Genomic DNA, 144,179 nt, shown 5'->3' with positions numbered 1-144,179 from the left:
TCAGAGATGAGCAGTTGGAGGTTTATTTCTCAAAAACAGATGCTTTTCAAAAAATGCCATGTATTTCTCAAAGCTTCTGAAAATTGCTTGTTTATGTATGAGAGACAGATGCTCTAGTGTTGGAGGGTAAGACCTTCATGTTTTTTAGTTTCATTTTGCAATTTTCCACTATACTTTTAAGAAACATCTTAATATGAAGATGAAAATATGACAACATGAAAACTAGATTCTGATGACTTCAGAAAAACATCTTCTGTGTTGATTATAATTCAACTGTGAAGATTATGCTTGTCATTTCTGACATGCCTTTTTTTTCCTTCTTAGATGACAATATCTGGGTAGATCTTGTACGTGTATGCAAAAACAAAGGAGAGAAAACCCATTTTTAATAATAGCTGCCACCTGTATGAAGTTTTTATTTGCTTGTTTTTGCTTCTGCAATCTAGTAGTATTAGTAATATATTTTGTTCAAAACATGATGAAATATGTGTGTTAAGAAATATTTGAATCAGGGAAGGCGTTGGTGGTGCACCTCATTAATCTCAGCACTTGAGAGGCAGAGGCAGCTGAATCTCTATGAGTTCAAGGCCAGCCTGGTCTATATGAGCTAGTTACAGGACAGCTAGGACTGTTACACAGAGAAACCCTGTCTCAAAAAAAAAAAAAGAAAAGAAAAGAAAGGAAAAAAAGAAAGAAATATTGGAATCAGGGATTATACCATCAGTTTTTTCATTGTAGAAATGAAGCTTGACTCATTTTCTACTTTTTATTATGCCTGACAGAATCTATGGTGTATATACATTGTCTTTCTGTGGTCCCTGGGTGATTCAAAATGTGTTTTTGATGGACAGTCCTTCAAGGCACATTATCGAGCATTTCTACTGCATTGGGGTTTTCTCGTGTGTGTGTGTGTGTGTGTGTGTGTGTGTGTGTGTATGTGGTGTGTGAATGTGTGTGGTGTATGTGTGTATGTGCGTATGTGGTGTGTGTGAATGTGTGTAGGGTGTATGTGCATATGTGGTGTGTGGGTGAGATGTATATCTGTATGCAGTGTGCATGAGTATGTGTGTGGTGTATGTATGTGATGTGTGTGTATGGTAGCACATATGGAAATGCTTGCATTCACACAGAGACCAGAGGTGTTATGCATCACGTGTTGGTCATCCAGCGCCTTCCAGCTTGTTTTATGAAACAGGTTCTCACACTGGCCTGGGACTCTCTGATAAGGCTGATGAGCCTGGGGAATGTCTCTCTCCATTTCATCAGAGCTGAGGTTCCAAGTGTGTGCTGTGGCACAAAGTCCTTTGATGTGGGTTTTGGGATCCAGCTCAGGTCCTCGTGATTGTACAGCAAGCGCTTTACCAGCCTGAACCTTCTCACCAGCCCTTTGTTTGTTGTTGAGACTTAGGCTGAAGAAGCCAAGCAACAGTAACAATAACAAAGAGTTCAAAACGTGATTTAAAAATCTTCATTGCAGTATGTGTCATCTGAAGTATACACATTCTTACAACCACAAAGCAAAACACTGTGCTCACATTTATTTTCTTCATCATATTCTCCACTGAGCTGAAAGAATGTAATAGAAATGGAGTTTTATGCTAGCCTCCGGGAATATTGAAATTACAGTGATATTTACACCCTGAATAAGAACATATCTATCACTGGCAAAATGAATTAATATTCCTAAAACTCAAGGAAATCTCATTTGCACTATTTCCCTGCCACCAGAATTCTTATTTCATGTCTATTGCATTGAGAATTTTCTGCGTATGATATCGTAGGCTAAGTAAAGACATAGCCTATATTGTAGTAATAAGGAGCATCGGGGCTGCGTCCCCATCACCCCGGCAGCCTCACTAGCTTATGCCCTAAATAACAACACACAAACTGTATTCATTTAAACACTGCTTGGCCCATTTCTATCTAGCCTCTTCTAGGCTAATTCTCACATATTAACTTAGCCCATTTCTAATCATCTGTGTTGCACCCCAAGGTGCGCTTACCGGGAAGATTCTAGCCTACATCCATCCTGGGTCGGAGCAGAATCGTGTCTGTCTGCCCAGGAGCCGGGAGCATGGCATCTTTCTGAGGCGTCTGCCCCCGAGAGGAGAGCTGTGGAGTCTCTGAGCTCACTTCCTCTTCTTCCCAGCATTCTGTTCTGTTTACTCCACCCACCTATGTTCTAAGCTATGAGACCAAGCAGTTTGTTTATCACTTAACCAATGAAATCAACAGATTGATATATGACACTCCCACATCACTATATGAACTTTGTTTTCCATCACTTCCACAGTATTACATACAAGGTAAGTTGTTAAGTAGTTATTGGATGAAAGTGTAAATTAAAACATAATGAATCATACTTTGATCTTTGCTAAAACAATATACTATTAAAAGACAAAAATATCTTAGGGAGATAAAGCCCACAGTAAGACTAACCAAGTGACCTGTCCTTAACCAGGCAATCAGTGGCAAGGCAATCAGGGTTCAAGGCCTATTTTTAAAGCCTATTTCCTTCAGCAATGACTAGTCATCCTTGAAAAGCACTTGACGAATTCTTGTTATGTGCTTGTTTCTGGAATAATATCTAAGTTAGAGAAGCCCAGGAGAACCAGTCAGCTTTGCATCTGATTTCTCATCTTTTCAAGAATGTGTCAGATTTCTGGTGTCCTTTTCAGATGAAGGAGTGTGCTACATAGAGAATTAAATGACCTTTAGGAGAAAAGAATAAACAGTGGTAATTGATGCAACGATGGCCTTTTTTAATTCCAAGCTGTTGCTTAACTGCTCCACTCCCATGATATAAGTAACTACTTCAGTGCTGAATTACAGCACAATCTATTTAGGTGGCATTTTACTTCCAATGAATCTCAGAACAAGCACTGTTTATAAAGTAAACAGCAACTGCAGTGCTGACAATATGAACAGCAGATTTGTTGCTGTTGTTCATTTTGATTTCCACTTGGCTGGAAAGCACCGTGAGAGGCCATTGACTGTCAGGGGATTCCTTAGCTTCAAGAGGTTCACTTGGGAAAACAGGGCTGGAGTCAGCGGGCCAAAGGGCTAGGTCTGCAGTTGTCTGAACCTGTAATGTAACTGTTTTACTCATAGACTTCGACTTTTCCAAATGCAAATGACATGTAAATCACAATGTGATTGCCCTTTACTTGGTCCACAATGTGACAAGAGCTCTTCAGTCTTCTGCAAAGCCAAGTCATACACAGAAAATCAACCTGTGGCACTGGAAACTATCGCTGCACACCAGGAGCTGTGATATTAAGTGACTCAAATAGTTGCCAGCATGCAACTGACTCAAGTTCCTTCTTCATCAATGATTTAGGCATATTTATTAAAATAACTTTTTAACTGGAGATCATTATGTCAAGCAAACTAATCTCAGAAACAAAAGATTCACATATTTTCTCATATGTGGAATCTGTAAAAATATTGGTCATTTTTAAACAAAATTTATTATTTTAGTATTTATAGGTATGAGTTTTGCTGGCATGTATGTCTATGTATGTAGTGTCCTCAGAGGTCAGAAGAGGACACTGGATCTCCTGGAACTGGAGTTACAGATGATTGTGAGCTGCCATGTGGATGCTGAGAATGGAACCTGGAAGGCACCCTATTCTCAGACATCTGTCTAGCCCTTTGTTTGCAGTTTAAAAAATTAAAATATAGTTTTATATATTTCCTCTCCCCCTTCTCCTTCCATGTTCCTCCCCACTTTTAAATCCATGGCTTAATTTTCTTTAATTATGATGAGACTGTCAATAATTAGGAGTGGAAACAGCAGTAACAGTGAGAGGGATAAGCAAGAGTAAATGAGAAAAAGAATGAACACACACACACACACACACACACACACACACACACACAGATGCCGTAATGAAACCTACTACTTTGTACAATTAGTGAACATCAATAAAAAAATTCCTTTTGTTCTCTTACAATACTGAGCATATTTCTTTGATTCATTTGGGAACACATTGCTGTTCTATGATGTTTATGGTAATATAGGAAATTAACACAGCAATATTTTGTGACCATAGCAATATTATGTATTAATTGTTGTACTTATATGCACATATAGTGTTCAATCCTTAAGATCTAGTTATTTCTTCACGAAGATATAGGCTGCAAACCGAAAAGCCTGATCACACAGGGATTGTGTTTTATGTACATTACTAAATCCTAAGTGCCTTAAGTTGTCAGATTTAACAGATAAAAAGAGAAGTTACTTGGTTAATTTGGCTTTTCTGATAAAAACAATATATGATAGTTTAAATTGTATTTTTTAAATACAGGTTGGATATCTCTAATTTGAAAACTCCAAATCCACAATGCTTTGAGGGCTGTTGTGGGCTCTTGTGATATTCCAAGTGGAGAGTTCCACGGCAGAAAATTCTGTTGCATGTATGAATGATACGGTTTGAATGAGGTGACCCCCATAAGTTGGGTGCATTTAAATAATGATCCCCAGTAGGTAGCTTTTGGGGTGGGGTGAATAGGAGGTTGGCCTTCCTGTAGGAAATTTGTCACTGAGGGTGAGATTTGAGGTTTCGGAAGACATGTACCCTCTCCCTGTTTTCTTGTGTGTGGTCCAGATGTGAGCTCTCAGCTGCTGGTTCAGCCATCAACTGCCTGCTCCCTCTGCTCTGCTGTATGAACGCTGACCCTCTGGACCTATAAGCTCCAAACAAACTTTTTCTTCTGTAATTTGTTATTATATTTTATCATGACAATGGGAAAGTAACTAATATAATGAAATTATTAAATATGTGAAAAAAATAAAGTAAATGATAGGCATGCTTATTTTAAATCCCATATAATCTACTTATATAAACTTACATCGTATTCATAGCCTTAGACTTTTCTACCATCCTTAATCATGTCTAAGGTGCTCTTTTTTTTTCTCTCAAAGTATGCTTTTACTTTTAATGAAAAGAATTATCTTAGGAGCATGGGGCAATGGCTAAGTCAATAAGTTGTCTTTATTCATTTCAGTATTGTATCTTTCAGTATGAACATTTTCATCATGGGCACTGTTAATTCAACCCTTTAGATTCTGAACTTGAGGAAAGGTCTAGTAATTTTTAGTAGGAATGATGTGGGGATATATGAGCAGCTTCTAAATATATGTAGAAATATGGAGATGACTTAGTGGTTAAAGTATTTGCCCCAATAATCAGAAGACCAAAGGTCAGAATCCCAGAACCGACATAAATGCCAAATTTTCAGATATCTAGCCTGTAATTCCAAGCTTTGAAGGCTTAGACTGGGGCTTTTCACAGCAAGCTGGTTAGGGAGACTACCTTTACTGAAAATCTCGGGTTTGATTGAGAGATTATGCCTTAAGAAAAACAAGGAAGAACAATGGAAGAAGATTCCTTGTATCAACTTTGCTCCCACTCTACCCAAGCACGCTCCTACTTACATGGGAACATGTATGTACACACTTATTTACACCATACGTATTGGAAAAAGAAAGACAAGTATATATAAAATCACCTTGCTTCAGGTTTCTAATGAATGAGGTTACAGAATCCTGAAGAAACCCAAGACTCACATCTACTGATTTTCAGAAAATAAGCTACTCACTCATAGAACTGTTGACTGACATGCCATATTGAAGGGCTGTTGATTCTTTTGTTGTTAAAGTTGATTCTATGATTCAGTAATCTAAGCAGTTGGAGCTATTAGAGTTGGTATGGTCCTTTCTCTGAATATCCTAAGCTGTCTTTCTACATGCTTCTCAGATGTCCTGCATGGAAATGCCACATGCTGTGTGTCCTGACAGAGTCCTAGGCAGACACAATGGGTTAGAGTTTTGCTGGCATCTCATGTTTCACTCCTTGGCAGATAGCTGTGTGGCATCCCTGCATTTTTGCAAACACACTTTCACACTCATACACATACACTTCATGATGCATCATCAACACTCGCAAACACCCCCTAGATACGTTCTTGGTTGCTAACAAAGGACATCTCTCTGAGAATGTGTGTTCATGCCAAGATGGAAAAATGTCAGTATAACCTTCCCAGAGTGACAACACAGTGATCCCAATCACCTCTGGACACTTCATTTTGTCTGGGGAATATGGCAGATCTGGCTTTGGGTCTGAGCAGGTCATTGTTCAGGGTTCATGTTCTGTTCTTCCAATGAAGTTTAATAGGCCTGTAGTTATTTTAAAAGTGTGTTTATGTAGGACACAATACTGTGGTATATTTGAGGTCATGACAGTTTTTTCTTTTAATCACCAATGATTCCTGGGATCTGCAATTCTTTGCTGGTTTACTTTAACCCTGCTCATACCACTGTGATTATTCCCTTGGAGAAAATCTTCAATGTAGAACTCTTCTCTGGAAAATTGAATGGCTAAAAATAATTGTTCTCCACACACCGATGTTTAGGCATGCATAATGAAAATATTGCTTCCTCTTAGAAGCCTCAAAGTGAAATATGACAGCAAAATATATTCCATCTACATTTGGGGCTGCCAATTTGAATTTTCATCTTTTTCAATGTGTTAATAGTCAAAAGTAGAGGCAGTGGAGTCATCTCTTTTATAAAAAATTGAGAGGCAAAAAAGCATTAAAAATGTACATAGAAGGAACAAAACAATGCAGAAATCTGAATTAACCTCTTTGATTAAAAATCTCACCCTTTCATTAATTCTTTGATATTAGTTAGAACATGATGTTACCATTAGGGAAACCCTTATGCTGAAAGCAAGCAGGGAAGTAGATGAGTTAAGCATCTGAAAGTGAGGATGTAGTAGTTCACTGATATAGCATGCACAAAGTCTTGCAGATCCACATAGAGCATCATCAACAACAACTAACACACAAAACAAAGAACCTTTGAACCAGGAATGCATACACAGCCCCATCTAGTTGGGAGACTGAGGCAGGAGGATTGCTTCAACTGGGGAATTTGGGACTAGCTTGGGCAGCACTAAAAAAAAAAAAAATAAACACACTATCTTTAGGGAAAAACAGGAGGATGTAATTGAAAAGCAAGCAAGGAAGGAAGAAAACGAGGATGAGAAAGAGGAATGGAGGCAGGGAGAGAGTGAGGAAAGAAATTTCGTACATAAAGTCCAGGTAATTTTGAAAAACTGGGAAAGGGGAAATAATGTTGTTAGGAAGAAAGGGATTGTATAGAATATGTATGGAGCTTTAGAACAACATTAAAGAAGAAGGAAATGAAAGAAAGGAAGTGGTAAGGGACAAACACAATGAAATGTTTTAGGACTGAGATGTCTAGGGTGACCAGATACAAAGACCAGACCAAGGTGCTGCTATCAAACCAAACCAAGCAAAACAACAACAACAAAACAAAAAACAAATAAAAACCCAAAACAACAATGCACACCAAGAAAGTTCGCACCAAAATTTCAGAGGAAACATGTAAGGAAAACTTGAGAACACAGATAAGAATCTCCTGAAGGTTAGAATTGAGAGAGAGAGAGAGAGAGAGAGAGAGAGAGAGAGAGAGAGAGAGGAAGAAAAAGAGTATATATGTACACTCATTTCACAGTCTGCATGGGAAAATGAGAGGACATCTTATAGGATTCAGTTTTTTCCAACCACGTTGTGGCTCTTCATAATCCAACAGATCATCCGGTTTGGCAGTAAGGCACATTTATGAAATAAGCCAACTCACTGGCTGTGACCAAAAAGTTTTGATCCACAATTTAGTGAACAAAAAATTCTATGAGAAAAGAAATAATGTCTTGATAACTTTTTTATACTGCAAATTATATTTCCAGAATCATACTCATGTGGAGTCACCTAAATTTAGCTTTTAAACATATTCAAGAATAGGTAAGGAAAGATGAGAGGTTTAAGAGCTAGATACATAAATCTCAGATATAGAAACCAAGAGATCATGTCTGACAAATCAAGTTAGAGAAGAATAAATGTATGAATAGAATATCACTATAAACAGGATCTGTTCACTGAAAGATTTGGCATGTGACTGCCCAGTAGCAAAAATACAACGCCAAGTTAACTCACATCCGTGGTGATGTTCTGGGCACATATGCATTTCAAGTGATTAAACATGGAGGGTTGTTTGAAAAGATAGCAAGTACTCTTGCTTGCTTCTCCATCTGACACCATCAGTACAGTGTTACATTCTGCAAGTGGTGAAATGTGAAGTCCAGGTCTGCTATCTTTGACAGAAACAAAAACAAACAACAGCCCTCCGGGCATTCTTGTGTTTGAGCCTATCAGAACCTCGCCTAACAGGAAAGGAAGTGACATAAGCGGTGGTGTGAGCCCTGTCTCTGGGAACCTTCACAAAGGCTCTTCATTTCACATTTGGCTGTGGTCATGCTCTGTTTCCCATTCTTCATCTAAAAAGTAGGAATATTTCACATAGGAGAGAAATGAGAGATACTTTACAGAAATATTTTTATTTTTATTATCTATCTATCTATCATCTATGTATCTATCTATCTATCATCTATCTATGTATCTATCATCTATTTATCTAACATCTATCTATCTATCTATCTATCTATCTATCTATCATCTATCTATCTATGTATCTATTTATCTGCCTGTCTATCTATTTTTGGGTTTTTTGAGACAGGGTTTCTTTGCAGCTTTGGCACCTGTCCTGGAACCTGCTCTGTAGACCAGGCTGACCTGGAACTCACAGAGATTCACCTGTCTCTGCCTCCTGAGTACTGGCATTAAAGGTGTTGGCTACTACCGCCCAGCTTGGAAATCTTTAACAGAGTTTTATAAGTGAAACTTTACCAACTCCAGTAGGCACCAGCTGATACAGATAACAAAGAATACTGTGCACATCACTGCAAACAGACTCATCAACTTATATCCACGTTGCTGTCAATATTTATGGGGGATATTTGCTTTTATAAGGTTGCATCCAACCTATTTGCTATTTTCAGCATTTATTACTATAATATACATACCTAGATTGCTCCATGTCAGGGGTCTATGGAAGAAAACATTATTTATGGTTACTACTATGTAGTAACTTAAATTGTAAAGGTTAATTACATGGAGAATCAAGGCTATGAGTTTGATTGTAACCTTGTCCTCTTCAAAGCAGTTTAAAGAAACAGGCTGAAGTTCCTTGGTAGAATTTTTGGGGCTCCTTATGTAAATTATCACATCATTCACAAATAGTGAGAGTTTGACTTCTTCTTTTCTGATTTGTATCCCCTTGATCTCCTTTTGTTGTCTTATTGCTCTAGCTAGAACCTCAAGAACTATTTTGAATAGATAAAGAGAGAGTGGGCAACCTTGTCTTGTACCTGATTTCAGTGGGATCACTGGGAGTTTCTCTCCATTTAGTTTGATGTTGACTGTTGGCTTGCTGTATATTGCCTTGATTATGTTTAGGTATATACACTATCAGTAATGTAGCAGGATACAAGATTATCAGTAGCCCTCCTTTACACAGATGATAAATGGGCTGAAAAAGAAATCAGAGAAACATCACCCTTTACAATAGCCACAAATAACATCAAATATCTTGGAGTAACTCTAACCAAGCAAGTAGAAGACTTGTATCACAAGAACTTTAAATCTTTGAAGAAAAAACTTGGAGAGGACACCAGAAAATGGAAAGATCTCCCATGCATTTGAGTAGGCAGAATTAACATGGTAAAAATGGCAATCTTACCAAAAGCAATCTACAGATTCAATGCAATGCCAAACAAAATTCTTCACAGACCTTGATAGAACAGTACTCAACTTCATATGGAAAAGCAAAATATCCAGGATAGCCAAAACAATCTTGTACAATAAAGGAACTTCGGGAGGCATCACAATTCCTGACTTCAAACTCTACTAAAGAGCTACAGTATGGAAAACAGCCTGGTGTTGGCATAAAAACAGACAGGAGGACCAATGGAACAGAATCAAAGACCCAGCTATTGATCCACACACCTACAAACACCTGATTTTTGAAAAAGAAGCAAAAAATATAAAATGGAAAAAAAGAAAGCATATTCAAAATTGGTGCTTGCATAGCTGGATATCAACATGTAGAAGAACGAAAATAGATACATATCTATCACCACACACAAAACTCAAGTCCAGATGGATCAAAGACCAACCACAATGAACCTCACAAAAGAGAAAGTGGAAAGTACACTTGAACATATTGGCACAGGAGACTACTTCCTAAATATAACCCCAGTAGCACAGACACTGAGAGTAACAATTAATAAATAAGAGCTCCTGAAACTGAAAATCTTCTGTAAAGCAAAGGACATGGTCAACAAGACAAAACGGCAGCCTACAGAATGGAAAAAGATCTTCACCAACCCCCATATCAGGAAAATGTCTGATCTCCAAAATATACAAAGAACTCAAGAAATTGGTCACCAAAAGAACAAATAATCCAATAAGAAAATGAAGTACAGACAGAAACAGAGAACTCTGAACAAAGGAACATAAAATGGCTGAAAGACATTTAAGGAAATGCTTAACAATCTTAGCCATCAGAGAAATGCAAACTAAAACAATCTGAGATTTCATTTTACACCTGTAAGAATGGCCAAGATCAAAATCACTGATGACAACTTATGCTGGAGAGGTTGTGGGGTAAAGGGAACACTTTTGCATTGCTGGTGGGAGTGCAAACTGGTACAGCCTCTTTGGAAATCAGTGTGGTGATTTCTCAGAAAATTAGGAAACAATCTTCCTCAAGATCCAATAATATCACTTTTGTGTTTATACCCAAAAGATGCTCAATCATATCACAAGGACATGTGCTCAACTGTGTTCATAGCAACATTGTTTGTCATAGCCAGAACCTGGAAACAACTTAAATGCCCCTCTACTAAAGAATGGATAAGGAAAATGTGGTGCATTTGCACAATGGAGTACTACACAGCAGAAAGATCTAATAACATCTTGAAATTTGCAGCAAATTGATGGAGCTAGAAAACATCATATTGAGTGAGGTAACCCAGACGCAGAAAGACAAATATCATATGTACTCATTCATCATGGCTTTTAGCCATAAAGCAAAGAAAACCAGCCTACAATTTACAATACCAGAGAATCTAAACAACAATGAGGACCCTAATAGAGACATACATGAATCTAATACACATAGGAAGTAGAAAAAGACGAGATCTCTTGAGTAAATTGGGAACATGGGGACATTGGGGGAGGATTGAAGAGGAGGGGAGAGGAAGGGAGGGGAGTAGAGAAAAATGTAGAGCTCAATAAAATCAATGAAGAACAAGCAGACTATGCACACAGTGGGCTAGTAGTGTTATGGCATCTCAAGCTGTATTACTAACTCTGGCTGTGAAGTCCAGCAAAGTTACAGTCTCTTAGAATGTAAGGAAGCCTTTCGGCGTGCTCAGATATCTCAAGGCTGCAACATGTCAAGCATTCTCCCCTGGGCTTCATGGTTAATGGGGCAATGGCAATCTTGGAATCTCAGGAGGTCAGAATCCAAAAAGTGTAGAAGATGTCAAAAATGAGAAAAGCAACCCAAGCTGCCACTGGGCATGGATGACTTTCTAGAAGCATGCCTGGGAATGGGAAACTAAAATGTGAGAAGGCACATAAATAAGACTTCTGAAAGAAAGCCAGAAAATACGAGAGAAAGGCATAAGAACAAGATCTCTGAGGACCTGGGTTTTTTCCCCCTGGTTTTCCAGTATTCGCAGCTAAGTAGACTTTATGAATCCAAAAGGATGAATTATTATTTTTGACACTGACTTATGTATATGTGTTTGAAAGACCTCCTCTCATGGGAGGGTGTTTAGTTCTTCTGTGCATCCTTTTCCCATATTAGTTCTTACAAGCAATAACAAAATATGCAAAAGAACACAGAAAGTAATCAATCTGAAATGACAGCTCATGTCTGGAGATGTCTCCTCCGTGCCCAGTAGAATTAGCTCTTTATGATAGCTCTCATTATTAGTGCTGCATCTAGGAAGAACAGAACATGCCTCAGAGAGACACTGTTTTCTAATTTCAGTTTTCCAAACAGGTAACTGAGTGATTTCATCTGTCTACAGAGTTGTAGGTGTGTGTGGCATGTGTGTGTTTATGAATACTGAAGACTGAATATATATATATATATAAAATGAGAACTGTTTAACTTTCACTAAAATCAGTTACAAATAGCAGAATAAACCACAGTATTTGATCTCAGGGTATGGCAATGACATTTCTTATAATAACAAGAGATAAATTTGCTCAGCCACTGGAACATGACTCCTTTGTTGTGGTCCTTATTCCCATAAGCATATTTTGTAGCTACTATAAATAGAATAAACATCACAGGAGAACCACTCTGCCTTTCTTACACCCATATATGTTTAGTCACCGCAAATGAACTATCTCTAAGGTTGTGTGTAAGAATGATAGAAGGCAATGGTGAGAAGATTGTAGCAAGTCTAGAGCCAGTCTTATCAAATTCTAGGCAAGTCAAGAGTACACAGTGAAATGATGTCTCAAAGAAACAAAAACAAAAACAACCCCCCAAAAATGATATGATTATTTTTTAAAATTATTTTGAGTATATCTTCAATGTATATGCTATTTGACATTCAAGATAAAGCATTTTTTCCATATGTCACCATAAGGGCATCAGAGGAATTTTTAATAGGAAATGCATCTGTGATTCTCAAGCACACATCCTTTCAGGCATCACATGACTCCATTCTCAGAGTTCTTATTTTTTTAAATGAAGGCTATCTAGAGTGGTTTTGGATTTGCGATGTTGTAAATCAATGTTGAGAGTAATGTAATTGTCACTTGATGCTTGACTATTCTATAAGCAAGCAAATTATATACTTAATAATATTAGAACAGCGAGACCATTGTGAGTAATACTATGCCAATGAACACGGAACTAAACTATGTCCAGTACTATTGGTCACATTATATTGATCAGAAAAATCTAGAGAATAGCTTAAGAAGAGAACCTTATGATTAATAGTTCTAGAATCTTGTAGAAAGTAACCCAACATTTACCTTTAATAGGAATACAAATGCTATGACAATCCATGTAAATGGGAAGTGATTTAAATCCCAAAGAAAATTAGAAGCATTTCCTTCTTCAGATGAATGAATGAGTCTAATGTAGTCCTATGATTGAGTCATAAACACAGAGTCATTAATAAAGATAACAGGAGCTGGATCCATCCAACATACAAGTTGAAACAAAAGAAGGTGAGGAAGACATGCTCAGAGGCACTTACTGCAGATGCATTGTCAAAAAGCGATTCTCTAGTGACATAGAACTCTGGGTATCTCATAGAATAACTTCTCCTTTGGTACATAGGGCTGTAGCTTGACTTAGGACAGACTTGACTTCTGATGATAGGGTCGATATCTTCTTTTGCCCTTAAGATGGAGGTCTGCTGTCTTTCTGGTAACTTCCACCGTCTCCTCAACTTCTACCATAATCATTAATGGCCCAGGGCTGGAGGAGCTGAAGAGGAACACACAGTGTTTCAGTGGGCCCATCTGCAATGACAGATGCATGGCCCTTCCCAGTTTTCTTCTGGAGAAGTAAAAGTAGGACAGGCTAATTGTCTTAGTCAGTGTCTCTATAGTTAGAACAAAAACACCATAACTAAAAAGCAAGTTGAAGAAAATAGGGTTCATTCAACTTACACTTCCACATTGCTGTTCATGACCAAAGGAAGTCAGGGAAGGAACTCAGGCAGGATTCTGGCAGCAGGTGTTAATACAGAGGCCATGGAGGATGCTATAAACTGGCTTGCTTCCCTAGACTTGCTCAGCCTACTTTCTTATAGAACTAGGACCACTATCCCAGGGATGGCACAACCCACAGTAGGCTGGGCACTCCCTTATTGATCACTAAATGAGGAAAGGCCTTACAGCTGGATCTCATGGAGTCATTTCCTCAACTGAGGCTCCTTCTTCTCTAATGACTCTCGTTCGTGTCGAGTTGACACAAAACCAGCCAGTATGTTAATGCCCCAGTTTGCTTACTTTTTTCTGCAATAAAACCAGTAGGTTAGAGTGTACACAAGTATGAGTCTATTCCTGTAAATAATCCTACAATAGGAGAAGAATCTGAAGCTATATTTAAGAGTTTATGAATTAACCATTATAGATGAATCAAAACAGCCAGCTCCACCTGTTGGGCTGAGGAAGAGGAAGTATTAATAGATTGCTGACTATCTGGACCTTGATTTCACTCAAATGCTATTAGATGAGCCATCAGTAAAATAAGTAGTTACCTGTGGGATGGAAGAAGGTTGAACAATTTTTGTAATCACAAACTCAACTCATGTGAGAAAATCCCATAGGTTACCAGATAGATAATAATTTCTTATTCTTTCATAGTAATCTGCAAATGAAATTTGAAAATTCACAGAGTTCTGTAATGCTCTCAAAAACTGATTGTTAAGGGTAATATAATACATCAAGGATAAAATCCATATAATTGTTGACAATGCATCCCCCCTTCCTCAATTTACTAATTGAGCAGAAAGAGAAAGGTAAGCAGTTAGTGTTTTCTGGCCCTCATAGACAATTTAGTGGGGAAAATAAATAAATTTAAATGTAGTGAAGGATCCACACAAGAGACAAATGCCACATCAATGGCCAGCATGTCTCAATAACCCTCAGGAGCAGTAGTAGCACATGTACCATGGTGACAGTCAACAACCCTCTACTTGAATTTAAGACCTATTTGACAAAAGGGATTCCATGCCTTGGTACTGGTATCTGCATAGGGCTAGTGAAATCAAATTAAAGGAGAATCTATATGCAATCATTTACTAAACCTGTAAATTCCTAACACCAATATATATAAACCCTTGTCAGTATACCAACAGATAAGCATAGTCTTCTCCCCATCTAGAAAACTCTTTGCAATAGATGGAGACCACTACAGAAAACTACAATAAATCAGAATGCAGAGTTGAAGCACCAGTTCCAATGGACACATCTATGAAAGACTCCTCTACCTAAGACTCGGGAAACATTCCAGAAGAGGGGGCAGAAAGATAAGGGCCATGGGGGTCAGGAAATTTCCTGTGAGAGTGTGTCTCCTAGTAACATCAAAAGCTATACCCACAAACATGGCTGACTGCCCAAACGTGAGCTGAACAAGGATGATACCATTAGACATGCCAAACTGCACAGAGAAAAGCCCATGAAGGCTCAGCCTGACAAAGAACTGGCAAAGGAGAAAAACTAGGAATGGGAAGAGTTGCCTCCCCAGGGACAGGCACAGCAATTGGCTGTCCAGTGCCAAACAGTCAACCATGAAAGTAAACATGCAGGGAGCAGTATATGGACTGAACAGGTTATATTATATGCATGCAATAACAATTTGTTTAGAAAAAAGAGGCCGTGAATTTGAAGCCGGGGGTGTATACGGAAGGGCTTGAAGGGAGGAGAGGAAAGGGAAAAATGCTGTAATTAATTTACAATCTCAAAAAATAGAAAATTAATTAGACATGCACCTGTAAGCCTACATGTGAGCATGGCTATTTCTCCCCACATTATCCTCAAGCAAGAGTGCCAAGGGAGGCCACCATCACTACTGCATATAGGAAACCACATGTTCAGACTGAAGAACGCAATGAGGAAGATTAGAGGTTGCTTGGATTCGGGCTTAGGTATTATGCACAGAGAGCATATTAGGAACCCCATTAGTCACTAGCCTCTTTATGAGCTTGGAAAGTGGGAGGGGTCTGTATATTTCAAGAAGAAGCTTACTATGAGAGACACCAGAATAAGACTATCTATATATTCATTGGATTGTTCTCAGCCTATGTTGGTGTTCAGTGAAGCCCAAGTGAAACCTGGGGCAGTAGTTTCTCTGGGACACCCTTGCTCTTTTCTTTACTGGCGATATGTCTAGAGGTTAGTGTTGACCTTGCAGTAGAAAGAGGCTTACTAGAATATATAAACTGTCTTTTTAAATGGCAGGACCACACTGATATTAAACTTTACCATAAATGCCAGCAGTGCACCAAACCTTAGTCCCATAGAAATATTTCTAGTGCAAACTGAAGTTTTGTGTGCTTCTAATTTAGAGAGATGGTGTTTGTTGGCTGTGTCCTCATTTAAGCTGCCTGAGATACTGACATTGCAAACATGGCATCTAAAGTTGGTTCACATTTGGCAGAATGGCCGATGGGAAAAATATCTGCATGCTACCATCCTAAACAAAGCATGGATACAGACGGCCTCTGTTTGTCTCCAAATGTGATAGATTCAATACCACTCACATTGATAAAAACATAAAAGAACCCAAGAAACAAGTCAAAGTGTCATCTGTGAAAACTGACTCTCTGTTCTGCAGCTGTATGAGGAGTTTCCAGTTCAACCCTGCGAAGGTGACTGAGGGTCAGAGACAGCACGTGGGTTCTGCAGGAAAGTTTCAGAGGGAAGTTGCGCTGCACAGTCATTTTGCTGGCAGGCCTGAATACTACACTGGCTGTTTCATTCTTTAGAAGAATCAACATTTATATACTACTGTTTAGTTAGGAACAAAGGTTCCTGCGAGGAGTGCACTGTTTTTATTTTATAAATGGTGAGCCAATTATTTCTTCACTTTTGTATCCATTGGTGACTAGTTTCAAGTTAGAAGAAATTTGTTGTTGATGACAATTGTTGATTAAACACTTGCCAGTGCTAAATGTAGCATAAGGCTCGTGGAAGCTGTTTCTTGTAAGAACTCATAATCTTATGACAGGACAGTCATATCTCCATACTCTCTCTTGGAACTGGGAGGGGGAGGGACAGAGATGGAGAGTCAGAAGCAGAGCAGAGGGGTGGGGATAAAGCAACACCTTCATAGCTCTTCTTAATTAAGTCAACCTTTCATTAATTAGATGATATTTGGGGCTGCTAGGAAAGGGAAAGGCAATTTATACCAAGTGGACTTCAGGGACCTTTTTAAGCAATAGAAATGTCTTATATGTTAATTTTGTTTGTAGCTATGTGAGGAAACATTTTTCAGCACTAAAAAAATAATTACCTATTTTGAAAGGATACATGGATTTTAACATATTTAAATTGTTGCTTGCTTTTAATTTATAAAGCAGACAAAGAAATAAAGTCTCAACTAACTGAACATTATACAAAGGAAGTGAGCAAGAAGTTCACAGAATAGGAAGGCAAATAGCTCAAAAAATGTGCTGTTGCTAGCCTCCTTTAAAAATGATGGATGTGAACTATGACACACTTTTCTAACCTATAAATTTGGAAAAACTATTGACAATAATAATTTTTATGTGGGAAACTTAACTTGTTGAAGTATAAATTGTCACCATCCTATTAAGGATGGATTGGCCACAGTTAAAACATTTGTAATGCATATACCTTTTTTTTAGTCATTATAATTTTGGGAGACTTATCCAGTAAAAATACTTGCATGTAAAATACATACATACCCATAACATATAGAACTGGTTATAGGCCAGAAGTTGAAGTTAAGTTCATAATGCTGAAGATACAAAACTCTTTGGACACAGCATATGAAGGATTCAAGCTGGATCTCTCTTGAAAGCTTCCTGCTTTCATAGTACTGGGAGATGCTATGCCAGCTGCCAAGGAAGGAAAGCAATCAATAGTCTTATCCAGCTGGTGTTTGTGAACAACAATCAACTCTGGCTGCTGGGTAACTAAATATCCTAACTGGTTGATCAATGCCCATTTCTCTGCTGTGTTGATTCGACCATTTTCTGTTGCTTTCTCTGTGTGTTCATGCATGCATATGTGTTGTGAATGCACGTGTGTGTGTGTGTGTGTGTGTGTGTGTGTGTGTGTGTGTGTGAATTTTAGGTAGAAGCAGTAAAGAGGGAGGAGAATGTAACATTCTTAATTAGAATTAGTCTTAATTAGAATTATTATTGCTATGATTCTATTGCTATGATGAAACACCATGACCAAAGCAACTTGGGGAGGAACAGGTTTATTCTATTCGGCTTATGCTGCCCTATCACAATTCATCATCAGAGGAAGTCAAGATGGGAACTCAAGCAGGGCAGGTACCTGCAGGTGGGAGCTGATGCAGAGGCCATGGAAGAGTGCTGCTTTCTGTTTCCCTCCCTTTGCTTATCCTGCTTTCTTGTAGAACCCAGGACCACCAGCCCAGAGATACCACTACTCTCCATGGGCTAACTCCTCCCCAAACAATCCCTTCTAAAGAAAATGCCTTACAGCTGGATCTTTTGGAAGCATTTTCTCAGTTGAGCTTCCCTCCTTTCAGATAACTCTAGTTTGTGTCAAGCTAACCTAAAACTGGCCAGAACACACACATCCTATCATTCTGTCTTTGCCTTCTATAATTTCTCACTTCACTTTCTATCTCAGAAAGTTCACATATACTAAACACATGCCAGATTTCACTTACATGTTTTAATGTGCTCAATTAGTCCGTCTAAGAATGCCCTGAGTAAAGGGTTATTAATGTCATGCCCATTTTGTGGATGAGGTAAATAAAGCTGAATGAGGTATTAAGCTTTACAAAATCACCACCACTGGTGAGAGGCAAAACTAAGATTTAAATGTAGGTAGGTCTGTCAGATACATCTATGCTCTTTCTGTTCTTGCTTGATGGACTGAGAGCATGATATCGATGTTTGATGGGGGCAAGGGTAGCCACCACTTCTCCAGAAACGTGATGGGCATAGAGGTGAGCTTAGAGTAATAAACGTCTATACTGTGGTTGCTTAAGAACTCACATCCCCATTTGAGCACCACATGCTTTACAGACAGAAGAGCAGCGCTGCTACTCAGTGGGCACAATAAACTCAAGATATGCAATTACAACTCAGAGACTGTGGGTAGAATAATGAACATTTTTCTGCTCAGAGGAATGCTGTGTTCTCAAAAGCACATACATGAAACATGACACCATTCAAATTAACTTGATTTAGCCTTGTTATAAACTACATGCATTTCACTATAGCATGTTTATTCCATAAAACATAATTTTATGCATCAATTAAAAATAAGAATAAAATAAAATAATACAATTGTGGTGATATATTTTGGGGAACCTTTATGATGAGATGCATCATTGAGTCAAGTGTGTAAACCCCACCACCTCTTTTCACTTCAGGAAATTGAACATGAGAGAAATGGGCAAAATTGTGGAAGTTTTGTTTTGGTAAAAGGGTTATGGTTGCGCCTCTAAGAAAGATTAGTAGTAGGATTACCTGGATAAAGAAGGAGAACAGGAAGATGATAATCTAGGGAGGCCATTCTTACATAACTGAGTTCCCAGTACAGTTTTACCAAGTTCTTATTTAAGGGAAGTCTAGAATGGGGGCAGCATTCACATTCATGACACTTAACAGTAATCAACACAGGCTTCGGTGCCACCTAAAACATTAGCACCGTGTTAGTCTACTGCTGTTTGTGCTTGAGGGCTGGAGGTGGAATCCAGTAGAGTAGCTGCCTAGCTTGAATGAAGTTGTGGGGTTCAACTTTAGCACCAGAAAAAGAAGAAAAAAGAAAGGAAAATTCCATATTAAGTCCAAATACAAGCCGCTTCATCGAGCTGGCCATGAAAGTCAGTCCTCATGAGAGTTCAGAGGATCAAGATAGATGTTGACCATGACCTGAGTTTTTCCGTTTGAGTCTTTTCAGGACCAGGATGGATAGTGCCTATGGTCCCTTCTCGTGGATTCGCAGGTATTCTACAAGGTGAAACTGCGCATCACAACACATTATTGGTAGGCTCATACTTAATATTTATTGCCGTGAAAACCCTCTAATATATTTCCCAGCTTAAAAATAGTGGTTTGATTTAAAATGACATTCGTGGAAGGGCAGCATTGCTAGGTGTAGAATGAAGAGCTATTTGCCTGTCGCTGGGGTTTAGAACCCTGCCTGTGCTGATCCAGTCCGTGACCTCCCTCTGGGCAGAAACAATTTTCTGCCATCTAGTGGATAGTTCAGAGAATGAACCGTGGCTTTACTGAATCCCTCTCCGGCTGGAAGGAAAGGATTTGTGTGAGTAAAACAATTTTCTCATTAACTGAAATACAAATGAGTTTTCACAATAAAAATGCAATTATTTTTATTAATGTTTAATGCGTTTTATTACTTCTCTTAATTACAGATACATAAATCAAGACACCCCATTTCTGAATATTAGTGAGCTGTGTGATATAGGCAAATGTGTTTCTATTTAAATTTTAATTTTTTTCTTTTCCGCCTAGGGAGTAATAATGTCCAGACAGATCAGCCTTCTTCACCTTGACTTTCTGACTTAAAATGCTGACTTTTCTTTAACTCAGCTGTGGGGACATAGAGAATGAATACAGCTCCTTTCTGTTTCAGCTTCTCCTTCTACTAATGACAGTGTAAACCTTTTAGGTTTACTGGAATGACTTTAGCACAAAACACTTAGTGTTCAATATCATTGTTCCTGCCAATGTTATTTAATGTGTGTTAACTTCTGCTACTTGTGAAAAGGATGTTTAGAAGTGGCCTTTCCTGTGATGGGAGCCAGTTTACATACATGTATATAACACCAGTTAGTGGGAAAAAAAAGAGGCCATGAATCTGAAAGAGAGCAAGGGAGAATAGATGGGAGGGTTTGGTGTGAGGAAAGGGAAGGGGAAAATGACATAACTACATTATAATCTCAGATATAAAATTAAGAATTAAAAGCAAAACAAAACAATGAAAATGCAGCCAGCAGCAGAGCATGATAAGCCGAGGATGCAGAGGTGGCAACACCTCGGTGCTCACACACACTCTCCAGTTGACTTAAGGTCTGCTCAAGAAGGAAAACGGTGCCTGGTACTGGACCCACCGCTGGTCAAGTCATGGATACTGGAAAATTTACAACTAAAACAGCACAATCAGTAACTATTCTAGATAGTTCTCTTTATTCTTTATATGATGGTGATAGAACAGGCAAAAATTCCATTCTTAAGAATGTGCATTCCAGTGTGGAAAATGCAAAGGGGATGGAGTTTGGAAGTGAGATAATGGAGATAAAGAACCAGCAAGGCAAGATTTGTCTACAATCAAATATGAATTAAGAAGCACCGTCAGGGAAGAATTACATGTGGAAAGTGCATACAGGATATTTTATATCACTGTGGATGAACACTCAGCTCAGGAGGTTTGAAGCAAATAATGAACCCAAGACAAACTTACCTGTGCCTTTATGCCTGTGTTTGTATCGGGTATACATGGAGGGGAAGTTAAGTGATGATTTCATATATGAAAGATAGTTAGCAGAGAACTCGAAGGATTACTCCCCCTCACAGTCACAACTTCAAAGCTATTATTTGGCTTTTACATTTGAGAATTAGAGTAGTTGTTAGGTTGGATATTCTCCCTACAAAGTGGCAACAGCTTTATCTTGGCAGCTGGAAACATGCCTGTTACAAGGGAGAAAAGACTTTCTGAAAAAACCTAGGACTAAAAGTGGAAAGTACCCATATGTAGCGTGTTTCCTTTCTTGCAGTGTTGAGACTTTGGATTTGGGTTTCTCAGCCTCAAGGTTCCTTGCTGAATTCACTGTAGAAACATTTGGCAGCAGAAGTGCTGAGAAGGTAATGGCTTTCTAAAGTAATGAGCCATTTACTTTCTGGAATTTCCCAGGCAAAGTAATTATGAATAATTTGAATGTCTGACCCACAAGCCTTACTGCACATTCAGAACAGTAAGATGGGAGCCTGGAGGTGTAGGAGCAGGTAAAACTTACAGAGGAACGAGAGGAAGGTCCTGTCAGTGAATCCTGTTCTGTATGACAATCAAATTTAAGATGTTCAAGTCTGCAAACCCACCAGGGGGTTAAAAAGCATTGTGTGTGCTTTGGGGGAGTCAGTAAATACATGTTGCAATCTGTTCTGGTTTGCTTTGCATTTCTGTGAGAAACACCATGATCAATAGAATCTTGGAGAGAAAAGGATTTATTTTAGCTTATACTTCCAGGTAACAGTTAAAAACTGAGGGAAATGAGGACAGAAACTCAAGCAGGAACTTACACAGAAAGTGGAGGAAGGCCAGTTGGCACAGAATTCACAGAGGAACACTGCTTGCTGACTTGCTCTCTGGTTCTCTCTTCGCTAGCTTTCCTATGTAGTCCAGGCCCATACGCTAACCACTGGTGCTGCCCACAGTGGACTGGGCCCTCTCAATTCAATGACTAACCAAGGCTGCATTCGGATCTGCTTGAGGCAATTCTTCAATAAACATTTCCTCTTTTCAGGTGACTTTAGGTTGTGTCAAACTGACAATAAAAGATAACCAGGCTGTGGTTTGAGGTAAGTAGGGACAATTATAGTTCCAGTTATCTATGATCACATGATGTGACAGTTCTTGATTTGGGATGGTCTGGTTTAATCTAAAAACTGTCTATATGTAATAAACCTTGAGGTCCTCTAGACATCTCCAGGTACCCCTGTGAATGCTGTTTGGAAAGAACATCCAAAGACACATGGTCAGAAACACGAAAATGAAAGGTTCTAAGCAATTATTTGAACTTGTAAGAATGAATTTGCCATCTAGCTGCTTTTCACATGAGCATCTCCATATAACATGATTGACATGGAAGGCTGAAAATACCCATTAATCATGGATATAACCCGCAGTATATCTATAGTTCCTCTACAGCTACAAGTAAATTGTGTCCTCACTGGGTGTCAACCAAGTGTCCAACGTTTACACAAGTGCTAATCTTATGAAATACTAATACACAGATGATCCAGCACTCAGCAGGGGCAGGGAAACAGAAACGGGGAATAGTGACTTAGAGAAGAGATTCCAGGGAACAGCTGAGATGTTGTGGGCTTAACTGGGATATTTAAGGAAGGAAAATGGAGACAGGTATTTTTTTAAAGCTTTATTGATATGGTTTATATACCATAGAGTTTACTCACTTTAAGTGTACAAAGAAATTATTTTTCCTAGTTTTGAAAAATAATGCAATCATCACCATGAACCAGTTTTTGTTCTACATTCATCTTTCCTTATATTTATTCTACATGGTACCACATGAGGACAGTTTCATATAAGTACGTATTGTATGTTGAGCATATTTAGCTCTACACTCACATAAATCAGTTTAAGAACATTAATTTTTAAAATTGTATGTATGTGGGTGTTTTGCCTATGGGTATTTCTGTACCATGTGCCCATGGAAGCCAGAGAGGGTGTTGGATTCCCTAGAACTGGAGTTACAGACAGTTGTGAGCTACCCTGTGAGTGCTGGGAATTGAAACTGAGTTCTCTGAAAGTGTAGCCAGTGCTCCTAGCACTGAGCCATTTCTCCAACTCCCACAAATCAGTTTTAAAAGGGTTTCTTCTCTGTCAACAAAGATCATTCATGTCCATTTATAGTGAAGGGACAAGGAGAGAGAAGGAGAAGATGTTGGCATCAAGGATGCCATCAGAAGGAAAGATTTGGAGGACTAGAGGTCAACAATAACACCTCAAAGAAGTATGGAAAGAGATCAGTGTATCTGGTGGTGGTATCTGAGGGATTTCCATGGAAAGGAAAGAGAGATATTAAAATGTAGATGTTGATCCTAAAATTTTATTAACTTTTTGTTTATATAATTTGGTTCCTTTGAATTTCATGCAATTATGGTAGATTTTTACTATCCTAATAAGGAAAACAGTATTCATTGAAGTTCAAGTTTAGCCTACATTTTTTAGAATACCACTTTTTAAACCACCACTCTCCTTTTCCTCCTACTCACCCTTTGTCCACACTCCTTCATTCATTCTCTGTCCAAGACCTTAGGGTGAAGTTACCAGGAAAAGTCTAGTCAACAACATTGCAGACACAACCAAGCATTTAAATAGAAAACTACTACATTCCATATGCATCCTTCCATACACATCAAACTCAAGTTTTTTTTTTTTTTTTCTGAATGAGGTAGGACCAGCATTTAATGTCACTGTGACACTGTGGGGATGTCTGTTTAGCTCATTAATGTTACTCAAACAACTTTTATACACATCTGCTCCATAAATTCATGTCCATTGATAAGAAAATACTTTACCTACATTCTCATTTCCTCTCATGTGAGCTATAATTCCATCAAAGTGTGCTGATCATTTTCCCAGCCACAGATGTATCCAGTCTTGTCACAGTGGATACCCACAGACTTTTAATATGTTCAAAATTTGTGTTTGCTTTTTCCTCTTTATGATTCCAAATTTTAGAAATAACTCATCTACCTTCATTATTCAGGAGTATACCTGACCCTAAAGCTAGTCAGTGAGAAAAAGTTAGAATTTTTTTAATAAGGATTTTCTCTATTTCTGGACGCAGTTTTTGGGCCATCTAAGAAGTCACATGGCTGCCTAGGTGGTGGTGTGTATTTATATATTCTCTTAAAAATATGGATTGAACCAAGTTTTACCAATGTTTGTGTTATCCATATAACTCTGATTTTAATATAATAGATAAGATATCAGCACACAATACTTCTGAGAAGAAATTTGTATGGTTTAAAGGAAGAGTCTTACCATCTTCTCTGATGGCATCTTTCTGTTGTGTTGGTAATATATACTTTATATAAAATTCAGATTTTGTAATTTCTGAGTTGACATCTGCCCTTGTGGTATACTTTCTTAAGTTTTATAGGGATCAGTGAAGAGCTCAAAGTTTTGAGACAATGCTTTCCTCCTTTGAACCATGTCTTACTGTGTTCTCAGCCAAGCTTCAATGCTCTGGTCTCCAATTTTCCTTCTCTATCCTTTCTCTGGATTACAGGAGCTCCCACTGTACCCATCCTTTCTTTCTTTTTACTTTTTAAAATGATTTTTAATTTTGTGTGTGTGTGCTCATTGGAGTGTAAGTGCTTGCAGAGGTTAGAGGCACTGGATTCCCTGGAGCTCAAGTTATAGTTGCTGATTTGGAACTAGACTTCCTTGTGAGATGCCCAACTCTGATCCTCTTCAAAAGTAGCATGGGCTTCTAATGACTGAACCAACTCTTCAGCCCCCACACATTTCTTGATGGTGACACTATATAATGTGTTCCTGGTACGTTAATGAGATCTAAAGGTTCAGTGTTCGTTGGGGGAAAAAGTTCAGGATGAAGGCAGTGTTCCAAGATCCCATAATACCCACTGATAGATTGACTCTAGTTGAAGAAACAATAATTGAAGACTCAAGACTTAAGCTTTAACTTTCATATATACATATAAATAACATGACTTTTCTCCTTTCTTTTCTCCCTTTTTCTTTTTCTCTCTCTTTCCTTCCTTTCTTCTCTTTCTTTTCTTTTTCTTTCTTTATTACTTCCTCCCTTCTTACTTCTTTCCTCCCTTCTCTCTCTATTTCTTTCTTTCTTTCTCTCTCCTTCCTTCCTTCCTTCCTTCCTTCCTTTTATTGGTTCTGTGTGGAATTCACATCATACATTCCAGTGCCACTTATCTCCCTGCCCCTCTGGGCTCACAATCAACATGACCTTTCAAAATCATTATATCAAAGAAAAACTTTAAATATCTATTTAGAGGCATTTTTCCCAAATATTTATTTGTTCAATTACTAAAAAAATTTATTTTCTAGAGTAATTATAGAGTGAAAGTGTGGATTTGAAAAAGTAATGCTTTACAAAAACTTTAATTTTAATAAAATAGATAAGAGCCTAAAACTAGCAACAGTTTTAACATCTCCTTTGACTCAGAAAATATTAGGAAAAGAGTCTGAGCTATGGCAGGAAAATCTAAAGTGAACTCTTCTGGTCTCAGGAAGAGTAATTAGATTTTTTTGATTTACTAGTATTCTAAATCTGACTACTGTAAGAAAGAGTCAGGTAGCACATAGTTTATTTAGCAGTAGAGGCATCACATTCAGATCAATACTTAGCTAGGGTATTTTTCTATCTGTGCCTTGAGATGATACCCAAATATAGTAATTTATATATTGTAAAAATTATAAGGCAAGAAGCATGAAATAGAAGTAGAAATTCTAAAGAAATTATTCTATATCTGTTGTGTTTACAGCTAATATCAAAAATCCCCAAAACCCATTTCAAGAATATCTACCATGTGAAGTATATGTTTATTCAATATAAGAAACTTCTGAAAACCACCATTTGTAAAACAAAAATCTGTGTTATGGCAGCTGCAGATATGAAATATCCATTAAAGCATTGGAGAATAATTTATTTGCTCAGTTAAATATAACCATATCATAGTGTAACATTCATTTTTAAATTTAACACATGAACTATGTCAACATGTCAAGTACTTTACAAAATACTTTTACACTTACATTAAAAAGTGATATTACCAACATCAAAAATGATTTGAGGCTGATTTTCCACGTTGGTATTCTGTAATGGTTTTTGAAGGTCACTTGTGCTCAGAGGCACACATTTTTCACTGTCCCTGACCTCTTCTACTGCAATGTACAATGTGATGTTCCTAAAGTCATAATGACTGAGCTGTGAACCATGATTTGTGATATGATCATATCTCAGTTTTCCACTGGTGCTAATTTATCTCAGTCAAAGATTTTAATGGTTTTGTTAATTAAAACTCGAGCCCTTGGGCATCCTACCCATCTTCCTTAACAGAAGAAAATTCTGTTTTATCAACTTCAACCCCAAATATAGCAATGTTGAGTATCTTGATTTGTTGACATGTACACTCACTTCGTCAGCCAACACAGCCCTAAGTTTGAACTTCCGCTTGTTCTCTCCCTTTCACCAATCACCATGCACACGAGGAACAGTGGGAAACACCTGGTGAACTCCTGTGCACTCTGGTCCTATCCCACACAGTATACATGTAGATATAACTGTCCTTGAACACTGTCATAGCCTTTTCCTGTCTGTGCTAGCTATGAACACTGGCAACTTCCATGACCTATTATATATACATCTGTACTTTTTATCCTGACAGTTCATTTTCCCCTTCCTCTGACTTTTGCTTGTAGCAATCTCATTTCTCCCTGCTCTGTATAGCACAGCCTCTCTGCAACTTCCAAGCCATCTGGTGAAAGGCTTGCTTCTAACTACTTCCCTGCCCATGCAGATGTCACCCTGCATCATGAATGCCCACTGCTTACTGAGGCAGTCCATCCCATTTTTTAATAAGCCAGTAAGGATAATTTTCCATTTATAAATCAAATAAATCATCCATGTTTTTTCCACAGTTATCTTTGTGTGTGTCATTGGCAAGAAGTCTTTCTTAATCGTTTTTCATATGAATGCTGTATCTTCAGTGGTGCTTGCCTTATGCATTGTGGAAGGGTCTTTGTAGTGAGACTGTCATATTTTTAAACCCAGATCTTCCCTCCCACCACCTCAAAGTCCCAGAAGCATGACTTTTAACTCTAGGCAATGCACATTAGATATATATTTGGTTACTAAGCAATACAAAAATTGGTAACTATTTCTATATATTTATGAACTATAACTAAGAAAGGATAATAAAATGCTTATCTGGCAAATGATTTTATGTATTTAATTGCTAAGATTAAGTGCAAAGGGTAGGGATCTATCCCCATGGTAGAGTTCTTGCACAGCATGTGTAAGGTCCTGGGTTTGAACTTCAGTACTATAAAAAGTTTAAATGCAACCCTTACCCTACTCTTTCCCATGTACCATTACAAACACATGATCTATTTAATTGTTTAATCAGGGAATATCATGTGCTACATGATTATCTGTAATTGGTTAACAGAGACAATACCATATCTTGTATATCTATTTAAATTTTGAAGAATTTAGATTTTTACAGTTGTGAGTGAATTATTTTCTAGATCACAAAATAATCAGTATGATTAATTTTACCTATGCAATTTCATTTAATGATGATCGATTGGTGCTTGAAACAAGGGTTGTTTATATCATGGCAGAATTCCCACTAAAACGTCCTTGCTGACAGAATAAATGTTGATTTCTGGATTGACTGCTTAGGGTTTGGAAGTCCTGGTCATACACAGACTGCAGCTCTGGGGTTGGTTGGCTTCAGGACAGGGGGTGATTCAATCACGAAAGAACTAAGGAGGGCTTTTCTGCCTCCCACTTTCTTATATTGTGTTTGTTTGCAGGTTCTGAGTTATCAACAGTGAAGTATTATTTGTAAGTTATTACTTTTACTAGGTTGCTTTTTAGTCCACTTTTATGTTTGACCATTAGTTATCTATATAGTTTTCAAAGGCAAAATGTATAAGGCTTAGAAATAATTATGCATCCTATTATACCTTAGCTATCTGGATGAAACTCGTGTTCTAACATTGAACTGCTTCCCTAACATTCATTTTCATGAGTGAAAATCTAATAATTCATTTACTTTAATGGTTTGCCTTTGGGATCAACAATTATTTTGATTAAATTCATTTAAGAGAATAGATGAAATCTGTAAACATTTAGAAATTCTATGTGGGCTTTGAAAATATAACTAATCTAAAACGTATTTGAATCTGTAATCTAAATCTAATGAAAATGCATGCTTGGCTCTGCTCAGATAGGGATGAAGGCCTTTGTATCTAAATATAAAGGTACCATAGTTGTCCAATTTCATTGTCTAAGGGGCAGCTGAGGGTGGAAGCCTTGTGTACAAGAAAACTCCGCAGCTTTGTTTCTCAGCTCTTATTCAGTACTTGCGAAACAAAGAATGATTCTAAAATGATAAGGTTGTTGAGTGTGATAATTACTAATTGATTTTTCATAAATCTTGTTCTTCCACTATTCATATTCAGTCTAACGTGCCATGTATAACCAGCTAGTTTAAAAGGCAAACATTTGTTTCTTGTCTACTTCTCAACTGGATCTTGTTTTCCTTCTGTAGTTTTGAAAAACGTCCTTTATCAGCAGTATTCACAATTACTAAATATAGGCCATATACTCAATAAATGAAGAGGTATTATCCCATGTTTCTAACAGCAGAGTGCACTATTTTGCAAGGAGATAGAGCTTTGTGGCTTAGTAATTCATTTTCTTATTAGACTGTGTTTTGTGTGTTTCTTATTATAGAGTTCAATTATAAAGTATACTAGCCTTTTCCTGCTATGTACCCTGTACTAAACTGCTTTCTAAAATACAAACAAAGAGTATTACTGCCACTGAGTTCCCCTTTTAGTGAGAGCAAAGGCAAAGTGGGTTTCAGGTCGGGGAGAGACCGTCTCTTCCTACGCGTCAGACGCGTCTGCCGCGGAGGCACACTTGCGGCAGAAGATCTCCGTGTTCTGAGTCAAGAATCCTTGGCCCACCAAGGAGACGGAGCACTTCCCACAGTTGAAGCACTCACTGTGCCACTGGCGGTCTTGAAAGCAGATGAACTTGGCACCTCTGAGACCTGGAAGGGAATTGGAGGCAAAAAGTAATCCATTCTTTTCAATGAACAGATTGAGAAGTCAGCTAGAAACTATTGAATAGAGTGGTTAGCAAGACAATGTGGACACATTTAACTCCATAGGGTGTGGCTCTCTGGCCTCATATCCAGCTAAGAACTTCAGCCATATAAGATTCCTGGCTCAATTCTGCTGTAATCTAAGGAAGTAAAATAAATCTTGATATGTATTGTTTTCTTTTAATTGTTTTGGGGCAGAGGCAGATGAAAACTACAAGAGTCAGGAAACCAGTGTGCAGTGGGAAGATAGAAGCCCACAATATGCAAACATGAACGCATTTTGCCCGACTCTTCCTGTGAGCAAGTTTTCTTAGCTGCAAATTGAAAACATAATAAAAGAAATGTATATTTCTGAGCCTGGGGCTTGATGTTTTAGTGACTTCAATTTTCCTATTCCTTCATTTCTCCATGCTTCATGTTATTTGGAGGAAATCCTATTCGGGGAGATTTGAGACACAATTTTCCAAAGACCAAGTTGAGAATTTCTTCCAGATTTTCATAGAGCTCTTCTCCAGTAACAAGTTTAGTGCCTGGCTCTGCAGCAGCTTCAGTTCAGAGTTCTTGTGTAAACAGAGGAATCTCTTCACTCTAGATACCTGCTCGCCTTACTCAAAGATAAATTCCAAGAAGGCCTTCAGCCCTCATCACTTTAATTTTGTCTTTACTTGAGCTAAGTTACTTCTTAAAGCACTCACTAAAGCACTGATCCCTGTCTGTCTAATACAGTTTCAGTCCGACAAAGAATGCTTGATGGAGGAAGGTCATTGGTTAAAAAAATAAAGAAACTGCTTGGCTGGCCCTCATAGGTTAGAACACAGGTGGGTGGAGAAAACAGAACAGAATGCTGGGAGGAAGAGGAAGTGAGCTCAGACTCGACAGCTCTCCTCTCAGGAGCAGACGCCTCAGAGAGACGCCATGCCCCACTCCCAGGGCATGCGATGAAGCACCGACCCAGGATGGACATAGGCTAGAATCTTCCCGGTAAGACCGGTGCTACACAGATGATAAGAAATGGGCTAGTCCAGATGTGAGAGTTAGCCTAGAAGAGGCAAGATAGAAATGGGCCAAGCAGTGTTTAAATGAATACAGTTTGTGTGTTGTTATTTCGGGGCATAAGCTAGCCGGTGGCAGGAGCTGGGTGGCAGAATGCAGCCCCACAGCTCCCACTACAAATGCTGAATAGTCATAGGAAAAAGAAAAGTTCCAGAAGCTGAGAGGTGATCGATGTTACAGGTTGGCTCCATTCATTGCATTTGATAAGTGGACAAGGAGTGTTCATGTTATGGGTTACTGGTGCCTTGCTTATCACAGCTGGAGTGAAGAAAGTATTTCCTGTGCTGACCCCACACGCACTGCCCAATTCTCTCATGAGATAAAGAATCTCAAGTTGTGACTATGAATCTATTTCAGGTTAGTTCTCTGAAAATGATAATGGACTTTTAGCTAAGGTCTTTTTATTTAAAATGTTTATATATGTGTCTATCAGTGCACATGTATGTACAGGTGCCTGAGTATGTCAGACAAGGTGTCAGAACCACTGGCGCTGAATTTACAAGTGGGTGTGAGTTATGCAGTGTTGGTGCTGGGATCTGAACTCTGGTCCTCATGATTGAGCAGTAAGTTCTCTTAACCACTGGGCCATCTTTCTGTCTTTATACTGAGTTTGGCTCATAAAGAAACCAAGATCTTACCTCAATTTTCTTTATTAAACATATCGTTTATGTATCCATTATAATGTAATTATTATCTTACAATGAGAGTAAACTAGTCCTGTCTGGTTTTATGTCAACTTGACTCAAGCTAGAGTTTTCCGAGAGGAAAGAACCTCAAATGAGAAAATGGCTCCACAAAGACAAGCTGTAGGCAAGACTGTAGGACATTTTCTTACTTAGTGACTTGTGAGTGAGGTCCATACCTATTACAGGTGCAACCATCCCTGGGCTGGTGGTCCTGAGTTCTATAATAAAGCAGACTGAGCAAGCCATGAGGAGCAAGCCAGTAAGCAGCACCCATCCATGGACTTTGCATCAGCTCTTGCCTCCAGGTTCTTTCCGTTCTAAAGTTCCTGTTCTGACTTCCTTCAGTGATGAACCATGATATGGAAGCATAATTTAAATAAACATTTTCCTCCGTAATTTGCTTTTATTCATGGTGTTTTATTACAGAAATAGAAACACTAAGATATATACCACTTAATTATCTTCTTAAGTTTTAGTAGCTTTAAGAATAAGGTTTTATATGTACATAAATAATCTTTCTCAGTAAAACTAACTATTGAATAGGTAGGACTTTGATGCTTATGAGTTATTCTCAATTTAATTAGCAAGCCACAGACAAGTGGCAAACGTAAAAGTAAATATATAGTTTAACACAGAAGAAAAAGAAAGCATATAGCAATAGGACAGTAAGGTCTAGTCCAACCCTTGAGGTTTTTATAATTTTTTTCAGATTTAGTTGTGTTTTCTTATTTAGGTCAACAGAGTCATTTACAGTCTTTTAGGAAACTGATCTGCTGCTGGGTATGGTAGTACACATCCTTTATCCCAGCTACTTGAGAGGCAGAGGCAGTCAGGTCTATTTGAGTCCAAGGCAAGCCTAGTCTACATATTGAGTTCCAGGCTAGCCAGGGCTCAAAAAGAATAAAAGAAGAAGAAAGCAAACTGATCTTTGACACCAACTTCATCTAGCTTCATTTGTACCTGAAAAGTCAGTAAAAGGGTAGTTTATTGAGTTTTGAAGTTTGCCACTCTTCAGTCTAAGCCTGAATGTGTATATATAGCCCTCATCTAACCTTCATAGAGTAGATAGTAGCAGCATCTTCAATTTGTAGACAAATATCTACCAAGGAACAGAGAAGTCCAGCCTCTCATCTAAGGTCACCAACTGGCAAGATCTGACTCAAACTCTGCAGTCTGGCTTCCCAGTCCGTGCTGTTAACCTCACTAAATTAACTTTATCTCTGTGAGGAACATAACTGGGAACCTTAGTGCTCCCATCTGTATAAAGTTTAGAGCTTGAAACTCCATTTTCACTAAATAAAAAGAAATGAAGGGAAGGCAATCCTTTCCCAATCATTTTGTAGATATGGCAAGAGCAGGCCTCCAGGGGGCGGTATTTGCCCATAGTCACACAGCGGTTAGCAGTACAGGCAGAACCAAGGTCTGTTAATACCAGGTTAAGAGCACTTTTGCTAGGTCAAGCTACTTCATCTAGCTCAGATAGTTCAAGAGGTAGTGAACACCTTAAAAAGGGAGAGATAAATGTTGTTATACATTCTAAGTATTACACTCACAAATAAGTGCGGCTTCCATCTCTTATAGCAAATGGAGGCCATTGCAGAAAACCACACCCGGACAAGATGTGGAGATCAGCCCAGCCTCAACAGTTACATGTACAACATAGGTCCTGCACTTTAAATCTCAGGGCAAGTCTTTGAAAAGGGGATGGAAAGATTGTAAAGGGCAGAGGACTGTGAAGTGGCTGAGATTGTGTCTCCTAGAAATAGCTGCATTAACAAGACCTAGAGGGACAAAAGATCTCGCTGGTTCCAATGTCTAGACAAAGCAACACAAGTAACTAATGACTGCCGAGAAAGGGAGAATTAGCCTTTCCCAGGGATTTCTACCCTAATTGGTTATACAGTACAAAGTAGTCATCTCTGAAAACATATTGAAAAAACAATAAAAACAGACTCAGTAGACTATACTTATTATATATTTTTGCATGTGTGTGCATGTTGCAACAATAATCAAAGGAAAAGAGAGTATCCAATTGAGAATGAGGAGGAAAGTGGGAGGAGTCTGAGAAGGAGAAATGGGAAGGGATGAAGGGAGGAAAGTAAAGGGAAGAAGTGACATAATTATATTTTAATTAAAAATAAAACTGAAAAAAGAAAATCATAGTTATATCTGTTAGTTCAAATAAAGTCAATTCATTGTAATAGTATCAGCAAATTACATTAAACCACCTCTAGGTGGAGTTAGTTAACATAGGATACTATACTAAAAGCATCCTAATAGAAACAGCTTCTCTTAAAACATTGATTTTTAATTGTATATATTTACAGTACATAACATGATGTCATGGTATATGCAAACACTGTGGAATACCTAAGTCTATCTAGATAACATGCATTACTTCAGATATATCTTTTAAAATTCAGTATTTTATAGATTTTCAATGATGTAATGCATTATCACCTGCTGTAGTCACCACAATGTACAGCAAGTTTCCTGAACTTGAAGTTCCCTGTAAGAAAGCATAGCTCCTAAGACGGCTAAGTGCTTGCATGAATTCACAACTTCTGAAGATAAACACAGAGCATTCCGAGGATTCCCTATTGTGTTAACCCAGACAGTTCATTTTAGAAGCCTTACTTTAGGGCTTTACATATATTTAAGAAATATAAGAGTGATCTAGCAGTTTTTGCAGGCATTTCAGTCCAAGACAATCCTTAGAAATTCCTTTAGATTGACTCCTCTCACATAAACACCATCAATTTAGATTAACCTGGGGTCTAGTCTTTTATGTTTCTGTGTAAAACTGTTGGTCTCTGTCTATACTGAATGAAGTTTCATGCAGTTGGCTGATGAAACATTTACCAGAAATACCATTTAGGCACATGGGTCTGTGATGGATCAGAATTGAACACCATTAAGGTCAGGGCTTGCGTAGCCTCCATGCGATCCCTGCTAGCTGTTAGAATTCTTTAAGCACTGTAAAAATATTTTACATTATTTAACCTCTTAGTTCCCTCATCAGAGGACCACTCGTTCTAGCCCAGTTCAAATGAAATTAGAGCAGACTGTGATGGGAGAATTTACTAAGCAGGTTCTGGAGTCTGATGCGTTTAAACTTCCAAACGTCCCATGTCCTAACTAAAGGTGATGGAACTGGTAGCTGCCTCCCTTTGCAGGAGCTGCCAGATGAACAGAAGATAGGAGAGCAGAGTGGTTAGGAACCCATGCTGAGAAGCCCAACAATCTGGAACTGTTAACATGGAACCTTGTAAGCCAAAAAGGTAACATAGTTGAATGACAGAGAAAGAGGGTGTGTTAGGAACAGAGAAGACCTGGCTGCTACAATAGGGTGGTCACCGTGCTGCTTGGGAGAATGACTTGGGAATGTGAAGGCAGTCAGACCATCTGTCACCAGCTCTCAATGTGCTTTTAGTTGTAACAATGGTTTTTATATTAGTCTCCTCCCTAACCCTGTAAATTAAATATTGGCCAAGTAAAACCTGTCTGCTAGCCAAACACAACCTATGGACCAGTGTAAATCTGAAAAATATGGTGCCCCCTGGGTAAACAAACAGGATTGTGCTTAAATAATAAATAACAAATAAGGAGGGCCACTTCCTCCCTTTTCAAGTAGGCAGAAAGCCTTCAAGTTTAGCTTAGCAGAGAAAATGTTTTCCTTCATTAGAAAATTCATGTAAATTCAACATACACACTCACACGAGAGACAGAGAGACAGAGAGAGAGACAGAGAGAGAAATAGGTGAGATCAGAAGAGGAAGGGGAAGAAAGGGAATAACCTTTAATTTGGTGTTACACAAACTGAGCTAAAAAATGACATATGAACTAAGAATACTGAGGACAGAAATGGAAATACATCTCTGTCACATTATTAATGACAATAAGTTGCCTGGAAGAACAGGTTCTGGGTTTTCCAAGTCTCATGCTGGCTTCAGCATCTTTACCACAGGATTAATGCTTTAGAGACAGTTCTGAGGTAAACACAATATGCTCCTCCAACCCTGCGAGAAGCTGCTTAGCATGGATGGATTTGTCACCTATGTTATTTTTCAAACCATGTCTCATGCACTTTATTCTTTAGTTGAATACTATATTGTTTTCTTTCATAATCAAGTTGCTGCCAGTGAATACAGAGAAGGCAGTAATATGTTTGCTTAAAGCATCTTAAAAAAGAAATGAAATTAATTCCTGTTCAATGTTACTCTAATTACAGCTTTGGCTATTTTATACAATAGTTTAATTAAAACCTTTTGTGTTTTAAATCCGTTTGACTTTTGTTGGAAATAAGTGGGATTCTGATTCTGTAATAGTCCTCTGCCCTCTCAATTCTTGAGTCTCAAATTGGGCCTCCTTACCGGGGCCTTCTCTGACCTTTTAGCTAACCCATTGTCTTTCCTTGGACTATGACTGTCCTTAGAAACCATACCATTCAGTTAATTACTTTTTTTTTTTTTTGGTTTTACAAGACAGGGTTTCTCTGTAGCTTTGGTATCTGTCCTGGAACTAGCTCTTGTAGACCAGGCTGGCCTCAAACTCCCAGAGATCGATGCCTGCCCCTGCCTCCTGAGCGCTGGGATTAAATTAATTACTTTTTACAATGTACAAACACCCAAATTGTATCCTGTCATTTCCTTGAGGTGCCCATGTAAAATTTAAATTCATAAATGAGTATCTATTTGTGTTTATCCCAAAAGGAAATGTAGTAGATAAAAATATGTTTTTATTTGCATTTCCTAAATTAATTAGGTAGCATTTTACATAGTACTAACCGGATCATGGAAGAACCATGATGAGCCAAAGCACTTACCAGTGATGGGTTTGGTGCAGGCTGCACACTTTTTCGCATAAAGATGGTTGTAGCAATCCAAGCAGAATGGGAAATCATCCCTGGACATAAATGCCTCCTCACAAAGCTCTTTCCTGCAGCCGCTGCACAGAAAGCACTCTTTATGCCATAACTGGTCACGGAAGGTTATTCCACCGGAAGTTATCACCTGTCAAGGCATTAGCAGAAGGCAATGAGTGGGTACCCGTGCAATTCAGACATTCTCATGATGCTTCTCCATGCTGACACTTGTGCTCTGAACTCTCTAGTATTTTGCATTAGGGTGCTTGTTCCCTTGAAAACCTCTTTAAGTTTTGGAAAACAATAAGAGAAACAAAATATTACAAGGATTATACAGAACCTCAAAAATAAGAATAAGTCCAACTTTCTTAAAGAATGTATCAGAATAGAGGTAGAAACCTCTTGGACCTGGGAAGATCATGAAGGAAGCAGGAGCTTGATTGACTTCACCTTTCTGTAATTCTTCTTATTTCCAACTCCCAAGATCTTTTGTTAAGGTTACCATAACTCTACTCTACATATTTATAACAATATCTGACATTGAAGAATTCCGGAAAACATGAGAAAATGAAACAGAAGTCACAGTACTTTTTCTTGAAAGGTCACTGCAAGTCTGAGAGACTCAGTTGTGGATATCCTGGGTGGAACTGATGAACAAGCACCATCATTGGGAGCAAAGACTCACTTTTTACCCCATCCCCAGTACTGGATTAGGAATGATCATTTCTGGATATTCTCAACAGTGCTACATGGTATAGACTCGGTCCTTCTGTAGATGGACAGCCCTTAAGTGATGGATGACAGGGTCACTCACTACCCTCACTGAGGAATTGCACTGAACTTGCACGTACTGTACCATCTGTGTGCTCAGCCATGTGGGAAAGACATTCTAGTACCGTACTTTGAACAAAAAAGGGCTTGAATCTAATGGGTGAGTTTTTCACTTCAGGTCTCAAATGGAGACCTGTATGATTCCTGTATGAACATAAAAGCTGGGCATGAAGTCATGAATCAGTATGGTGTATTGAGGCTCAGATGCTTATTTGTTCTTTATAATGCTGGCATAGTGCTGGGGTTTTGAACCCAGGACCCTATGCGTTCCAGGAAGATATTTTATTACTTAACCGATAATACATTCTTTTAAAAATCAATTTATTCCTCATGTTCTTTGAAAGGTGGAAATGTCTTTTTTGAGAATCAGGTTGATAGATACTGGTTAAGTATTCCAGTGTGGCTGCTTTACAATCATCTGTTTCTTCAAATCCATGCATGTTGACTTCATACAGCTGTGGAGGACACTGGAATATGTTCATGTCTGTCTCTTACAAAGACCAAGGAATGTGATGATAAAGATGGCTGCAACAGATCTGTATCAATTTTACTAGATTTTTAAAAATGTAAGCATACTTTAAGCTAGCTTTCGTTGCTGTCAAACATAGACATACTGTTTGTTTATTATATGGGTCTTTGAAAAAATATTCTAAACACACTTTAACCTTATATCAAGTTTCTCAGAAAGTAAAGATAATTGATAGAAAGTCAAATTTTCTAGAATGAAAAAAAGCCTACTATACTGTTCTGCATAAGTAAATGAGGAGCACAGCAGTATACTGTACTGTATACTGTATTGTCTGCATAAGGAAATGAGGAGCACAGCAGTATGTGGGAAGAAAAGCAATTTAAAATGCCTCCCACTGACTTCAAACGCCTGACAGCAGGCATAGGCGAAATCATGCTTCCTTTGATTTGTTTGGTCAAATGATTTGTAGGCAGTGCTTAGAAGATTTGAAACTTGAAAAATGGATTCCTAGCAAAATAATATATCCCAGAGCTCTGGAATATTTGGGAATAAAAAGTTTGCTCGTGATTATATTCCTTTTGAAGAAACAGACAGCAAAGATGAAGTCTAATATTTAAGCCTTGGTTGACCATTGACTTAGAACACGTTTCTTCTCTGGTGTGTGTGTGTGTGTGTGTGTGTGTGTGTGTGTGTGTGTGTGTCTGTATGTGTGTGTGTGTGTGTTTATCTGTATGTGTGTGTGTTTGTCTCTGTGTACATGTGTGTGTGAGTGTGCATGTCTATCTGTGCATCTCTGTAGAGGCTAGACGCTGACATTAAATATCCTTGTCTAGCACTTCCCCCCTTTCTTTTTGACAAAGACTTTCTCACTCAACTTTGAGTTCTCCATTTCATCTAACCTGGCTCTACAGCATGGACTCCCCACATAGTGGCATCTCCTTAGCCTGACAGTGAGGATTATGGACACAGTAGAGAGCAGTTAAAGAGCTTGAGGACACATTTAATTTTATTTTTATCCTGAGGAATTTGAATCTGAAGCACTTACAGTTTGAACCACCAATTTCTAAGTAGCAAATTCTAGTGTAACAAAACAAAATTGCTGAGGGAAAACATAAAAGTCTGGTTGACAATAAGTTTGGTTTATTTAAGCCAAGTTTTGCTTCTGGATTGAATCGAATAGAATCTTTTTTTAGTTTTGATCACAATCATTTATATCCAGCTTTTCTTAAAGAGTGTGTAGTCTAAAAATTAAATAGAAAGTAACGAGTCATCATCTGTCTACAACCCAATAAGAACATTTCATAAGCTTCTACTGGCTTCAAATCCTGTCCTCCATATAGCTACAGTCTTCCATAGCCTGAAAAATCCAGCACTTTGTCCCAGGTATCTTGAGTCTTTATAATAACATTGAAAGGAAGACTATTGTGTCCAATAAATTATACGGACTTCCCACAAGTTTCATTAACGCATTAGCCTAAACTGAAACCTAAGTTTGAAACCTCTCAGAACAAGAGAAGCCTACTCATTTTGTTTCCAGCATGTGCTATAAATGCCACTGACTCTGGAAGCCATGAGGCTTCTTATGTCATGTGGTCATAGCACAGGGTTTGATTGTTGCTCGAATCATCCTTTTCAAAGCCAGCATTTCTGGAAAGGCAATAGAGACTTTCAGGTAGTGAATGATCTCCCATGTTGTTACTACTCTATTATATTCTATATAATAGAATAATTATAAGTCTGATGAGTGCGTTGGTTACTTTCTTCCATAGGTAACACTGGTATTACCAATATAAGCAGAAATTTGCCGTACTATGTATGCTTGTGTATGCACCTGGAGAAAGTATAATGAGCTGTCCAGATGGAAATACACAGTGGTTTTGAGAGCTGTCAAGGCAGTTAACAAATCACAGTGTTCAGGAGCCAGCACAATCCCTTGTCATGATTCAGCGTTCTCCTACAATCCTCAGTGCCATTTTAAACTCGTGGTGCTTCACGTGTCAAGGCTTTCTTTGAGAGTATCAGTATATATTTTATGAGTATAGGCAGGCTTCATCAAGATGATGGACATGAGTTGCTCTTCACATAAAAGCCTGGAGGATGAACTGCTAGGTCATGTTTATTTCTAAAAATGACATTTCCCCTCTGGAAAGTATGCTTTGAATGGGAAAATGAGTGAGAGGGCGCTTGCTTTTGTGCTGGAGTGGGAAATGAAGGAAATTGCAGTTCTTGGGCTTTTTGTGTCTTCAAGAGAGCTGGATTTCTCTCATAATCTGCTATACTTACCTACCAGTCTTCTCCTTGAGAACACAAAGCCTCAAGATCAGAAGAGACTTTAGTAACTAGAAAATAAAAGGCAGGGTTTCTAGTACCTGTTCCCGTCAATCATTCTGAGGGGCAAATCCATATTTCTCTGAAACAGTTAATACTAAATGGATCAAAATTGTCGTCTAGGAAGCACAGGGAAATGTAGGTGTTCCAGAACAAAGTTTCTATACAACAGTTAATGCGACTGGGAGGTCAAATCATCTGTGTTATTGAACATTAGATCCATGATCTAAGGTGGAATTTTATACTACTCCAAGAGCAAGACATCTTCATTATGAGAATTTTAGTTCGGACTGTGTTGAAATTTAAAGGCTACCTCATGCATGATGGGGTCACTTCATTCCAAATATATAAGGCAGCCAAAGAACAAAAACAACAACAGTGTTCTGGAAGTTCCCATAGCTTCACCCTCTTTTGATAGTTACCTTCTTACAGAAGTTGCAATAGTGAGCGAACTCCTTCTCGAAGCATGGCACACAATAATTGCCGCTCTCTTTCGAGATCAGAGGCTTGGTTCCTATCGGCTGTCGGCAGTGCTCACACACAAAGCAGGTTTCATGCCAGTAGTTGTCCTTAAATTCCATTTTTCGAGAACCTGGATTCCAAAGTAAGACTCTGTTAGAACAAGCTAGGCATACTTGTGTTTTCTTTAAGAAAACATGCCTCAATTATTTAAAATATTTTAAGTATAATCATAATAAACTGTATTGCTGTATAAATAAATAGTAAAAAAAAAACTTTTAGAAAAACATTTTGTAGTTTCCGAGATATTCCTTAGAGAAAAGAAAAATTGCTATAGTTCTGCTAGGATAAGAGTAGATCATGCACAGAAAACCCCTGCAGTTTCTGGAAAAGTTATGGGGAAGCCCTGCATGTCGAGATTTGGACTGGTTCATGGTTCAGACAGATTGAGTCATAGCTGTCATTAGACACATAATTATAAATGCCCAGGGCACTACTTCTGTGATACAGGTTATGGAAATGGCTTCTGAATTTGAATTTATATTAATAATAGTGGTAGTAGTAATATTGATTAGAGTGCTTCCAGGTGGGGTTGACTGATTCATGTTCTTATGCTGCTGTCCACAGGGTTAGGAAAGGGAGAGAGGGGGCGGGATTTTAAGAGCCAGAGGAACAAAACTCTGCCGTGAGATTAGTTATGAGTTATCAGTTATGAGTGCCTTTTGGTATGAGAAGGAAGCTACACCAGTGAAATCTCAACAGCATGGCTTCCTAAACAAGACCTGAACAATTCCAACAACAGCTGATGCTCTAACACAGATGGGGAAAATGTCATGGGGCCCCACGACTAAGTGAAGAGCTATGACTAACAGCTGTTGAGATGCGGACAGAGGGATTGTTATTATTTCCTAAGGACTAGCCCCTGTTCAGTTATCTGATCCTACATGGTCAGTCCTGGAACACACAAACCTGCAGGAAACCCTGAACGCCTTCAACAGGCTGTATTTATATACCTGTTTGTGTTTATGTCTGTAACAACAAATGTTAATGACAAAGAGACTGCAAATCTGAGAGAGGGACAAAGCTAGGAGGGGTACAGAAGTAAACAGGGAATTCTCAACAGAAGAATCCCAAATGGCCAAAAGAAATTTAAGGAAATGTTCAACATCCTTAGCCATCAGGGAAATACAAATCAAAATGACTCTGAGATACCATCTTTCACCTGTCAGAATGGCTAAGATCTAAAACACCAATGATAGCTTATGCTGGAGAGGGTGCGGAGTAAGGGGAACACTCGTCTATTGCTGGTGGTGCAACCTCTTTGGATATCAATATGGTGCTTTCTCAGAAAACTGGGAATCAACTTACCTCAGGATTCAGCAATACCACTCTTGGGCATATGCCCAAAAGATGTTCAATCATATCAAAAGGGCATTTGTTCAACTACGTTCATAGTAACATTATTTGTAATATACAAAACCTGGAAACAACCTAGATGCCCCTTAACTGAAGAATGGATAAAGAAAATGTGGTATATTTACACATTAATGTACTAGTTAGTGGAAAAAAAACAATGACACCTTGAATTTTGCATGTAAATAGATGGAATTAGAAAACACTGTTCTGAGTGAGGAAACCCAGACACCAAAAGATGAATATGGTATATACACACTCATAAGTGGATACTAGCTATAAACAAAGGACATTGAGCCTGTAGTTCATGATTCTAGGGAAGCTAAGTAATAAGGTAAACCCAAAGAAAAACATATATAGATCCACCTGGAATTTGGAAACAAACAAGATTGCCTGACAAAATTGGGAGCATGGGGCTGGGGGGAGAAGGGAGGGTGGAAGGGGAAGAAGAGGGGTAAAGGGGAAGGGTGAGGAAAACTTGAGAAAATGGGGTAGTCAAGATGGAGGAAGGTCAGAGATGAGAACAAGGAAAGAGATATCTTGATTGAGGGAGCCATTATAGGGTTATCCAAAACCTGACCCCAGAGAAATTCCCAGAAATCAAAAAGGATGACCCCAGCTAGAACCCTAAGCAATAGAAGGGAGGGGACCCAATCTTGACTTGCCCTGTAGTCAGATTGATGAATATCTTAAAAACCACCAGAGAGCATCATCTAGCAACTGATGGAAACAAAGGCAGAGACCTGCATTGGAGCACTGGACTGAGCTCCAGAGGTCCAGTTGAAGAGTGGGAGGAATAAGAATGTGAGCAGAGCTCAAGACCGTGATGGGTTCACCCACTGAAAAAGTCTACCTGAGCTAGTGAGAGCTCTCCAACTACAGCCAGACTGGGAAGGAACAAGTATAGGACCAAACTAGTCCCTGTGAATGTGGTTGACAGTTGCATGGCTAGGGCAGACTGTGGGGTCACTGACAATGACACCAGGATTTATCCCTGCTGCATGTACTGGCTTTTGGGAACGTATTCTCTTTGGGTTGATACCTTGCTCAGCCTGGATATAGTTGGGAGGGCCTTGGACTTTCCACAGGGCAGTGTGCCTTGTCCTCTCTGAGGACTGGATGGGAGTAGTGTGGGAGGATATGTGGAGGGAGTGAGGGGAGGGGAGGAAGTGGGAACTTGGATTGGTATGTATAGTGAAAAAAAAATAGCATATGAAAAAAGAAAAGTCAAAACTGGTAAAAAAAAAAAGGGGGGGGGGGCTTGCTGCTATGCCTAATGACTTTAGTTTGATCCCACTTCATGGAAAGAGAGCTGACTTATAAAAATTGTCCTCTAACATTTCCCACAACAGAAAAACAATAGACACAATGAATGAATGAATGGATTGATTAAAAAATGAGGACTATCTCCAATGTCTGATAAAGAATGATCCCTTTTAAAGCCATTGGTTATGCTCAGGACCGAGCATTTTCCCATGTGTTTCTGGTACAAGCTTTATCCCTTAGAGCTGTCTCTGGCTCAACATGTTTCTGTGAATTAGGTTATATGAAAATAAAACATTGAGCACTGTAATAACATTACAAAATTAAAGAGCACTGCAATATACTTTGATCAAGAAGAACAGACGATTAGGAATTAGAGAAAACAGGCAAGAACATTGACTTCCTCAAACCAGTGTTGTGAGGCACCGGTGCTGGAGGAAGACTGATGAGGCTTCCTTGGGCAGAGCCAGGAGCTGGGTTTGGATCTCACCTGGCATGATGTTTCTCTTGCAATGGAAGCACTTGGAGGAACACTCGTTAGAATAACAGTCTGTGCACAGCAGGCGATCATCCTTGGCAACAAAAGGCTTTTCCACCAAAGAGTGGTCGCATTTGGTGCACTTGAAGCAACCTTCATGCCAGTGACGGTTTTTGTAACAAAGATCCTTTGAGACAGTAAACAAAGTCAATTAGATGGGCTTGCAATGAAACAAGCCATTTTCTAAGACAAGTTGGGACACCCTTGGGACCCTAGTAGCAGTAGATTGTACCCCTAGCTGGAAGGAACGTGTTGATATTGTTATCTCTAGAAACACTCTCTGGAGTAATTAAGAGCAAAAGCCTGGGGCCTGTTTGATTGGTCACTAAAGGCCACTGAAAAATAACCTCATTGGAATTTGTTAAGTTTCTCTGTTGTTCTTTTATAACCTACAAGAAAGCATTACAGGGATCATTTTAATTTTTAGGTTACAGAATCTTATTATTCCTTGGGACTTCAAGCAAACAAATGACAAAGCATTAGTAAAAGCAAAGGCGAGAAAGAAAGGAAATAACAAGCCAAGCGGAGGAAGTGTGAAGTGCAAAGCAGCAGTCTCGGGGCTAAAGGAGACAAGGCAGATTTTTAAGTTGGAAAGCACAGGCTTTGAAATTTTTGTGTTTCCAAATTCTTTTTTAAATGTATTTTTTGCATATATTAGCTATTCCAGAAGTGACTCAATATTTAGTTGTAAAACTCTGGGGAAATAATTTAACTTCTTTACATTTTTAAACTACCTAAAAACATCTTAAAAACTACCACACATACATATACTTAAAGGAAAATATACTTAAAGTTGTCCTAAGGATAATGTGGGATTAAAACATGCATTCCGCAGCACTACATATCGGCACTTGATATGATAATATGGTACAAAATGTGGGTAGAAAGTCCACATGCAGAGACAAGGGCCACTCTGAAGCAGTTACCCACCGTTCCTAAGCAGCGATGGTGTCAACTGAAGTGATACCTACCTTAGAATCCGATTCAATTGGCTCTTTGCACTGCTCACAATAGTTAGAAAAGATCCGATCATAGCAGGAGACACAGTAGAGATGATCATCCTTGAGTATGTACTTCTTCCCAAGAAGCGATGCCGTGCAGTATTGACATTCAAATTGAGTACTTGCCATTTCTGTTTGGTCCTGTGCAGAAGAAAATGATTCTTGAACATAAAACAAAGTTCATTACAAATGGTAAGTCCTAGATGTAGCTCAAGCACTTGAATTTATATATTAGTAGGCAAAAATTTCTAAATTCACAAATTTAGCATGCTGTTTGCAGTTGTGGTGATTTAGGAAAGGCTACTCTTCCATCTTGGCATTTCTTTTGTATGCTTTTTCTCCTAGAAGTAAAATCAGCCAAGTTGTGAAACAAAAATCTTTTATTCACCAAGTGCCAATGTGGAAATCTATGAAAATACAATATCTGCAGGATATATCACATCAAACATGATAATATGACCTGTAGACTGGGTGTTTAAAACTGGCATTATGTAACTATCTCAAGAGAGTTCTGAAAGTGGGATTTGATAGAAGTAACAATTCTTTTTTATTCAAACTTGAATAATTAGTATGTTGCTATATGTACTGCATTTCCTACTCCTAACTTCTCCTTGGATTCCTAATAAGGGTCTTCTATATTAATCTCAACCCTTCCTAGACCACATACTTCTCTACTGGGACACCCTTACCTGCTGTTCTAATGACAGCTCTAAAAAATGCTTCCTGATACCTTTAGTCACGGGGAATTCTGTGTTTAAATGTCCCCACCAAGCTAAAATTACAAACTCCTCTGCAGGTGAGATTCAGTCCACATGCTAGGCTTTCAAGGCTTTGGTTGAGCAATGTCCCAGGTATGGGGATTCCGAAAAAACCAGTGGGATTCTTTAAGCTTTGGGGTAAAACCAGCACGTGTATGGTATGAGTCATACAACAGCCTCCAGCAGAATGAAAACTGACAAAAATACAAAGCTAGGGCTAGAGTAAGATTTCAGTTTATTTTATGAAATAACCAAAAACAATAGCAAAAAAAAATAGAACTTGCAATCTCTAGTTTTGTATAAATGTTTTCTTATTTTCCAATTTATATTTCTTTTATTTAAAAAAGACAGCAGATCATGAAATTAATATGGTGCTTTAGAATATTTTGATGCTGATTTGTATCTAATCCATGTAAAGTGTTATCCTAAAATATTTTTATTTTATTTTAGTAATGAAGCCTGCAGCAGAGTTTCTTGGCAAATCCACACTGTCATTAGTTCTGTGTGTATTCTGTCTGTATTGGCTTAGCTTTTCACTCTTTACAACTAAGTAGGGAAAGAATGAGGATCTGGAACACAGGGGTCTTTCCCAGGAAAGATACAAACTCAGCCTTGAAAGTTCCCAATGGGATATGCCCAAAATTATCACAAGGAACATTGAATTCCCTGTTTGATTAATTTCACAGAAATGTCCTTTCCTAGTGAGTACAAACATATTCAAAAGGCTCTGAAAGCAGCAGGAAAATAGATCTGATTCCCCTGAAATGATAAAAAAAAAACATTTTAAATAACATTTACAGTGATCAGATCAAGTGTTTAATCTCCACAGTAGATATGGTACTTTTAAGGTATGGAAATGTCATTTCCATTGTGAATATGTATTCAGTTTAAAATGTACACAGGACCACTATGAAGAGTGGGTTCCCTCCTGGATTGGATATGCTTGAGAAAGGATTCTTACTGGGGTGAATAAGGCATACAGGAAGACCTTGAAATTTTAGTTTTGGGACCTCTGACTAAATGGGGTGAGGTTAGATAAAAAGATGAATTTTTTTATGAAATTTTACCTTCCACTTTTTTTCTAGGCACCATTTTGCATTTTCTTCCTTTCTGTCTATGGAATCAATATGTTTTTAATGGAAGAATTGTTTTCCTGCACAAGATAAACAGCCAGTTTGTAATCCTTGTCCAAAGGGTGAAGGAAGGTGGAGGAGCGGAATACCCTTTCCCAGTACTACTTGCCAAAGACACTAGGATTTTTTTTCCCAAGATTTTAAATGCTAGATCAAACCTGATTTGTGATTAGGAGCCTGAAGAACTATTAGTGTTACTTATGTGTCTCCCAGGTCATGATTCCTCCCACAGGGAATGCTCAAAAGCCCCACCCTGTGCCAATACTTTGTAAGTCAGCCATTGGAAGTGAATATGTAAGCAATTTCCTAAGTCTATAATCTACCATTACATGGATGACATTTTGTTATCTGAGTCAAATGCAGATACTTTAGAAAGGATATTTGAAGAAATAAAGAACGTTTTGCCTAAATGGGGATTAAGAATTGTTCCTGAAGAGATTCAAAGAGGAGATTCTGTTAATTACCTAGGTTATAAAATAGGGTTACAGATAATTAAAACACAAAAGGCACAAATTAGGAGAGACCAATTGCGGACTTAATGACTTTCAAAGATTATTAGGAGACATTTCCAGTCTGTGACCAACTGTTAAGATAACACCTGATCTAATAATTCATTTAAACAAAACCTTAAATGGCAATAAAGACTTGAATAGTCCCAGAAAATTAACAGCTGAAGCAGAAAAAAAGACTTAACAATTGTTGAGGAGAAATTACAGAAGGCAAATATGGATAGGTGAATCCAAATCTTAATTGTATTCTAGTCATATTGCCTTTCAGAATTTCCCCCATAGGAATTTTAATACAGATGGATGATCTTAGAATGGACCCTTTTACCACATAAACCAAGTAAAAAATTAAAAACTTATGTGGAAAAGGTCTCTAAATTGATTATAAAAGGTAAATTGAGACTTCGTCAATTAGCAGGTATAGACCCAGTAGAGAATATAGTGCCTTTCACTGCTGATGAAATAAAAAAAGTTATGGGAAGACAATAAACCATGGCAAAGAGTTTGTGCTAATTTTTTGGAAGAAATTAATAATTATTCAAAAAGCAATAGACTTAACCTTATAAAGAAAACTTCTGCCTCAAACTATACGTGATGCACCAATAACTGGAGCCCGTACATTTTATACTGATGCAAACAAATCAGGGAAGGCAGGTTACAAATCAGAAGGTTTAAGTAAGGTGGAACAAAGCCCTTTTAATTCTGTCCAGAAGGCAGAATTTTATGCTATTCTTATGGTCCTAAGGGATTATAAAGAACCTCTCAATATAGTTACTGATTCACAATATGCAAAAGGAGTTTTTTGCATATTAAAACCGCTAAATTTATGCCAGATGATACAAAATTGACTTCATTATTCATTCAGGTGCAAGACATAATCAGGAATAGACTTTGTCCTATATACATAATACACATCCAATCCCATATGCATCTGCCAGGTCCTCTATCACAAAGTAACAGAAACTGATCAATTATTGATTGGAAGTGTGTTGCAGGCCCCTGAATTTCATAAAAAGAAAACATCATGTCAATATCAAAAGTTTAAAGAAGAATTTCCTATTACATGGCAACAAGCTAAGTAGATTATAAAGAGATGTCCTACTTGCTCTTTCTATAACCAAACATCATTGCCTGCAGGGAGTAACCCTAAGGGTACTCAAAGGAATGAAATCTGGCAGATGGATGTGTTCCACTTTATGAAATTTGGTAAATTAAAATATGTGCACCACACCATAGACACGTATTCAGGTTTTCAATGGGCAACTGCCTTGAGCTCGGAAAAGGCTGATTCAGTAATCACACACTTATTAGAAGTTACAGTATCATGGGCATTCCTGCACAAATAAAGACAGACAATGGTCCAGCATATTTATCTAATAAAATGAAACGTTTTCTTGCCTACTATAATATAAAGCACATTACAGGTATACCAAATAATCCTACAGGTCAGGGAGTTATAGAAAGGTCAAATTGAACTATAAAGAATATGCTGAACAAACAAGCAGGAATGGAAAATACCCCCAAAATGATTGCATAATGCTTTATTAACCTTGAATTTTCTTAACGTTAATGACAAAGAAAAAAAAACAGCAGCAGAGAGGCATTGGATAATGAAAAAACTTCTGAATTGAATTAACCAGTGTATTTCAAGGATGTGTTGACCTCATAGTGGAAACCAGATGTGTTATGTTGGGGAAGGAGTTTTGCTCTTGTTTCCACAGAAGACAAACTATGGATACCATCACAATTAATAAAAGCTTTGCATTAAAAGGAGAAACCTCTTCAAAAAGTGAAATGACAGCTCATCCACAGTGGTGACAACCATATAGGTGGTAAGGAAACCATATAGGGTTGGGGCAGGGTTCTGTTCTTATCTTTACAGGAAAGGAGACAGGGCAGTTATTTCCCTCACACCTTCAGGAGCTACTCGGAGAAGCTGTATCTGTGCTTGTGTAATTGGCATATTATAGTCTGCAAACCTTGGCTTTAGTCTCCTTCTAGGTGAAAACATTTTCCTGGATCGTCTTCCAGTGTGTGAGTGTTCAGGAAGTTCCCTTAGTCCTGCTAACCAGAACCCTGGAGGGGAGATATACAATGAAAAAACTCTTCCTACGTCTTGGTTATATAGCAATTTCCTGAGTTGATAATTTCCATTCTACAAGGGAGCTGCTTAAAACCCCTGAAGCAAATAATTATGACACCTCATGGTGTCTCAGGAAAAAAAAAAGATTCTATAGATCCCTTCATCTCCAAATTGTAAAGACTCAGATAATCTAAGTTGCCTGGAAGAGGCTCGGATAAGCCCAGCTGCCTGGAAGACACACTTTGTCCTATAGTCGCCCTCAAATTGTGCAGAGCACTTCAGGGTCCCAGTTTTTCTGAGATGTGGATCAAGCAGGCTTTGGAGATGCAGATCTCTTGGAGTCGTTTCTGCTCCAGTAAGTAAACTCTCATTCGTAATCTTGTAAGAAACCTCAATAATCTAACTGGTTCATCAAATCTGACTTTGGTCAGATTCTTTTCGTAGATTCCCTATTGGAGTGAGCCTAGCAATAGTGCCACACGTGCTCTATGTTGGCAAGTGGGTTGGGAGCGATGAATGATCACCACCCATTCTGGATGCCTACAGCCAGTTTCCCAGGCTACAGCCTTTGGCTGTGAATGGCAGTAGGAATGGTGGAGCTAGAGGCAACAATTGGGCAGGGGTAGGGAGCTGACTTATAAATCATAGGGTAGAATGGACGTGAGCAGTGCCTCCTTTGCTGTAAGAGAATTGCTTATACGCCATGGAGTTTCCTGAAAGCTGCACACCATTTTAACAAATGCATGTAGGTTCTTTACATCTTCACTACAATAGCCCAAAGCCCCAAAGCCAATTATAAATTTTCCTCATTTGGCAAGTGAAGAAACTATTTTCTGGAGCCAAGATCACTTGGATGATGAAATGCAGGATCTAGAAACTCAAATCTGCACCTTTTAGAACCTGGAGCCGAATACCTGCATAAACTTCTCTGTCTTTGAGATTACAGGGAAGGGCTAACATAACTGGGAAGCACACCTGTAGCTACAAGGCATTTTTAGACAAGGACAAGAAATGTATGCCAAGTGGCATAAATCATATGTATGATTTACATAATCGTATCTTGTTACAGGCAGGGATATGTTCTGAGAAATGTGTCATTAATCAATTCCATTATTGAAGTAGTGGCTAGAGTTTGTTTACACAAGTGTAGATGGTACAATCCATCACACATACAGGCTATGTGCTGCACCCTGCCAAATGTGCAGTCTGATAAAATGGAGAACAGGAGAGGGTGAGACAGGGTCTTTAGAGATTGGGAGAAGTAATACAATAGCACATTCATGTACGTACTTCTGGGATTATGAGAAGCATGGGGGATGAATGAGAACACAAGCGGTAGTGAGGGAGGGATGGGGACATTTGCAGTGCTCAGGCTGGAGGTGATGTCCATCTGATTCAGAAGAGGATAGATCAAGGCGTGTGAAGGTGAGTTACGATGCAGTAGGACCTCACCATGTCTTGAGAAGTCAGAAAGAACCTTCCTGAGATTTCACGCGTGGGTCCTTCCAGGATTAGTGTGTTACAGAAGATGGGGCATGGAAGAAAACTAGTTGAGAGGCAAGATTAATTCAAATTGATGTGAACTGATTTTGAGGAACTGGACTTGAGAGGCATCAGGCTGCCTGTCCACAAACTTAGAGTGTTGCACTAAAGCAAGTTTGGCTTTGTCGTAGCTGAACCATTTGATGGCAGATAGATTGCTGGTGAGGGGATATTATATTAAGGTATTGGATGAGGAAGTTGCAGCACAGAAAAGGAGAAAAGGTAAAAAGGCTTGCAAATAAACACAAGCTGCGGAGTGTGAAGGGAACAAAGCAGGCACAGAAAGCTACTGTACTGTAGTAGACAAAGGAACTAAGAGGAACTAAAGGGAACATAGCAGGGCAGGTTAAGGACAACTTCAGCTGGGGCAAAAAAAGCACTTCCAAAATAGTCTTAATACTAGTTGATGACAGATTTCAGAGTTAAAACTTAATTGCAAAGTTTTGTTGAAAGTTTTAGAAAAATGCATGCCCAAAATTGTTCTTGTAGAAATAAAAAACAAAATAAAATGCATTTTGTACCTGTTTAAAAAAAAAGAAGTCAGAGTTATAAACAGTAAGAAATCATCAAGCAAGTAAAAGGAAGAAGCTCAGGAGGAGTCGCTTCTTCACAGAAGGCTTCCCAGCCTTCTGTGGTGACCATGACAACTAGTGAGGACTGAGTTCTCCTGAGGTCTTCCTTTGGGTTTTAGTTTAAAAGAATAAGGTCAACAATGAAATTTGGTTAGTAGTGCCCAGGACCTGGCTTGAATACACACACACACACACACACACACACACACACACACACACACACTATGAGGATTTTTCTGTCACTCCAGACTTGAAAAGTTTCAAAGATAGAATAAAATAAAGGGCAAAGAAAGGATAGGAAAGAAAAATATTGACTGTATCTTAATTAGTCTTGTGACTCACAAACAAACTAAAAGTTATTGGGATTTAAAGTTTGGTTTAAAACCACTTCAATCAAAATCTCACTGGAATTTTTTCAAAAACAAGCACGGCATATTGTTTTGTCAATCTTAGTTCCAATTCAGGTGTGAGTATATAAACTGGAGGAATGACAGAAACCAGGAAAGAAAAAAGGGACCCTGCAAGTTGGGGAGAAAGAGCTCTGAGAAAAGAACAGACTTCACCGTAAGTCATAAACAGCATCAAAGTAAGTAAAGGAAAACAAGAACAATGACAGCAAAACCAAGAATGGAGAGAAACAAATGCATTGCTTACTGGTAACCTGACTGGGGAATCAACTGTTCTAGTATGTCTTCAGGTTATCAGAATGGAAAAAAAGTGTAGATGAAAAATTTATTCTATTATCATTCAACAGCAAAAGAGAGAAAAAATATCAAAAGTGATTTTGAAGCATCATAACTTCTCACTTATTGAACCATTACATAGAAAGTTATAAAAGCTTTGAGAGACTATAAGGAAACCCCCGAAAAGTGGAAGGATGGAAGATATTTATGGAGTTGAAGAGCCATTGTTCTGCATTGTTGCTTTTTCTCTACTTGCTCTGCAGGTCAAACGAAAAGAGTGTTGGGCTATTTTTGGTGGCATTTATGAACTTGTTCTAAAACCCACATACGAACATGAAGCCCAGGAATGATCAAATCACGTTCAATCAAGGACAAGATGGGAATCTTCCAGAGTCAGATGTAAGGCCAGTGCAGAGCAATTGCAGCCCACAGCGTGGCACACAGTGTTAACATTACAGATCCTTGAGAAGGGGGGGGGGCTCAGAAATTAACCCTGCACAGACAGACATGTGACTGGAAACAGTGTTACACACAACATGTTGTAAAGGTCTATTGACCAAGATGAGTGACAAGGGACAATTTTTTTTTCCACTGGGGCAAGTGAACTTCCAAGTGAAAAAACAGGAAATTCAACAAATACTATTTCCCTTCATGTGAAAATATCATTTCTGCCAGACTATAAGGTAGGAGAAACAAAACTTCAACAATACAGACGGTCTCATGGACATGTCAATAAGAACATGCTCTTAAGACAGAAAGAGTACATTCATAGAATCCATGTTAAGTTACAGGTAAGAACTTCTGTTTGACAGGAAGTCAAATTAGTGAAAATAAACCACAGAATCAAAGAAGGTCTTGCAAGCTGCTTATCCATTGAGAGCCCACATCTGGATGTGCATAGAAAGGAGTCATATAAATTCATAATGGAGAAGAGGTGGGCAGCTGACGACAGACCCAAGAAAATGTATTAAAGGAGAGACAAAAGTGCAACTTGGAAACATTCTCAGTTTAATTCACAGCTACTGAAAGAGTTTGGCAAGCTCTACTATACCAATAGATAAATAATTATGTATGTATTCTCAGTACAATATACTATCCATATATCAAAACACAGACAGAGTGTCCATGAAGGACAAAAGGACAAATAAATAAATATATGTTTCTATACCATCTTACCATATGGGAGTAAAATCAGACGAGGCCAGATATCCTCCCCAACCAAACTTTACATTCTGTAAAACAGGCAAGTAGCAAAGATTCCATAAATGATGTATCACTCACATAAGTTTCAACTAGCCAAACACAGTCATCAGGAAACACACACACACATGCATGCATGAATACACACACACACACACACACACACATGCATGTACACACTTACAAGAACCAATGTGTGCATGCACACACAATTTGATAAAACAATTTTTAAGAGTATGGTGGCAATAAATATATAGCATCAGAGTTCAGATTAAATTTAACGTTTGATATTGAAAGAGGATAGAGAAGTTAGAGAAAATACTTTGAATAAACTATGACTTCTACTTTATAAAGCTGATTTGTTATTTTTTATGTTATACACATATTTTATTCCTTTCTGTACATGTAATCATTATTTTTCTTTAATGCAGCAGATGATTGTTGTAAAACCTGCGGGCTGTGTTCCTGCCGCCCCAGCTCCTGGTCACCTGACTAGCTTTAAACCCGAAATAACAACACACAAACTGTATTCTTTTAAACACTGCTTGGCCCATTATATCTAGCCTCTTCTTGGCTAACTCTCGCACCTGGACTAGCCCATTTCTAATAATGTGTGTAGCACCCCAAGGTGCGCTTACCAGGAAGATTCTAGCCTACATCCATCCTGGGTCAGAGCTTCATCGCATGTGCCCGGGAGAGGGGAGTATGGCCTCTGCTCCAGAGAGCAGAGCTGTTGAGTCTGAGCTCACTTCCTCTTCCTCCCAGCATTCTGTTCTGTTTACTCCACCCACCTATGTCTTAACCTATGAGGGCCAAGCAGTTTCTTTATTACTTAACCAATGAAATCAACAGATTGATATATGACACTCCCACATCAGATGATGAATAAGGAGGAATAGAAATACTAAGCTTTCTGTCTACTCTTTATATCAACAGTGGCAATAATCTAGATGAATGGAGCGTTACTTGGGAAGGGCTTTGTATGCTCTTGGCTCTCAGGTGGTGTCGTGAGAATAGTTGTAGATGCCAAGACAGGAAGAGAGACAAGATGCTCTCTCCTTCTGTCTCCGTGTTCCTTCTCCTCTGCTCTTTTTACCAGACCTCCTCTCTCTTCTTTGTAGAAGAAGCCCCCTCTAATCTCTTAATACTGAGGTACACCAGAACTGTGCAAAGAACTTAATTCTAATATGTAAAATGTTAGCTAATGCAGTGTCCTACAAACCAAGGACTATTATGTGTATACATGTGTGCTCCTACTTTTTAAAATCAGAGATGCAAGATTCTAAAGCAGGAGAGCTTTTACCTTTGTGGTGGAGCTGAAATCAATGTGAACCTTTGGATTCCACCAATAACGCTGTGTTTTTAAGGAATAGTATTCCATTTGTTCTCACTTGACAGCATTGAATTATCATATATCCTTTAATAGAAACTCAATTAGAAGTCAACCCCATTGATTTAATTATAGATTCACATTTACCATGTGGGAGGTAAGGAGGGAGTAATGCTGTTTAAAAATAATCATAGTGATTGCATGCCTTATATAGATAATACACAGCAAACGGTATTTAGGAAGACTTCCTTCTCTAATGTATGGTCCGTACATTGCTCATAACTTACTTGTGTATAGATGCAAACATGTGCACTTCTTAGATTCTACTAGGATTTCTGGCTTAATTTTTATTTCTCTTTCTTTTCTGTCTTTCTTTTTCTCAGAATGGTTTCTGGGGCTGTGGCTGAACTTTTCTAGTTGCCCACTAAGGTTTTTCATGAATTCATTTATTTAGGAATACACATGACTCAAAAAAGAACAATATAAACAGTAGTACAATGTTCTTGGAAAACGTTAGTAAAAATTTCTGACATCTGAAGTGTGCTTTGTGTATGAAACTTAAGGAAAAGGACTAGACAAAGACCGTGGATTTAAATTGTCCTTCATTTGATTGACTTGTCTTTTTCTCATTTAGCGTTTTAATTTTGAAAACCTGCTGGGAGGGCAGGCAGGTGTTAATGAGCAGCCAAGAGCCCGTTGAGGCTGGACTGATCAGAGGGCAGTGTGCACTACTCTCTGCAAAGCACAGGAACCAGCTACACTGCATCATTAAAAACACACTGTGATGGCTGAGGCAGATGTTTTAGGTGCTCTCATATCCTTGCCTCCTTTCAGACTGTACTCTCCCAAATAAAGCTAAACAGTTTGCACATGTGCTTGCTCTCTGCTGGAAAGGGCAGTCAACCCCGAGAGCTCAAGGTCATCCACAATGCCCAAAGAAGGTGGCTCAGACTCAGGATCTTCTTTCCTGCGTTATATTTTATTTCCACAGATTTTCCTTATTATAAAGTCTAAACTCACTCAGCATAGAACTTCTTGACTACAGTATGTCAATTTCTTATTATCTCTCACCCTTTCTAGCTACCTCCCATGATTCCATCCTCTCCAGATACACTATGTCCTCAAGCCTTTGAACTTCTGTACATGACTCTCTGGGATGTAATTCCCTCCTTGTGTCTCTGATAAGAAAGTAAAATAAAACAACATACATATAACAGTACTTGATTTGTCCAACCTGAAGATTCTCTGCCCCGATCGTGGTCCAGTTAAAAACCCACTCTGTGTGAAGTGTTTTATTTGGTCAGGACAGAAATGTCTCCTGTGTTCATAATTACACTTCTATTCACCACACATTTCTTTTTTCCAGTGTGTCTCCCTGGGATAAGCATTTCTCTTCATCTGTGCATGTCAGAAGGCATTGTCAGTCTCAACAGATATATTGCAGCTGACTAAATGAATGGGAAAGCAGGAGTCTAGGACAAGTAGTGAGAAAGGCACAAGTGTAAACAGGATTCTATTTGATGGTGTATGGATTCATATATGTGATAAGTGTGGCAGATAAGGCACAGGCTCAGCAACAAAGACTATAGAGTAGAAAGCCAAGCCCTCAAGGTCCGATAGGGCAGGGATGGTTCTACTGCTGCCCCTACAAGGGTGGCTAAGAAGACTTTTCAAGTGTCCTTTGAACAATGACTGATAAAGTTATTTTATTAAAACAGCAGAAGCACATTATTACATTTAAAAGACTTTTTTTTTTCTCTCAACTTAGGGACATAGAAGAGCACCAGTGAGAACGTTTCTGCATAGTTACATTGTAGTTCTCTGTCATGTGGCCTGCACAACTGACCTTGAAGATCCTGTGAGTAGGCCCGAATTGCAAGGTTATTGCTACCAGGCCTAATAGAGTTCGTACAAGTGTTGTCAATGTTGATGAGGTGCTTCATTTGGCAATATTTAGGTGAGTAAAATGCAATTAATGAGAAAAGTAAACCTTTCAACTTTATAATTCATCCGCACTAGGGCAGAGAAACAAAGGTATTCTTAAGCAGAACAATTCACATCTATGTGCTTTATTTAGGTCTGTGCAGGGGCCTCAGCAGTGAAAGGCCATGCAAAGTTTATGAGCTCAGTCTGATGCCCAGACCCACACAAAGGCAGGAGAACAGAAAGCCCTCCACAAGCTTGTCCTCTGACATCTCCATGTACTTTTGGCTTGTCAGTACCTACACATATTATATACCTGTGTACACATACACACACACACACACACACACACACACACACACACACTAAAAGTCCATGAAAGAGTTAGAAAAACTAGTAAGTTCTCCTTTTAGGTTTTTCTTTCATGTTTTTCTCTGGTTCTGAGAATGGGCAAACCTATCTGCAGTTCTTTATTTGATTTTTTTTCCCCTTGTAACCAAGACAAAAGAGGAATGCCAGCTTGCAAATCACTCACTTGATGGAGACCCTATATGTAGAACTGCTTCACATTTTGAAGGAGTAGCTATTTTTTTTTCCTCCCCTCAAAATGCTACTGCAAAAGTAAAAGCAACTCAACAATCTTAAAATAACCAAAGCATAACTTTGGGGCATCAATCAAACATAATCTAAAACGAGCAACAGAGAATTGTGGTGGAATGTTTGATACTAGTCTCTAGGGAACCCTTGCAAGCCCAGATTGTTGGAAACTTGATGTTTTGTGTGGAGAGTTCAAACATGAATTCTCCTGAGAGCCAGTGAAGTACTCTCCCATGAAACAGAGCAGCTGACTAGACCGTTCCATCTGCTAATTTATTCTGTGGAGATGAACAAAGAGTGAAAAGGCACTTTGTATGGTTTCATGGAGAAATTACTTTTAGAATGGTGCTGTGATGGTAGCCAGGAACTGAAACAGTTGAAATAATACCATTCTCACCAAGGCAAGTGCAAAACATTTTTCAGGTATTTCACTCTTCAGGAACAAAAGACCGAAACAATTCATAGGTTTCATACTACCCTTGATTTATACACTGGTGTATAAACAACTCTCAAGATCAAAAGAATCTTGTCCTTAAAGTAACTTCATCTACATGTCCAAACCATTTCCCAACTTTTTAAAAAATACATCATTACAAAAGGAACAATGGACAATTCGAAAGGTGCAATGTGAACCTGTCCTTCCATTCCATATATTCTTGCCTGATCATTCCTGGAAAAGATGTTTTAGAAAAGCAAAACCTGTTCCTGGATTGTCTTAGTCTCTTTGAGGCCTTTTTGGGAACCTTAGCATCAGGCCTCATTAAAGACAAGAAGCAATTTAAAAAGCTGATTTATCTAATAGTATCACACAGGCTCAGTGTCTATCAGGGACAATGCAATGCTGTTTCCTAGTAATGGAGTCTATCAGGACAAATCTACTACACACTAGCAAGGGTCCTCCATCTCTGTATGCTCCGTGGATAGTCAGCAAGCAATCTGTAAAATTTAAGAAAGCTGTTAATCGTGTCAGGGCTTTGATTTTTACTTTGTTTTTGGTCATTCTTTCTAGTTGGAAATTGCTTCATCGTATTCCTAACTACTGTTGGCTGGTGGCTGAATGGAGCCATGCTGGACAGTCATCAATCTGCCCTCCCAACACTGTTCTTAATGGTTTCCCTTAATGGTATCCCAATGACAAATGCAAGCTTGTCAGTGAGAAGTGTCATCTGACACTGTAGAAATTAAGACTACCAGGGCTATGTCTGCATCATGCATTAATCATTGGGATAACCCTCACCAAGACAGACATTTATTTGAATGCGTGAGTCAGAAGAAGTTGCCATGGTCTGTGAAAACGGAATCAGAAAGAGTAGCGATGGCCTTTCTATGAACTCTCTATGATCTCAGTTTTCAGCCATGAAGAGGGGAGGAGAGGAGCACTAGGAAATCAAGGGGTCACTCCATTTCCCTGATGTTGAAATACCTTCACTCACTAGTGAGTGATGAGCAAAGTCAATCCTCCTTCATCAAGTCACCATTAACAGGCGACAAATGTATTCATCTTAGCCATTGCTCCAAAGCAGACCCCGTAAATTATTTCTATTCCAGGAAGTCAGGGTGCTAATCAGGGTTCCAATCACTATGCTGTTGGTTGATCCTAACACTGTATAATCTTTAGAAAGGTAAAAGAAACTCACAACATAGAATATTAAACAAAAATTATCTTCTGTGGTTTTCTTTAAAATAAATATGGCTCTAAATATAAGAAATGGTTTCTACTTTTATAATATATGGAGAGTATTGGAAGCTGTTCAGTCAAATGAAGAATGTATTTAGTCTGCAGTAATCTTTAATGATAGTTTGTATATTATTTACTTAATATTTTCCACAATTTTTTTCCTTTTTTATTTTATTGGTTTTTCAAAACAGGGTTTCTGTGTGTTAACAGCTTTGGCTATCCTGGAACTTGCTTTGTAGACTAGGCTGGCCTCAAACTCACAGAGATGTGCCTGCCTCTGCCTCCTGAGTTCTGGGATTACAGGCGTGTGCCACCACCACCTGGCTCACAAAACAGTTCTTTAAAATAGGTAATTAACGTAAATGACCACTCCGAGTTGAGAAAAAAAAAAGAGCGAGGAAGAACTTTCCGTCATTCAACAAAAAGCAATAAATAAGCTCTTAGAGTCAATCACATATTCTTCTCTGAGCTCGTAGCAGACGAGACCAATACCATTTCCTTTTATATCTCCTGGTATTGGCGTGTACAGTAGATCCTCCTGACTTGAGGTCTTACCATTAAACACAAGGATCAAAGAAGAAATCATTTCTGGTCCTTCTAAGGAAAGCCTTTAACATTATCAGTTAAAAGGTTTATGAGAACAAACTCAGACATTGTGATCAGAGATCTTTTTAAAGTTATTTATGATTCTCTCATTCATTCATTTATATTTTTTAAAAAGAAAACAAACTATCTTTTTTCATTATACATACCAATCCAAGTTCCCACTCCCACCCCTCCTCCCATTCCCTCCACTTCCTCCCCCCAACCTCATCTACTCCACAAAGAGGGTAAGGCACATTGCTTTGAGGAAGGTCAAAGGCCCTCCCTGCTATATCTAGGCTGAACAAGGTATCCATCTAAAGAGAATAAGTTCCAAAAAGCCAATCCAAGCAGTAGGGATAAATCCTGGTGTCACTGCCAGTGGCCCCTCAGTCTGCCCCAGCCATACAATTGTCACCCAAATTCAGAGAAACTACTTTGGACCTATGCTGTCTCTTCCCTGTCTGACTGGAGTTGGTGAGCTCCCATTAGCGCAAGCAAACTGTTTCATCATGATCTTGACCTCTTTGCTCATATTCTCGCTCCTCCCACTATTCAACTTAACTTTGTGTGCTCAGTCCAGTGCTCTGGTGTGAGTCTCTGTCTCTGTTTCCATCAGTTGCTGGATAAAGGTTCTATGGTGACATTTAACATGGTCTGACTACAGGACAAGGCCAATTCGGGAACCCTCTCCTCTACTGCTTAGGGTCTTAGCTGGGGTCATCTTTGTGAATTCCTAAGAATTCACTAATCCCACATTAGACAGAGGACTGATCCCCAAAATATATATTTATGATTCTCTTAGTAATGTTAAATTTATGCCTTGTATTGCACATTTTTCAGTGCAGATTGCATGCCTCCTAACCAAAGCTTAAACTCAGGATACATGCAAGTCACGTCTACAACATTTGATATTACTCAAATGTCAACCAATATTTTACTTAAAAACGCAGCCATTATTGAAACCACAAGGGGCAGTGGTGTCAAAGCAGGGAGGCACCGGGTTTTCTTTTTGCAGTAGATTGTATCTGTGCAGGAATTACCTGTCTCAAAATTCTCACTTAAATCTCAACCCATATCTCTCACAGTCCCTTAGTCTTGAACATGGAATGTCAAAACTCAGTTCACTTTAACATCACCATATTATACACAGGAATTAAGCTACGAAGACAGCATTTATCCTGCCTCCAGACTTCTTCCCAGTGACATCCGGGAAATCTGAATGCACCTCTAAATCAAGTTTTGCAAATAGTTAATAGGACAGCTTCATATTGTGACTCCAAACTATATAAACAAACCTTGTTTTACATTACAAATTCTCCAAGTCTGGCCGAGCAGTGGTGGCACATGCCTTTAATACCAGCACTCGGGAGGCAGAGACAGGTGGATCTCTGTGAGTTCAAGGCCAGCCCAGTCTACAAGAGTTAGTTCCAGGACAGGCTCCAAAAGGAACAGAGAAAACCTGTCTCGAAAAACAAAAAACAACAAACAAACAAACAAACAAACAAATCTCCATGTCTGACCTATTGAGGTCCAAGCTTAGTTAACTGATGCTCTAAAAATGGAAGGGGATTTCTTTAAGAGCAGCTCAAATTAGATGTTAAAGTCTATCTTATATTTGTTACTGTTTTGGTCACTTTAAACAAGTTGTTACTTCACTTTATTTGTGTGCCATCACTTCCTCAGAAAAGAATTTCCACTCTGTAACAAATTAGTTATATAGTCAATCAATAGTCTATGTAATACCATTTCAAAAACAAAACGAAACGAAACGCCAAACTCACTGCAAAGATGAGAAGAGAGTCAGCAACAAGGGGAATGCTCAGAGACTTGATGGGAGACTCCTTGGTTAGCTTACAAGACTGAGACACAGCCTCGTATCGCTCCTTTTATGTCCCCACTCCCTAAGAGTATGCCTGTTATCTCACTTTCACGGGCCCACTAAGTCTGGAGCTGAGATGGCTTTCAAGTTCTTGGTTTGCTCGGTTCTGTTTCTCTTATCTAACAAGAGGTGAAATTGGGTTCAGAGGAACATGCTGATATTTATGTGCTTTTTTTATGCTGACAGAGTGATTATCAAATAATATTTCAGTATAGTTCAGGTTCCTGGCACTTAATAATATAATTTATTTTGTGTTTCTCTTTTTCACATGGCACACAGCTAATTTTTAAAATGTTGGCTTTCATTACAGATGTGTTTTCTGAGAAAATGAAAACATTTTCTGAAAAAAAAATGAAAAAGCTGCTATTTATCTGCCTCCCTCTCCGGGTTTTAGTTACTGCCAGGTAACAGCACCCTACCCATAAATGCAGAGGTTTGTTCTGCACCTGAAGCCAACCTGCTGGCAGCTGTACCGAGTGAAGCATTGTCTTCCAAAGGAAACAAACAAGCCTCATAATATGTTCAGTGCGAGTCAATATTTGTTTTTGTTTATTATGGGAATTACTGGATTACTATCGCTATTGGAAATGAGACACAAAATATTGGGCTTGCGCTAATTTCTGGCTCATCACCTAAAATGATATGGGTGTGACATGTGTCCATGATATGGGCAATCTACTTCCTACCAGAATGTGATTACGCATAGCACAACTATCTATAGCCTGCATGGTGGCGATAATACACATTGATAGTTGCAAATTATCTATTTTATTGATCATTTCAATTTGTTGGTTATAATGATAGTTAGGTGGAGAGCAATATTTAAAATGCAGCTTTAAGTTTTATCTGTTCGAACTCTCGAAGATTTAGACAAAGTTGGTATTCAGCATTAGTCATGGTGTTTCTCATAGCAGCAGAAACCAAACCAGGACAGAGACACATCTTTCCCGTTCTTTTAGACCAGACTCTGGCTGTACGTGCCCATGGCTCCCAGTATGTTACCACCCACAGCTCACATCATCTCTAGTTAATAGACTTTCCTGTTCTGCAGAAAATGCAGAGTAAAACCTATTTTCAGCCAGGTTCCTGGTGATTGTTGTATTATCATCCTGCAACCAGCCTGAGTAATATCTGCGGATGAAAGGGAGGGTGAGAAGAAAGGAATGCAGCTCTTTGAAAATGCTTTGAGGTATGTACAGGGTGGTCAGGGAAGTCACGGCAAGTTTTAGACAGGCAAAATTCAGAATTACGTCTTAAAAGCTGAAGAGCAGAAAGGCTCAGGAAAAGTGAGAGTTTCTGCAGCCGGGGCAGCTACAGTCCAGACTGTGGAACAGAGGGGTGAGGGTGGGGGGGAATCACAATGGAGCAGAGCTGCAGGAAGTGCTTAGGGCAGCGTCCTTGTCCATGCCTAGATAACAGATGACCACAGATAAAGCTGTTGCTACTGTTTGAGCCTTAAAAGCTCACCTTCACCAGGCCACAGCTATAGTCTAAGCCATAATTTTCTTCCTGTCCAGTTTTAGACAGTATTGAGAAAGCAGATCCATGATAGGTCAACTAAAATTTTTATCTTTCTCATCATTTCAACACTTTTCATGTTTGACTAATATTGAAGACAGATGCAGGCTGCATTATTTGACATAGAGGTCCTATGAGAAAGCTTTATCCCTCTCCTGTTGCACGAGTTCCTCTCATTTGGAAGCGCCAAGGATAGAATTTCCCACCCTCAGTTTACTTGTTCTATCCCTCACCATCACTTCATCTATAAATCACTGGGAAGGGGTGCTCCCACTTGGAGCACTGCTCATTTACTCTGCTGGAGAGTCGGCTGCCTTTCCTGGAAGGAGTCCTCAGCACCTCCCAGGTTATAAAGGCACTCCACCTGCCCCAAGCTCCTCTCAGGTTATGAAGGTGCTCCACCCACCCTGTGCTCCTGCCAGGTTATAAAGGTGCTCCACCCGCCCTCAACACCTCCCAGGTTATGAAGGTGCTCCACCCACCCTCAGCACCTCCCAGGTTATGAAGCTGTTCTGCTGGTGTCTGCCCACTGGTAAAAGTGCAGTTCAGGCAGGGGGAGATCCTCCTCTCACATAAGTTGTGCTCTCTTAAGACAGCTTTAACAATAATAATTTTGGCAATCCACTGATTCACATATTATAGTTGTGTCTAACTTCGATTGTTTCATAAGCCCTAAAAGACAAGCACATGATTAAGTCAAGATTTAAGCCTGCATTTACACTGTAAAAGAGGTGATTTCCCTGTTTCCTAACTTTGTACATGTTTGAGAAAGGGGAAGAATGAAGAGTATAGAATTATTATATTTATGCTTTTTTAACCTAAATACTAAGTGAGGGGGCATGATTTAGTCTCTTTTTTTATACTTGGCATTGTAATGGGTAACCCAAAGCACCAAAAAAATTTCACTTTTCCTAAAGAAGAATTAAAATTTTTTGGTGGGGGAGCAGGGTCTCACTATGCAGCCCTGGCTGGCCTGTGACTCAACATGCAGACCAGAATCTCCAGACCAGAGATCCACCTGCCTCTGCCTGTGGTGTGCTGAGATTAAGAATGTCAACCACTAGGCAATCATGAGCTACCAGGCAATCAAAAAGAACAAATTAAACATTGCATATTCCAATGGCCAATCTTGGGGAAAATCAATTTATGTTTTAAATATTTTGGAGTTTAACTTAATTTTTCTTTAGGCATAATGTATTAGAGATTTGGAATCTGAGGTATTCAGTTTTTCATTTATAAAGGAATTCAAACCTACTAATCAATGTCTTACAAATGTTTATGTCAAATGAATACCATCATGAATGAGTGTGAACATGCATTTTAATAGGCATGCACAGTAGACAGAGTACATTTCTGTATAGTGTTCAAAACGGTTTATGGTAAATTTTATTTTAAGTTATTTTAGCATCTGATGAAAATTACTTGTCATTTCTTATGGGAAAAGTGCGTACATATGTTCAGACAAGTTTTCCCAGCTCAGGCAAGTGGGTCTGCATTTCCAGTCAAATGTCATCACCCCCTCTTGTATATCCTGAGACCTTTGCATAGCGTCTATGTTTTCAATGACAAAAATCATAGCAAAAGAACATTTTTGGCACATATAAAGTTTGAATTCAGTTTCCTAAATCCAGCACCCAAATTCAGCCTCACCCATATCCTATATTTTTATATTCTTTAGTTACAGTGGAAGGCAGCCACGCCCATGCCTTAGCACACTGTACAGTTGTCGTGGAATGTGCCCTTACACAAGCCTTTGCACACTGTGGAAATAGCCATTCCCATATGTCTAATTACAATGGAGTGAGGCCATGCTCATGCACGGCACACTGCCTAGCTGCAGTGGAGTGCAGTTGTGCCCATACACTAGCACTCTTGCCTTGGCCTCCTGGCACCTGTAACACTGGGATCAGTAGTTTTAAGGCCCCCAAATGTTTACTGGTGGTTCTTAACATAAAATATTTGCTGACCTGTGATTAACATTTTCTAAGTATATTTTGTGATTTTAATTGTAGCCTGCTGGACTGTTGCTAAAATAAGCTTAAGTCTGACTAGGATTTAAAAGGGTTTTCTACTTTTAAAATAATATTAGACATCATTGACATGGTGATTGTAATGGTATTTAACAGAATGGTAAAATGTGTATATTGCTTTATGTAAAAATTAAATAGAATAAATTAAATATTAACTATATGGATATTTTTAAAAAGTTCAAAAAGGAAGAAAACATGACCAGATGTTAAGCCTCTTGACTGAGGTCACAGAGTTTTTAAAAGTCTTAATCTGTAGTATTTTGGAAATCATATTTTGTAAACTATTGTTTTGACAATGAGAGAAATATTGGATAAAATTAGAGTACAACAGTTCAATTTAGAAAAGCTATTGGTCAAAGGTTAGAAGTTCCTGACATAATATAATTATAAAACTGTTCCTGGAACAAACAAGTAGATATGATTGTGGACTAGAGCTCACTCCTAAAACAGAGTCTTAATGTAGGCTGCATGGCAGCTTAACGTCAGCTGCCTTCACATTCCCCCAATGACAGCTCCATCCACATAGCTGCTAAGGAAATGAGGCTTCAGGTGAAGAGAGCTGCACCCAGTAGAGGCATTGGTAGTTCTGCCCTGGCAGGCATTTCATCCCAGCTTATGCTAGGAACCCCTTTCCTCACAGGAGCCTGAACTTATTGCACACCATAATCATAGGATGGTTAATATTTTTAAGAGTGCTAACACTTCTAAGGAAAAGTATCAAATGATTATTTTTCTTGTTACAGAACCAGAACCAGGAATTTATGCCAGCCTGTCAGCTCTTCATTCATCTATCATTAATTCATTTACTCATCTAGATTGTCAGTTTAACACTACAGAAAAAAATGGTTAAGGTGTTCAATTTTCTTCCTTCTTTCCTTCCTTCGTTTCTTCTTTCTTCTTGTCTTCTTCTTTCTTTCTTTCTTTCTTTCTTTCTTTCTTTCTTTCTTTCTTATGTCTAGTGCTAATGACAACCAGCTATGCTGCTACACTGTTATTTGAGAACCAAGCCATCCAGTCCAAGAGTTCTCCTCGACTTTCAGTGAGGTCTGTAGACTGTTAGCATCATTAGAACCTGGAAGACAAAACTGTCATGGAGGTTGGGCTCATGAGGCCTCAACAGGAGGTGGGCAGAGGAGGGGAGCTATTCCTTCTGCTAGTGGTGAGTTAAAGAGTTAATGTCAACCAAGTGAAAGAAAATGGGGATGAGAGGAAGAGGAAATGATTCCATCTTGAGTCCAGCCTGAATCATGGTGTCTCTGATGGTAGCAGAGCGTCCTGATGAAGTACAATTTGAAGCAGAAGGAAGAAACTACTTGGCTGGTGTGCAGTTTGGAAACAGACAACCAAAGAGAGATGTGTAGCCAGGGCCAAGGAGGCGGTGGCGCTGGTGGGAAATAACATGCTACTAGGCCATTGTGGAAAGGATCCTGGTGTTGTCCCTGTCAGAATCTCCAGCTGCGCTGCCCTGGGTACCCCCGCCACTAGATTCAGTGCACTGTTATTCGCAGAAGGGTCTGTTGCTCATGTGAGCACACTGTGGTCTTAGAGGCAGGTACACTTTCAGGTTGATCATTTTGAGAGGAGTTGAGGTATTTTTGCAGAAATGCCCTTATCCAGCCCTCATCCTTCTCTTCAAAGGCCCTTCTGTGGCATCAGTGCTTACCCAAGCAGCAGACATTATTTGCACGAGTAATGAAATGCAAACTTAACTGACAGCTAACTCAAACTTTTATAAGGTGAAGTTTTTCATTTTCAGTTCTAAATAGACGTGGTTCCTATAATGGAAATCATCAAAAAAAATCTAAGCTTCCATAAAATGTTCTATCAAAACACTTATTTTCAGTATAATAAGTAGGTAAGTATAATAAGTGGAAAATATTTTAGCCTTGCCTAATTCAAATTAATAAGTCTTTACTTAAAATTCTGCCGCGGGCAAGCACGTTATGAAGGAGAGAATGCTTGCCAGGGTGACATTGCTTTAGACAGAAAGCTGGCGCTCAGCTAAGGTCAACATGGGAATCTGCCGAATGGAAAACAGACATCTGACTTTACCTTCGTCATTATGCAACTTGGCTTGTGACTCCAGGCATATATCTTGACACACATTTTTACAAATATTTTGGGGGGTTTACATGTATTTGTGCTAAATTTGCTTGGATTTAACATGGCAGTGTTGTAAATCTGAAATACTGGCCTAAGTGGCTCACTCACATATTTCCTTTCACTGTGGGTTCAAGAACTGCACATTTTCTCAGTGTTTGGAGATCCCACAGTTCTGGGTTCCAAACAGCTAGCATGCCGAATCTGGCTTCTAATGGGTGACAGGTACTCAAGGGAGTATGACTAAAAGAGGGAGACAGCTGAGTCCTTCATGCCTAAATAATAAATTCTCAACTGCAAAAAGGAGCACTTTGGATGAGTATATCATTTATTTGTTGGGGGTAGGGTGGGGAGATAGAGGCATTTTACTTCACACTTCTGGAAACAGGTTAGGAATTGCTCTATGCCTGCTTCTAGAGAGTAGTAAGATTTTTCTAGAAAATAGGAGGTTTCCAATTAACCCCTTCACTTAAAGGCTAAGACTTTAAGATGTGTTCTGTACAAATAATTCAGTCATGAAATATCCCCAATGAGAACGCGATTCACTCAAATACATTAAGTAGAATAAAATCTGGACTATCTCCTCTTCCCCTTTGACAAAAATGAAAACGTTTCTGTTTTAAGACAATTACAAACCCAGGAGGCAATTCCAGTTATCAGCCTACATAAGTGTCATCAAAATGAGAAATCTATAAAACTCAGGAAATAAGAAATCAGGTACCAATTGTCTCTAATTGTCAAGGCTTCACGGTATGTACCCACCCTCCAAGCCAAAGTTGATCTTTCCTGGAAAGTTTGAGTACCTCACCCTTAAAACATTTAAGAAGTCAAAATGCCACATAAACAAACATAAAGGATGCATTAGGGAGAAAACTCACTTTTTCTTCAGCTGCTTTTTCTTTGGATCTACACAGTCTGGAAGAATAGGTGACAGATTCGCCTCTTAATCACAGGCATGTCAACTCCAAAAGGAACAGAATGGGTCATCAGCATTATCGGATCCTCCCTTCAGCTTTTCAACTTTGGAGGAATAAATAGGCTCTTTCCTCCCAATCTGTGGCACGAACACAAGGCTCCTCCTCAGACAGAACCACTCCTTGTCAATGTCTACTTAAAACCACAAGGAAAAAAACTTCCCTTCAGAATGTCCTTAAAGGGAAATTTGACTAGTGTTAGAGCTGCAATATTCTGGCTAAGCCCCCGAGTTTAAAATATAGAACATTTATGCAGAGACACACACACTTGAGAATTTCCACTGACTAAGTTCAATTAAGGTCATAATTACAAAAACTATGTTCTCTGAAAGTAAGTATTTCGTATTTCCTTAACCAATCCATTTTTGGTTTTGTTTTCTGGTGGCTACCAGAATCCTCCTTACGGGTAGGAAACAGCTGAAGGGCGGGCAGATGTTGTCTGTTGTCTGGGAGAGATGAGAGGAACTCTCACCTTTGGGGTTCTTCGTAAAGCAGATGAGATGTTGCCTGTTGCCTCTATCACCTTCTTCTTGGGAAATTTGAGAACTTGAAGTGCTGGACTTGAATAAAATAACTCAGGATCGTTCCCTGCTTTCTGCACTTGCAAAGTGGATGGATTTCTGCCTGTGTCCCCAGGTGCTGGCACCGATTGTTTTGTCATTAGTCACACTGTGTGACTTCACTTAAGTTCAGCCTCATCTGGGCTATGAAAAGTAGCCAGAGAAGCCAACTGTATCAGAAGGAAGCTTTTGTTATGAACTAATCTATCACAAGAATTCTCAGTGGGTCACACTGACCTATGCGACAAATGGAATTTGTTCTTAGAATTTCCATTTGAGAGCATTCCTTCAGTTTAGAAGGTGAGATAAGAGAAGAAATACTCAAGCCATAACTTGACTTACTTTCGGACCAAACTTACAGGTCTCATGTTTTCAGCCATAAAGGCATATGTTAACATTCCTGAAGTCAACCCAGCTAAACACAACTAAAGAACCAGGAGTAGGAAACGCGGAGCCCATGATGAACTGTTTTATTCCCTTGGCTTGATGAATGGAGCATTACGATGAAAGATGAACAAATCTCATCAGCAAAAGTATACCTACCTTTTTCTTAGTGGTAGAGTTGAGTACTTGCTAATGAGGCAGTATTTTTCACCTTCAAGAAAGGAAGCAGTCTTGGTGATGTCACAGTACCGATGTCCCCATCAAGTCATGAGGCCACTGTTCTCTAGGTTACACGCATACTTTTCAGGAGAATGGCTTACACTCACGGATTTGACTTCACTGACCCCCCTTAACTTATTGCAATTTGTCTTGCCCTTGAACTACTCCACCAGAAAGGGCAGAAAAGTCTTAGGATCATAGAGGATGCTGACTCGAATCTCCTAGAGCACTAAATGCTTTACAGGAAGTTCCTCTGGCCGGGCCTATTATTGAAACTGAATTCCTTTTCTCAATTACTCTTCTGGTTTCCTCCTCCTCTCTCTGCCCTGGAGGTTCAGTGTTAGTTCAGTGTTTCTCTGGGCACTCCATGCTGCTCCTTAAGAGCCACTTTCCACGCTACAACCAGCAAATCTTCAGTGCCATCTGACATGGCTCTCCTAGGTTGTCCCAACATATCCTATGATTTACTGGGATCTTTGTGACTTGTAGCCATCTCAGCTTTGAATGAAGCCTTATATTTTCTTCCTATATTCTCTCAGGGCATGGCAAAGATGACAGATCCTCATGTCATCTTAAATCTTAGGTTCCCTCACTTATTCTCCACTCACCTCTATTTTTACAGCTTCTATTGGATTCACTTTGTTAAATGACATCTCTTAGGCATATCGTTATCTCTGCATTCCAGACTTAATATAACTACATAAATTGCTTTATCAACCACAAACAATTTCCTCTGCCTCAGTGTGGTACCCTCTTATCCTTTCTTTATTATTATAGTGATACTTAATTTAACATGTCTTACTGAATTATAAAAATGCATGTTGCCTAAATTCTGAATATAGAATTTAAAATTACTTTCCAGCATAACCTAAATATTTTTCTGTAGAATTTTGTGTGTATATGTTAACTACATAAGGCAATATTTAGGTATTTGTATAAATGTTTCCATAATAACAAAAGTCCACTTTTTATATTACATATAGCTTCACAGTTACACAATATTCTTAATCAGAAAAAACCAACTAAATAGTGCATAGCTATAGCAAAGTATTCACATTTCTAGGTTCACTGATAGCAAAAGATAAACTAAAGGGAAAAGCATATGTATTAGTCTCTTTTATACTGGTGTAATAAAATATTATGGCCAAGGCAACTTATAGAGGGAAGGACTTGCAGTTTCAGAGGGACAGAAGCGCATCGAGATCACGGCAGGCAAGCCTGACAGCAGACGGGTATGGTGACTGAAGCAGTGAGTTGAGACCTAACAATGCCGGAACAGACAGCAAACTTGAAAATTGCATGCAGTTCTTGAAACCTCAAAGCCTGCCCTAATTGGTGTATTTCCTCCATTAAGTCCACACATCCCAAACCTATGCAAAAGGTGCTACTAATGGGAGCCAGGCATTCAAACACCGGAGCCTATGTGGCACAATCTCATAAAACCACTACAGCAGCCAGGCGGTGGGACACGCCTTCATCCCAGGACTGGGGGCAGAGGCAGGTGCCTCTCTTGAGTCTGAGGTCTACAAAAGTGAGATCCAGGACAGCCAGATCTGGCCTTGATCTTGTAATCCTGTTACAAAGAAACTGTTTCAACCCCCCCACCCCAAAAAACCAAAAACAAAACACTACAGCATACAAATTTATTTTTCACTTGACCTGGAAATTTTGAAAGTATCAAAAAGTCAATTATTATTATTTTTTGCCTAGGTTTGTTAAAGAGTATATAGTTGTGAATTATGAGTGGACTTGGAGGAGCTAGGATATTGGGGGTAGGAAAACAGCAGAGGAGAACTAACAGGAAGCCATGATTACCCATACACTTCAGGTCCCCTAGGCTTTTACCTAAGATACTGAGACTTTCAGCATCAATAGAGTATTATCTGTAAAGTAGCTGTGAATAACGGCTGTGATAAACCTTACGATGAAAAGGGATTTCTTTCCCTGCAAGCCACTGCTTGGTTCTATCAGCACCAAAGGTTCTATCAAGCATTTGTTAGCCCAAGAATCATAGGAACTTGATTTATGCAGAATTAAAATGGGAAAACCTACTGCCTACACTTAACTTCATGTATATTTATCAAATACTACATAAATAATTGCATTTTCTTAGTGTGTTTGTTTTGTTTGAGGCTGACTTTGATCTTGTAATCCACCTGAGGTATGCACTAACATGCCTGACTTAACCCTGTATTATCTGTCCCAACCTTACATTATACCTTCAACTGTTTATCCACCCTTGATAAAGAAGTTAACAGTGGGGCTGGAGAGATGGCTCAGTGGTTAAGAGCATTGCCTGTTCTTCCAAAGGTCCTGAGTTCAATTCCCAGCAACCACATGGTGGCTCACAGCCATCTGTAATGAGGTCTGGTGCCCTCTTCTGGCCTGTAGGCATACACACAGACAATATTGTATACATAATAAATAAATAAATATTAAAAAAAGAAGTTAACAGTGTTAATTAAAATCTAAAAGGCTAAGAAGAAAAACAGTTTGACAATGTGATTTTCCTTCCTTCCACTGAAGCACAAAAGATGAAGTTCTGGAGTTTTGGCCAGACAAGACAAATGAAAGGTCTCTTTAGTGGAGTAGACTCCAAGTGAACATGAATACTGAGTTCAGAGGGATGCTTTCTCTCTGTGTAAGGTGCACGGCTCTTGATTTCTGCTGTAAAGTGGGCACATTTATTTAATTTTTAGGCTAAATTTACTTCTGAATTATTACTGGTTTCAGAAATATGTCCATTTTCAAAGATGGGGGAAATTATCAAGTTGCCTTCCTGAATGGAAGTGATCCTTGGCTAAGATAATCTTGTGATAGATACATCTGTGCGTTTTTAAGGGTATGGGCTCAACTTTTTAGCCTAATGTATGAGGCACTTCACAGCCTCTTCTCCTTCCCACTTTTACCTTATGCCATCGTACCCCAGATAGTTCCCTAAATGTCACATTACTGATGTTACTTAATGCCATAATACTTCCGCATCTCATTTTCTCAGCCTGGAAATACCCTCTTCCCCTTCTTCCAGTTTTTGAGGCTTATCATTTTTCTTTCAGGATTGAGCTGAGAGCTCATCTCCAGCCTCTCATCTCTGGAAGAAAGCCTGAATCATTTTGAATTCCATCTCTTCTCTCATGAAACCCTTTGAAAATAAAACTCTGTAACTGATTTTTTGTCATCTGCCTAAAGGTATCATCAGAAGCACATCCTTTGATTTTACAGTTGCGGTCTTAGCGGCCAGAGAAGATCCAGGAAACTGCGAAGCTTCAGATCAGCAGGTTCTCTCTCCTCCATACCAAATTTATCACCCTTCTCAGAACACTACCAAGGCTGCATCAGTTGCCACACGTAAGATGAATAGAGATGCAATAAAGAACACGTGTGCCAAAACAATGTAACACCAAAAAGTACAAATTTAATAAATGCTTAAGTTACTCCTGTTGTGTGTGACACGGCTTTTCTCCAAAGACTGCAAGTCATGATTCTTACCAAATGTATAGTAAGACTCTTCTATTTTCTCACTTGCTACCTGTCCATAAAAGTAGAGCAATCTGTATGACCCCTTAAGGCTATTTAAATTATCATTCTATATTTTTAATATTTAAAAATTGTCATTCATTAAAAATAGCAACAGATCAATAATAGTGATTCAAGACATGTGTGAAAAATACGTATCCCAGAGGCACTTTCTCTGTGTGTTTTTACCTTATCGCTCATGCAACATTGAGGTAAAGGTTTCATGGACTTCAGAGAAAACAGAAAAACCAACAAGCCTTCTGTTGCATCCTTTTATCCAGTTGATCAGAAGTAGTTTTTGATACAAAACAACAAAAACAAGACATTTGGGTTTGGAGTTGATGACAATACGGCAAAAGCAATAAATTGTCCCTTGCCTATGGAGCTGGATGCTACTTTGATCTCACTCATCATCTGAGTAAAGCACTTCTCCAAAGTTTCCAATGGAGCCCCACACAGAGGGTTAGCCACGATGTTCTCTTGCTGTACAACACTGTGGCTTTTCTCAAAGCACTGAGGTTCTGACGGCCCCTGCTACTGCTCACTTTATCTTCTGGGGGGTCTCAAATGGGCTTCTGATGACTATACTCGTCTGTAGATGGAACACGGTGAACATTAAAACTGGGCATGTTTTCCACATCTCTATTAGAATAGCAAGAGTTAATAGATAATGAGAACATGGCTATAAAATTGCTGAAATCTGGCTGAGAAATTATTTACTAAGATGAATGACAAATTTTCAAACAATGAAAAACAACAGGATGTAATAAATTATTTTTGTGTAATAAAAATATCATGTTAACAAACAATAATTCAAAATATAAGTATCATATGATTTGCAATTGCTAAGTACTTTTCAGAATAGCAAATATAATTTAAAAGAATAGACAACTTTATTTTCAATAATATTCTTAACCTAATTCATTAAGACTTATCAGAAATTAAGTCTTTACAGTCAGTATATAATTTTATTTACAAAACAATAAACTTTATTTACTAAGGGAAAATAAAAAAATTTTGGGACAAAAAATGTAAATGCAAGTAAGATTAACAAAGCTTTACATTTTCTACTATATTTTTGTAAATTAAATTAAAATGAGTTTATCTGATCATCTCTTGTATTTATTTTTATAGATAGAGTATGGTGCAAACACGGATTATTTTAGTGTTTTCTGAAACAATGTTCTTAAACAAAATTTGAAATTCAGATTATTCACAAATTTGGAAGCTGAATAAAAAAATAAAATGATTTTGGAGTCTCAGAGAATTTACTACTTTTCTTCTTTTGCTTATATGAAAATATGTAATAGAAAATTACCCATGTGAAATCATTTATCTTATTTTCTTTTTCTTTTATGTGTAAGGTTGTTTTGCCTGCATGTAGGATTAGGCACCGCGTGTGCATGGTGCTCAGAGGCCAGAGGCATTGGATTTCCTGGGTCTGGAGTTACAAAGCAGCCATGTGGTGCTGGGACTCAAACCCAGGTCTTCTGGAAGAGCAGCCGGTACTGTTCCCTGAGCTGCCGCTCCAGTGCCTTAATGTTTTCTACAAAGTTTTATCAAAAACTTTAACAAAACTCCCAATGAGTAATTAATTGCTTCCATGCAGTATTAACACTCTGTCATTTCAGAAAAGAGGTAGTCTTCTTTTGTATTTAAACATTTGAAAATATTAAAATTACAATGTCACCTGAGGCATTATATAAAACAGCATTCTTAAAACATTTTATTACATTAAAAATAACTAAACTTTTTAACAAGTAATAGAACACTGCTTAGAACTTACTTGCTTTAAATTATTGTTCCATGGAACTATTTTAGTAAGCCTTAACTAATAATAGCAAAAACCAAAAGTGCAATGTTTTATAATTTCTATTCTTGGAATAAAAGTTCTGTGATTAAATTAAGTTTAATCACATTTACAGATTCTGTGTTCATTAGAAAGAACACCCTAGCAACCTGATATACAGGTTCCAACAAAGAACTCAGAGTAAAGCAGCGACTGAAATCAAACAAGCAAAACTTAGAAATCTAAACTGGGCCAATCAAAGAACACCTCTGTCCTTTCAGCCACCCCACTGTACAATGTGCCTTGTGTTCTCACAAGGAACCTCAGGTTTGCCCTACAGCTCCTTCCCTGGGTTTGCTTTATGAGAGCACAGCACTGCAAGCTTGTCCAGCGTCCCTGCTTGTCAAACCGCCTCTCAGACGCTGGACAGGTTTATGCAGGAGGCCTTCTCTCAAAAGCAAGAGCCTGAGCATAGTAATATAAAATATATTTGAAATTTTCTAGCTTTAAAGCATTCTCTATAAATTTAAAAGTAGAACTCCCTATTTATTCTTATTTCATATACAACATTTTTCATGAAAAAAATACAATATTTTAAATATCTGCCAAAATAGAAGAGTGGTACTTAGAAATTAAATAGAAAACATTTTTCCCCCTAGAGATGAAAAGTATTCTATTTTATTTTTCATTTTAACATCTAGAAGAAATTAAAGCATATAATTGCTCTAGATTCAAAACTCTTTGAAAACCTTTTTATTACATTACAAATTATACATAGGATTATGTAAAAAGAAAATGTTTCATGGAGAACTCAACTTGTAAAAATTTCCATAAGATTAGCATCTAATGTAATATCACTCTTTTATTTGAATTGTGGGGGGATTAGTGGGGAGAGTGGGGTGTGCTGACTGACTAATTTGTGATCACTCATCTTCAACTCTGGGGAAAAGACTCACTACAAAAGCAAATGAAGGGCATTACTCCTCTGTCACAGATGATTTCCTAGACTTCAGAACAAGGTCCTTAATGGATAAAGACAGTTCCTGAAGCTCTTTCCGAGTAGCATTGGTGACGTCATGCTGTTCCTTGTCCAGTTCATCAGCTGACAGGTCCTCTTTCTGCCCACTCTTCTTATTTTGATTGACTAACTGCTGTACAACCAAGCCTTGGTACTTTACCAGGAGAGCATGCTGGTCCTGTTAGAAGGAAGAAGAATCGATTTGCTGTGACCAGAAAAAGGAGATTTGCTTGAACAGTACAAACTGAAAGCCTTATCTTCATGAGACAATGGCCATGTTAGTGCAAAGCTGAGTACGACAAGCAAGGTCTGTGCTCTCAGAACGCAGTCAGGGTGCAGATCAGGAAGAGTAAATCTTGTGCATACCACGTCACAGGAAGCTGATTTAGCTAGGCTCTATCACCAAAAACACAAACTAGTAAGACTCAAGGAAGCTGAATTGCTTTTAGCTATGGGTTGGCTTCCTTAAATGAAGGAAAAGAAATTTGAAGGGGTTCTTGGAGGCTAAGTCAAAACTAGGGAAACTGAGAGACAAGTTCAGACATTCTTGTATCTTTTCTGAAAACTTAAGTCTAAAATTAGAGGACTTATCACCATAGATCTTACAGAGTGCTAAAAGACCCTTAAACTACACTTAATTAAAAAAGAAAAAAAAATCAACCCCCAATTTACTGTCCCCATTTCTGGGTGCAGACAGATGTTAAGGATTTATCTCACTCTCTCTCCCTCTCTGTCTGTGGCTGGGTGTTGGCAAAGATTCACATCCAAAATTCTCCAAGTTTAGAAGCTTGAAAAATGTCCAATGCATTAAAATGTAGTACCTCTGGGATTTTGTTGTGAAGAAAAGCAATGATCTGTGGGACACATCTTCCAGGTGCGTGGAGCATGCTGTGGGTGGAGAACTGAAATAACAGGACTGATGTGAGGTGCAGAACAAGAGCAGGGTCTTCTGTGACCTTCAGCTGTTCAGCCAACGCCTGCCGATGCTGGAATAGTATTTGCCTACAAACCCAAATCACAGAAATACATAATTAACGCGGACTCACTGTTTACACATTCTCCTTTCAGCATTCAGCAGTTCACCTTCTCTGGTTTAGTGACCTGGTTCCTCAGCATTTGAAGGAATTTTTAAAATATGGGCAATATGTACACATACTACTTTAACTTTAGATGGAACAGGTAGATAAACATGCTAAGAAGTTACAGAGAAAGCTATATAGCAAGGGACTCGAAGTATACTTTCTGAGGTTGCTGGGATCAAACAAGTTATAATGACTTAAGTAAGGTTTGGGGTAAGGAAGGCTTCAAGTCAAATACAATGTCCAGGACTAATCTTCCGTGGGATTAGGGTGGTGAGTAGACTCTCAGTGAAATGCTCAGTCCCACCCATACATCAGCTAGGAAGCAGCTCATGCTGAGGAGCAGCAACAACAGAGTCAGCATTACCTTTCCCTTTTTTTGTCTCCCTTTTTCACCATAATGTCACAAGCTTCTGTTGCAGAATCCAGACAAGAAAGGAAATCTTCTATGCTCTGAAGACATTAAATTACATAATTTACTTTTAAAGACATTTAACACTGGTTTGCAATTTCACACCCCATACAAAAGTTTTCACCAGGGCATTTGGTAAACTGAAATCGTGATTTAGGATTGAACGGTGAAGTGCTCCCATCTTTCTCTGCCCTTCAGCTCCCCCAAGGGACGGGCACACGGAACACTGGTTTTAGACTCAGGCTAGAAGGGTTGATTGGAATGGACACAGGGCACGCTATACACGAGTTCTCACCGCAGTCACCGGTAGCACTGACTTACTTTGTCATTTAGAGAGTTGTGGAGTTTGGTGAGAGCTACTTTGGTTTCTTCTGTCAATTTACTTAAAATTTTTTTCCTTATCTGTAAGGGAAAAATTATCTTGGTTATGTTTTTGATATATGCTGGATATTAAGATCAAACAGGCAAATAAAAATTCTACCACATATTTAGTGCTATAATACTCTACTAAATGCAATATATCTTGTGTTCTGTTAGGTCTCAAAGCAGGAGTTAAAAATGTTAAAATATTACAGAACCACAGAGATAGCCAAACATTAGCCAAAAACCTTCTATGCAGCCCTCATCTTTACAGCCCCCAGTGAGATTAGATGACGACAAAGTGACGGCCATGTGACAACAGAGACTCTGGGTAGAGCCTGTAGTTTTTCCTCTCAGCGCCACCTGAGCGGTGCCACACAGAAAGGGAGGCCTGTAGGAAGGGCAGTGGATCTTTTCTGTGGCTAGACGGCTTGTGTGCTTAAGGAAGCTGTCTTCATCTTTCACAAATGGAGACACTGAATTTTGTGGTCCTGTGGACTAGATGGAACATTCTTCTACAACACTTCAGGAAGGGCCGCTGAAAAGCTTCATGGAAAGGCTGGCGGGTATGCTGTGTCTGGGAAGACAGGCAACTCAATCTCATATCAGTCTGTACAAGGCCACAGAAATAGACTGCATGTGCTGCATTTTTACGGTGGAAGTAGGTAAAGAGACAGGAGACATGACACAAGTCAGAGCGTTGGGCACTGTTGTTCAAAATGAAAGAGAGGATGTCCAGTATCCTCCGAGTAGCAGTGGAGGTAAATAACTGCACTTCTGTCAGGGGTGGGAGGGGCCTTAATTATGTAAGCGAGTCACCTAAGATTAAAACACACCAAGAAAAATCATGCCACATCTGTGGCAATAAACCATAGTAATGGAGGTCACAGCATTTGATGCATGTGGCTTTAGCACTTTCAAAGCCAGTTATAAATGCAGGGAGACACATGATGACCTTCTCACTCATTTTCCCTGAATCTCCAACCAGAAGGAAAAGAAGAAAGAGAACAAGGTAGAGGAATGGTTATCATCACTAAGGAATAGAGCAAACCCTTTTACCTGTAGGTAACTGAGCACAGCTCTACCTCACACGGCAAGTGCAGGAGTGATGGGGTTGGACTCGACTTTAAGATCCTAACTTTATAAACAAATGAACTGGAGCTTGTCTCAGTATTTAAGAGGTATATTCCCATCAAAAGAAAAAGACTGTGAACTAAAGGAACTTTGACTAACTATTAAGGGAGTTATAAATCAACAAGAAAAAGGGGAAGACTGATAGAAACAATTAGAAAAGGTTTTATTTGTTATAAAGTAATTAAACCTCTTTACTATATGTACTTTGGCCATATTATCAATCCTTATAGAATGATATAAGCATTGTACTATACTTAAATTCTTTAGTAATTTTGTCATATAAACACTTTTATTTTCCCTTTGAACTATTTCAAATGGGAAAAAGTAAAAACGTGTTCAGACTGAAATTAAATCATGCAGCAAGCAAATCACTAACATACATCACTTGTAATGGCTGCAGGGTCTTCTACCGCCATCATTAAATCTGAGGCTAGGAAGTTGAACATGAGGTTAGTGATATCGGTACACACTGTCTTCAGCAAGTGCTTGGTAAGAGCAGTCTGGGTGTCATCTGAAAAAGAAGAACACTTTATGAAGACTAACTTCCTTTCAGAATTTCAAGAATCCATTAAAAAAGACACTGTTAAGTATACCTGTAAAATACTTCATCCCCTTTTCAAATAATCTAATATTGTTGTACAGGTTTGAGACCTCTTCTTGTAAGTCCTTGATTGTACGTTTTCTGCCAGTTCCAGAAGCAGAAGTTGACGACATGAATACTGACCGTACCACTTCAAGATACATTTTATTAAGAGGTCTGTGACAAGATAAATATACTCAATTAAAATGTATCATACTTATGTATTTAAGAAATTTTGTTTATAATAACACATTAAAAATCTCCCATATTTCTAGCAAATAAAATTAATCTGAAGCAAGGTTCAGTAAAAAATTTGCTTTACAGGGCCAGGAATAATAACTTAAATGAATTTTTAAATTTTTTCATAATTTTGAAGTATTCAAAGTAATTGCAGGAAAGATGACAAGAATGATAGTAAAACTCTATAAACTGAAACAGACCTTTAACATTAATTTGTGAACTAGCAGAAGTTAAGTTTGTTCTTCATTGTCGGGAAGCACAGCAGAGAAACTCTCAGGGTCCAAACTACTATTTAAGATGATGGATTAAGACACACCTACATGCTCTATCACAGATTACTTCAAAAAACGGTGCACAACTGTCAGCCATCTATTTTCTATTTTTACAGACTATGGTTTTGCAATATTATTTATGCATAAAATTTACATCTATTTAAAAAAACCTCACTATCTCACTACAAAAGTTCTATTCCAAAATAAAAAAGTTAGATTTCCTGAAGTCTTCGATAATCTCTATGAGACTATGTGCTGGGCTTAACCTGAGGGAGGACCAGGGCTGGGTAACAGTGGTTACGTTATGTAAGATTTCTTTCATTTCTGCATGTAAAGCTAGCTTGTTTCATTTACAAGGTGGACATTTCTGGACATATTCTTTTTGAGGTCCATTTTCCTTCTTCCAGAGACTAAAAGTAAATACTGTTTATTCTCTGTCAAATCAAAATAGAAAATGATTCCTTTCTCCTTTTAGATGCTATTTTTTATGCTACGTAAGGAACCAGTTAGTGATTAGTTCCAATCAACACCTAAGACTGCAACTTCAATGAACACTTCAAGGGTTCTCAGCTTCTACTGTCCATACTGTCCAAAGCATTTACCAAATCTTAACTGCATCTGAAAAAAAATAAACTTGGAATTCCAAAGATTTGAGGGGGAGGGGAACTAGCAAGGTGTTGATGGTGCTGCACACCTTTAATCCCAGCACTCTGGAGGCAGAGGCAGAAAAATTTCTGTAAGTTAGAGGCCAGCTTGGTCTATAGAGTGAATTCCAGTATAACCAGAAACCCTGTCTTGGGTGGGGGTGCTAAAATATGGTTTTAGAGATATTAGTGAAAATTACATTCTGTCAAAAATGGTAAGACTACCAGTAAGAGATATAATTTATACTTGCTTTATTAGGTATTCTGCAAGTTCGGAAATAAACTCCTCAGGGGCATCTTGCACATGTTTCTTTAAGCAATCTTCAATTTCATCCTGGAACATGAACATGATGTCTGGCTTCTTCTTTCCTGTGTGTGTATCAGCAATGAGAAAATGAAACACATGGTCAAGAGCAAAAGCCAGGCAGAATTACACACCTCACCAGACAGCAACACATTTTATGTCAACAAAACTGCTACTTTCAAACATAACTATCTAATAAAATTAAATTTTGAAAGTCTGTTTGGTAGAATTTCGTTCTTTTTAACTTCCTTTAAAAATGGCTGTTCTCTGTAAGATGTCACAGGCCTAGGGGTCTCTCTCCTGTCAGCTAATGTAGGAAATGCAAATAATCAGGTATCAAGGCATCAGGACAATTAAGAGATGATCTTTCAGAAAAGAGTGATTTCTCTTCTGTCAACAGTCGACACGGAACAAAGTTTTCTTCTTCACAAAACTCAGTACTTATTGAAGCCAAGTCAGCCTTGGAATTTACATGAGAACTTCAGAAAGTGATAAGACTATGTTAACATTTACCTTTTTGGGAAGATACAAACAAAAACACAATTCTATACTGGTGAATAATAAAAATAAAGATTAGTATGCAGCTAGTGTATGGAAATGTTGATAACTGTGAAAATAGAATCATGGCTAACCACTTACTTGAAAAAATATTGGTAGCAAAGAAAGTAAACAACATTTTCATTATAAATAATAAGAGCTATACCTTTAATACAAGTGATTATTTCCAGGTAAATCAGATATTGATTCAACAAGTGAAACCTTAGCAATAAAAGAAAATGACTCAAAAAACAATTTTCTGTCTTAATGAGGATCTGAACAGATGAATTCATAGCTTCAAGGTAGATACCCAAGTTCTAGACCCTTCTAAGATATGTTCTGTAACCCTAATGTTCATACTAAATAGTCTTTTCCTGTTTGTTTCCCATAAGCCTTTTATAGGTGGTTAAATTACATTTCTTCCAGTAATTTTTCATACTGACTTGATTCTGTGTTTTAGTTGAGAACCTAATTTCACCCTCCATTTCAGACATAACCCTGTTTCAAAGCACTGAAATTACTTTTAAGGTAGAATGGTTTTACTACTCTTATAGTGCCTCATAATCTATACACAAAAGAATGCCACATGCTTCATTTCTCTATGATCACAGGTATTAGAGAATAACTTTAAAAATTCCTCTTTATTATTGTTCCCACTGTGTCTTGGGAATTCATTAATAAGCACACAAAATGAAAAATAACACAGACAAAGCCATATTGATGCTGTTTGAGTCAGAGTAGACAGAGTAAGCTATTTCTATTGGATACTGCTTTAATTAACAGTATTTCTGTACAATAACAGTGTTAGTTATTTCATCATTTCTTAGGTACTTTAAAGGGAAGCCTAAGCAATTATGATGTTGCATATAGTAGCATATTATCTTCATTGGAGGTTTACTTATTACTTTTTAAAATTGTTGCTGGGGATGAGGAGGCTATATTCCATGATCCTTTGTTTAAAATGGGAAAATATAATTGTATTTAGAAGAGCAAAATATGAGTAAAACTCAAGGCTGGTTCTTCAATTCCTCGTTCTTCTGCATCTACCTCTCTTCCTTCCTTCCTTCCTTCCTTCCTTTTTTTTTCTTTTTGGTGGTTTTTCAATACAGGGTTTCTCTGTGTAACAGCCTTAGCTCTCCTGGAACTCACTTCTCTCCCTTTGTAGACGGGGTTGGATAGCTCCACCTGCCTCTCCCTTCTGAGTGCTGGGTGGGATTAAAGGTGTGTACCACCACGTCTGACTCTGCCTTTGCCTCTTTAAGTGCTGGGATTATAACTGTGTGCTCCTGCGCATGGCTTGAAAGGAATTTTGTTTCCAGTGTTACTACTTTTCAATTCTTTTATCTTCTAACTGACCACTTTTATAAATTGTCACATGAGTTTATCACTGAAAGCTGAGTGGCAATACACTTAACTATCAACTGTGCTGTTTTTGCATGAAGAATGACTATGCATTGACAAGCCTTAAAAGGAGTGACCTGACTGTTAAAGACCATAGAAGATATTCTCTGTTTAGTGATTTTTGGTATGCAAACTAAGAGAAAAGTTTATACTTCATATTATTAAGCTGTGAAATTTGTAATCACTGAAAATGCAAAACAAATACTTCTTATTTGAACACACATACCTAATTATATGCATCTTAAGAAAAATGTTAAAAACATACACACACAAATAAATAGTGAAATAAAAGCTACACACCAGCATGAGATGACTGAGACTCATCATCACTATCATCATCTTTTCTTCCTTTCTTCTTGATTTTTTTAATTTTGTATTCTCTGGCGTTGCCCCCTCCTCCTCCTCTCACACTTCCAGAGCCCTCTAGGAGAAACACATTAGTTAGTATTATTTAATTAACAAGTTTTAGAAAATGATGACAATATGTTGCTGTATAAACAAATGTCAGAAAAATGAAAAGCAAGCTAAAGGAAAATTTTAGTTCCTTTAGAGGCCAGTTTTCATACTAAGGTGATAAGGATAATAGCATCAATAAGTTCTATCACTAAAAATAGAAATCTCTTGAACTTAAGGAACTCCTGAGGTTGTTTGGACTGTAATCTAGTCCATGCTGCCTCTTTTCTGTAGCTTGATGATAACCTTGCAGCCAAATCCATTCCTTGACCTTTCCTTTCTCGTCTTTTTTGAAAAATTATTTTATGAGTATGAGTGTTTTTTCCACATGTGTTTGTGTACCACGTCCATGCAGTGCCCATGGAGGCCTGAGAGGGCCTGGGCCTCTGTAACTGTCAGCCACCATGTCGGTGCTGCGACTTGACTCGGGATCCTCTGCACGAGCAGCCAGTGTTCTTAACCATTGAGCCATCTCTCCAGCCACCCTTCACCTTTTCTTGTTCTCATGACTGCGGTTGTATGGCAGAGTATTAATGATTTGTTTCTACTAGTAAGAGCAGGGAAAGTGCATGTGCTTTTCAACTAAATGAAAGTGCTCCCTAGAACACTTACCACTGAGTGTAAATGCAAATTTAATGTTTAACAGGGAGATTTGATGGCTTAGGAAACCTGAAGCCAAGCCAAGTGGTGTTTTAGGGACTAGGGATATGACTATGGGAATGGTTTCAAAACAATATAACTCACTATAATGGCAAAATCAGCTGAGGAGGAGAGTCACTCCAAACTAGTGAAATAATACAAGTGTGGCCACTATTGTGAGAGGTAGAAAGTAGGGAAATAATACAAGTGTGGCCACTATTGTGAGGGTCAGAAAGTAGGGAAATAATACAAGTGTGGCCACTATTGTGAGGGTCAGAAAGTAGGGAAATAATACAAGTGTGGCCACTATTGTGAGGGTCAGAAAGTAGGGAAATAATACAAGTGTGGCCACTATTGTGAGAGGTATAAAGTAGGGAAATAATACAAATGTGGCCACTATTGTGAGGGTCAGAAAGTAGGGAAATAATACAAGTGTGGCCACTATTGTGAGAGGTATAAAGTAGGGAAATAATACAAATGTGGCCACTATTGTGAGGGTCAGAAAGTAGGGAAATAATACAAGTGTGGCCACTATTGTGAGAGGTATAAAGTAGGGAAATAATACAAATGTGGCCACTATTGTGAGGGTCAGAAAGTAGGGAAATAATACAAGTGTGGCCACTATTGTGAGAGGTAGAAAGGCACCCAAGGACTTGAAACTGGGAACTCCACTCTAATGAAAGGCGAGTCTAGTTACTTTAAGTCTGAAAGAAGCAATAAAGTTAAGCAGCATAGTTATTGCTGAGGCCTGAAGTGAAGATGAACTCGGCAAATAAGAGAATACAGACGGGAAGACAGGAGGATGGGAGCCACAAAAAAGGCTTTGTATCTTTTCACGAATACAGACAGAGTCCGAATACACTGCGTCATTTCTATTTTCAACATTAAAATTTAATTTACTAGGAGCTAAAGAGAGAGCTGGTTCACTAGTTAAGAGCACTGTCTGCTCTTACAGAGAATTCATGTTCCGTTCCCAGGATCCACATGGCAGCTTCCCAACTGTCTGTAACTCCAGTTCCTGAGGGTCCTGATGGCCTCTTCTGGCCTCCTCCGGCACCAGGCACACATGTGGTGCATAAACATACATGCAGGCAAAACATCTATACACATACAATTAAAAATTTAAAAAAACCTTAAATTTTAATTTAGTAGCAAGATTTGGTTCATATTAGCAGTTAAAATAAATGAAAAAGAATCAATGAAATATAAAGTCTTTCAAATGGCCTTAGTACAAAGTTCATGCAGAAAAATAAAAACGCAACTTTCCCAGCAACACTTGCTAAAGGGGCATCATTTTTCCAATGTAAGTTTTCAGCCCCTTTGTCGGGAACTCAATAGCTGAAGTTCCTTGGGTTGATTCCAATTCCAGCCACAAACCTGTGTTTCTGTACCTGTGCCAGCACCATGTTGTCTCTGCTAGCACGCCATGCCTGTGATTTAGGAAGGTATTGAGTGTTGTTCTTTTCTTATTTTTTTCCACAAGGGGGCTATCTGATATGCAAGTCTGAAACTGCACTAATGAAACCCCTTTGTACTATTGACATGTACTTACAGACGACTCATCTTTGAGTCTCACGTAGTATTGATTTATTACCTGTTGCTTTCTTCCTGCGCTCATCTTTTTTATCCTTTTTATTTGTATTAACACTTTCTAAAATGGAAACTTGCTTCAGATCTTCTTCAGTGATTAAATGCACAGGGTTATTTTTCATTTCCTGAAATAAAACATGCTTTTTGGTAGGCAATATATATTTATATATACAACATTTCAAACAGCAGAGAAGTTGCTTGTTTACTCATACATCCTAATTATCATTGTTAGGTTTCATTGCTACAGATGATAACACTCATAACTGCTGCTCTGCGGATGACTCCTTGTAGCTTGGTCTCATTTGCTGCTCTTCTCTGCCTGGCTAACGAAAGCAGCAAGGCAACCACAGAGCATCTGACTGTAGAGCGAGAGATGCAATCTTTGCCAGCTGTCATTGGATTTGGCATGCTTAAGAAATCAGTTTGTTTTTTTTTTTAAAAAAAAAATGAGAAATAGTTCTTTAATCTCTGTGACAAAAGAAAGTTTTCATAGTAAAAATACTATGATTTTCTTTTTGGCTTCTTAAGGAAGATGCTTGGGATAATAAGGATTCCAGTAATAAGATAATCTCTCTCTAAAGCCATTTTTTTTTGATTAAACAGAGTTCAAAGAAAGATGATGAACAATTTTTTAATAAGTGATAGCTGACAGAAATGGAGACACACACTCGCATGCATGCGCGCGTACACACACACACTTCCAGCCCTGTATTTACATATATTCTTACCAGAGTATCATTTTTCCTTTGAAGATAAGTAATATGTCCAAGTACAGAATAAATCAATAACCCTAAAGTTTACCGATGTTACTTATTTCTATTCTTGTCTGCTTAACAGGACATCTGCAGAAAACTATTGGCAACTGTCACACTACGAAGGTTCAAAAGAATATAGTTAACCACAAGTGATTTACACATTTACTAGGTATGCATGAATCTGGCAAAAGTATATTAAGACAGAGGGCTTGATTTATCTGACAATAGGTTTTATACATGGATGGTGTTTTTAACTATAAACAGGAACTGAATATCTGTGAAGACAGGCCTGGCAAGAATTGTGCTTCAAAATACTTTTAGACAGAAATAAAATACTAAAAATTTAAAAAAGAAAACTGTTCAGGAACTGTAGAGATGGCAGTGGTAATGAGCACCAGCTACCCCTGCAGAGGATCCAGCTTTGGTTGCAGCACCACCATGGCAGCTCATGGATACCTGTAACTTAAACTTCAGGGGACTCAATACCCTTTGCTGACTTCTGAGGGTACCCAAACACAGGTTCAAACAAATATATTTTTCATAAATGATCAGGTTTAGATTGGTTAAGATAGGCTCTTACTACAGAATTCAGAGCTGACTTTGAGCCGAAAGACTTACAGCACTGCACCCTCATTCTTGAAAATGAATAAACTTCAATAGTAATAAAATTTCTTTTCTCAGTGAGTCATCCTGTCTCTTCTAACCAGGTAAAATCAATGAGGATTTGTCAAATTTAGAGATTGTCTGTGGTGTTGTACAGGCTTTGTACTAAAAATATGCTCACTGATTTTCTTTCTTTGATGTCACTCTGATCACAAAATAAGCTTAACTTAAATATGAGTAACTTTTTATTAATTTTAAGATTTAACAGTGAATAAAATACTTTGGTGACTTAAATTCAAAATCTATATGATTTTATTGATACGATTTTCATTTGTAAAATTTGCTAACTTTTAACAGGTTCTAATGAAGATGAAGAAAAGGAATAATGAATCGTAGAGGACATGGAAAAGTTGTGCAAGATGATACTCCTTTCTGGTCAGACTGCCACAGCATTTCCCCAAAGGTCAGCTGGCCCTGAATGGAAAGGATGCTGCTAAGGTTAGCAGGTGGAGAAAGCTGGGCTACCTTTTCCGCCTTCTGGTGCATCCGCTGGCTGAACAGCTCTGTGCAGTCACTTATGAACTTCTCACTGACCACAACTGTGTCGCTGAAGACGAGCGCTGAGGCTTGCTTGCTGAAGGGTCTCATCACCTGCTGAAGCAGCATGGCAGCATCCTCAGCTGACAAAGAACTGGGCAGCAGAGGCTGGAATTACAAGCAAAATGAAAACGTGAGAAATGCAGTGAAACACAGGTCATCTGTTCATATGTATAATACACATGTGTGAAGATATATCTGTAAGTGTGATTCCCCTCAAGTGCCCTCACTTAAGCCAGTCAGTGGCTTTCAGAAGCAGTTATGATCCCAACTTCGCAAATTGTATAAAAAAATCAAGTTTTATACCCAGTTTCCCCACTTGCATACCTTATAGGACTATCAAGTTGGGCAAACCACCACCAAAATCTACAGAACCCTCTATGTTTCTCTCTTAAACCTACATACAATTCATCAGTAAGTTCTGACAACCTTACCTGTACAAAGTTTCTTTTCAGCTCTATTACCTAAACTATTATATTTAATTACTATTTTATGTATCTATCCCCATGAACTGTCTATCTTAAGAGAAGACACGGGTTTGCTTGTTTGCCATTTGTAGCCTATAGAACAGTGCCTATCACACAGAAACTATCTGAGATCTGCTGTAAGAATAAAGAAGCCTTAAGAATTCAGTACCCACAAGCAGCTTTCCTACCTTATAAAAACACTTATGTTCTCATTAGGAATAACAGACTGGCCTCCAGCTTACCTTTACCCATTCTGAAGTGTTTCTGTGGCATAATGGGGGGCAGCTGAACCTTGAACAACACTACTGGTGCTAAAGCAGTTCATGGTAATACATTAGATTACTGGAGAAGGAATAAGCACCAGGATGTCTGAGGCCAGGGCAGTTGAACATGCTTGGAAAAGGCATTATAAGCCGGGCGGTGGTGGCGTATGCCTTTAATCCCAGCACTCGGGAGGCAGAGGCAGGTGGATCTCTGTGAGTTCGAGGCCAGCCTGATCTACAAGAGCTAGTTCCAGGACAGGAAACAAAAGCTCGAGACGGAGAAACCGTCTCGAAAAATCAAAAAAAAAAAAAAAAAAAAAAAAAAAAAAAAAAAGGAAAAGGCATTATAATAGTTAGTTTCAACTGCTAAATGACACAGCATAGAATCACCTGGGAAGAGTCTGAATGAGGGACAATCTAGATCAGACTGGCCTCTGGCTCATCTGTGGAGGACTGCCTTGCTTAGTGTTAACTATTATAAGAAGACTCAGCCTAAAAGTTAGTGGAACCATTCCCTGGGTTTTGGTCCTAGATTAGATAAAAGGGAAGAAAGTGAATCGAGCACTGGCAAGCAGGCATGCATTAGTTTGCTCTCTGTCCTTGACTGTGGATGTCTATGATTAGCTGCTTCATATCCCTTCTCCCTTGACTTCCCATGATGATAGACTAGCAAGCCTAAAACAAGCCTGCTCACCCTGAAGTTGGTTTTATCAGGGTATTTTTTCATAGCAACTAGAAAGAAAACTCATTCAGATGTGCAAAAATCTCACCAATTTCGCTTTCAGGACTGAAATGTTTGCTATATTATTTTCTTTGTTTCTGAGATTTATAAAATTCTAGATTTGATTATATATACTTACAACATCACTTTAAGCCTAAAGTAATTAAAATTTCATTTCTTTTGTAACAATGACTGCTAGAATTTACTTCTAAAGGCAATATTAGTTTTACATAATTTATTTCTAAAATGGGCACATTTTAGTAAAATATCACTCATCATTGGTTTATGAAAAACTTAATAGAAAAAGGTAAAACATACAGAAATATCAACCCATGTCCCCGAGCTGATGGCTTCCTCTACTGATGCTTCCACCTGGTCCACAAGTCCTTGACCAACACAAGCTGCCTTCAAAAACAAGAGTTGTGTATTCTTGTATCTTTTCTTTATATAGTTCATGGCATCTGGGATTCCAAGTCTTGATAAAGCATCAAATTCTAGAAATACACAAGAAAGTTGAATAGAACTCATTCATACCTTCCTGAAGTCTTATAAAAAGTTAATTCCACACAAATCCATTCTTTGACTGTGATTGTAATGTATTCCAGCATTTTCTGAGGAATAAAGAAAAGAAACGTAGTGTAGCTAGTTACATGGGGTTATTTTCCTAGGTGTCTATTACTAAAGATCCCTGTGGGAAACCTGCTTCAAGTGCTCCGTGAATACAAGTTGTGTGATTCCTTTCCCCACTGAAGGATTGAAGGAAAGCTGGACTACAGAGCAATACAATGAAAGACAGCAGTAAAGGGAATGGAAACTGTTCAAATTAAAACTGAAATCTGTTTTGCTTATTTTAGTTAAAGGAGTGAATTTTATTTTTTAAAATGTGTTACTGTACAATAAGCCACAGCCATTCTCCAAAGCAGACAATTTAACATAACAGACTCAGAGCTACAGAAGTTACTGGTACTGAAGGCATTATAGCTATTAAGAAATTAGTAATAAAGTTCTAGCTTAAGGCTGGGGTTGAAGAAACTGTATGCACATTATCAGAGATCGAGTGATCTGTTCTAGAGTATACATTCAAACTGTTCTTCATAAACTGTATGCACATTATCAGAGATCGAGTGATCTGTACTAGAGTATACATTCAAACTGTTCTTCATAAACTTAGGAGCGCGTGCCCCACTCTACAGCTTGATCAGGTCTGCATTCAGCAGAGGACGTGGCCACTGCTTTCAATCAGTCTACTTTACAGAAATGAGCGCAGAACCTCGGAAGCACACTTTAGAATAATACTGTTTCCGAGCAGTAGATAACTGATAAAAGTAAGCACTGAAAAACCAGTCAATGCATATTTCTAAAATGAAGTAACTTGAAAGAAAAAGCACACTACATTAAACACAATAATTGCTTTTGGGGATTAAACACTTCAATTTTACAACACCTTTATACAAACTGAAGGTTAGTAACTGTCAATACCATCTTTTGGCAATTTTAAATTTCAGTGATAATGGAATTAATTTCAGTTCCTAAGCCCCAAAGAATTGAAAGTGACAACTTTTGCAGTCAAAGGGAACCATGACAATCTATCTAGTCAACCACAGGAAAATGCATGTGGACTCTGGAGAACAACGCTTTCTATGAAGAGTTCAGTGTTAGGAAGAAATTTTAGTTTCAAAGAAAAGAAAAAAAAATAGTTACCTAGGTAGCCATTTTGCCTGAAAAAGGAATCCACCCAAGCACTCTGTGTCTTGGAATAAATGTCAGGGACAAACACTGCTTTATCCTGTCGGCCGCCAACCACAGTGCCTCGCAGACGTCCAGTGCCAACGAGCTCCTCAAGCACAGCTTAAAGCAAACACACAGTACACACAGATCAGAACGGGGACATGGCTTTGAAGGCCAATACTTTACAGTCAGTGTCCCTAAACGTGATGCTTCTACAAGATACATTACAATTTAAACACCATACATGAAATTACATTTAAAAAACATCCCTAGTATTTATTTTATGAGACTACTCAGCCTGTAACTCAGGAAAAATTTAGAAACCAGTGTAATTCAAACCAGATAATATTTACACATTGAGTAATTTTGAGAAAAACTCAACATCTTTGTCAGAAATGGAGGCCACTGAAGAGAAGGAAGTATTGTAAGAGAGTAGGAAGGGTTGGGAAAGAGGGGGTAATGCAATACATGCGGCATTAAAACAAAAGGGAGGGGACTCTTTCAGGGAGGGGGAACCAGTAAGAGAGAGTAGTAGAAATGGAGATGAAAGACAACTAAGAACAAAATATGACATATATGTTAACTTAAAAACTTGATTAAAAAATCATCACCCCATCATTTAATAATTTAATGTAAAAGTATAATTTGATTTTTACTTCAATAGATAATGATTAATCACTAGCATTATACATTCAATTTTCTAATAACTAGAAGAACCAAACACCAGGACATATTAATTCAGCAGTGTGGTCACTCTCCATTTCTGATTAACTGAAGCAGGGCATCAACCGTTCCTAATGCAGAAGCAAAATGCCACAGCTCCGATGATGGATTCTGTGGCTCCAGTGGTCAAGGAAAAACCTCAACTCTGCCATCTACTAACTATAAAACCCTGGGCAAATAATTTACTTAGTATCTTGATTTTCTTATTTGTGAAATGGGAACAATAATAATACCCATCTCATAAAGGTGCAGTATTCAAGTAAATGCTACCCTTAGCTGAAATTATCGCAAGCACTCAATACACACTGGACACAAATTTCATTATCACCACTACCATCTTCTTAAGTCTACTGCCAATCTGCAAGCTAACTGGACTTTAGGCATGTTCAACAAGAGGGAAATCATGCCTCATATGGTAATGGTGCCTGAGGTGGGTAGAGTTGTGGACCTTGGAGAAGAGCCAACAAACACCACTTTACTAAACAAGCATAATCTCTAATGTCATTCTAAATATCTGTCCTTATTCCCACATTGTAGTCCTCATCCACTTTCAAGGAAACTTCTTTCTGTAACACACTGAGATCACTACAGAAAACCACAACCAATCAAAATGCAGAGCTGTGGAGTCCAGTCACAATGGATCCACATATAGTCTAACTCTTGCACCTAAGCCTCAGGGACCACCATGAAAAAGAGGGTGGAAAGATTATGGGAGTCAGAGCAATGGGGAATTTACTGTGAAACTGCATTTCCTAGGAATGTCAAAAACTCACCAACATGGCTGCCTATAAGAACAAACATGCTAATGTGGAGGGGAGAAAAAAGCCCCAGGAAGCCTCAACCTTAACACACAGAACTATAGGCAACTTAGAAATGCTGAGTGCAGGAGAAAGTCTTCCCCAGGGAACAGCACCCCAATTAGTTATCCAATAAAAAAGTTATGCATATCCACATACACCAGTACTACCACAACTACTATCACCATCACCATCACCACCACCACCAGCACCACCAATAACCATTAAAGAGGTCAAGAATTTGGATGAGAACAAGGAGTGATAGATGGGAAGTTAGAAGCAAAGAAAGAGAAGTGAGAAATGACATGGTTATATTATAATGTCCAAAAGTAAAAGACATAACAAACTTTAGAAAAAGAAGAAAAAGAGAAAATCAATGACTTGGTTTCATCAACAGTCCATACAGCAATGCTATACCCTGGATGCTGAATGTCTTCTTGGGCTTACAGAGGTGCTATTGGGGCTCATGGAACTCGCTAGAGGTAGAACCCACAGGGAAATCCTTGGGTCAATAAATGTATGCCCTTGAAGAGAACTATGTGAAACTTTCTCTTTCTCATCATTGGAGATGAAAGCCAGGTACTTATGTATTCTCAAAAAAAAAAAAAAAAAACACTATATTACTGAGTTACATCCACAACCCAAATAAAACAAATTGAAATAAAACTCACAGTAAAGGAGCTGTTCCTGAAATCCATATTTTGAAATCAAAGAATTCACTGCTGTAGGCCTTTATGGGAAATTAAAAGAAAAACATTGAAACTAATTCACATAGAATTGTATAAGACTAAAAAAAACCCAACAAATTGGAGATTATTAAAAGAAAACATCAATTAATTTAATGAAAACAATGATGGCAAAGTTATATCAACTCTTAAATACCTGATCAGGCTTGTGCCACCCAGATAGCAAGAATGAGTCTATTCATAATGAAGATCAACTTCTATTATGATTCCAGCAGGATTTTCCTTTTTGTGAGATGCTGAGCATGCCCTTGTCCTTACTGTGCAGCAGACTGAAATTCAAGGATGCTCACACCTCTCATTGTACAATGCTGTGGGATTTCCCTATAACTTGTGCACTTAACAGTCCTAGATGTCCTTATTTTCTAATGCAATATGCTATCTGAAAAGTTTAATGTGTATCTAATTTTCTTCCCAAGTATTTTCAGTACATGGCTACATGCATGACATAGAACTCACAGACATGTGAGCATGGGTGATCATCATTTTCCTTACTATGGTTTCCCTCCTTTTACGTGAGAACACATAAGGGAGCGTCATATGGTTCTGTTTTTCGAGAAAAGTGAGATAATATATGTGCTTAAATGTATCTGGAATATTTCTTGACAAAAGTATTTTGAAGAAATCAATTTTAATATACTATTTTTACTCATTTGTATTTACTGTAATATTTTCTAAACTATTTTAGTATGGTATGATTTATATATAATTAACATCTACTCAATTTCAAGTGTATACTCAGTGATCTTAATCTTAATACATTTACAAACTCATGTACCATCACAACAATCCAGTTTCACAATGTTTTTTATCACTGCTGAATCACTGCTGCCACTCTGCAGATAAGAATCATCTGTTTCCTGATTCTAGAAATTTGACCTTCTGGACATTCAACAGAATTGATTAAATAGGAGGTCTCGGGTTCCTGTTTTCTTTGACATGCTGTTATATTACTGAATGTCAATAATGAAACATGCATGAAGTAGTTCAGGCATGAACATCACTCTATAATACAGATATATCCCAGTTCGTTTACATGCTCAGCTGATAGATATTTACAGTGTCTATTACAATAGTTTGAAGCATTATAAGTAGATTTAATGAATGTCATCTATTCATGTCTTTATATGACCACTGTATGTGATTGTGGTAGTGAGATAAGGGGTGCTATAAGTTCATTCCACGGCTTTGTGCATGTATAGTTGGCACTCTCCCACAATCACTAACTTTTTTACATCTCCAGACCATCATAAGTATTTACATAGCTGAATATATACCTGAATGCTTTTTGTTTCTTTGTGTATTATGTATGTATGTATGTCTCCTATTTATTTGTTTATTTTTGTTTTTTTAAGGTAGGGTTTTTTCTACAGCTTTGGAGCCTGTCCTGGGACTTGCTCTTATAGACCAGGCTGGCCTTGAATTCACAGAGATCCGCCTGCCTCTGCCTCCTCGAGTATAGGGATTAAAGGCCTGTGCCACCACTGCTCCCCTGTTTATTTTTTGAGACAGGGTTTCTCACTCAACTTGGAGCTTCCTATCTAGCTAGAGTTGGCAAACTCCCAGAATCTGCTGTCTCCACTCTACAGTACTTGGGTGTCAGATGGGTGCCTCCATGTTTGGTTTTAAAGAACATGCTGAGAACACACGAAAACACTCAGGTTCCTATTCTTGCAGAACATGTACTTTACCCACTGAGCCATCTCCACAGTCCTGTATTTACTTTTCACTACTCATAGTTTTAAAGTAAGGTTTCATTTCTATTTACTTTAAGCCAGCATCTGTATTCTCCAGTCAGGATTTGAATTGTATACATATTAGAAGTCTTTTAACTAATTACAATTTTTTAATGCCTTGCTGATTACTTATAATGCCACAATATTTTTTCTTTTAAATTCTTGAAAACACTTGGTAAAATAGAAATACTTATTTATAAATGAATGAAATACTTAAAGCTGTGTGTTTGGAGAGATTTGATGAAATTTTTTGACAAAATTTCATATGGATCAATTTGTTTTATTAAACTGTTTGATCCTAAATTTTCTCAAACTCCCAAATTGCTGTGAATTGTGTCATCTCTGTTTATTTTAATTATAACAACCTTCTTATATATTCATTATTTTACTTGTCTTTGCATCAGCATTGAACATCAGACATTCCTTTTAAATAGGGCAGCTGTAGAGATTTCTTTTTCATCATTTGACAACAGTATGTATTTATGGAATACAAGAATAATGCACCCCTTCTGTGAATTCCTGTCAATGATGAGCAACTTAATAATGACACTAGGTACAAACAACAGACATGAGAATTTAACATGTGTCCTTCTAAATATCGAAATCAGAAAAGTCAGAAAAAGACCAAACAAGTGTTCCAGATTAAAGATGATCAAAGACTATAACAATTAAGTGAGCCATATGATTCTGAACTGAACCTGAAGGAGCAGAAAAGGCAGTGCTGAAGCAATCAGTATACCAATATGAATCTGAATACTAGATGGGTGTATATATCAATGTTAGTTTTCTGACTATGAGTTCTGGGTTGTATTATATAGGATAATGCTCTTTTGTAGGAAATACAGACTAAAATATTTGTGGGAAAATTTGAGCAACTTCTATATTGGTCATACAAAAACTTTCTAATAGTTTACTTATAAATGCCAGATTATTTAAGAATGAAAAAGAATGAACATTGTTCCAGCTAAACAAGCTTCCCCTTGAAACCGCTCAGTCTGTTGTACTCCTTGTGCCTTGCATGTGTTCGGTACTCAATAAGTACATACTGTGTGTCAAACGATGAAAAAGAAATCACTACAGCTGCCCTATTTAAAAGAAATGTCTGCTGTTAAATGCTGATGCAAAGACAAGTAAAATAAGGATAGCAAATAGACATCAGATTAGTGATATTGACAATATAAATGGCAGAAACCAGACAAATGGTTTGAGAAGTGACAGAGAGTAAGAATATGGGCAGTGAATACAGACATCAGTTTTAAGAGACCTTAAAAGGAAAGGATGAGCAGAGCATTAGACAGAGTGGTGGTGAGGGTCAATTGTCTATATTCTGTCAATTATGTTCTAAATAAATGCTGATTGGCCAGTAGACAGGCAGGAAGTATAGGCGAGACAACCAGACAGGAAGTAGAGGCGGGTCTATGAGAACATGAGAATGCTGGGAAGGAGGAAGCCCATTCCTCCCCAGTCCTGTCCCAACCACAGAAGGAGGAAGATGTGATTGCCCCACTGAAAAAGGTACTGAGCCATGTGGTTAACATAGATAAGAATAATGGGTTAATATAAGTTATAAGAGTTAATAAGAAGCCCAAGCTAATAGACCAATCAGTTTTATCATTAGTATAGACCTCTGTGTGATTTCTTTGGGACTTAACGATTGCGGGACCTGGGCAGGACAGAACCTCAGTCAACAGAGTGGAATATGCCACTCCGAGGTGTAGTGACAGCTCAAGACTGATGGAAGGCAAAGCTACTCAACAGAAACTACGTGACAGGCGAGCAGAGCCAAGAATGTAGGCTTTCTGAATTCTGTATTTAAATAGACCTGGACGGTTTATAGACTCTTGGTACCTTTCAAAAGTAATACTGCTGTTCATTAAAACTGTGGACTTTTAGCATAAAGGATTCTAAAAACAGTCCCATCTAAACTCCAAGTAAGTTAGACTTATGTGCCATCACATGGCTCCTATGTGGGACCAAATTCTCCCATTTTAATAACTGCACGATCTTTCCAAGATTTCTGGGTGATTTTTCATATAGTGATGTTAGTATCAGATTTTAACACCGTCTTCTGTAAAAGTACAAGAGTTGTAGGAGCAGGGAAAGGAAGGTGATGTGAGTGGAGACAGCGGGGTCTGGGGACCCTGGAGGCTTTATAGTCCCATTTCAGAGCTCTCTTTCTACCGATTTCATACACTGGGATATTTAGTGAGATTTTGTTTTAAACAGATTCAACTACTTGATAAAAGATGCAAATCGTATTCAAGAAGCATATAAGTATATCCATATATACGTACTTAAACCATGCTTACCGGGTGATAGCACTGAAGAGCCCACGGATGCGTGCTTTATGACGAGCCACAAAGGCCTCAGTGAAAATCACCCCTCTGTTGTCAAGGTCAATGTGGCCATTGATAATTCGACCAAGTCGCTGAGTTAGTGCCTGGAAATAAGGCATCAATTTTTATTAATTTGCAATAACAAAATTAAAGTATGTGTTTGTATACTCCTACTTAATTTATGCTATGTGCTGTGTCAGAAAGTTCAACTGTTCAAACTATATCATACATAAACTAAAATGATGCATTAGTATCTAGAAAATGTCATTGTCTCACAGAAGAGTCCAGAAACATACCAAATGGTTAGATGATTTCCTATACTAATAGCAATTATTATTGTTAGTTAATTGATCAAGGATTAACTGAAATAAAGCCCCTGCTAACAATACTTATTTCTAATAAAAAATAAAAATAATTGATTATCCAGTTTTCTAGATATACGTGATTTTCAATATACAAATAAGAAGATGGGTCTCAGAGAAGCCTCTACTTGGACCACTGGACACTAACAGGATTAAATGTCATTCCACGATTTGACAGCTAAGGGAACCATAAGATCTGAAAGATGATATTCTCCAACAATAACAAGATTTTTTTCCAGATTTAAACTGGCAGACTTCTGGTTACTAGACTTGTTTTCAAAATTATTTCTTCTCAGCTATACCACATGTGTACAAGTACATATGAAATAGGTCTGGACATATTTCATTCCCCCCAAAAGCAGATGCATTCATTGGTTTGTTTAATAGTTTTACAATGAAGGTATACATGTAAGTTTTTAGAAACATGCTGTGATGCTCAGAAGACAGAGCTGAAAACTCTGAAGCACCCGGAAGCACAGTCGCACAGAAAATCATTTGGTCAGAGCCTTTTATTTCTTTTAAGTTTAACTTTTGATGATTTATAGTTTCTGAGGTAAAAACAGGACTTGGACCCCTAAAATGCTTTGTTAACCATCTATCATTTCTAAACTGTGTTTTAAATACTACAAAAGCTTATTAATATGCACGAACAGACGTATACTACAAATTAGTTTCATGTACTTATGGTTTGGTAACGTTCTCAAGTCAGATTTTCTAAAGATGAAAGGTCGTTGTGGAGGTTTGAATGAAAAGGCACCCCTGACCCCCAGAGGCTCACAGACTTGAACTTGGTCTCTAGTTAAAGGAACTATTTGGGAAAGATTAGGAGGTGTGGCCCTGAGAGTGGGCTTGGAATTCAAAAGCCCATGCCAGGCCAGGCCAGGTCTCTGTCTTTCTGACTGCCTGCCTATCTGTGGATCAGGAGTAAGCACTCAGTCTCATGTCTGCAGGTTGCCAAGCTTCCTGTCACAATGATTTTGGACTAACCCTCTAGAATTGTTAAGTAAGTCCCCAATTAAATGCTTTCTTTTATACGTGTTGCTTTGGTCATGGTGTCTAATCAAAGCAATAAAACAGTAACTAAGACAATAGTTAAAATGAGATTCAGCTGTTTCCTTGTTTCAGTAAACTAAAAACAAACTGCTCTTTCTAGAGTGCCACCTTTGTGCTAACTTTTCATTAGATATCTCATTGATACTTATGAAAGGACATAGTTATTCCTTCTCAAAAGATATGATATTTGAAACACCGTACAGAGAAAAACATGTTCTTAATGTCTGGTTAACTAAGAAGTGGCACCAATTCAAATTCAAATCCAGGTCTGTTGAACAGTAAAGGCTATGGGTTTTTACTGTATCACACTAGCATCTATGATTATAAGATAACAAACTACAGACAACACATTGCTTCAGTTTTTAGGTAACACCATTATTACACTATAGTCATGATCTGAATTTAGTACAAACACAAAAAACCTAAAGTTAGAGAATATGTGAGAGTCTTATTTTTCTGTCATGTCAGTTTAGAGGAGGAAAACGATAGCAAAAAAAAAAAAAAAAAAAAACGGTTCTACTGACATTTTCATAAGAAAAACCTTTGCTGGAAGTGTTTTTCACTGCAAAGCATTCAGCAGCAGCCCTTATCGTTGCCCCCTCTAATTATAATGTTTAGCGATTATAGAAAGCAGCATATATCTTGGTTAGTTTCTACAGTGAATATTATAAGCACTAGGCAAATCCACGCACTTGTGGAACACGCCCTCCTGTGGCATCAAGACAGTCCTAAAATGCATTCATTAACTACTCTTAAGTGTCTTGGGGCTTGGGGTGTGGGATAACTGTGATTGTTTTCAACAAGTCTCTCTAGAGACATAGATGGGACTCACGAAAACCATGGCTGTGAGAGATATCCACTGTACCTTATGTAAAACCACCTGATCCAGTTCCCCACTGACTCTTTGACATTCTTTACACTTTTAGGGGAAGAAAGTACCTGTGTCAGAAAATCCCCAGGAAGGTCATAGGTTTTACACAGTTCTGAGATGGTTACTTGGCCACTTTCTTGCAATTTATCATTTACCTCTTCTGATAACCGATCCAGATAGTTCCTAATATCGAAGAAAAGATTTTTAAAAACTTAAGAATGTTTTCCTTCTGCATTTTCCCGTCATGCTTTTCTTGGAGTAATGAGCAGAATGCGAATGAACATCACTCACTGTTCAGACTCTAAAGCTAATTCTTTGCTCATGGATACAATGAAATGTATGGCTAATCAAATGGCAGGTTTTTTTCTTTTGCCAATAGAAATTTTATAGTAATTTCACATTAGTATTTTTAAAACACATTTGCTTTGAGTTCAGTTAATTCATGACAAGTAATAAAAGCTATGTTTTTACATTGCCTTAATAGGAAAAAGATCAAGATTTAGACTATTTATGAAAATGCATTTCCCATAACTAGTACTTACTTTAAAATGAAATGATTATTATAATAAAATGATTTTTATACTGTATTACATGAGCTTAAACAAAAAGGCTAACTGGCCGTCACTGACCGAAACTCAAAGGCTAATTGAAAGAAGGAAGAAAGACCTTCTAAACATTTTACTTACTCGTCTATCAGTTGACCCAATACTATTTGGACATGCTTCTCTGATTTAATAATGTCACTGATTCTATTTTCAATATGAGTCAGGTCCACATTAATGACCTAGAATTAGATAGAAATTAAATAAAGTTTGCACTACTTGTTAAATTTAAGATTATACACTAAGAGTTATACTTTTAAACTCACTCTTTGATGAATTGCTTTAAAAAATTGATAGCTAAGTACAGTGCAAACAGCTATAATCTGAACATGTGGAAAGACAGTCACAAGTTCAAGGCTGGTGTTGTCTACAGACAGTTCTAGACAAGACAGGGTCACAGAAAAAGATAAACACTGCTAATTACAGAAGAAAGAGAGAAGAGGGTGGGGGGAGGAAGAAGGGGAGGGAGGGAGGGAAAAAAGGAAGTCCCATTGCTTATTTATTTTCTTTTGAATTCTGATGAATTACATTTTCCCAGGAAACCTTGTATTAAGCAGTGAACTCATAAAAAACATCCTTTCATATAAAATTTTCTAGTATCTAGATTATATATACTTTTTAATATTTTAAAAATATTTTTCTTTCCTTTTTAAACTATTTCTCTATTATATAAATATGAAAAACTAAATGATGTTTCATCCAAAATTACACAAACCTTACAATTTTATAATGTAATAACTATTGAGTTTTATCTGTAAAGAATGTATTCAAACAAGAATGAAGCTGGGCAGTGGCAGTGCACACCTTCAATCCCGGCGCTTGGGAGGCAGAGGTAAGCGGATCTCTCTGAGTTGTAGGCCAGCCTGGTCTACAAGAGGTAGTTCCAAGACAGCTAGGGCTATTTTGCAGAGAAACAGTGCCTCAAAAACAAACAAACAAACAAAAAAGAAAAACAAAACAAAAAAAAAAAGAAAAACAAAACCCAAGAACTCAAACGTAGTAAATCAACTTAAGCCATTAGCCAAGGTTTTACAACTGTTTCTTCACAAATATCACACCACACAACACCAGTACTAGTGAATACTTAGAGAGGAACCAAACAAACCCACAGTATTAGATATTAAGAAACTTTTAAGAAATCAAAGCAAAATTTTTACAAATTTACCTGTTGTAAGTCAACAATGTTTACTCGACCTTTGAACAAAAGACAGGCATTTAAATTACTAGGAAGTATAGCTGAACAGCATAATTCTAACAGATACAGTGTTGATCAATCCAAGTCCTTCTACAAAGGGCATTGGAGCACAATAACTGATGCATTGAGATATAAATTACTAGTTGATCAATCTATTTATGGTTAAAACCATAGGCAATACTGTTTCAAAGATGTTTTTATCACATCAGATTCAATTATGAACATCAACCGATACAAGGTGGACAAACCTCGGAGAGCCATTCCCTTCCCCACACAATTCAGTTCATCTAAAATGACCAATGGAAAAATCGGCAATAAATTAAGATGAAAGAGCCATTCTTTAAAATTGGAAAGTGGGTGTTTATCTACAGCAAGAGAGAATGTTTTAAACATTCCAAATCACAGCTTGTATTTTATTAGCACTAATGCAGGAAGACAGAAAACAAAACACCAAGATTACACATTAATAGTGTCCAATGAAGAGTTGGTTAGGTTGAATTCCAGCTGTGCTCAATCTGCTTAAGTCATAGTTCAAATTTTAAAACTACAAAGAAAACAGTATTTTGTGTCTGCTGGCAGTAACTGAATTTCATATAATATGATGGACCTTGGATTATAGTTTATAGATTTACAAAGTTTTTTAAAGAATGCAGAATTAATATCTGAGAACTTACAGTCTTATGAAATTTTTATTCCTCAGATACAGTTGAGAGCTAGGTGCCCACCCCTGGTTCATGATGTAAATTAGTATGATAAGAAAAACCCTACATACAGAATACATTTAATTCAATACAACCAAACCATGGTATTCATTAAATGGTAATAATCAAGATCACGTTTGCGTGAACCTAGGAAGGCTGATTAAGTTACCAGCTGAGAAGGGTTACAGCTCAGCGGCAGCATTTGCTAGCATGTGCCCAAGTTTGATTCCCAACACAAAGTGGGGAGAAAAAGGAACAATTGAGGAGAATGCCCTATAACCTCCATATGATTATTTACTTATAATTCTAATGTATTTCCCAAACATCCAGTAAAAAGAAGGCCATAACGCTAAGGAATTACTTACCCCCTCGGACATGGAGCTCCTCTCTCATCTCTTTGCTGATCTGGGCTGGAGTGATGTATTCCTTCCCATCAAGCGTATGGACTACGTCTAGCTGGTTCTGAGAGATCAGTTTATTCACAATCTCAATGCAGTTCCGCTCTGACAACCTGCGAGAAACCAGAAGTTTAAGAGTGCGGCCGATGAGTGCGGCTGATATGATAGAAGAAAAATTTTTTCTATGCAAAATCTTGAGTAACTTCTACATTACAAAATCTGTTCTTTATCAGTACAATGGCATTAAGTAATTTAAAAAGGAAACTTGAAGAGTATGCCACTTTGCATTCACTTGAATTATTTACTTAATCGAGACACATCACTGTACTATGATTCTAACAGTGTTCTCTTCTAGTCCAGTCTTCAACTATCAAAACTGTGGACATACAAGGTAAGAAAGAAAACACCAGCTACGCCTTTGATTTTCAGATGGCACAAACTTTTCCAAAAAGCACAGCATGTTGGTCTTACTAGCACAGATGGTGTAGAGACAGGTCATCTGACTTAGCAAAACCGTCACTACTGTCAGTTACTCACACAGTTTATCGTGTCCTAGATTTTGTTTTCTTGGGGTTTGTTGTTGCTTGTTTGGTGTGTGAATGAATGTGTTTGTAGCTCTCAATGCTATAAACAGCAGCAAAGGGTTAGTGTCTGTAGGTGCCGTAATAATAAAATACTACAAGAACACGTTTACAAGGAGAAACAAAAAATCTGTTCGCATTATATATGCGATCTGTAATTCTGGACGCGGAGTTGGGGTGTTCTGGTCACTCCTCCAAAGGTTCACGGAGTACAGAAAAGTCAGGGGCCGGGAGTCCCTAAGCCTGACAGAGGGCGGCTTAGATCTGCACCCGCAGATAAGAAGGGATTTAAGGAGGGACAGGCTACTTGCTGCGCACCGCCCTGGGGTCTAGGCCGGGCTGTGAGCGCCTCTACCGGCAGCCACAGCAGCCGGTCCCCGGGGTCCCGCCGACACCCGGCGGCCGGAGCGGGAGTAGGGCAGCGTCCCGGGCCTAAGCCGGCTCCAGACCGGAGGGGACCAGCACCTCTGCGCGGCCTCCGCAAACTGCGCCCGCTGGAAGTCAGCCGCCAGCCGCCGGATCTCCTCCCAGGCGTCCGCCATCACTGTCTCGCTCACACCGACACCGGGAAACGGCAGACACGTCAGCCCTCAGCCCGCCTCAGGCGCCCAGGGACGGGCCGCGCCGAGGGCCAAGACACCCGCGCGAGCGCAAAATCGCGAGCGGAGGCGTGGCGGTCACGCTCGGCGCCCTCGGCTGGGCGTGGCCTCCGGAAGGAGGTGATGAACCGCGTCAAAGCCCAGCTAAAAGCTGACTCAGTAGGCATTCAGTGTGTAGGATGCAGTTAAGGTCCAGCAACCATCAAATGATTGTCAGCCCTTGCAGAGGGGACGAGACACACTTCTTTTGTCGGGATGTTACAAACCGTGACCAATCCACTTTGAACAAGGAGTCGGACTTCTACTTGGGCCAAGAATGAAGTCATTTTTCTTTTTTGGAGAAACATGGGCTTCGCTACTACATCAGTTGGAGTTTTGTTTACCCAAAATGAATCCATTGGGATATTGCAAACGCCATGGAATTGAGTTCATGTGTTCTATAGCCTGTTATTTTTTTTTTTTTTTAAGGTGAATATACTCAGACAAAGGAATGACGTGGCTGGGAATGAAATGGTGGAAAACAAGATAACATCCTTAGACAACTGCTGCCACTTTTCATTCACATCCACCACGTTCCCCACTAAATCAATGGGCAAATCACACAGTAAAGAATATTTTGGTACATAGTGTTGTCACTTAGTAGAGAATATTTTACTTCCTTTCCACGTAAATATATTAGTCTAGATAATACATCCAGCAGATAAATATATTTGTCTTCTCAAGTTCCTAGCTTTGATTAAAATTTAGAGAACTCCATCTTTAAATTTGTATTTTTCAGTGCTCTCCACCCTACCTTTTGAAGCAGTGTCTTTCAGCAAAGCTCGGTGTTCTCCATTCGACTTAGACTTACTGGTCAGCAAGCTCCTGTGGGATCATCCTGGCTTCACCTCCCAGGCTTGTTGATCACCATATCCGGCTTCCTTCCTGAGATCTGGGCTCCGAACTCAAGTCTTGTGCATGCTGAACTATCTCTCCACCCACCAATTTCAGTGCTTTTGAGTTGCAGATATTTCAGTTTTGCCCAATATGTGACATACAGAGGAACTTTTAAGCCATGTACTGGGTCAATTCACGGAACAAAGATGAAGCGACTCTTTTCTGGATGGTAGACTTTGAAAAGTGAACTTTGTGTGGGTTTTGGGGAGTTGAAGTTCTAGTCTTTATAAAATGTTCCGAGAGTTGTCTGTGGTTATGTGCGAACCATCTTAATGTCCAAATGCAGGCAATCTGAAGACAGCTGGCATTGTCTGTAGCTACAATGTGTATGGCACGTTCTCAGACTTATATATTGTCCTTTGACATAAAACATAAAATTACACACAGTAACGAAGCCCTGTGATGCTTCAATATATGCACACATGTAGAACATATAAATTACGCCAAACCCTAACACTTTACATACTACCCATGAAGAAAACGTTCAACATCCTTCCCTCTAGTGCTCTAAGATATAAAGTACATGGTTGGCCAGTTGACAGGAAGGACCTCAGAAAACTAAGAACTAGCTACACAGCTAACGAATCAATCAAACAAGTGAAAAGGAAGCCCACAATAGGAGAGACTCTTTGTCAGCTATACATCTGTCAGAGGATTATTATTCAGAATATATAAAGAACTGAGAAAAAATCAAAGAACAAACAAAAATCAACAATAACAACAAGAGAAAACCCTGTAGGTGGAGGTTCTCTGTGACTTGTCAGCTCTGTCTTTCCAGCTATCTCCCAAAGACTTATTATTAATTATAAATGCTTGGCCAATAGCTTAGGTTTATTACTAACTAGCTCTTACAACTCAAACTAACCCATATTTCTTATCTATGTTCCTCCATGTGGCGGTACCCTTTATCAGCACAGTACATTCACCTTCTGCTTCCTCTGTGCCTGGCTGGTGACTCCCTTGACTCTGCCCTTCTTCTTCCAGTGTCCCCTCTCTCTCTCTCAGTTTGGCTCTCCTGGCTGTGAGACCCTCACCCCTTATTCTCAAAGGGACGAGAATTTCCTAGCAGAATGTTTTAAAATTAGAAACACAGACTATCCTCATGTTCCCAGAAAGACAGCGCTTTTCTTCCTCCCTCTCACCTGGAGATTCCAAGCACAAGGACACTCAGCTCAGCCCAGCCAGCCACCTGGGTTGTTCCTGCCAAAGTAACAAGTAGGCTGGAAACACACCCACACCTCTCCTACTGCTCCTGTGATCCAGTCTCTCCAGCTAGCTCTGAAGTTGGAGACCTGCTGTGGTCTTCCATTACTCTCTGACTCCCATCCCCAAAAGATCACAAAAATCTTCTTCCCCAGTCTCCAGCACCAGCAGATATTCCCTATTCACAAACCCCTCAAACACAGAGAGACCTGAGAGAGACATAAAGCTAAATCTCTAGACTCCTCTAGTACCTTGAACACATTGGAGCCAGAAATTGGGCCCTGAATTCCCCTCTAAGCCTACTGTGTGGCTAGAGGGCGGTTCACATCATATTCTCTGGTCCCATGTTACTCTCTGGATCTACACTAGGCTGGTTGCAGGTGCTCTCGGATCATGTAAGAGCCAAAAGCCTATTCACAAGGTGGTTTCTGGCCCAGCAGAAAGTTGGAGACCAGGCACAGTGCTCTCTGAACCTCGAGAAACCGAAGGCCTGATTAGGCATCAAAATTTTGGTATAACAGCCTCTTTGCTCTGGAAATATTATTTAAAAAGTTGTTTAAACCAGTTGAGATAATTTTTAAATTATATCTTATTTCACAATGTCAAGAGAAATTTGATCAAGATTATGCATTTATTAAAGTGGTTGACAAACTTGATTGAGAGAATTAAAGACAAGCCAGTGATCCAATATATTATACTCCTGTATTTAAAAACAAACTGGAACTAGAGACCACCAGATTTTTTTGTTATTTAAGAGGCTAAGACATGTATTTGGGGATGAACAGAGAGCTAAGTGATTAAGCTCTTGCAGAGGACTGGAGTTCAATTCTCAGAACCTATATCTGGTGGCTCAGAACTGCCTGGGAGATCTGAGGCCTCTGGTTTCCATAGGTGCTTCATGTACTCCATGCTCCTCCTCACAAATCACATAATAAAAATATCTTACATTTTAAAAATATACTTCATATGTTATTTATTTTATATAGTATAATGTGATTACCCTAAGTCTCACACTTCTATTAGAAGGGAAGATGATGGAATGGTATCTTCTTTTAGGAAAGTTAAAGTATTCAAGTTTTTAATTTTGTAAGAAAGGTTTTTCTTCTAGATTTGAGCTTAAAGAATTCATGTTGGTCTTTAATAACCACCATTTGTTTAATCGAAGGCCTGTGACCTTATTCTTTTATTTATTTGTTTTAGAATCAATTTTGTTTATTTCTCTTCCTTTTACCTCCAGCAAAGTGTAAGTTCCAGCTACCTGTTTTCTTGATGGATGAGCAGCCTTGCTCTGATTCTTACGGTATTCAGCCCTCATTAATAAAATTGAGACTTACATTTCTTTGCTTGCTATCATTTTATTATTTTGTATATAATATTTGTACTCTGACCTGTCCAGTCAAATCCATGTAAATACTTCCAAAGGTATAAATTATCTTTTTATATTTCTGCTTCCACTTATTTCTTACCAGTATTATTTGTTATTATGTTGTCAGAATTTCATTTTAATACCACATCTCTGTGAAAATTCTGTTGCTAATATATTTTCTCCGAAACAGTATTATTGTTTTGTTTCCAAGGAAACAAATTCTATATTAGTCATTTTTCCCTTTCTTGCACAATGCCAGATTATTAGCTTTAGGCAGCACTTGTTTTCTCTGTTCTCTTCAGTGTAAACCTCAGGAAAACGACGAAAGTCAAACCCACAAAAGAACCAGTTAGTGTTCTTGTTGGGGCTTAGGTTTGTCCCAGTTCCAAAGGACATGAAAATTCCATGTGATTTAAAAGATATATTAACAACTTTTATCACTTCTTTGCACTAGTGTTCACAGTACAACGAATAGTACAGTTATAGGAACACATTCTGAATAAATACAGAATAGATCAATGAATATCTGCCCCACCTGCCAAGGAAGAGAAAGAAAAGATTTCCAAATGTTTCAGAACAGTTTGCATCCTCCTTCATCTTCTCTGTTTTCTTCATTTCCTTCTTGTATATATTGTATAAGAAGATAAACTGTAACCATGATTTAAAACAACAACAACAACAACCACAAAAACAACAGTTGCTATACTACAGCAGCAGCAGTGACAACATCCCAACTGGCACTCCTAAAATACAGAAAAAGTCATTTCTGAATACAAGATCTGGCTGAGCTCCTCAAAGGGGCAATGCTAATGGGAATTCTGAAAAGTAAATGCATCTTTAGGTATTGTCTTAGTTTGCTTTCTATTTCTGTGATAAAACACTGTGATAAGAAGCAATCTGGGGAGGGAAGGGTTTGTTTTGTTTTTCAGTTTACAGTACATCACGGAGGGAAAATGGGATAGGAACTCAACACAGAAATCTGGATGCAGAGCCTGAAGTGAAAATGATGTTATAATTGCTACTTATCAGCTTACCCAGCCTTATTTTTTTTTACATAACCCAGGACCTTCTCACTCTTCCCCTTCCAACACATCAAAATTAGCCAAGAATATACCACAAATACCTTGTTTTCAAAGTCAATTTGCTGAAGACATTTTCTTAATTCAGGTTTATTTTCCAGAGCATCTTAGTTAGTGTTGAATTGCTAAAACCTAACCAGTACAGGCATATAGATTCATAACCTATGGTATAGCAAACTTTAAAGCAATTTATATATCTGTATGCATTTTCCCTTTGCTCACATTTTAACAGAACCATTTTTCTGATGAGGGAGATGCTATTGCTAATACCTCTTATGGTTCCACATAGTAATTATATTTCTGTGTAATTTTTACATGGACTAGACATTTATTCTCTTGCTCTACCTATGTTTGGCCATAGTAAATTCAGTTGACTTCATAGGGTTAGCAAATACACAGCACAGAAGCTAAGGTATCCTGGTAGACCACTAATCAATTATAGCATTTGCTATGCCAGAAAATAGATTCAGAATCCTTGCACTTGCTTTACCCAGCAAGGAAACAGCTTCAGAATCCTTCTAGAACAATGTTTCAGCCAGTGAAGAACAATTAATCAGAACTGATGCTCGCTATGTGATATATTTGCCATCGCAGACCAAGGTTATTCCTCTGACAAATAACATCAAATTTAAAGTGACTTCTGAGTGATGGCATCATCTATATGAGGGTCAGTGATGGAGATCAGGGATCTCTCTGGATGAGGAATAGTCGCTGGAAAATCACTTCAGAGATATCACATTTTATCAGCTTCTAGAAACTACCAGGAGCCCGGGCTTAAGGTAGACACAGACTGAAGTAAAATGAATACGCTTTTTTGGGGGGATATGTCTCTAGATCCATAGATTTCCTGTCTGGGATGCCGTTACTCAGAATCCTATCATTCTACTGAGTGACTTTTTGCACTTCCCACGGTGTGATGCCAAAGGGCATCAACATGGATCTCCCTATGATCAGTGATCCGAAGGAGCAGTGGAAAGGGGAGGCCTCTCCTTACTGTTTTAGTTTTCCTATAACATTGAAGAAGAGGCCTCTTCTTTGATCTCATGGCTCTTATTTTTTGTCTCAGGAAACTTACAGTGTTAAATATTATAGAAGCTAGTCACATCCAGAGGTGAGGCAAGGGCAGGGAAAAAAAATGCATCTATGCCTGCCTGTCCACTTATTTTACTTCTTTACTCATATACAGTCAAGGACTCAACTCCAGGATTTGAGTTATAACATTGAGTTACAATTTTGTATTATTCATAGTGTTCTGGGTCTTCCGCACTATTTAGCATAATCAAGTCAATCCCCCACAGACATTCCGATAGGCCAACCCCATTCAAACAAACCCCACAAATATTCTCATAAGCCAGCCTCATCTAGACAATCCTAAATCGAAGCTATCCTTCCAGACTATTGTAGTGTGTGTTAATTTGCCAAATAAAACTAGCTACCACAAATGTCATTTGAGTTTAGAATAGACATTTTATTAATAAGAGTGGTTACCATTTTATATTTTCTCAAATATTTTAGATATTTGTCTTAACACAACACTAGTAAAAGTTTCACTTAAATTATGACACTATATTTAACAGCACCAGGAAAATTTTACTGTATCCTCATGGGAAACTGAAAACACTTTCAATCTGACAGACCTCCTCTGAGATTCAGCAACACCACAGTTCTTGATGTATACTTTGGGAACTGCCACCGTAGACAGTCCTGAAGTGACTAGTGACTCGATGCAAGATGAATGTAGATGCAGAATGTCTCTTGCTCTTTGCAGTGCACCATTCAAAAAGGAAATAGCATACATCACCTCATGTTAGCATGATTTTATTAAATGTTTCTTGATTATACTTTCAGTAATTTTTTATCCTTTGTTTGAGATAAGAGCTTATATATTCCAGTTTGGCCTCAAGCTCACTGTGCAACTGAGGATGACTTTGAACTTATAATCCTTCTTCTCCTACCTCCCAGCTGTGGAGATCATAGGCATGTGCCACCATATTTGTCTCAAGACTTTCATCAATGCATAAATTCACAATGTAGAATAAATATCCCAAAATGATTATCATAGAACTAATTGCAGCACAAGAAAAGAAATTTCAGGCTTAGAGAAACACAAATAAGAAGAAAAGGCCAATATTCCAAAAATGCTCTATTCAGGATATAGATAGCTGATTTGTTTATTTATGGAACACCAGTTCTAGGATTATAACCTGAACAAATAATTAAGATAGTTGTTACCCCTGTGATTATATTATGGTTGTGGAACTTATTTCACAAATAAAGCTTTGGATAGATGAAAAACTCAATCAAACAAATATATCAATTACAAGATTATTTCTGATCAAAATGTTAAAAGAAATCGCTAAAGGATACAAACATTTTTTGTAGATATACTAGGTAATTTTTATGTGGTAATTTCATAACTGATGTTTGAAGTTTTGTTGTTATAGTCTCAATTAATAAAACGTGAGAGGCTATGAATAAAAAGAATGCATCTAAAATATAATATAAACTGCTTTTTAGAAAAAAGTATGATTTAATTGTTGTCAATTGTCTTATTTGTTTTTATATTACTGTGACAAAATACCATGACCAAAACAATGTAAAAAAGAAAGCATTTAATTTAGTATTTACAGTTCCCGAGGGTTAGAGTTCAACTGTATCTTTTTAGGGAACATTGCAGCAGGCAGGCAAGCATGGCACTGGAGCAGTAACTGAGAGCTTATATCTGGTCCACAAGCAGATGAGGCAAAAAGAATACATCCCCAATATTTATCACACCTCCTCCAGCAAAGTCATGCTTTTTAATCTTTCCCAAACTGTTCCACCAACTAAGACGCAATCATTCAATATATGAGCATATAGGGACCATTCTCATTCAAACCACCATATCTGTATTATGAAGCAGTGTTTCCAAAGTAAAATTACATTCCTTTCCCCTATTCCTGTTTTCAAACTATACCACCAGTCATTATAGAATTATAATACTTCCTACACAAACTTTATTCCGATAGTTCTCCTATAGTAAGAGCCTAGGCCAAAGGAAAGGCACAGCACACCTGATGAAAATTAAATGTCTAATGCAGCTGGCAATTTGAAGTCAACTTTTAGATGGACAGGTTCATCTTTTTTTTCAAGAATGAGACAGAATGATATGAATTACAGGCTCCTTCTAAAGTTTATAGGTTAAAACTTGAATCTTTAATACTTCAGGACATGATCGATTACATTTGAAGATAAAGTCTATCAAGCAGTAATTAGTTAAATGAAGCCATTAGGTTAGGTGGTAATGCACTCTGCTGCACGATTACAAAATAGGGTCAAGCAGGCACCTCTATAGGGGAGACTGTTTGAAGACACATGGCAAGAGAGCCATAACAAACCCGGGAGAGGACTCAGAAGAAATCATGTCTGTGGACACCTGCATCTCGCTGACCCAGGCTTTCAGTCTCCCAGGTGGTAGCAAGGTGTACGGCAGCCCCTGAAAACTGAAACTCTAAGACTTTGACGGAGAGGGAAGAGAAGGAGACAAGGAGAGAAGAAAGATCAGAGAAGAAAACCTGAGGCTTAGCAGAGAAGGAACAAATAAAGGTGTATAAGGTGCTGTGGTAGGATAAAAAGTGACAATAAGAAGTGGCAGAAAAAGAAATTCATGCCAAGCTGCCTATGATAGTTTGCACCTGTCTAGCAGTCCTCAGGGTGGAGGCTGAGGCATGAAGCTCTTTGGCATGGACCATGTAACAAAAACCTAAACCAAACCAAAATGAAGTGAAATTCCTGAGACTATTAAATTATATAATAAAATATTGGTGAATTTTAAGGCTATTAAAAGAAATTGTTTACCTCTTTTTGCATAGGTAGATTTTAAATACAATCTCGCATGTCATTATTGAATAGAAGCAGAGACATTTTTAAGATTGAGATATACACTGAATCTGATAGAATAGAAAGTGGAAAGTAACTTTCAATGCATTGGCACAGGAGACCACTTCCTAAATATAACCCCAGTAGCACAGACACTTAGAGCAACAATAAATAATTGGGACCTCCTGAAACAGAGAAGCTTCTGTAAAGCAAAGGATACAGTCAGTAAGACAAAAAGGGAGCCTGCTGAATGGAAAAAGATCTTCATTCAACCTCATATCAGAGAAAGGTCCAAAATATATAAAGACTCAAGAAATTAGACATCAAAATTTTAAATAACCCAATTGAAAATGGGGTACAGAAATAAACAGAGAATTCTCAAAGGAAGAACCTAAAGTGGCTGAAAGACACTTTAAAAAAATGTTCAGCATCCTTAGACATCAGGGAAATGTGAATCCAAACAACTTTGCGATATCATCTTACACCTGTCAGAATGGCTAAGATCAAAAACACCAATGGTAGCATATAGGATGTAGGGAAAGGGGAATGCTCATTCTTTTCTGATGGGAATGCAAATTTGTATAACTACTTTGGAAATCAGTATGGCAATTTCTCAGAAAATTGAGAATCAACCTATTTCAGCATCCAAAAATACCACTCTTTGGCATATACCCAAAAGCTGCTCAATCATGCTACAAAGACAATTGTTCAATTATGTTCATAGCAGCATTATTTGTAATAGTCAGAACCTGGAAACAACCTAGATGCTCCTCAACTGAAGAATGGATAAAGAAAATGTGGCACATTTACACATTAGAGTACTACTCAGCAGTAAAAAAAAAAATGACATTTTGAAAATTGCAGGCAAATGGATGGAACTAGGAAACATCATCCTGAGTAAGGTAAACCAAATCCCAAAAGATGAATATGGTATGTGCTCACTCATAAGTGGATACTAGCTATAAACAAAAGATATTGAGTCTATAGTTTATGATCTTAGAGAAGCTAAGTAACAAGGTGAACCCTAAGAAAAACTTATACAGATCCACCTGGAAAGTCAAAATAGACAAAACTGCTGACTACATTGGGAGCATTGGGGTGGGGGGAAAAGGAAGATGGAAGGGGAAGAGGAGAGGCGAAGGGGAGGGGAGAGAACTTGTGGGAATGGAATGTCAAGATGGAGGAAGGACAGAGATGAGAGCAAGGAAAGAGATATCTGAAGTAATAGGAGCGGCGGGGCTGCATTCCCAGCACCCCAGCTGCCTGCTCGGCTAGCTTATGCCTGAAATAATTACACGGAAACTGCATTCATTTAATCACTGCTTGGCCATTCTCTTCTAGGCTAATTCTCACATATTAATTCAGCCCATTTCTAATCATCTGTGTGTAGCACCCCAAGGTGCGCTTACCGGGGAGATTCTAGCCTAGTCCATCCTGGGTCGGAGCTTCATGGCGTGTGTCTGCCCGGGAGCGGGGCATGGCGTCTCTGCTGAGGCATCTGCTCAGGAGAGCAGAGCTGTGGAGTCTCTGACCTCACTTCCTCTTCCTCCCAGCATTTTGATCTGTTTACTCCACCCACAGGGCCAAGCAGTTTCTTTATTGATATCTTGATTGAGGGAGCCATTATGGGGCTAGCAAGAAACCTGGCTCTAGAGAAATACCCAGCAAAGACCCTAAGCAATAGAGGAGAGGGTACCTGAACTGGCCTTGCCCTTTAGTCAGACTGATGAATATCTTAAATATCACCATAGAACCTTAATTTAGCAACTGATGGAAATAGAGGTAGACTTGCATTGGAGCACAGAACTGAGCTCCCAAAGTCCAGCTGAAGAGTGGGAGGAATGAGAATAAGAGCAAAGGTCAAGACAATGGCCGGTTCACCAACTGAAACAGTCTACCTGAGCTAATGGGTGCTCACCAACTCCAGCCATACAGGGAAGGAACAAGCAAAGGTCCAAACTAGTCCCTCTGAATGTGACTGACAGTTGCATGGCTGGGGCAGACTGAGAAGCCACTGGTAGTGGCACCAGGATATATCCCTACTGCAAGTACTGGGTTTTTTTTTTTTAACCTATTCTCAGCTTTTGAATATAGTCGGAAGGGTCTTGAGCCTTCCCTAATGCAATGTGCCTTTACCTCTCTGTGGAGTGAATGGGTTGTGGGGTGGTGGGGTAAGCAGAGGGAATGGGAGGAGAGGAGGGAGTAGGAGCTTGGATTGGTATGTATAATGAAAGAAAATAGTTTGTTTTCTTTTTTTGAAAAAATAAAACAAAATATATAAAAATAAGAAAGGAGGTGGGGGAGGAAACTGGAGAAGAGAAAGGTGGGGGAACTATAATTGGTATGTAAAATAAATGAAAAAATGGTAATGGAGAAAAAAACAAAAAATATTGAAATATAGAGGGTAAGAAAATTTGGGACGTGTGAACCACAGGAAGCTGGCAGATGTGAGAAGATATTTCTATTGTTCCAAATGACAAAATTATGTGTTAATTGTTTTGGAATCCATGGTGAGCTAATATGAACAGATACTAGAAAGAAAATCTTTTCCTTTGAAATATAGCACACAAAAGCAAGGGTACTCACACAATGTCTTGGATCTGACCATGGTGAGTAATTAATTTTGAATTTACACATATTGGTTCAGAACACTTTTAATTTTTCTGTTTAGTTGACTGCTGTGGGATAATGCTCTTGTACCTTGTAAAGATTTGTCACTTGTATTAGTTTAATAAAATGCTGATTAGCCAGTAGCCAGGCAGGAAGTATGGGAGGTGGGACAAGACTAGGAGAATTCTGGGACGAGAAAAGGCTCAGTCTGCAGTCATCATCCAGACATAGAGGAAGCAAGGTGAGGATCCCAGAAAATTCTCCAATACGAGCAGATGGCCAAGATAAGCCAACATTTCAGAGCACCTCTGTTGCAGTTACCTCTGAGTTCTAAGACCAGAACAGTCTCAAAACTGTTGGGTGAGATCATCCAGCCTTATAGAATACTCCAGTCAGGACCTGTTCATAGTCTTAAATTTTCTTTGGGTCTCCATAAGATTATCAGTACCCCCAAACAGCAGGAAGTAATCCAGAAACTACACCCACATTTCCAAAAACTTTATTATGGATGTCTGTCTTTGTTTAGTGTATTGGTTACAAGTTGTTATGGATAATCGTTAGGAAAAGAAGCTAAACAAAGGAGATTAGATTCAGAGTTCTTTTTTTTTTTGAAAAGATAAAAAGGTAAGTGTTGTGGGATAATGGTCTTGTATCCTATAAAGATTTGTCACTTGCATTGGTTTAATAAAACATGGATTGGTTAGTAGCTAGGCAGGAAGTATAAGTGGGGCGACCAGACTAGGAGAATTCTGGAAAGAAGAAAGGCTCAGTCTTCAGCCACCAGACAGACACAGAGGAAGCAAGTTGAGAATGCCTCACTGAGTAAGATACCAAGTCACATGACTAAATATAGATAGGAATTATGGGTTATTTTAAGTTGTAAGAGCTACTTAATAAGAAGCCAGTTTATAATTAATACAAACCTCTGTGTGTGTGTTGGTACTGAATGGCTGTGGGACCATGTAGTACAGAAACTTCCATCTACAGTAGACTAGTTTGTGTATAGACTGAATATCAGATAGAGTTAAAAGTGGGTTCTTTTAAACATTTTACCATTTATAGCAAGACAGAAAAAACATTTGATTTTATGTCTTTTAAAATTTATGTATACATAATGGATGAGACAGTGAACATATTGTTGGTAATGTCTTTGTCTTAGAACTTGAATGATGATTTATAAATTGCTGAGAATTTCTAATTGCTTTGGTTAAAGTGGAAACAACTTTCACAAACAATTTGCTTGTCTGAAATATTGAAATGACACAATGTTCTAAATTGTGATAGCCTGCAACACATTACAGCCCAGTGCATTTTCTTTATAAATAAAGTCTGTAATTTGGCTGTGGTTGAACATTGTTCAGAAGTTGGTAAATATAGTCTGTCTTAAATCTTGTTTTTGCCATCATATTTACTTTGACAGGTAAAGATGAAAGGGTGTTGGATAATGTTTGCTGCTAACAAGAGCATAAATCAATTTTAGAGCACACATGGCACTTAATTAATTATAATCCATTTATGAACATTGTTCACTAGAGGTTTTAATCACTGTAATAGATAGGCACACCAGTCTTTACTGATAGAATGTTTGTCTCTTGAACAAGTGATACATGCTGGGATGGATGGAATAGAGAATCTCTTCTATAGTCTGCAAAGCCACACTAGCCTGCAGGGGTTTCACATGACTTCCATTTCTCCTTAAAACCCCTTTAAAAACAAAATGACACTCTGACTAGGGATGCAGAACCAAAATTCAGCAATCATTTCCTGTCAACCAGAAGGCCACTCCTTCAAGAGAAGGAGATAGGCTAACTGCAGGTCTTCAATCTCTCTCTTCTCCTCCAGAGAGTCTCATCCTCAGTGCTGCAGCAGACCATCTGCTGCAGGCCCCCTTTCTATCCTGCACCTTTCTCCAGTGAACGACACAGATCTTCCCTTTTATTCTACCTCCCTCAACATAGTGCTTTATCAAAGCCTTCCTTTCTTTCAACTCTAGCAGGCACTCCCTGCAAATCCACAGGTCACTCAAGCCAGAGAAACAGCTAGGCTAACTACAGATCTTCACCACTCCCTCCACGCCTCCAAATCTAGTTCTCCAGTCTCGTCCCCAGCACCACAGTAGAACACTTGCTCTGACCTCTCCTCACTCTCTGATCTCATTCCCACAGGACTACGCAGATAGTGGTAGACCTCCCTGCTTTTCTCCCTCCTATGGACCCCATCAGTTCCCACAAGCCTATCGCTATTCCTAAGTATTTGTTTGCAAAACCCACTACTGGGAGCCAGGCTCCAGATGGGTTTGATGACCTGGGATGGATATGTGAATTTGGAACCATAAAGAAACTGTGAATACCTATTGTTCAAACAACTGGCCCTGGATAGCTTGGGCTTTTTTTATTTATACAGTTTCAATGGTTTGCATGAACAATTTAACAATCAATATTACTTCCTAAGTTTCCAAAAAATGATTACGTTTGTTCCTTGCTTCTTTCCCCTTCTGTCCCCCAGGTTTCCTACCAGTAACCATTACCTATTTGATCTATATATCCCTACTGTTAGAAGCACAGGTAGTCTTGCAATGTACAAAGGAATTTTTTTTTAACTAAGCACACCTAAAGGTAGAACAGTGTGCCCAGTTTACAGCATATACAGTTGCAGCATCATGCAATGTGAGAGACAGTTTTGTCTCTAGTGATTAATGTTTGCATCTAGTAGGGTCTGGGTTCTCACAATCAACTCACCAGTCAAAGCTGTTCAATCTATTTTACATTCTGCACTACTCTGCCTCCTCTGGGGATATACCAAGTTTTTCCATTTATACTATAGGCAACAAAACTTGGAAACTTACTTTTAATAGTTGGCACTGATTATTCCTTGTTCTCATGTCTTTCTCTCTTAACTTCTAAGGATATTGGCACAGTTATTAGAAAGGAGGGAACTGTGGGTTTTTACAATTCTGCTTCATTCCCTGTTCCTAGAGTGTGCCCATTAGTTTTTGATACCATCTATTTAATAACATTTCTTAAAGGCTCTTGTGGTTAAAAAATTGTTCTTTCTGGAACAGTTATGCAAATATGTGTTATTAAATTTCATGGCCTACTGTGTGTCATTCAAACGAGCAGTGTGGCTTGCAAAGTAAAAGTAAAGAGAGCAGATACACATATGCTCTCGGTGTCATGACCAAAATCATGTAGCAAACTGTCCAGAGGTCTTTGTCAATGGGCTAGTGTTTCCAGGGCTTAGCCATTGGTGTAAGTTTTGGGCCTAGTTTCCCAAAAAAGTCACATGACTCCTGCCAAACCAGGAACCCCCAGCTATGAAAATTAAAAAAAAAAAAGAAAAAAGGAGGAAAAACTCAACCAGTAGAATGAAATTAATAAAAGAGTTCAAGATCTAAAAGTGGAAATAGAATAATAATAATTATAAAATTGGAGTTATAGACAATTGTGAGTTACCAGTTTCAGGAAGCCTGACATTCTCACACAGACATATATACAAGTAAAGCACCAATACATATAAAAATAAATAAATTATTTTATAAAAACTGAGGTAATTCTGGAAATGAAAACTTTAGGAACTTAATAGGTACCACAGAGTAACATCTCAACAACAGAATAGCAGTGATGGAAGGGAAAGTGCTGGCATTGAAGACATAACAGAAGAAAAAGGAAATACTAAATCTGAAAGATTCTTAATACAAAACATTCAGGATATCTGAGACACCGTGGGAAGATCAAATAAGACTAAGAATAATAGGAACAGAGGAAGGAAAAAAGCAGAGAAAATATTTTCAACAAAATCATTGAAGAAAATGTCCATAACCTAAAGAAGAGAGCTATTAAGGTACAAGAAACCTACTGAACACCAAATACATTGTACCAAAAAAGAGAGTTCTCTTGGTAGATAGTAATCAAAACACTAAACAGAAACAAAAGGAATATTAAAATCTGCAAAGAAAAAAAAACAAGTAACATATAAAAGCAGAGCTATTAGAATTACACCTGACTTCTAAATGTAGACTCTAAATGTCAGATATGCTGCAAACTTTAAGAGACAACAGATGCCAGTCCAGTGTACTATACATGGTAAAACTTTCTATTAACATAGATATAAAAACAATAAAATATTCCATGGAAAACCAAATTTAAGCAATATCTATCTATAAATATTATTCTATTTATAAATGTTGTAACAAATACTCTAGCCCTAAAGAATGTGCTAAAAGGAAAACTCCAGCCTAAGGCGATTAACTACACCCTAGAAGACACAGGGGATAAATAATCCCAGAGCAGCAAATCAAAAGAGGGGAAACACACACACACACACGCACCAGAACATCCAAACAAGAAAAAAATCAATCAAGCAAACAACAATCCATCAAAAATAAAATAACAAGAATCAAAAATCATTTGTCATTGATGTCTCTCAAAATCAATGGTCTCAATTCCCCAGTAACAAGTCACAGACTAACAGAACGGATGTGAAAAAGAATCTACCTTTCTGCTTCATCCAAGAAACACACCTTAATGTTAAGAATAGATATCATCTCAGGGTAAAGGCTTAGGAAAAGATTTTCCAAGAAAAAAGACTGAAAAAACAAGTTGAGTAGTCATTTTAATATCTGACAAAATAGATTACAAACCAAAACTAATCAATCATAAGAGACAGGGAAGGACAGTATATATTCACTAAAGGAAAAATCCACCAAGAGAACAAGTTTGTAAAAGAAACACTACTGCAGCTTAAATCACATATTGACACTCACACCTGATCTTACTTAGTCGTGTTTCTATTGCCGTGAGGAGACACCGTGACCACAGCAACTCTTCCAAGGAAAACATTTGATTGAAGTGATGGCTTTGTCATCATGGTGCTGGCCGTATAATGATATGGAGGAAGACATGGTGCTGAAGCTGAGAGTCCTACATCCTGACAGGCAGGTAACAGGAAGTGGTCTGAGACACTGGCATGGTTTGAGCATGTATGAGACCTCAAAGCCAACCTCCACAGTAACACACTTCTTCCAAACAAGGCCATACCTACTCAAAGAAAGCCACGCCTCCTAATAGTGCCCCTAACTCCCCTTGTGGCCCATTTTACTTCAAACTACCACAAACCCCACTCGCATCAATAGACACAGGTCATTTAGACAAAAACTAAACAGGGAAAAACTTCTAGCATCTGACCTGATGATTTATTTTTCTTATAAATTTAAACATAGTAAAATTTTGTGGGGGAAAAAAGGTTTCTACATAATAACAGTCTTTCACCTAGCTCCTGATAGCGTGGTGCTGACCTGAGTTTCAGACTTCACCTCATTGATTTCCTGCTAGCCATGATGCTTGCAGGGACCTCGACATATATTCTACTGTGTTTGGGTAAAATGTTAGGTAAATATGCTATATTCATTTGGTTTTTAACGTCAGTTAGAAAAACAGCATTTCTCTGTTTAGAGAGATCTCATACTAATTGAAAGGCTACTGTATCCTGATATTAAGCCTTTCTCCAAAATATAATAATCCAAATCAAACTGAATTAAAAGTTCAAAATCCAGGTTTATGGGTAAATGCTTCCAAATGATTCTGTGGCACCCAGAGAGGAAATTGAGACAAGAGACTGGAAAACCACATAACTGGCCTTTAGAAGGCAGTTTAAATACCTTATAGATGTGGTTTTGAGCATCTATGGGGTTTGGAGAGAGAGAGATGGGGGGGTGAAATAGAACTTTATCTAATTTAATAGGACACCTGAAAGCTCTAGAACAAAAAGAAGAGTTTTGATGAAGAAGCCAGTAATACAGTGGGAAAAAGACATCATCTTCAACAGATGGTGCTGCTCAAACTAAACAGCTACATGTAGAAAGATTCAAATAGATCCATACTCATCCCCCTGCAAAAAGCTCAATTGTAAATTGTCAAAGACCTCAACATAAAATCAGAGACACTGAACATGAAAGAAGAGAAAGTGAGAAATAACCTTGAAGTTATTTCCATGAGAAAAGACTTTTTGGAATAGAACATTGCTCACACAGGCTCTAAGAGCAATAATTAAAAAGTGGCACCTCAGGAAACTAAAAGACTTCTATATTGCAAAGAGCAATGTCATTAGGATAAAATGGAAGCCTATAGAATAGGATTTTTTTTTTACTAACTCTACATCTCATAGAGGACTCATGTCCAAAATATATAAAGAACTCAAGAAACTAGGTAAAAAGAAAAGCAATAACCCATTTAAAAAGTGGTATAGATGTCTAAACACAGAATTCTGAAAAGAGGATACTCAAATGTTCAACATCAAGGAAAGGCAAACCAAAAGTACTTTGAGATTTTATTTTACACCCATCTGAATAGCTAAGATCAGTACATAGCTAAGATCCTCACCATAGCTTATGATTGAGAGGTTGTGGAGTAAGAGGAACACTCTTCTGTGGGAATCAGTGTAGTGGTTGCTGAGGAAGTTGGGAATTCATTTCCCTCAATTTCCTTCTATACCACTCGGGGTTATACCCAAAGGACATTTAATCCTACCATAGACACACTTTCTCAATCATAATCTTTTATAATAGATAGAAATTGGAAACAATTCACACATCCCTCAACAGATGAATTGATAAAAAAAGATGTGATACATTTGGGATGGCTCGCTTACTGTCTCAGAGGTTCAGTCCATTTTCATCATGGTAGGGAACATGGTGGCACGTAGGCAGACATTGTGCTGGCTCAGTCTTGATCACAAGGCAACAGGAAATGGAATAAATAGAATGTGTGTCACACCGAGAAAAGCATGAACAAAAGCAATCTCAAAGCCTGCACCCAAAGTGACACACTTCCTTCAACAAAGTCATACCCCTCAATAATGCCACTCACTATGAGAATACGGGGGCCAATTAAATTCAAACTATCACAGACAGGAAGGAAACAAGGCCCTCTAACACAATAGGACGGATGTACTCACTGAGACTGAGACAACACGCACAGGACCTGCATGGGTCTGACCTATGCGGTCCTAGATCTAAAAACAGAAGTACATGCATGTTCCTGTCCCTAACCCATAAGCAATCTCCAGTTAATAATCTCCTGCAATGAAAATTTAGTTTTCTACGAGGAAACTTGGTGAGACAAACTGCTCTTAAAGGGAGACTGGATCCTCAGCAGTGGATGGCCAAGAGGAAACAAGACATTATGAGAACCATTATTGGAGGTTCTCATAATGTCATGTCAGATCTTTTTAAAAGATTATATATATATATGAAAGTGAAAATGCTTTTGGGTTTTCATGTTGCTTCTGTATTTGTGTTGGGATTTGTATAACTGGAGTTAGCTTGTTGGTTGCATTTTTTTTTCTTATTTGCTCAAGTCACCTTTCTTTTTTCAGCAGAGGTGAAATTCTGTTCACTACTCAATAAGAAATAATGGAAGTATTCATAAGACATTTGAAAGCTGTTGTTGAAGTGATTAAATCTGTTAAAAGTTTTTTATACCAGAAAGAATAAAATTTTAGTTATCTAAGATTTGAAGAAATAAACACCAATCAAATGAACTATTGTGAATTTCTTCAAGTTTGTTACATTATCAAAATGATTGCTGAAAAATTAAATATGATAGGAAGACAAACCTGTGAGAAACATTTACAATGCAACAAAAACTTACTAAATTAAATTCTTCATTAGCACACTCTGACATGAATCTTCTAAGCCTTTCTTTCCTTTATTTTAGCAATAGATCGTGGAGAACATGTAGTTTCCTCTGAACATGTAAAGGTTTTGATGTACGATATTCTTGCCTGACTGGTCTAGAACTGCTGCAGGCCGTCAGTCACAATTCTCCATCCTGAGGTAAAGGAAAGAAGAAAAGAAAACGATTTATGCACTAAATGTATTGTGCCTTGGTCTAATATTTAACACAATGTCTGAACAAAATGACAAAAAAAAATTAAGAATGATGTTGATGGTGGTGGCTCACACCTTTAATCCCAACACTCAGGAGGCAGAGGCGGGCAAATTTCTGTGACTTTGAAGTCTGCCTGACTATGGAGTGAGTTCCAGCACAGCCAGGGCATCACAAAGAAACCCTGTCTTGATAAACAAAACAAACAAAAATAGAAGAATTGGTGTTTCTTCATGCCATATCCTCCATCACTGCATTATTCTACATGGCTAATGTTCCATCCTAGAAACCTAATTGGACAATTCCATCCATTCACTATTGTAGATGACAATCTTGCCATTGATAGGGATTTTAGTGTTTAAAATGGGAAACAGAAGCTTATGCTATTTTCCCAAAATTGTTCCATGGGACCATGTTAGGATGATGGATTCTTGCTTTTGTGTGCCGAATGTCTTCAGCTGAGTACAGTTTAGAGAAAGCACTGGTCGTCTCTGATCTGACCTATGATGAGTCTCTAGAATACACTCTGTAAATGGTTAGCAAGTCAATAGCAAACAATCTGAATATGCAAACCTTGGTACTGGTGCCCAAATGTCCAAAACAGTTGTCATGATCTCAAAGGTTGTTAAAAAAAAAACTTATGAACATAACGTGTCAATCAGAACTAAAGGTGAAACACTGATGAATGTTGAATCCTCATGCTGCAGGTGTGTTTCCTGTTCAGCCTTTTCCGTTCTCTACTGTTTTAACCAGGTTTCCCATTTAAATTGCCTACATGCTAACTTGATCTATGCAATTGAAATAAAATAGCTATATATATGTATAATTTATATTTGTATATATAGTTATATTTTATATATAGTATATCTATTTTTATTTGTATATATATTGTATCTATAGTTATATATATATATATAGTGATTGTTGGAAAATAATTCTTTTTTCTTTTACTGTATATAGAAAAATAAGGAACATAGTCAACAAACTCTAAAGGTTAAATAGATGTCTCCAAAACAACTCAGGCAATATGTAAAAATCTAGGTGGCCAAAAATGTGAATTATATTTATTTTAAGTGTTTTAAATTTTATCACTGCAGTTATGGGAACCCCTTACTGTGTGTTAGTTCTTTTAATCATTTCTCGATCTGTCAGGTAGTATGGAAGCCTCAACAAGAACCCTATCATGCTTCTGTCCAGATGAGAGGCTGAGCCTCAGCACCTGCTGGGAAGAAAATCAAATATGGATGAATAAGTTTTTTTGATTTCACTCCCAGCAGGTCTACAAACAAATAAACAAACAAACAAAACAAAACCTATGTTTCAGGACGTACTGACAAAGGTAATAAGAAAAAAAATCCAAGAATCGAACGCAATAAGAGGTAATATAAATTGAAATTTATATTAGCAATTAAAAAGGTCTTTGCAATTTACAAAGATCAGAATGCACACAGAAAGGATTTCCAAAAATGGTTTGGTGAGGGTGCATGGGAAGTGCCCAGAATCAATTGAGTAGCAGTTGACTCGATTCCCAAGCTCTTGGCATCTCCTGCAGGTCTGGGCTCTGGGGTCTTCTGTTAGTTTAGCACCCTGAGGGGATTTATGATGAGCATTAGGTAACATGCTACCTTCCTTAGTTTAGTTTTTTAATTTAATTTTGGTGCTGGGAATTGCAAAGATTGCCAATAGTTTCTTTTGGGGCATTTTATCATTGTGGTATTTGTTTGGAAGACTGTGAGAATTAGACATATTTCTAGCCTTTAAAAAATGCTCAAATTTCCCTCCAGCAGAAATTTTTCTCATTGTTTTCTGGCCTCAACTGCAGGAAGTTTGAGGATTTGACCTTTCTCAAAGTTCTGTGTTTGTTGAGTCCTCCCTGGCATGAAGCTTCAATATTCATCCAGCCCTTGGTTCTTTTCTGCCTTCAAAGGAAACACACCGTATGTAGGATTGCCAAGAGTTGGTTGAAACACGATTACTGAAAAAAATAAAGGATTTTGATTTTTTTTTTTACAAACAGGGCAAAGGCTACTAGTTCTTACAAAAAAAAATTATACGAGGACTTATAAAAGTACAGAGTAAAGAAAACAATGAGCCTCCTAGTACTAAACTGTATTATGAATCCTGCGGTTTAGAGCAACGTCCCTCAGTTACCCACCAGATGTTACTTATGTGTTTTCTATGACATTCCTGTGTTTCTGATTATCTACTGGTCCAGCATAGAGATGGTGTATGAATAGAACAGATGTACCAACCCACAAAAGTAGGGACCATTTTTCCTTTACTTAGTCTTGGCTTCTTTTTTTTTTTTTTTTTTTTTTTTTTTGCTTCTTCGAGACAGGGTTTCTCTGTGGCTTTGGAGCCTACCCTGGAACTAGCTCTGTAGACCAGGCTGGTCTCGAACTCACAGAGATCCGCCTGCCTCTGCCTCCCGAGTGCTGGGATTAAAGGCGTGTGCCACCATGGCCCTTGGCTTCTTATGCCTAGCATATATCTACTGTATAATAGCAGTCCAGAGATATTTGCATAAAGAATGGGTGGAAATTAATTGAGTTTAATCAAGAAATCTTGATCAAGTCTATGAACTAAATGTGTGAAATACCCCTGAAATTCAAAACACCCCTGGTATGATGTTAACAGTGTTGCCTTTAAGAGACATCTCAAGTGGCTGTACTCTATTCTATTTTGAAATTTGTCAGTTCTGTCATGAATGACCTATATTATGGAAGTTTTAAATGTTAATATTGACAATAACAGAGATCAAAAGCAAAATTAAGCATGAAGACATAGTTGACAAAAAATAAACAACAGAAAATGCATATCATAAACAGCATAAACCGAGACAAATCTAAAATAATGACCTTTAAGCAGAAGATTGATTGGTATCTTTTTTATGGGGTTCCTAAACCAGATTCATTAAAAAATATGTTTAAAATACATCGTTAGAAAATATAAATATTAAATTATTATGTACTATATATAAATATTGTCCCCACAAAGGAACGTTTGTTTTTGAGAGACATGGTCTTCCTAGGGAGTCCAGGACGAACTCAGAGCACAGCTTAGATTAGCAGTGAATTCAAAATTCTCTCATCTTAACCTTCTCAGTCCAGAGATCATCGTTCTGTACTCATGGCAGCTTCGTTTAGGAGACTTTCCATCAACGTAAAAATCCACTTTCTGGCTTAATTCAGCACAAGAGCTGGCACTGCAGTGCTCCAGGGACCAATTCCTGTGATTGTAGTTGTCCCTGGGGATCATAAATTCCTTTTGCTTCTTCTCAAGAAAGTTAATGCATATAAATGCAGCTGAAACAGCAGAAACCCACTCCTTTAGAACCCAGTTTACAGGAGGCTGGACATACATCAGAATACTTAGTAGCATGTGTTATATTCAAGATTGACCAGAGGATAATTCATTCATTTTGAATGAAAGCACTAAGCAGAAAATACACTTGTTATAAGTGTAGGCCATGAAGTCATAAATAAATTCTTAGATACTGGAATTGCCACTTACCAGCTGTGTGACCTCAGTGACTCATTATCCTTTAGGGTCTTGAATTATCTGGACAGTGGGGCTGGTGACACCGCCTATTCTGTTGTGTGGTAAGACTCAAATGGGTTTGTGTGAAGCACACAGGACGGAAGTAGAAGATAGCAAGTGCTCAATGCGATGCGTGTTTGGTACCCAACCATTTCTCCTAAGTCGACACATGGCTTTGCTGATCAGCCGTGAGGAGGAAGAACAACAGACAATCATATCAACATCAGTTCAATTGTTATGCCAAATCCACGAAATCCCCGCAAAAGTCAACAAGGAGATCAAGTCCCGTATGTAAAAGCAAAGAGCCTTTATTTTATGCAAGTTTGCCAACTCTGTCTCTACGACTTTGCATGTCCAACGTATTGGAATAAACGAAAAGCCCCGAGCTCAGTTAGAATTGGGTTTTTCTAGTAGTAAAGGTGGGGGTGAGGGGTTTCTGAGTTTCAGGACCCCTGATTGGCTGACATCTGTCTAGGGATGTCCTGGTGAGTGTGTGCTGGCAGGTAATCCTATCTACAGCAGTTGGAATGTTAGGCATTTGTTTGAATGATCTGTTCTTGGATGGTGGTCAGATAATCTCAGCTTGTGGTTCTTCCTACTACCAGAATAAACTACTAAGACTCGGGCCTCAATTTAAATTTATTGATGGTGGGAGTCCTACTCTGGCAGGTCCTTTGGGTGACCTGCCCATACTTAGCTTATTGTGGCTGGCTCCAGACACTATCAGGACTTAGACTGTGTTCTCCCCATGTTCTAATCCTTAAGAGTGTCCTGTCCCAAGGCCAGTTCCCTGGGAAGTTGCTTCCTGCGGATAGTCCTCTGTTTAGGAGCAGTTTAATGAGTTCCTTGGAGACTGAAACATCTTTTACGACAGACTGAGGCAGTCTTTTCACATTCTTTTAAGGGGCACAACTGTAGTTCTCCTTTTTGTCACAAAGCAGTCTGGCAGAGATTGCTCTTGCTACCCAGACATCCGGGCTGGAGTTAGGCCCAGCTTCTTGAGAGCTCTCTACTTTTCAGAGTGTCTCTACTGAAGACCTGCTGTGCTCTTTTGCTCAGAAAATCCTGTGAACTCTCACTTAAGGAATTCTCCTAACCCTTTTCTCCAAAAGCACTGCTCACAAAATAATACTCAGCGGTTTAACTGTGGCTCAGCTGCATCAGTTTGAAAGTGTGTACATTCTTCATATTTTAGGCATGATAGTGATGCTACAACTATGAAACCGTAACAGTATGGCTTCACTACAAGACCTCCATAATGTCCATACCAGCTGATTTGATAAAGTAAATGGGAGGAATTTCACAAGGCCTCGCCTTTTCCATCAAGACTAGCCGGTATAGCAAAGGATCTATGCAAATTTTAAAGGGAGAAAATCAATCACTATTCCTCCTACCTAACTGTAAACTCTCTTGTTTTAGGGTTATTATTGCTGTGATGAAACACCATAACCAAAACAACTCAGAGAGGAAAGAGTTCATTCAGCTAATTCTTCCACACCACACATCATCATCAAAGGAAGTCAGGACAGGAACTCAAGTATACCAGGAACCTGGGGGCAGAAGCTGATGCAGAGGAAAGTGACCTACAGACTTACCTACAGTTGGAGCAAATGGAGGCATTTCTTTACATTAAGGCTGCCTTCTCACTGAGGACTCTAGCTTGGGTCAAGTTAATATAAAACTAACCAGTACACCTGTGAACCATGAACTAGCTAATGTAACAAGATATTGTGGTACAATAGCCATGGTTATATGATGGAGGTAACCAATGCCTGCCCAATTGAGCTCCAAGCCAGCTCAACAGTCAGAATTTGTGCCTTGAACTGGGACCATAGCCAATTACCTGTGACGGGGGAGAGACCATAAACCCAGAGAACTCACTTCTGCTATTTTCCTAAGCCAACGTTGTTTCTAACTGAACTTTAAAAAAATATCTACAATTTCTCTTTTTGGCAAAGTCATTTTGGAGTGTGTGATGTCCTTCACCTTTATTCTTCACACAACATCGTTTCCACAGTCTAGTGGTCTCTGGCTATCTGCTCATATTGTAGAGACAGGCAGTAAAAGATGACTGGAAGCTATTTTTTCATGGAAGCTGCACTGTCATTTGGCAGCTTCTCCATAGTGTAGCCAGCTGGGCAGTTGCACTGCGAAACTCTAATAGAAAGGGACTCATTAGATCCTTCCTTTCCTTTATGAAAACATTCCTCAGCTTATCTATCTATCTATCTATCTATCTATCTATCTATCCATCCATCTATCTTTCTATCTATATGCTTATTTGTTTACTTTATTTAATTTATCTTCCCTCATTTTCTTTTTTATTTAATTTTGCTATTTTACGATAGCACACACACACAGTGCATTCTGATGCCTCTTTTGTACACAACTTTTCTCATCTCCCTCTCCCTGTTGACCTTCTCCACACATCTCTACCAGTCGCCTTCCCAGATTGTGGCATTTAGTTTTGTTTTGTGACCTTTAATTTAGCCAGGGTCATCATTGGATTGGAATTACCCAATTGGAGCCTGATGTGGTTACACACTGAGGGTAATGACTTCCTCTTCCCTAAATCCGTCATTAGCTCATAGTTCATCCATGAGAGATAGGAACTCCTGAGTTCCTACTCCAACTTGACTGCTAATGGATTCATTATTATGCATACTCAGTGTATATATATCTATATCTGTTATGAGCTTATGGTTGCAATGGCTGTGGCAATGGCCCAGGAATGACATTTTTTCAGTGTTTCTCCTTATATCCTGACTCTTATAGTCTTTATAACTCCTTTTCTGCAATGAAAGAGCCTTAAAGAGAATTATATAAATGACTTGTACAGGAATTAACACCCATTCATTACTTATTGTTAGCATTTTTTTTTACCCATGAATCTCTGCATTCATCACCATTCACTGGAAAGAGGCTTCTCTAATTATAGGTGTCATTAATGTCTTTCTATAGTATAATTCTTACTATTTAGAAGGCAGTTTGATGCTTTGTCTATTTAGCTAAACAGCAGCATTCCGTTTGCCATTAGGATCTATTTCTTCCCAGCATGGATATTTGACCAGGTGTCTAGTGCCAGGCAGGTATCCCTTCCTGCAGAGCTGCAATTCAGCATAATCAGAGAACATTTGGTTGCTTCCATAATCATAGTATCGCTACTATAAAGAGGTTGGTTTTGTTTGGCAACTTGATCTTATTGATTGTGGGTTTCACACTGGTTAAGAAAACAATTGAATTTTCCCCACCCCAGGAGTCTTCACGTCACACCTTCTGGAACTTTGAAAACTAATCAGGAAGGAAGAAGCTTCTAGTTCCATTCCAGCTTGATTTCTATTTCTATTTATTGTTCATCCATATGTATGTGATGCTTTCATCAATAAATTTTTTTTTGAAAACAGAAAATATTTATTTTGTTATTTTGAACTGTGTGTGTGTACGTGTGTGTGTGTGTACTATGTATGCTGTGCATGTGTGTGCTGGCCCCTTAGAGGTCAGAGGAATCACATCACCTAGAGCTGGAGTTAAAGGTAGTTGTGAACTACTCCTATTAGGTTCTGGAGACTAAACTTTGGTTCTTTCCAAGTAAGTGCTCTTAACTTTTGAGTCAGCCCTTTAGCCCATCAGTAAATTGCATCATAAATCGAGTTCTGGTGAGGCTACTCAAAGGAATGACAAGAGTCTGTATTGTATTAGGTACTTCTGAGACGTGTTGACATAGTATAAGGACATATCACATTCCTGGCACTTGGATTTTTGTTTACTAACCCATGACTTCTGGAAGCAGTCAAACTCTTATTATTAATATTGTTATTATTTCCTATCATGCTTCTTAATTTCATTACAACATATAGGAAACAATTGAAGAAGCAACCACCTATACATCTGAAAGAGATTAATATATAAAAAAAAACCTTAAAAACACCAAGAGAACAAACAATCTAATACAAATGAGATACACACCTGGACAGAAAATTCTCAAAAGAAAAAATACAAATGTTTAATAAACACTTAAAAATATCCATCATCAATAGTCAACATAAAATGCAAATTAAGTTACTCTGATAATCTACCTCACCCCAGTCTGAATGACTGCTCTGGATGGAAGTTTCTGTCCTGCCTAGTCCCATAGCCATTTAGTCCCAAAGAAACACACAGAGATTTATATTAATTATAAACTATTTGGCCTATAAGCTCAGGCTTACTATTAACTAGCTCTTACAACTTAACACATAATTCTTGTCTATCCTTATCAACATGACTTGGTACCTTTTCTTAGTAAGGCATTCTCATTATTCTTCCTCCGTGTCTGGTTGGTGACTGTGTCTCTGCATTTCTTCTTCCCAGAATTCTCCTAGTCAGGTTACCCCACCTACCCTTCCTGCCTGACTACTGGCCAGTGAGCATTTTCTTAAGCCAATACAAGTGACAAATCTTTACAGTATACAAGCACATTGTTCCACAGCAGACTGTCATGAAGAAATCAAAGGACAACAAATACAGGGAAGGAGAAATCCTTTTTCACCACGGATGGTAGTACGGACTGGTGCAGCTACTGTGCAAATCTTTGTAAAATTCTCTAAAAGATAGAGATGAAGCTGTTCTATGAATTACTATGTTCTTTCTGGGTTTATTCTCAAAGAATTCTACATTCTTCTATATAGATACCTGTCCATCTATGTTGTCTGTCTTGCTATTGTCAGTAACTAGGAAACAGAAACAGGCTAGATGTCTATCAACTGATGAATGCACCTTGAAGATATAGGACAGATATATACAGATATATAATGAAATTTTATCAGCTGTTGTGGTGAGCCCACAAGCATTATTTAGTAAATGTACAGCTAACAGATCTATTGGACTTTTTACGAGAAGTGTATACGTCACTCCATTTGGAGTAACTAGTTTTTGCAGAGCTACAACGACACCTATCCTTTGGATAAGTCACTGTCAAGTCTGGAAAAACCTTGTGAAAGCATATAGCATTTCTCCCTTCTATAGTATCTCAGCAGTGCACAAACCTGACTTTTCCTGTAGGGCAACTGGGTACCTCTCACCACACCAAAAAGCCATGGTGTAAAAAGGATTCGCTCAGTCAAGTCCTTGTTCTCATAGCCAAAAATTATATAAAAATAGTCCCCCACAAAATTTCTTTATTGACAGTAGTCACTGATAAGAAGGGAGCCCCCAAGCAGGAGCAATATGCCTGCTCTAACAGCAGACTCAGGAAAGTGTAATCTACTGGCCTTTTGCTCTAAACAAATTACTAATATTCTATATTTACCCTTCACCTTAGTTTCAACTCAGATAAGATTATTGCCCAGGAAATTAACTGTTTATACAGGAAAAAGGCCTGAGTTGCTAAAACTAGCTTCAGAGAGAAAAATTCTCACCTGGGTACCCTGCTGGAGTCAAAAAGCAAAGTACCCAGAAGAGATTCCTTTTAACTCAACCAGCTAAAAGCTAATGCAAATCAAGTCCGCAGGTTAGTGTAGCTACCTTTGTTTTCCTAGCTACAGGGGAACTTCACAGCCACCTCTCTGAGACATAGAGTGCGTCCTTGCCAGATCCACCGGTTTTTGTGACTCTGTGAAACTGCATGACTGATACTATTGTTACAGCCTATGGGGTGGCTAACTTGTCTGTGTGTCTATATAAAATGAAAGCTTTGTGGAGATCACCCCTTATGCTGCTTCTCCTTCTCACTGCTTCTTTCTTACAAGGAATTAAGAATATGTAGTAGTAACGCATGCAAGTTGATTTATTTTGTTTTACCCTCAGATCCAATTAGCCAGGTTTTGCCTGCCATAGTGAATCTTTCTGGCCTGAAAGTTTTCATATGCTTAACCCTAAAATAAATCTTGATAAAGGTACTATGCAAGTCATTGTAGAATCCTCTAAAAGGCAGAGATGGAGCAGCTTCTTCTGGGTTTACTCTTAAGGGATTCTACATTCTTCTATATAGATACCTGTCCATCTATGTTGACTATCTCACTATTGTCAGTAACCAGGAAATGGAAACAACCTAGATGGCTATCTACTGATGAATAAACCAGGAAGGTACAGTGCAGATACATAATGAAATTTCTTCAGCTATAAAGAAAAATAAAATTACCAAATTTATATGTAAATGGATGAAACTGGACATAGATATTGAGTAAGGTAACCCAGGGTTAGAAAACAAATGCTCCAAATTATCTTTCTTGTGTGGATACTAGCTTGGGACCTACAGCTTTTTGCATTAGACTTGGAGTTCCTGTAGAAGCCAGTGAGTTGGGAAAAGTTTGGGAGGGGGAACGTTTTAAGGGAGGGAACCTAGTAGAACACACATGACATACATAGTGTAAAATCAGGATGAACATGTGGAATGGAAAGAAGGAATAGGAAGCTCATGTTAACCAAAGTGAAAGGGGTATGCAAATATGGAATCCAGCTTTGTTGGTGTAATCAGCAGAATCTTGACTGAATCAAGAAAGATGATGCTAAGGTTTCACCACTGATGATGTGTATGTTTACTGTTGTTTCTTTTCGCTCTTTTTCCTTCTCTCACTCCCTCCACACCTGCTCTATCTAACCTTAGACCTTTCTGTAGCCCCTTTTGTGCTGGGTCTCAGGTATGTCTCACCGCATCCTTTCAGCGACTGCTTTTCTTCGTTCAAGTATCGCATGCCGTGAGCTCTCATGGACTCAGCTCCCTCAGATACTACCAATTTTACTTACCTTCTATTTATGTTCAGTGAATCTAAGTATAGATGAGCGGCAAGAGGGTTAGCCTTTTTACTTAGTCTTTCATCCAGACTCCCTGTGAACAACTTTATATATCGAATAACAAAGTCACTAAATCCTGCTCCCAATTCCCAAGCCTTATTGTAATGCTGCAAGCTTTGTTTGCCAGATAGGCATATATTTTTTCATTTTCAAGAACCTGTGTTATATTTTATGTATTTATAAGATTTACACATTTTAATTTTCTTGTAATGCTTTCCCCCTTTTCTACTGTGTATTTTTAAAAGTAAAAAATCCTTTTCTATATCTTTTGTGAAATTTCAGACGTATGCTATTCATTCTTTACTATATCATAAATATTACCTTCTTTTGTTTGAACACACTCTCACTGTGAGTAATAGCTTTTGACTACTTTATGAAATGCCTTGGCTTTCCTAAAAGATTGTAGAGCATTTCACTGATACAAACTGTGGAATCAGATCTAGAAGGGGCATTTAGGTTAAAATCACAAGGATTAAGGTAGCTTGTAGGAACGGTGGTCTAACGGAATGGACAGCATATGTGATCTCTCTCTGGGTCCCTTCCCTTACTCAAGGATTCAAGGTGTAAATTTAGTTAAAGGGGCAAATAGGAAAGTAGACAGAAGTGGAAGAAATAGACTGACAGATTTGCAGACTAAGAATTCTGCAATTCTATGAATAATGAGACCTCATACAAAGATTTCAAGGTGAATAGCATGATCAAATCAAATTGTGGTTTTAATAAAGTAACTCCAAATGCCATTAAAAGACTATGTTTGAACAGAGAAAAATTATAAGCCAAAGAATAGTTAGAAGTTCTTGGGAATTAGTTAGAGACGCTTTCCATACCTCAGACTGATTATTTGAAAGAAAGTAAGAAAGAAAAATTCTGAGAAATCAAATACCGGTCCCAGTAACTTCAGAAAATTAGACCAACCCCTAACAGGCATGTGCAGAAATGGTTTGAAGGCAATGGCAAATGGCCAGCTGCAGGCAAAGCTTTGAAGGGAGTTAATCATTGTAAATGAGTCATACTCCCTAGTTTATACTCACATTCATAAGAATTTTTTAAAAATATAATTTATTTTCCTACTAGATAACCTAAAATATCTACATTACACAGAAAACCAACATTATAATGGCTTGAAGTATCATAATGTAGAGTTCAAATACAGAAAGTGATTGGAAATTAAAGATACGTTTTGAAAAGACATCTCTAGAAATGTAGTCCCTCTCGGAGATTCTCGTCCTTCTTCAGGGAACTCTGCAGTCACAGGAGAGAAAACAAGAAGCCTACTAGAAAGCCACTACTAAAAACAGAGATAACAGAGTTTAGACTTTTCTTATGGCAAGAAAGACAGAGTTTAGGATGTGAGTCTTTCAAATGAAACTTGCACAGGCTTCTCACACACTCCAATGTTCTACTCAGGCTCTCTATGATAAGCCAGGCAGTTAGCTCATTTTCAGAAGAAAATGAGTTCCCGATGAAAAGAATAGACTCATATTTCTAAAACAAAAAATAGTATTTTTTAGAAAGTACAGTCTATAGTCAAGAAAGAAAGGCAGAGAACTGATCTGTGAAATCAGCATCTGAGAAATTCAAGCTTTCTTTTGTAAATATAATGAAGAACCTATGGGAAACTTTGCTTGTAAAAAGCTAATATCCAGGGAATCTCAAGTGGGAAATAAAATTTAAAATAACCAAGTGCATATGTGTAGTTTCAGCACTTTGGAGGGGGAATGAGAATTATGAGTTTAAGTCTCCACAGAGCTGCATAGCAAGTGTCAGACGGGAACATGTGGAGAAGCCATCTCAAAAATCAACTATGGAAAAACCTTGAAATTCTGTAACTGAAAAGTATATTTCTAAAATGAAAAATTTACCAATGGTCTTCTCAGTAAATTGAATGTCACAGAAGAGAATCAATAAACTAGAAGGAAGATCAATGACAGTGACCCAAACTGAGTAGGAGATACTGTGACTGCAGAAATATTTGCATAGCTCAGTGACTTATGAGATAATACCAAACACTGCAATACTTGCATGATTTGAACATCAGAAGAAAAGAAGCACAGAATGAGCATGTCAAATTGTCAAAAATAGTCTGGTTGAAGTTAAATGAGAAAAATTATCAACGTCTAGATCTAGGAGTCAGACAGATAGCATGAGTGTGCAAAGAGCCACACCTTAAGAACATCTTAATGCAAGCATTGAGAAGATAAGATTAGATTAAGAATTTGAAAGTCGTTAGAGTAAAAAAGAACATTACCTATGTATCAGAAGTACGAATGGCAAATATCATGTCACTTTTTGTCAGCTTAACAAAAACCTGGATCTACGTGGGATGAAGAAATATCAGTCCTGGAACTGTTCCCATCAGATTGGTCTGATAACATGCCTTTGGGACATTTTATTAACTTATAAGTGATGTAGGCAGTCTCATCTTATTTTTTTTTTGTCCCATTGCTATATAGGTCTGCCTGCTATGTATAAAAATGGAAGCAGAGCAAACCAGGGAAAGCAAGATGCTGAACATCATTTCTCTGTGGTCTCTGATTCTGCTTTTGCCTCCAGGTTCCTGCCTTTGAGTTTATTCTACGACTTCCCTCTATGATGGACTACAACATGTAAGCTAAAACAAACCATTTTTTTCCCCCAAGTTGCTTTAGATTAGGGTTCATCAGATGTGTTTTGCTTATCACACAGAGTTGATATAAACCTGAAGTCAAAATAAGATATAGGTTCAAATTCCTTTATGGGAATATTATTAGTTTATTTTGGTAATAAGCAAATTGTGTTTTTGTAGCATTAGTCTATTTCTGTGAAGAAAGAGTTTCTAACAAAATTGATCCAGTGACAGACTTTAACACTGTATGCTTTCTCTCAGAGTGACTTTTGTTGTAAGGAGGCTGCTAGTTAGTTACTGATTGCTCAGCCCCAAAATAATCACACAGAAATTATATTATTTAAAACACTACTTTTTCGGGGCTGGAGAGATGGCTCAGTGGTTAAGAGCATTGCCTGCTCTTCCAAAGGTCCTGAGTTCAATTCCCAGCAATCACATGGTGGCTCACAACCGTCTGAAATAAGGTCTGATACCTTCTTCTAGCCTGCAGGCATACACACAGATAGACTATTGTATACATAACAAATAAATAAATAAATATTTAAAAAAAAAACAAAAAACCCCACTACTTTTCCCATTAGTTCTCATTTATTGGCTAACTCTTACATCTTAATTTAACCCATTTCCATTAATCTGTGTATTGCCACGTTGCAGTGGTTTACCGGGTAAAGTTCCAGCATCTGTCTCTGGCAGCGGTTCCATGGCTTCTCCTTAAACTCTGACTTTCTTTCTCCCAGCATTCAGTTTAGTTTTCCCCTTCTGGCTAAGTTCTGCACTGCCATAGGTCCTAAACAGTTTCTTTATTCATTAATGGTGATCACAGCATACAGAGGGGACTCCCACATAAGACTTTTGTAGCTGACTGTGTAGTAGGCCATATGGCTACTAAAGGACCATAAGTACGAACAGAGAAACATTTTTAATGAAAATTCTCAAAGTCCCAAAACATGACATTTTCAACAGCTACACAACTATTATAATATAAACTTTGACTTACCTGCTTTACAAAAATAGACCAGAGTAGATGCACTTATGTCTTTACTAACATGAAACACTTCTTTATGCTGAAAAAAAATAACACTTTAGAAAAAATGGGTAGATTTGGAAAATATAATAAATGAGGTGACCCTAAACCCAGAAAGAAAAAAATTTCTCATATCCTTCCATATATGAATTCTAGCTTTAATGTATGTGTGCACAGATAAATAGATGAAAGTTTGGTAAATTCTGAAAACCCAGAAAGGAGACCAAGTGAGTACAAAGAGGTGCTGTGGCAGAGAGTGAAGAGCAGATGACACAGGATATGAGAGTAAATGAGGATTGCCAGGAGGAGGAATGAAAGCCAGGGTGGGGTGGGGATACGGGACAAGCAGATTCTACAAAAGACACTCTGAAAATGCTACTGATGATACTGAATTCTCTATATGCTAATTTCCAAAGAATCAGTTCTGAATTTTCCTTATTTTGAATGCACTTATCTCTTTTTTTCTACCAACTCAAGCCCTACTACTGATTAGTGATTACAGGTTCACAGGAAGTTGAATATTCTCTACGAGACACTACTAATTGGAACATCTCACATTTATTTGTACTTTCTAGAGACTCATTGTTGTCTTTGCCAACCAATTAATATTTATCATATTCTTTATATCTTTAATAAACTACATGAATATTTATACATCTTCCATATATATTAAGTCTCAGTCAGGGTACAGATAGCTTTTAATATGTTTTTCTCTTTAATGATCCTACTCCAGTGGCCTTAACAAGGAAATGTTCAAAAATTTTGGAATTTATTCACAGTAAATCCAAAGAGAAACACAAAGGATCCATGCTACATATAAATCTTGTTTTCTAGAGAAATTTTCTAACCACTGCATTAAGTTACTGAGAGTAACTTATTCCCTGAGTGTCATTACAAATCACAATAGTGTGTGTTATAGACCTATCTATCTATCTATCTATCTACATATATATGTATATATGTATATATATATATATATATATATATATATATATATATATAGAGAGAGAGAGAGAGAGAGATAGAGAGAGAAAGGGTGAGAGAAAGAAAGAGAGACTAGGCTTCCATCTCTTAAATGTTCTATCATTCTTTTTTATTTTACTACATACTTTTGCAATCTCACATAATTTATGGATTTTTTACTTTCATGTTTTGCTTAATTAATGTCATTGAAAAGCATTATTAATAATAGTTATTATAAATAAATAGAAATATATAATTGAGCATAGGGTTGGTTTGCATTCTCTTTAAAAGAATGAATTAAAATTTGGTTTGAACATTTCAAGGGAAAAAACACTGTTACAATAGTAAGAAAAAAAGCAATGTAAGTTTTTTTATCACTTGCATTTTGCTATGCCCAATCCAACTTTCTGGAATGAACATACTATTTTGGTGTGTTGACTACTCCTAATTAAATTTATAATTGCATTATATTTGTACTTTAGAAATATTAAATTATATCCCATATTGTTATGAGCATTGAAATTCAAACTCATATTTTATCTTTAAACATATACCACTTGAAAATACACAATATGCTAATGGGTTACAGAATTCTTGTCTTGCTTTAGGGACAATTGAAAAGTAAGATTGTCCCAGCTCAATGTATAATGAAATTCATGCTGACTGTGTTGGTTAGTTTTTTCAGTTTCATACAAATTGGTCATCTTCCAAGAGTGAACATCATCTGAGAAACTGCCTCCATCTGACTGACATTTAGAATATCTATAAGTACATTTTCTTGATTAGTGATTAATATAGGAGCAGATGGCCTAGATGTGCGAGTTCTACATCCAGAAAGGATTCAGGACTGCTGTGTGAGATGATCAAGCCTCACAGGATACTCCAGTCATGACTTGATGAAAATTATAAATTTTCTTTAGGTCCCCATAAGATTATCAGCACCTCCAACCAGCAGGAAGTAGGAAAACTACACCCACATTCCCAAAAACTGGATTAAGGATATTTTCCTTTGTTTATAATATTGGTTATACGTTGTTATGGATAATGGTGAGGAGAAAAACTAAGGATATTAGATTCAGAGTTCTTATTCCTTAAAAAAAGAGGGGGGGAGTGCTGTGGGACAATGGTTTGTACCCTGTCAACTATATTTTAATAAAACACTGAATGGCCAGTAGCCAGAAAAAAGTATAAGCAGGAGAACCATGTAGGAAGTAGAGGCTGGGCAATGAGAACAGGAGAATTATGGGAAGAGGCATGCTTGGTCTGCAGTTGTGAGCCAGCCACAGAAGAAGCAAGATGTGACTGCCTCACCCAGTAAGGTACCGAGCCATGTGATTAAAATAGACAAGAATAATGGGCTAATGTAAGTTATAAGAATTAGTAAATAAGAAGACTGAGCTAATGGGAAAATCAGTTTTTAACTAATGCAGACCTCTGTGTGATTTCTTTGGGACTTAACAGCTGCAGGACCAGGCGGGACAGAAAAACTCGGTAACACATGGAAAGCAGCTGAGGCTTGATAGGGTTGTAGTACATGTAGGGTTGGAGGTTGGAGTACACACAGAGAGCCAGGAACCATTTGGTGAAGATGTAGTTTCAGGTGCAGTGGAAAATTTAGCATATTGGAGGTGACAAGACCATGGAACAACCATCAAGGACAGCAATAGTTGTAGAATGAAGCCAACCTGAGCCTACAAGTCAAGCAGAATGTGTTGTGGATGAAAGTGCCAGAGAAGTGAAGCTATAGGCCCTTTAAAGTCCAGAAGATAATTAATGAATCCCAAATATTGGGCACTGAGCCAATTACTGTTGGATTTTGGTTTTGCTTTGATTTGATTGCAACTGTGTTCTGATTTTTCCTTTTTAAAATCAGCAAGTGTGTAACTTAATTTGTACTTCACTAGAACACACAGTTAAGAGACATTGGATTTTTAAGAGAACTATTAAAGTGTTGAAATTTTTAAAAACTTAAAGATATATGATTTTTATATTGTAATATTTACATGAGATCCTCATAAAAACTAGAAATGAAAATAAAATTAGTGTTTAATAGTGAGGGGTTTATGTGTCAAATTGACAAGGTGTCAATTATTTTGGTTTTTGTGAACTTGACACAAACTAGAATTGCCTGGTGTATCAGCTAATTTTCCACTGAAGCACCATGATGAGGACAATTTAGAGAAATAGTTCATTTGGGTTTACAGTTCCAAAGGTTTAGAGTCATTGATGGCTGAGTGAAAGCTTGGTGCCAGGAGCAGGAGAATAAAGAGTGCACATTGTTGCAGCCTTGGAGGCCAGCTCCCAGATCTCACCCAGGGTAGTGAAAAGAAAACCTTCTTAGAGCAGTGAGGGACCTAGAAAAAAATTTCATCTTTATATTTGGGATAGACATTTCTATCTGAGGGTAAGTAAAAAAAAAATTCACTTTCTGATGGTAACTTAAGAACAAAAGGAACAAGCACATACTTTTTGATGGTAACCTCTTTTACTTCATCTTGAATGATCTCTCTTTCTTGACAATCTCTCTACGCAGGTACATTTTTTTTCACATAGTTGCATTTCTCTTTGCAGCTACATTCACCTGCTACACAGTCTCACATCTCTATACACAGTTAGATCTATTTTCACAGTTACATTCTCTACACATCTTTACACATCCACATCTATCTCCACACAGTTACAGTCTCCAAGAAGTCATATACTTCTTCCTTCACAAAAGTCTCTCCTACATACACATCTCTCTTCTATACAACTGCATCTTCTATATCTCTCTACTCAACTCCATCTCCCCACACTTCCCTTTCTCTCTGCATATTCAGCCATATCTCCCTTTAGTTTACGCACACGTTCACACACACACACACACACACACACACACACACACACACACACACGTCTCTCCTAATTTCCCCTACATCTCTCCTGTTTCTTTTCAGAGCCAAAACCTCTAGATGAAAATTAATCACCTCTTCAGGTTCACACAGCACTTCTTGAATAAACAATAAGAAACAAAGCCAAAGAAAGAGCTTTGTGAGTTCAAGACTGTACAACCACTTTGAGACAAAGTTTCTCTGTGTGGCTTTGGAGCCTGTCCTGGTACTCACTCAGTATGGTGGTTTCTGAGAAAATTGGGCATCCATCAATCAGGACCCAGCAATACCCCAAGGTTGCACACTCATACCAAAGGACATTTGCTCAACTCTGTTCATAGCAGAATTATTCATAATAGCTAGAACCTGGAAACAACCTAGATGCCCCTCAACTGAAGAATGGATAAAGAAAATATGGTGCATTTACACAATGAAGTACTACTCAGCAGTCAAAAACAACGACATCTTGAAATTTTTATACAAATGGATAGAACTAGCAAAAAACATGCTGAGTTAACTCAGACCCAGATAGACAAACATGGTATATACTCACTCATAAGTGGATATCAGACTTAAAGCAAAGAATAACTAGCCCATAATTCACAATCTCAGAGATGCTTAGTAACAAGAAGAACCCTAAGAGAGATATACGTGGATTCCTCTGCGAAGGGGAAACAGATAAGACCTCTTGAGAAAATTAGGGGGGAAGGAAGGGAGGGTGGAAAGGGAGAGGAGTAGGGAAAGGAGGAGGATAACATGAGGGAATGGGATGCTCAAGAAGAGGAAGGACAGTATGTGAGAGAAAACAAATAATAGCCAATAAAGTGCTATTGAGAAACATAGCACTAGGGAAATTCCCAGGAATCCTCAAGGATTATCCCAGCAAAGACTCTAGACAGCAGTGGAGAGGATGCCTAAATTATCCTTCCCCTGTAATCAAACTGATGACTACTTTAATTGTCATCATAGAACTTTCAATCAGCAGCTGATGGAAGCAGATACAGAATCGACAGTGAAACACTGGGTCGAGGTACCTGAGACCAGCCCAAAAGAGGGAGGAGTGACAATATGAGAAAAAGGGTCAAGACCATGATAGTGATGCCCATAGAAATAGCTGTGAGAGCTCACTGACTCTGGACTGATAGCCGGAGAACCTGCATAGGACCACTTTAGGCCCACTGAATGTGGGGGACAGTTCTGAGGCTTGGACAGTCTGTGGGGGCCACTGGAAGCAGGACAGGAATTTATCCCTAGTGCTTGATCTGACATCTAGGAGTATAATATTTTTTGAGCATATTCTGCCTTGCTTAACCTAAATATGGGGGTAGGGCCTTGGCCTTGCCTCAAAGTGAAGTGTCAGACTTTGTTGACTCCCTGTGGGAAGCCTTACCCTTTCTGAAGTGGAATGGGGGGAAGGTGAAGGAAGCAGGAGGAGGAGAGGGAGTGGGAACAGGGATAGCTATGTAAAATGAGAAAAGATTGTATTAAAAAATTTTAATAAAAAAAGAAAAAAAAGTGTATCTAACATGTCAATACTGATTTAGTCCATTCTGGTTGCTCTAGAAAAAGGTGGTAGAATGCTTTATTCATCTCAGGCTAGTAGATATATGGTTCGAGCAATGGGAGTGTAGGGAACCTCAGAGCCAGCTCAAGACAAAACCAAGTTCTTAGCAAAAAGGAGATTTATTTACTCCAGAGGGACAGAAGGCAGAGAATAAGAGACAAAGACAGGGGATAGATAAAGAGGAAGAAGGAGAGAAGATATTTGTTCCTGAGGGACAAAGAACTATCTTTGTATAGAAAGGTGATAGACATGGCCCATAGAAAAATAATAATTTATAAAGGGAGAAAGCCCATGTTAGGGGGATGAGGTGTTTAATTTTAATTGGGTGTGTTAGTCAAGTGATCCAAAGCGGGGGTTGATGGTTAGACTTCAGTACTTTGATATTGGTAGTCAGCCTCAGGAGGAAGAAGTGGCAAAAGAAGAGGGCACACCTTAGTGGCCAACTTTAGGAACGTGATGTGTCAGTTTTCAGCAAGGCAGAGGGGACGTGGGAAGAGTAGGTAAAGCCTGCCAGATCCATGTTTGCTATGCTTAGGCTGCCTGACTAGAGCCCCTTTTGGGATGAGCTGATAGATGGAATAAAAAAAAAAAACCAGAAAAACACAAACAAACAAACAAAACCCCCAATAGAGTGAGAACCAAGGTAATAAAAATTTTCTAAATTCACACTTGCCAACAAGAAAGATGGGGTAGAACACATTAGTCATATACAAATGAAGATTGATGTTTTGTGACTTTTTCTGGGGAGGCATGAACAAATATCTGTTTACTCCAGATAGGTCACCAGTGATAGACTAAAGTAGCAATTGTACCAAAGTCCAATCTAAAGAAAGAGTGAGCTTAGGGTGAGTTACAGGTGCATGAACAAGGGTTGCTAAACACAGACAGCTCACAGGCTTCTCTAAAGAGTCCACCTTAGCATGGGTGATGATGATTCGGAGATGTTGCAAGCCCAGAACTCTCCATATCCCATGCACGCAGCTCTACATGTATTCTCCAGGAAGCTGGGCTGTTTGGCTAGGAATCTGGTAATTTCCTTGAAACAGCTGTGAGCTGTTTATTTCCTGAGAGTAAATGAGCCAAGCCACTCCCGCAGATGCAAATATTTCACCTTGAAGGTCATTGCTTCACAGCAACTAGAAACCTTCAATATGCTTGTCTTGGGAATTTTCTTTATTTCTCATAGTCTTAACACCTTTTTACTTGTGGAATGGAAATAATAAAATCATTTAATTTTTTTTCCCTCTAACCATATAAAATTTTAAATCAGGACCAAAGCCTAACTACATTATTTACTATTCAGTTCTGAGTGAAAGGACATATCCCACAAAACAGATGTAGCAGATTGCGTATGTCTGACGCTTGTTGAGCATCCACCATTAATTATGCGGAGTACTAGTTGTGTATGTCAGCCCACGAGTTGAGCATTCACCGTTGGTTATGCAAGGTATTAGTCACATCTACTATGACTCATTTTGATGCTCTTGCTTGATAATAGCTGCTTATACAAGATGTAAATAACTTAGAGAGACTTGAAGAATAAGAACAAATTTTCAGGTGATGTTTAGGGTCCATGTCCAAATTCCATTTTGGGGATCTTTCATGAGTACTGCCATTGTCATCTTTCTGCAGCTTACATATGTAGGTGGAAGTATTTCAAACCTTTAAAATACATCCTTTAAAAAACATACAATGATGTGTTTCTGAATTGGTGATAATTTGGGGAAAGGTTGGCAAGACAAGCTAATTTGCTGAGAACAATCAAGATCTTGTTGAATTTTCAAGACCCGTTTGGCATCAATAGAAAGCCAATTGGCAGGAAAATATCTGTCCATGAAATAAAATGGCTATGTTTGTGTCCACAGCAGGCCATTCCAAGAATCACAAGTGCTATTTTCCGTACGCCACACTCTGAGTTCTGGTGGAAGGAAAGCTCTCTCCAGCCATTCTCTCTTATTGCAAGAGTGCAGGCCAGTGAGGTGATCAGGCCCTGGGCTGCAAACCCAGCACCTTGCCAGACAGTTTGTCATTCTCCACAACAGACACTAGTCTGTTGTATATGCTGGTCTCTGCATGTTTACTTCATTTAAGTTCACGAGCTTATCCCTGACAATAATCCTTCCCTGTAGGCATCATTAGTCTCTGTTTTGCTGATAAAATCCTGAACTCTGCCTAAGGTATTACTAAGAAGTGGCAAATCTGGGATTTGAACTCAGCTGGTCTTGCTATGGGGATTTTGCTCTTGTGTTCCATTCTGTACTACATAAGTTCTAGCCAGGGAAAATACCTGCTGGAGAAAAACAAAGTAGCAGCCATAGTGGGTCTTGGCAGAGAAACAGCTTTAAATAAGTATCAGGCTCTGCACAATAGTTTTCAGAAGGTTTTTGTCTGCTTTCTGACCTGATGCTTAAATTCAATCCAACACACATTAATCAAGTGTCTCTTGTGGTCTAGGATTGAAGAGAGCTCCAGGGACAGGAATGACAGGTAAGATAAAGATAATAGTCTGCACTAAATCTTAGAGAGATTCTCTCTATTTTATAAATGCCCTTGGGTGACAATTGTGTCCTGATGTCCTTGAAGTAGCAGCGAAAATGCAAAGTTCTGAATGCATGCGTGTTCTCACCTGAGGCCAGCATCCTTTTCTATTCACCTCACGAGTCCTTCAGGAAGTACAACAGAAGTTGACACTATCAGATGATCTGATTCATAGTTTCTGGTGAGCAGGAGTAGAGCACCGTTGTATAAAACCACTTATTATCTGCCTGCCTTACTGATAAGCATCTCAGAGCATGAGTATGCAATAATGTTAAAGCAAGACCTGGAGTCCGCATTATTCTATCCCAGTAATTTAGATACTCTTTGCCTCTTGGATTATTTTCTAAAGCAGCAAATATCATGTAGAGTGATACCTGATAGTCATTTCAAAAGTATTATGGCAAAACTGCCTTCATAGAAATGGAGGTATCATTGGAAATAATACCATGTCCATGAATTACGTACAACTGGTTCAAACTTAACAGTTCTTTAGCAACTGCAACTCACGACTCTGTGATTATTTTCTACAAGTAATTTGGAACATTTGATAAATGTAGGATTGATTAGGATTTTGCATAGCCATGACCAAATCTGACAGAAATAGTCTGAAAGAGGAAAGATTGAGAATCTTGGTTTCTAAGGTCTCAGCCCATGTTTTCCTTGCACCAGGCAAAGGGCAGTATTCCACTGGTAATGCTATAATGTGATGGGTCACATTGTTCCCTTTGGGGCTGACCAGGAGTCGGACAGGGAGATAAGAAAGGGCCAAGAATAGGATATACACAATGATTTGTCTCTCTCTTGATTCTCCTCCAGGTAAGTCACAACTTCTAAAGTTCCAGAGCCACTCTAAGGAGTGCTACTTGGTAGGGACCAAGCATTCAAAGAAAGCCAATAAGGGGCATGCAACATGTTATACTTAAATCATAGCAGTTGGGATTCCAGAAATAAGACAATGAAAAATACGAAGGACATTGGAACTTTACTCAGCCTTACTCAAAGACCTTCTCAAGGAGGACTTATAATTTACTTATCATATCCAAGTATCTAAATAATACACTAAGTGCCAGTGCTACTGGTAGAGATTATTTGGGACCATACTACTGGTGACAGTTCA

General features: G+C 38.2%; 2 protein-coding genes across 3 annotated transcripts; both read right to left on the bottom strand.

The window, feature by feature from the left end:
• Nucleotides 1-29,073: 29,073 nt before the first annotated feature.
• On the bottom strand, nucleotides 29,074-67,327 carry Fhl5 (four and a half LIM domains 5). Its single transcript, XM_041667702.1, has 6 exons — nucleotides 67,195-67,327; nucleotides 44,170-44,340; nucleotides 43,151-43,325; nucleotides 39,948-40,117; nucleotides 35,859-36,045; nucleotides 29,074-29,240 (listed from the first exon to the last, which is right to left on the bottom strand). Exons 2-6 carry the CDS (start codon nucleotides 44,326-44,328, stop codon nucleotides 29,074-29,076), a joined length of 858 nt encoding a protein of 285 aa, XP_041523636.1. The 5' UTR covers nucleotides 44,329-44,340; nucleotides 67,195-67,327.
• A 4,598-nt stretch (nucleotides 67,328-71,925) lies between these two features.
• On the bottom strand, nucleotides 71,926-102,272 carry Ufl1 (UFM1 specific ligase 1). Of its 2 annotated transcripts, XM_041667700.1 has the most exons (20): nucleotides 102,119-102,272; nucleotides 101,040-101,185; nucleotides 99,944-99,972; nucleotides 98,863-98,960; nucleotides 98,245-98,359; nucleotides 95,864-95,994; nucleotides 91,747-91,805; nucleotides 89,529-89,675; nucleotides 88,146-88,321; nucleotides 86,305-86,484; nucleotides 84,426-84,546; nucleotides 82,040-82,162; nucleotides 79,749-79,866; nucleotides 78,355-78,518; nucleotides 78,142-78,272; nucleotides 76,589-76,669; nucleotides 76,223-76,308; nucleotides 75,598-75,778; nucleotides 74,740-74,954; nucleotides 71,926-72,561 (listed from the first exon to the last, which is right to left on the bottom strand). In XM_041667700.1, the coding sequence occupies exons 1-20, from the start codon at nucleotides 102,193-102,195 to the stop codon at nucleotides 72,552-72,554; spliced, it is 2,388 nt and encodes a 795-aa protein (XP_041523634.1). In that variant the 5' UTR covers nucleotides 102,196-102,272; the 3' UTR covers nucleotides 71,926-72,551. The 2 variants fall into 2 exon arrangements, with proteins under 2 accessions (XP_041523634.1, XP_041523635.1); XM_041667701.1 differs by lacking the exon at nucleotides 71,926-72,561 and having other exon boundaries at nucleotides 74,405-74,954.
• Nucleotides 102,273-144,179: the final 41,907 nt, after the last annotated feature.

The sequence above is a fragment of the Microtus oregoni genome, unplaced genomic scaffold (genome assembly GCF_018167655.1).
Source record: "Microtus oregoni isolate MIOR12 unplaced genomic scaffold, Mior012 000017F_ref0000208, whole genome shotgun sequence".
NCBI lineage: Eukaryota > Metazoa > Chordata > Mammalia > Rodentia > Cricetidae > Microtus > Microtus oregoni.
Note: the sequence above shows the minus strand (reverse complement) of the source record. Positions and strands in the feature narration are given on the sequence as shown.

What these genes read in the sequence shown, in the direction of transcription:
- Fhl5 (XM_041667702.1), bottom strand. Translation starts at nt 44,328, where the DNA reads ATGGCAAGTACTCAATTTGAATGTCAATACTGCACGGCATCGCTTCTT. An exon ending in CAAGAGAAACATCATGCCAG is followed by an intron (nt 40,118 to 43,150) that starts GTGAGATCCAAA and finishes TTTGGAATCCAG; the next exon opens with GTTCTCGAAAAATGGAATTT. An exon ending in CTGCACCAAACCCATCACTG is followed by an intron (nt 29,241 to 35,858) that starts GTAAGTGCTTTG and finishes ATTCCCTTCCAG; the next exon opens with GTCTCAGAGGTGCCAAGTTC.
- Ufl1 (XM_041667700.1), bottom strand. Translation starts at nt 102,195, where the DNA reads ATGGCGGACGCCTGGGAGGAGATCCGGCGGCTGGCGGCTGACTTCCAG. An exon ending in GTCTCAGTCATCTCATGCTG is followed by an intron (nt 79,867 to 82,039) that starts GTGTGTAGCTTT and finishes ATACACACACAG; the next exon opens with GAAAGAAGAAGCCAGACATC. An exon ending in CTTGCAGAATACCTAATAAA is followed by an intron (nt 78,519 to 79,748) that starts GCAAGTATAAAT and finishes ATCTTGTCACAG; the next exon opens with ACCTCTTAATAAAATGTATC.